The sequence below is a fragment of the Zosterops lateralis genome (assembly GCF_965231275.1).
Source record: "Zosterops lateralis genome assembly, chromosome: 19".
Lineage (NCBI taxonomy): Eukaryota > Metazoa > Chordata > Aves > Passeriformes > Zosteropidae > Zosterops > Zosterops lateralis.
Window position 1 is genome coordinate 764,114 of NC_139779.1, and position 117,812 is coordinate 881,925.

A 117,812-nucleotide genomic window follows, 5' to 3' on the forward strand; every position below is an offset into this window, starting at 1 on the left:
ATGAGCATTGAGCTAGACCTGCAGCTCAAAATCAATGAAAACTGACTAAAAATAACTCCGAAGAATGCACCATGGAAATTGTCTTTTTTGATAGGGGAACGTAGATAGCTGCTAGAGAAGGAGCTGTAAGCTCACAGCCCACACCCTCTGGCATTTCCCTATTGGGAAGGGCACAGGGGAGGCAATTTGCCTCTCACAGAAAGTTCTGAAAGTGTGATGTAATTCAGACACTGAAAGTTGTGCTGACACAGGCAAGGCTGGTCTAACTGTAGTGCTTAGCAAGGAGTCCTTAAAAACAATTGAGGTCATAAAACAGTGCATACAGATAAAGCAGAGCCATAAAATTACCTGAGAAAACCCCTGTCTCCATGCAGGAAACATGGAAAGGGGGTCAGCATGCTTTGGTTTTGTGTAGACTAAGGTGCACTGTATTTGTGACACCTGAATGTGCAGGAAACAACTGGGTAGATAAAGGCAGGTGTAAGGAAAAGAGACTCAGAGGTCACCAATAAAGAGAAGCACATAAGTTTTACTTACTGAAGTTGTTCCAACAGTGCTGTGTGTTTTGGACTAAAAACACCAATGTTTTTGGATTCAGAGCTCAGGTTACTTCTATACTTCAATATTCTGTTCTTCATTTTGGCCCAGAAATTTATGGTTTGTTTTTTCAAAACCAGAATTCAAATCTCTTCTGTTATCTGTCTTTGGTTAGAGATTCTACTGGCCTTGGCCAGTGCTGTTACTGAAATCAGAGTTTCTTCTTCAGACCATGCTTTTAGTAAAGAAGACATTTGCAGCTCTGTAGTTCACTTTATTTTTCAAGCATAAACTCATTTTGCACACAGTAATCTCGTAGTCTAATTTTTCCTGTTCTGCTGTGACAAGCATGGATTGCAGGAACAGGAGTATCAAACACTGTTCTATAACTTTTCCCCATCCACATGCTAGCTTTTCCTTATGCTCCACACAGGGACATCTTCAGTGGAGTGAAATGTCCAGGAGTGCAGGACACAGAGCCCAGCTTGTGACAACCACATGCAGGACACCAGGGTTTAGGCCCAGTCAACTGTTAATTGCTACATTGCACTTTTTATGCTGTAATTTTGTCTTTGCTGCTGCAGCTGTGGCTGAGGATCTCAGGGGTGAGTCAGGAGGTGCCAGCAATCACCTCTGCCTCAGCCAACGTGCAGCCAGGCACAGCAAAGTCTGGCTGATTGTCGGGTGGCTTTGGTCCTCCCTCACTTCCTCATCCCTGGGAATTTTGGAGAGGGTGACTGGTGAGGGAATTCTGTTCTTTCTGCATGTCTGAGTTTGGCCTAACTGACAGTGAGCAGACAGGAAGGAATGGGTTTACTGGCACGTCTCTGCAAACTTAGCACTCTCCTTAACTTTCATTTTCACCTTCAGATGGTCAGACTGGGAAATTTTCCACCCTGCCCTGCCATCATTTGACATTCAATCTTCCACTGGAGAACAGGACATGGCAATCAAAACATTGCACTTTCCACACTAAACTGCTGCTTTAAGCATACCTTAAATCTGCAGAAACTAAAAAGGAGTCCAGACAGGGCTGGGATCCTACTTTTATTTGCGTATTTTCAAGTGCCAAGGCCTAGATCTTTTATTTTACTTTTGGTAGAGTTGTTATCCCCACTTTATCAGGAACATTTTGAAATAATAAAGAAGCCAATGAAGAAGGGGCTACAGTTAATGGTGAATATCTTAAAGCCCTTAAAGGAATAGTCAGCAATCAGAACACAAACAAAGAAAAAAAAAAAAAAAAAAAAAAAAAAAAAAAAAAAAAAAAAAAAAAAAAACCACCACCAGAGTTGCCATCTTACAAAGTTTGAGGGAAGATTCAAACCAAGCAGATTTTCTTTGGGAAGTGAAAAACCAAAGCAGTGTAAAAGAAGATGACTGATAATAGTCAATGAGAGGAGATATTTGGGAAGAGCGATAGTTATTATTATTATTAATTGTACCTTTGTCAGAAACCACCAGATGTGAGGGAAGTCCTAACAAATCTGAGATGCTGAGTGTTTACAGGGGCTGCAGTACTGTATTTATTGTGCTGTCATATGGAGCAGTGCTGCAAGAGACATCTCAGACAATGGTTAAATTAGTTAGAAAGAGCTCACTGATAACCTGTGAAATGTTGGGACAGCTGGATTTCTCTTTGGGTTCCATGTTGGGAAGATCAGCCCTTGTTGTCACCAACTTTGCCTCAGTGTAGTAATTCTTTGAAGACTCAAAATGCCCTGATCTCAGAGGAGCAGCCTTATAACCTCAGCTTGATTTGTAATTGTTTGCAGGAATTCTTGAGCTCATGCAGAATCTTGCAGATACGATGTGTATCATAATATCAGACACAGAATGTGACTCACTTGGAAGGAAATTGCAGAGAGCCGATTGTTGAGGCTACCGACCATCAGACACTTAGAAACAAAACAAAATTTAACTCAAGATGACAGCGTTGAATAGGTCAAAGTCTGCTCTGAAAGGGCACCTCTTTCATCAAAGTTAATGCAAGGAAAGCAACCAGTTTTCGCACTCTGATATGGCAGAGGAAGAAGTGTCTGTGCAAAAGTAGGAAACATGGGCAGAATTTGTTTTCTGAAGGAAAAGCTTTCCAAACCCTGTAAAATATTTGTAGAAGGAGTGTCCAGTGAGCTTGTTTAGCAAATTCTCTGGTCCACCTGAGGAATGAATGGTTCTCTCTTGTTCTTACTGTACAGAGGGAGTTTTATTATTGATTTCAAGTGAGTAAAAAAACAGGTCCTGTCTGAGCAACTGGAGTGATTAGGCAGTTCCCTGAATGACTGTACTTCAGCCATTTTAACTTTTAACAATTCTCCTAAGGAAAGATGTTTCTCCTCCTCTGGTTATCCCAAATCTGATTTTTCCCATCCAATCCCTACATGACCTTTCCTAGATCTCAGCAGTCCCAAGCACAGGGAAATAAGGAGGGTAAATACTAAAAGCTTAGAACTCACTAAATTCAAATAAACTTCTACTAAGACATCTTTCTTACAGTACTAGACATTAAGATTCTCCATGTTCTGTAGAAGAAAGGGGTTAATAATAAAGGGAAGGATGCAAAGAGAATTTTTAAAACCCTGTTACAAAGTAGCAAACGCAAAGAAGAATGTAAAGGCAGAATTTTCTGGCATGGCATTGAGTGGCACAGCTCTCACCCATCGTTTCTGCCTGCTGATTACATCTGTCTGATGACTGGAATATTTTAAACAATGGGATTCACCTGCTAATTCCGGTGAGAGGAAAGGCACCCCATTAAAGAAAAATCAAGCTGTGAAAATTCATGAGCAGTGGATGCTAAGCAGCACAGGCTTGATAAAGCCAAGCAGATGAGTGCTCAGAAAACACAGCTCTGTTTATCGAGAGGTTCATCTCCAGCAGTCCTGGGTGGGATCATACAGGGGATCTCATGCATGAACACGTGTGCACGGCACTCGCTTTGCCTCCAGAAATGCTTTACACAATCATTTCATTCAACATACACAATATGTTCATTTTCAAATAGAGAAGCTGGACACAGAGAGAAGAAAACACCTTGTCCAAGCTTGCCCAGTAAAAGAGTGATGGATGAGAAAAGATCACGCATTTCCTCATTTCTCTGGCTGCTTTATGCCTCATTTCTCTAGTTCTTTGGTCAGCAACTATAAATCCCTAGTTATCAGTGTACCTCATTTCACTCATATTAGTCAGCAGATTTATAATTTGTATAATCTTTAATTTGTAAGCAGTTTCCTTAAACAGCCATACATAATACCAATAAACAAGTAAGGCAGGTCAAAATCCTTGTTGGGGCACTGTCTGGCACCACCCTCATGGGCTGCAGGTGCCTCACAGCACTGGGCCCTGCTGCCAGCCCTGTCCTCAGGGGCTTCTGCCTTCCAGGCTGCAGGGAGAGGTAAAATGTACGTGTCCACATGTTGTCTTACATTGAAAATCAGCTCAGCAATCCCATCTTCCTCATCCAGCTGTCCCCCTGATATTCCCTCAAACAGCTTGGTGGGAATGGTTTGTACTTCATGAAGCTGCAGTTTCCTTCCAGTATTCCCAATACTTTGGAAAATGCACCAAGAGACAAATCTCACAGGCAGCAACAGGCAGAACAGGGAGCTCTGGAGAGCAAAAAATTCTACAAATACTCTATTGAGGAAAATCCTTTAAAACTTGATCAGAAGGAAGGAAGTATATGTATGCAAAACTTAAAATACCTGTCCTTAGTTATAAGCACATGGTTAAATGCTTGCCTGTGTTGTAAAGCTCTACAGCTCTGTAACATTTCTCTTGAAATTGCTCACTCTCTACCTACAGTCACACAGGGATAAAAGCTGTAAGAAGCCATTCAGCATTTATTTCTTTTAATTTTACCACAATGTGCAAGGCTGCACGCTGTTAGTGTGATACTTTGCCCTTTGCAGGAGCACAAGCAGGAGTCAAGGCTGCAGCATGCCAAGGGAAGGAGGGGATGCTGACAGCACCAAGAGCTGCCTCATTCAGGTTATGTAATGCTGCTCACACAGCAGACACGCACACTCCACTTCTCCAAGCAATACAAAAATCAGGGGAATCCCCGATTTCACTGTCCATGTCCAGCCTTCCTGAGCTATTTTGCATACGTGGTCCTGGACTATAAATGCTTTTGGCTCCTGGGAGGGATGCAGAGCCTGAGAGGTGAAAGGCACGAAACTCTGACAGAGAGGAGTCTCTCCTGCAGGGTTGGGACACCTCTCACTAAAGCACGGTAAGGAGCACCTTGTCCAGGTGTTCATTCTGTCATTCATTTACTGCAGCTCACAGATAATCATATGGAAAACTGTATCTTTTTCTCTGTATTAGGAGCAAAGTGTCGAACTCAATCTCCTGCTCTAGTTCCAAGCTGTCCAGCTGCCCTGAAAACTTTGTTCCTTCTTTCTGCAGATTTAAAGGTTTGTGCGTGTAACAGGTAACACTGTCAGTGCATCCACAGAACTCTGCAGGGCAGGACACAAAGCAGCTTCTTGCTCTGAGTGCCACTGAAGGGAAATGTGAGTCTACTCTCTTTCTTTTTGCTTTTTTATTATTATTACTATCTTTTTTCCTGTTACTATTTTTTGTCTTTTTTCTCCTTTTCCTCATTTTCTTCCTTTTCCTCCTTTTTCTCCCTGTGTATTGTATTCCCCTTTTTCCTTTTTTTCTTTCCTTCTTTGTTTCTTTGTTTCTTTCTTTTCTTCCTCCTCTCCACTTCTTCTCTCTTTTCCCCCTGTATTTTACAGAATTGTATAGGCACGTCACAGCATTTTTTATTGCAGAATAATAATTTAGATTTTTTTCCTATTTTGTAACTGTAGAGAAATGCTTATTACACATTATTTCTCTCACCTGGAGCAGTAAAAAGTCCTAACATCTTGTAGTTTCTGCACAGACAATTGGATGGATTTCTCTTCTTGTGTAACTTTACAGCAGACAGTATTTTCAGAGCCCAGCATAAATTTAACTTTTATTACAAAAGTAATATAAACATCAAAATAAGACATAATTTGCATCAGGAATATGTGACAATGTCTATTTTCTTCTTTTTTCTCTAACTTCTTGGAAACATCAGGTTTTGATTTCTGTTCTGAACCAGATTCAAATGCTGGGGCTAATTCTCTTTCACCCTGTAATTTACTGGCTTGATTTTTCTCTTCTGTCACACCTTCCCTAGCACAAAATCCATCTTATGTTCAGAAATGAGCAGAAAATGTATGTTAAAATGAATAGCCTAAACTTTGTACACTCTTGTGTAAATGCTATGTGTTACATTGAAATAAGTGCTGCAAATCTTAGAAACCACAGAGTTCAGCCTCTCAGAATCCTGTTGGTCTCTAGCATATATAGTGTAAAATATTTTGGTACATTTATGAGCAAGATATTTTCATTACTGTGTGAATAACAGTTTCACATTCCTTTTCTAAGCTCCTGGTCTGCTCAGACACCAATATTTGCTGCTTTACAAGACCAGGGGTCATCTGAAATTCTCTTGCCAGTATTTTAGATTAGTACATGGTTGCACATAAAGTGTTAGTTTTAGTATCACTCTCTTAAGAATAAAATAATTTTTATTTTAAACACAGGGTGTTAGGTTAGATCACTTAGGCTGGTGAGGTTCTGAGAGATGTTAAAGGGAGTTGCCTTCTTGGGTAAAAACTGACCTTGTTGGGTTTTTTACGTCCTTAGAAGTGTTCCCACATCACAAGGTTTCAGCACAGTGAAGTAAAACCACAAAAAAAAAAAAAAAAAAGCAGACAAAATGCTGTGCCCGTGGCACTTCGTGTTCAAATCTCATGGTGCCAAGAGCCGGAACCCCAAAGAGAAGGACGTCAACAACAACGTGGAGAAAAATAAGAAGATCCATGGGTAAGATCCTGGGTTTTAATGGTTTCATAGTTTATCTTTGATTTGAAAAGGGAAGATATTAAGTGGTTTGGGTCCCAGAGAAACCTGTAATGTGTTTCCAAAATACTGATATTGACCAAAGAACTGTGAGTCTCTGGGTGGTGTAACTTGGTAATGAACACTAAACAGTTAAACAGTCATTGAGGATAATAAATCATTTGTTTTCTCTTTCATAGTCTTAAATTTATTTGTTATCATGGTTTCAGGTATTCTAACTCTCAGGAGGTGTGTATGCTATAAAAATAGCAAAGTGATTATTTATACTGTAGCTAAGTTGGTGAAGTAGTTCATACACAATACTGTATAAAATAAGTTTGCACGTGCATCTTAAATTTCTCAGTCTTCAGGGTGTTACTTATTTGAGGTTTCATATCCTTCCTTTCCTTCCACACAGTGCTCTGGGGAGGGGGTACTGTGCCTTTACTACTGAGTGCTGCCCACTGCCCCTGCTGGGCTATGGGCTCAGGACAGATTTCAGTGACAGCACTGAGCATCACCTCCTGCTGATGCTGAGAGCAAAGCATAACAGAAAACACCTTACCTTGTACTGACTTTTCTTTCTCTCTGTTGAAGCTCAGAAAAGGATGATGCCAAAGTGCAGGATCCAAGCAAGAAGCAGATGGAGAGGCCGCCCACTGTAACTCCAGCAAAGCCCAGTGAGGGAGGAGAGGTCTGTTCCAGCATCATTGTTTGCTCCATTGTTTGGAGCAGATCACATTTATATCTAGTTTCTTGAATTTAATCTGAAATATTTTGATATTAACATTAACTATAAAGTGAAACTGAAAGATATTCAATAGGTCTGAAGTCAGTATGCATTTTTATCTGTTCTCTGCCCAGAATCTCTCTCCAAATGGCATCAAAGTTTCAAACCAAATACCAGGATGTCCAAGACATGTAAATGTAAGAAACTTGGAGAATGGATCCAGCTTTCTTGACACACTACACCTGACTGCAAAAGAGGTAAAGTATGGAAATACGAACGGGGAGTTTTCAGAAATGTTAAAAGATACAGAGTGCAGCATTGTTTTTTTACATGTTATTGTTTTTCAGGTTATGAATTGCCGGAACACAGCCTGCCAAGGGTCACTCATGACTCCTAAGGGCATGACAAGGGGTACCAGAGATGGGCCAGTTCCACTGGAAGAACTTTTACCTCAGGCAATAGACTTCGTCAATCAGTACTACAGTTCATTTAAAGAGTAAGTCAGTTTGATTTTTGGTATAAAATCCTCTACCTACCTGTCTGTCTGTGAGCCTCCAGGAGGGTTTGGTTTCTTCACAGCTCTTGGCAACTATCCTGTTACATAGCATGCATTCAAAAATACATGAGGACTGTTAAAAATGCTAAATAAAACTGTCATTGCACTTCATGTGCTCCAGCTGCCAATCCAAGATCTTGGGAACACAGGGAAGGACTCAGGGCCATGCACTCCTCAGCTCCATCCCTTTGGCGGGTGCTACATGCCAATACATTGAGGACTCTCTGCCAGAGTGTTACCTTCTGTTTTCATGAGATTAGCTGCACTCAGATCAGTCCCTTTTGTTTGTGCTGTTCCAAGTATCTTTCCTCTGTGTTCCTCTCAAGGCTTTAGCCAAAGATTGGAAGGCCAGTGTAGCCTCTCACCCTTGCTCTGTGTTATCAACATAACTCACTGAGCACTCTGAGAGGGGTTTGTGTTTTCACAAAAATGGCCATGGTGCAGAGGAATCTTGTTGCAGGAAATGCTGGAAGAGCTGATGTCCAAGGGCTTGCAGTGACATTCCACATGATGAGCTTTCAAGCAACTGTTCAGTGTTTGCTCATCCCATTAAAAAGCATTATCAAACTTTCAAAGGGACTCAGCCAGATAACGACCACTTCTTTAGACACTTTGAACTCCTTGCAAATCTTTCCTCCCTCTGAATCTGTCTGAAAGTCCCTGTCATACACACAGGCTGTCCTCACCAGCTTATTGCATTTGCACATCCCTGTGTCTCTGCTCATGGCTGTTTGATCACACTGATTTACACTATCTCACATGCTTGCCCTTGATCTTTCATCTTGCTGAAAATGTGAAAACCCTCAGACAGTGCAGGCTATTTTCATTCTGTCTGTAAGACAACAAAACAATTTTTGTCTCTGCTGTGATAAACATTTTCTAATGTTTTGACTTCATTCTCTGTTATCAAACTCAAGAATTTTAGAGCTGGTTTTACTGACAAAGGAATTGCTCAGCACTTCCTTTTAGGAATGAAAATCTTACTTTACTCAGAAGAGCTGTGGCCTTGTAAACACAATGGAACTTGAGAAGACAGTCACTCAGCCCACACATGCCCTGAAACTCACCTGTTCTCTTGTTTTCGTTTCCTTGTGATTTTTTTTTCAAATTAATCTAGAAAATCCAAATTTAAACCAAAAACTTACACAGAATAGCTTGTGGCCAATCTGTGCGTGTATTGGGTGGTGAAAGGATGGTGTCACTACTTAAATTTCTACTGTGTTAGTTTCTTCACGGGGCCCATAAGCTGTGTCCTTGCACTCCATAAGGATAGGTTTTAAATTCTGAAGCCAAAACATAAAGAGAACATCTGCACTTTGAAGGAAATTCTCATTGTTTCTTTTCATGGCTGTTTCCTGTCCAAAAGGTCAAAAAACAAAGACTATCTGGCCCGTCTGGAAGCAGTGACCAAGGAGATAGAAACAACAGGGACCTACCAGCTGACAAAGGAGGAGCTGACCTTTGCTGCCAAGCAGGCCTGGAGGAACGCGCCCAGGTGCATCGGGAGAATCCAGTGGTCCAACCTGCAGGTGAGCTCTGCATCTGCACCTGAGCTCTGGCCAAACACTCCTCTGCTGTCACTCAGGAGAATGTCCTTTCCTTTGCTAGAACATAGAGGACTCCCTCCTGTCTATATCAGGAGATTGGTTTCTTTATAGTTCTCTGCTTCGTGGCTGAATGAAAATGTGTAGCAGTATAGAAACCAGGTGTGTCATGGAACCTGCTGCATGTTTTGGTCCTTGGTGGATTGTTGTGGGTGAAAATGATACATTTCAGAACTCTAAAAATGAACCTTTCCTAGTGGAGTCACAATCTTTCCATTCCTTAAGTGCATAGGAAAAATAACGATTTCGCATTACTGTTTCAAAATTAGTCTTCTTCTTTACATTTCTGTTGGAAACACACAGGTGTTTGATGCACGGGACTGTAAAACAGCCAAGGAAATGTTTGAGCATCTCTGTAATCATATTCGGTATTCCACAAACAATGGTAATATAAGGTAGGTCTCAAATTTTAATTTTAAACAACAAAAATCACATCCAGATCTGGCTTCAAAAACACATTAAATGGTCTATCTAAACATTTTGACAACTTGTCTCTGCTCTTAATTTTCCTGGTACCTACATTTTCCTCTCATGTTCCATCAACTATTTTGAAAATGTATAACTTTCATGGCTGATGTTACAAAACCTCTTGCAATTCCTGGGGCAAAGAGATGATGTGAAGATTTGGGGAGGTGGGTAAAGAAGGTGGATGACTTTAGCAGTGTGAAAGGCTTCCTGTTGGCACCAGCAAGAGCAGTGGGCTGTGTTAAGGTGTGTGCTGTCCCGGGGCAGGTCGGCCATCACGGTGTTCCCGCAGAGGACGGACGGGCGGCACGATTTCCGCGTGTGGAACGCCCAGCTGATCCGCTATGCCGGGTACACCCTGCCTGATGGCTCTGTGCTGGGGGACCCTGCCACCCTGGAGTTCACACAGGTACAGCCCCAGCCACCACTGCTGCTGCTGCCCACCTCCCTGGGGATAAACCATCTGCATGTTTACACACAGTGGGAGGGAGGTGAGGAGTGAATGGGATGTTCTGCCCCACAGGAACAATAATTTCCTACAGTTCTGATATAAAAGTGTTGCCCTCCATCTCAGAACAGGCTAATACTGTCAGGAGACACAACCAGGGACACAACCAGTACTTCATCAGCATGACTCAACATCGTTTGAATGAACCTTTTTCACTTAGAGTTTACCTCAGCAGGCTTCAGAGGGTTAAAATTCTTTTGTCTTCAGATCTGAAGGGGAAACCTGAAAAGAACACAAAATGTGCTCTCTGTATTTGCAGTTGTGCATCGAGCTTGGGTGGAAGCCGAAATATGGCCGCTTTGATGTACTTCCACTTGTTCTCCAAGCAAATGGCCAGGACCCAGAAATATTTGAAATACCTCCAGAAATTGTCCTCCAAGTGCCAATGGAGCATCCAAAGTAAGCACACAAGATTTAGATAATTGCATTTTTGCCTCTGCCTCACCTTGGCAGGTTATTGGGCTGCGCCTGTGGCAGTAGTTTTATGAGTTCTTTGTCAGGATGAAATGATGGTAAATCATCCTGAAAGACAAAATGCCTCTTAGAACAAAGAAATGAGATTTAAATTAAGGAAGCAAATTGCAGTTTTGTTGGAAGACTTTTTTCCCAACTTACATTTCAATTATATTCAGAATTTTAAAAATCCTAATTTCTTATGCTAGAGTAATACACATGTAACATTGAACCCATAACCATGTTTATTGCCTTTCTCTTGTTTTTCTCTTCTTGCTTGCTTTGGGACTGGCCTGCAGATTGCAGAACTCTGTAATATGGTTCTGCAGCTCCTGTAGCTGGTGATTCCCAAATACTTCACTGAAAACTACTGTGAGTTTCTTCAGACCCTGGTCCAGGGTCTCTCCTAGAATTGATACTCTTCATCTTCCTGTGCTTTTCTGTTTTTTGAGGAAAAGACACACAAATAATAACTCAAGCTGGTTGTTTGGCAGGTACGAGTGGTTCAAGGAGCTGGGCCTGCAGTGGTATGGGCTGCCTGCTGTGGCCAACATGCTGCTGGAGGTGGGAGGGCTGGAGTTCACTGCCTGTCCCTTCAATGGCTGGTACATGGGGACAGAGATTGGAGTGCGGGACTTCTGCGACGCCCAGCGCTACAACATCCTCAAGGTACCTGGGCTGGGCTGGGCTGAAGGGGAGGGAACTCGCTGCAGAAACAGTTTTGGATAAGAGACACTATCAGTGTTCACTGGGATGGGAGGGAACTACTCCCTCCTTTATGAATCCTCAAGAGCCAGAACTCCAAAATTCCAGTTTACCTTTAATCTCAGGTGTTTCTGCTGCCATCACCTTCCCCAACATGAGACTGACTCTTTCCCCTTCTGCACGACTTTTTCCTGATACAAAGTTGATGAGGTTGAGAAATCATGGGGTCTAAGTTCTGTATAGTAAATTTCCTTTTCCCTTTTCTCTCTCTTTTTCACATGTAGGAGGTAGGGAGCAGAATGGGACTGGAAACAAACAACCTGTCATCATTATGGAAGGACAGAGCTGTTGTAGAGGTCAATGTGGCTGTGCTTCACAGCTTCCAGGTAAATCACTGAGTGTGGGATCTGGAGGGACACTGAACACTCACTGTCCCTTTTTCCTCTCACTCAATGGAGTTGGCATTATGATTCCAAAAGAGTTATTCTTGATTTACACCTGAGAAAGTAGAGGAATTCATATTTCCTCACAGGTAAAGGCAGAAGGAAGAGAAAAAAGAAAAGGAAGTTAAGGGCAAGATTTTTTATCCATTTAACATATTTATCTATGTTTAAAAACTTCTGTAAAGCCATTGGATTCATTTATTTCATTTTCAATTGCAGTTTACTGTACCATGACAATATGAAAAGTTGGTAAAAATGAGTCAGAGGCTTTGCAGCATACACTCCCAGTGCTGCAGAGGTAAAATGCTGATGTTAAAGAAAAGATCTAAGAGTCCCTAATCAAAGGCCCACACCCCAGTCTGTATCTTTACAGTAACTGCTGATAGTATTTATTTCCCATGAATTCTCCCTTGACCCTGAGTAAAGTCCTTGAAATATTGACCAAAGCAAGAGGATTACTTTAGCTACACTAGATAGAAGGCAGACTGGGGTTTTCAACGCAGGCTTTTCTTTTTGCCATTGTTGCAGAAGCAGAATGTGACCATCATGGATCACCACTCGGCCGCAGAGTCCTTCATGAAGTACATGCAGAGCGAGTTCCGCGCGCGGGGCGGGTGTCCCGCAGACTGGGTCTGGATTGTCCCACCCATGTCAGGCAGCATAACCCCCGTGTTCCACCAGGAGATGATGAACTACGTCCTCACGCCCTTCTATTACTACCAGGTACACATCATCAAAAAGAAAAACCGACTCTAGCAGACAGTGCAGGTGCCATACAGGACCTGAGGGAGTCTGGGCGCCAAGCCCTGGTTCCTGCAAGTTCACTAGACAGGTTCAGAGGTTACAGACAGGAGATACTTTATGTGGGAGGTGCTGTTAGCTCTGTTGAATTCTCTGGCTTTAAGTAAAATGCAGTTTAATGCACCAGAGATTGATCCCATATTTTTACTCAGAGGATTGTATATACAGATTCAATTTGATATAGCCCCTTAAATATACATCTATTTATGTATATAAATATATATAAATACATTTTTAAAAATAAACAAATAAATATATATGTTTGTATATGTTTACATAGTATTTTGCATTCTTTGGCTAAAGCATAACTTTTTTTTTTTTTTAAAGTTGGATGCATGGAAAACACATGTGTGGCATGATGAGACCCGGAGGCCAAAGAAAAAAGAAATAAAGTTTAGCATCTTGGCAAAGTAAGTTGTTCAAATAAGATTCTTCATGTTTTGTCCAACTGTTCTATTCTTGTAATGTTTCTGCTCTACTTCTTTTTAAAAAATTGTTATAGTAGAGAACCTTTGAGTGGTTTGAATCATAGCCTTACCTGTCCAGCCTGAGGTAACATCCCTGTCTAAGGTTCTTGCTCGGGGCTAACTGGAGTGTGTTGCTTCTGAACCACCTTCCAAAGAAAAGCCATGCTCAAGCCCAGTCCTTCCTAGCTTGTTTGTGAGTCACCCTGAATTAGTGTAGCTCCATTCCAAGCAGTGTGTGATTGTTCTCTCCCCAGGGCTGTGCTCTTTGCATCCTCACTGATGCGAGGGGTGATGGCCACCAGGGCCAAGGTCACCGTCATCTTCGCTACAGAGACCGGCAAGTCAGAGACACTGGCCAACAACCTGTGCAGCCTGTTCAGCTGTGCCTTCAGCACCCAGGTGAGCAGGACAGGTCAGCCACACCACCTGGAGACAGGAGCTTGGCTTCTGCAGCCTTTTCTGTTCTCCAAACCCGTGTTTTGAACATTCTGTGAAAACAAGTTGGACTAGAATTTTGATTTTGTATTTATTTAGCATAAAGCTGTGTAAGTTTGGTCAGCGGTCATCTGAGATGTCAAAGGCTAGTTCTTATGTCTGCTAGCAATTCTCATGAGCTCTATTCCTTCCAGATTCTGTGCATGAATGAGTACAACATTAGTGACCTGGAAAAAGAAACACTTCTTTTAGTGGTTACTAGCACTTTTGGAAATGGAGATTCTCCAGGTAACGGAAAGGTAATGTCCACCTCAGAAGTGTCTATGAGACTCACTTAAAGACCAAAGACAAACCTTTCATTTATCTCATGTCCTTCAGTAAAATATGGATCAAGTTTCAAATCAGAGTATTCTTTCTTGTACCAGAGTATTTTTCTAACCTCAAGTATTTTATGTATTTTTATGCAGACCTTTAGGGACTCCTTGCTCGGACTGAAACTGCTGAAAAACAAAATTAGGTAAAAATACTTTGTTGTTTGGTTTGCATGTGATTGAGTCCTTTAGCACTCCATAAAAGCATAACACAGCAATGTTCTTTTCATCTCCTTCTGCAGATATGCTGTGTTTGGGCTGGGGTCCAGCATGTACCCAGAGTTCTGTGCCTTTGCTCACACCATTGACCAGAAACTGGCCCTACTTGGGGCTTCCCAGCTCACTCCAATGGGTGAAGGGGATTCACTCAGTGGGCAGGAAGAAGCTTTCCGCAGCTGGGCAGTCAATGCTTTCAAGGTGAATACGGAAACACATCCCATATCCTGGTCATTCATCCATTCATTTTAGTTCAGTTCCCATAAAAATGAGGGGAAATGAAGGGAACCAAACATCTGAATTTATATCTGAATTTGGAACTCCCCTCTTCTCTACTGCTTGCCTAACTTGGAGAGGGAAGTGGGTCCCATTTCTGTCATATTTGAATATCTGCACAAAATTGTGTGAGCCCTTTTGGATAATGGAATACTCAGTGTGAACAAGTGCAGCATCAAACATCTGAATTTTTTGCAGTAGATGTTTTTTAGCTATACTGTTATAGAAGTGGAACCCTACTGAACTCACTGAACACACACACCAGGGGCACTAAAAACCAGCAATCTGTGAAACTGATACCTCCTTATTAGGATTATAACATTGCTAAGAATATTTCTTTTTTACTGTGAATAGCCTTTATTTCTGTGTTTTTTGTTTTTTTTTTTATCTAGACTGCTTGTGACATTTTTAACATCCGTGGGAGAGACAGTATTCAGTTGCCCAAGATCTACACCTCTGAGGAAGGCTGGGACCCTGCCAGTTACAGGCTAGCACACGACTCCCAGCCCATGGACCTGGTTAAAGGTATTGCTCCCACCTTCCCCTCCCTCTGCCTTTGCTGCTTCAGAGGGGCTGGACTCTGAAGGTTTCTCAGAAGTGCTCTTGGCCCTGCTGGATGGCAGAATGCATATAATGAAGTATGTGGTCAGATTTAAAAAGACATTGGTTTACATTGCATAAGTTATCTTTCCCAGCACAGTAACACCAGAGCTATCACCTTTAGACAGCCCCAGAAGAACAAAGCTGAGATGAACTGCTTTTAGTCAGGAAATGGGGCACACACAACTGACTGATGGTTGGTCACCTTCTAGGGAAAGTGTGGTTCAGTTCTCCTCTGCACATTATTTGAAGATATTTTAAACAAACTTAACCACAGAGTTACCAAGAGTCATATCCTCTTTTCTCACCAGCTCTTGCAAGCATTCATGGAAAAGATGTCATTCCCATGAAGCTGAAATTCAGGCAGAATCTTCAAAGTTCGAAATCCAGGTATGCTACCTCATTTTTTTTTTAATATTGCAATACTACATTTTACTAAAATCTTAACCATCTAAAGTGCCTGGTTATAAACATCTTCTCCCTGCAGTTATTACAAAAATATATAGGAATTTTGTACTGTCCTTAGTAGAATCATGTGAGCTGTGCAGTCTGCAGTGGGACAGAACTTCCACTGGCTGATTCCAGGCATGTTTATTCTGAACTGGACAGACCAGGCAGAACCTCAGCACCCAGTTGGTTTGGATACAAGTACTTCACATGCCTGGAATCTGATTTGTTTAAGTCTCTGTGAAGCCTTAAGCTGGTCTGGTATTTGGTAATGAACACAAGGGAGCCCTTGCCAACTGCCACTGCAGATTTATTCCTTTCCCGTGCAGTCCAAGGGAAATCCTGTCCATGTAACCAAGATCTGTCTCATTTCTCTTCCTTTGCTGCCCAGTCGTGTCACCATTCTGGTCAAACTTCACTGTGAGACTGATCAGGAAGTGCATTACCTTCCTGGGGAGCACGTTGGGATCTTCCCAGGCAACCAGGCAGAGTTAGTCCAGGGCATCATTGCACGAGTCAAGGATGCCCCTCCAGCTGATCAGATCATCAGGCTTGAAACCTGCACTGATGGTGAGTTGGGTCTCTTTAGACAAAACAACAGAGGATGTTGGACAGATTCCCTTAAAATTCCTAAGAATTTTTGTTGACTGAATTTGATTCTATGATCATTTTCTAAAGTTTCAATAGGATTTTGTTGCTGCTTTTTAGTTCTTCTTATAATTCTTGGTTCTTGTTTTGCCCTTTCTGGCAAAACCATGATTTCATCAGGGTTTGCAGAGGTACCTGACATGCCACTGTAATTCAGTTGCTGAATTGGCCATTGACTGCAATTAAATTAATCAATAGTTTGCTTATTGTTGCTACATGTAAGAGTCCTAAAATAGACTTGTATGTCCAACCCATCTTTCCTGTACTAGTAGGAACAGTCATAGGATTCTGGAACACAGAAAGACAGTTTCCCCAAGTGAAACACTGTGACTTTCCAAGTGGTATTTTGTTGTCATGAAGTTTTCTGTGTCAGATCCATCCCTTACAAAGTGTTCAAAACCTCCCAATAACCTCTTTCAGAAGGGCCCTGTGGTCTAGACCTGTTGCACCCTCACCTGAAGGGGTATTTTGAAGGACACTGAGTTTTGCAAAGCTCTACAGCTGTCAAATAGCTTGGGTGCTGCTAAGTGTCCTTTTCTTTCCCTCATTTCCAGGTGGATACTGGACCAGTCACAGGAAGATTCCAGCCTGCACACTACCCCAGGCTTTGACATACTTGCTTGATATCACTAGTCCACCCTCCCAACAACTGCTAAGAAAATTCTCCCAGCTGGTGACAGAGGAAGGAGACAAGAAGAGGCTGGAGGTGTTGTGTCAGGTGAGCCTTAGGGCTGGAGTTCTGTTTGCAGTGCTGTGCCCTGGGCCCTCTGATGCTCTTTGTAGCAGAAGCTCAAGAATTTTTTGTAGTGATGGACTGTTATGTCTCTGTTACATATTCTGTGGTCTTGGAAAGCCAACCACAGTGAGAGAAAGAGGGGTCTTGAGGCTCATCTTGGGCGTGGGAACCAAGATCTGATGTTTCCTTTGTGGTTCTGGGTGGGTCATTTGCCTGCCTGGTTCTCTTGCCTGGAGGTGGTTTCTGATGAGACACCCCTAAAGACCTTGGGCTTTGCATGTGGAGGAGCTGCAGGGGGGCTGGTAGATGTTTTTGTCAGAGAATTTGCTACCCTGAGAGTCAGAGGGATGTGGCTTTAAGTAATGACTCATAGGTGTGATAAGTGCTGGCTCCTCCTACCCAGGTTCAGGGAGCCTCATGAGGAGTCAGGATCTGGAACTACAAATTTCATGGATGTGCCATGACAGGGAGCTGAGAAATGGATTCTACTTCAGTTTCTTAATCATCACTGAGAGAGCTGTGTCTGAGAACATTGTAGTGGGGGTTCTGAATTTCTGTGTTCAAAATTAAATTATTTCTTAGGAAACCCCAGTATTGTTCCTGGTGAAGTTTTGAGAACTCTTTGTTGCTTTACCTGCATATTTAGTTGAATGTAAAGTAGGAATCTTATTTATAAGTGACATTTTAAATACGTTTGCTCTCCTGAACTCAGCATAACCTGGTAACGTTGTGGTGATGCCCTTTGGCTTTCAGAGCACAGAGGAATACAATAAATGGAAGCTTTCCAACAGACCAAACATCCTGGAGGTCCTGCAGGAGTTCCCCTCTGCTGAGGTGTCCACAGCTTTCCTGCTGGCTCAGCTGCCCCTTCTGAAGCCCAGGTACTATTCTGTCAGCTCCTCCTGTGACATGACAGCCAGAGAGATTCATCTGACAGTTGCAGTTGTAAACTACAGGACACGAGGTAATGAACTGTTCTTTTCATCTCTCTCTTAATTAAATGTTATTTAGGCTACATTGTGGTTCAGGAAAAAACTGTCTGCCATACAGCATGAAGCATATCTGTAATAAAAAATTTGTGTTGTCATACCTGCAGGGCAGGTGTTCAGCCTGGGCCAAGACTTGCTAAAATCCTGCCCCATCATCAGTGTATCCATGTTTTATAAATCATTACTAGACAAAAATTTACTCTAAAAGTATAATTTTAAGTATAAATTATGCTTTTTTTTTAAAAACAGAGGGCTTTTGTGTGCTGACAGAGGTGTTGTGCCTTGCTCTGCTTTCAGATGGAGAAGGGCCCTTGCACCACGGAGTCTGCAGCACGTGGCTGAACACGATAGAGCTCAATGAAACCGTTCCCTGCTTCACCCGCAGGTAAAGGGCAGTAAACAACACAAAGGAGAGTTCCTAGTTCAGCCTCTTCAGTGGGTTTTCCTTTCTTTGGATAGTTTCAAGTGATTGCTGAGTTGAAGCTGGAATAACTTCTCTTTGAGAAGAGAGGGGATTTCCTGTCTTCCGGAGATGAGATCTTTTACTATACCTTACATTTAGTAAAATCACAAATCATTAGAAAATCCTGAATTAGTTCCATTCCTATGCCCCCATCCCCACTGTCGGCTTCTCCACTGCAGAGCAAGGAAAGGGGAGGGAACAGGGAGCTCCCAGGTCAGCCCCACTGCTGCTTTCAGTCTGGGCATTGGGCTGTGCTGCTCGGAGTCATTCGGGCAACTGGACACGAATTCCGGTCAGAAACCAGTTACCTGATTACCATATTCTTGCATTTCAGTGTTAATGAGTTCCACCTCCCGGAGGAGCGGGCCAAGCCCTGCATTCTGATCGGGGCGGGCACGGGCATCGCTCCCTTCAGGAGCTTCTGGCTGCAGCGCCTCTACGACCTGGAGCACAGAGGTGGGTGCGGGCCCGGCAGGGCTGGCTCGGGGACAGCGGACAGGGCTCTGCAGACAGGGCTCTGCAGACAGGGGCTCCTCTGCAGACAGGGGCTCTGCAGACAGGGCTCTGCAGACAGGGGCTCCTCTGCAGACAGGGGCTCTGCAGACAGGGCTCTGCAGACAGGGCTCTGCAGACAGGGCTCTGCAGACACGGCTCTGCAGACAGGGCTCTGCAGACACGGCTCTGCAGACAGGGGCTCCTCTGCAGACAGGGCCCTGCAGACAGGGCTCTGCAGACAGGGCTCTGCAGACAGGGCCCTGCAGACAGGGCCCTGCAGACAAGGGCTCCTCTGCAGACAGGGCTCTGCAGACAGGGGCTCTGCAGACAGGGGCTCTGCAGACAGGGGCTCTGCAGACAGGGCTCTGCAGACAGGGGCTCTGCAGACAGGGGCTCTGCAGACAGGGCTCTGCAGACAGGGCCCTGCAGACAGGGCCCTGCAGACAAGGGCTCCTCTGCAGACAGGGCTCTGCAGACAGGGGACAGCGGACAGGGGCTCTGCAGACAGGGGCTCTGCAGACAAGGGCTCTGCAGACAGGGCTCTGCAGACAGGGCCCTGCAGACAAGGGCTCCTCTGCAGACAGGGCTCTGCAGACAGGGGCTCTGCAGACAGGGGCTCCTCTGCAGACAGGAGCTCTGCAGACAGGGGCTTTGCAGACAGGGCTCTGCAGACAGGGGCTCTGCAGACAGGGACTCTGCAGACAGGGGCTCTGCAGACAGGGCTCTGCAGACAGCGACAGCACAAGGGTCAGAGAGAGCCCCTGCAAAGATCCGCACCCCCGGGCTCATCGGGCACCGCCCCGGAGCCCCTTCCCTGTGCCTGTGCCAGTGCCTGTGCCAGTGTCAGTGCCTGTGTGTCAGTGCCTGTGTCAGTGTCAGTCCCTGTGTCAGTGCCTGTGCCAGTGCCTGTGTCAGTGCCAGTGCCTGTGCCAGTCCCTGTGTCAGTGCCTGCCCCGTGCCCTCAGCCACTGCCCCGCGCTGCTTTCAGGGCTCAAAGGAGGGGACATGATCTTACTGTTCGGCTGCCGGCACCCAGACATGGATCACATCTACCGAGAGGAAACTGAGGAAATGAAGAGGAAGGGAGTCCTGACAGACATCTACACAGCTTACTCCAGGCTGCCTGGCCAAGAGAAAGTAAGGCTGGTTCCTTTGTTCTTTTGGGGTTAACTCCTCCAGAATCATCCCTCAAGTTAAGTCTGGACTCTGTTTGGTCTTAAAAACATGTCAGTGTTTTGCTTCAGAGTATTGTGAGCAGGTTTGAGCTCCTTCAAATGAAGGGAAATCTCCCTGTACACTCCAGCACAAGCAACCTGTGCTATAAATTGCTTTTATAGTTATAACTCCTCACTGCCATAGAGAGGCACATCAGTGCAAACAGCCTTTGAAACTAGAACTGGAATATTTTCAGAAACCTCATATTTTGCAGGATTTGATTACCACATGAGTTAGAAATGAGTTGGCTCTGGCCATTTGTCCCCATTTCAATGACACAGTGACCATGGAGATAATTTTGCATAGAAGAATCTTGCTTGACTGGACTAAACAACAGTACAAAAGTTACCCTCTTCTTAGTTCTCCTGGCAGATAGAAGAGTTTTTGTCTGCTCAAGCTTGATCAAGAGACAGGCCCAGCTTCCAAATCTGGGGCAGCCTGAGGACGTTTTTCACCTTTGCTGCGGTGCAGGGCAGAGCTGGAGCACACGGGGCACTCAGAGCTGCAGTGCCCAGAGCTGCACCAAGGGCCCAGAGCAGCCAAGAGCCAAAGCAGCAGTTCAGAGCCCTGGCACTGAGGGGTTTGTGTCCGCAGGTCTATGTCCAGGACGTCCTGCAGAGGCAGCTGGGGGCCCGGGTGGCGGAGGCGCTGCAGGGGCAGCAGGGACACCTGTTCGTGTGCGGGGACGTGCGCATGGCGCGGGACGTGGCGGCCGCGCTGCGGGCCCTGCTGGCCCGGGCCCTGCGCCTCAGCCCGCAGCAGGCCGAGGAGTTCCTGCAGCAGCTCAAGGTAACTCTGCTCCTCACTGCCCCTTCCCTGCTCCTCGCTGCCCCTTCCCTGCTCCTCACTGCTCCTTCCCTGCTCCTCGCTGCCCCTTCCCTGCTCCTCGCTGTCCCTTCCCTGCTCCTCACTGCCCCTTCCCTGCTCCTTCCCTGCTCCTCACTGCCCCTTTCCTGCTCCTCGCTGCCCCTTCCCTGCTCCTCGCCGCCCCTTCCCTCCAGCGGGCACTGCCCGCCTCAGCTCCTGTGTGCACACAGGGACAGAGCTCTGAGGAAGCCTTGGGACTGCCAGCACAGCTTCTGCTGGCTCAGGGTGACAGAGGAGGGACTCTCCTGCTCTGGGCATGGGGGATCAGGGTGTGGGGAACATCAGGAGCTTGAGGCTTTATTGCACCAACAGAGGAACAGTGAGTTCAGCAATTCGTGGGCCCATCACTAAGAGCCCAATGCCTGGGGCTGCTGCTTTTTGAGACCCTCTTGTTATCAGAACTCGCCCTGGTGCATTTCATTTGTACCTGGGATTCAGGGACCTCCTTTCACTGGCAGTAACAAAAGTCTGCAGTCACAGAACCAGTGCTACAAATGCAAAAGGCCTTTTGGAGACTGAATTGATGGATAAGGAGCAGCTGGCAGCATGTCACTCATCTCTTGGGTGTCCTTTCTTTTTGCAGAGCCAAAAGCGATACCACGAAGATATATTTGGGGCTGTGTTCCCACAGGAAGTCAAAAAAGCTTCACAACCCACCAGCTGAAGAACAAGTCCACGTGTGTTTTAGACAATACTTGCACATTTGTTGTTGTTTTCAAAAAACAAGAGAGTCAAATCCTCCTTCTTATACTTGTTCAATCCCGCATGTGTATAGGATTGTAGGATTTGGCTCTTAAGCCTCAGCCTTAATTAAGTAAAATATTAAATTTAACTTTTGTTGCTATTTATTCTGACACGCTTTTAATACATTATCTTAATAGTGAAAGTGCAAATTATTTTTAATACTATCTATGCTAGTATAAATCTGGTGGGTTTTGTACGTACAAAAAAAATTTAGAGTTTTGTACTAAGTTAGCTAGAGCTGAATTTTTTTTTTTAAATGTACTGTTTATCTTTGTGACCTTATTTATATCAGATTGGTTTACTTGCACATTATCTTCACTTGAAAGCAAGTGGATGGATGGTTGTGTTGCTGGGAGTTGTCTGGCCAGGTGCCTGGATCTGGAGCAGTGTTTGCAAATGAGATAATGATGTGCTGGCCCCCAAGTGGCAACACCTGCTGCACCCACCTCAGACTCTGTCAGCAGGGAGCAGTGGCCAGTTCTGCTTTGTGGGACTCAGGTACATGAACCTCAGCTCTTGTTGTTGTAACAGAGCCCATAGCAGGAAGATCCCAAAAATTCCAAAGCACTTTGTACATTTGAATTCTATGCTCTGGTTTACTTGATTTGTTTGTAATAAAATCTGCCTTTATACTGAGACAAATATATCAGTGTGGATAAAGTGGACAAAGTGTGGATCAGTGAACCTCTTCTTGCTCTTGGCTCCAGCCTGCAAAGGCAGGGAAACAACAAAAGGTCAGGGAAATGCAGGAACCCTGGGGGCTGTTGGGGCAGGCAGGAGCAGGGGGATGAGGGACCGTTAAGGCTCGTTAGGGACACCTGGGGCTCATTAGGGGCACCTGGGGCTCGTTAGGGGCACCTGGAGCTCACAAGGGACAACAAAGGGCTGTTTGTGGGGCAGGGTCTGGCAGACATTACTTGTGTTGGGGTGATTGTTGTGTTGGTGTAAGACTGCTGAGCTCTGGGCGCTGGAGACAGCGAGGCAGGTGAAAGGCTTTTCTTCTCCTTGGCGTTTTGGTAATACCATGTTACATTGCCCGTGTGCTGAGGGGTTCTGCCTGCCCCAGTAACCCCGCTGGGAGCCAGGGCTGGAGCTGCTGCCTCGTCTGGGAGGAGCAGGCTGAGCCCTGAGGATGATGTGGTGTGTCCAGCTTTCCTGGGTCCTGCTCCAGTCAGTTCATTTGTAGCCTGAGCTGTGCTCTGTGAGTTATTTAGTGTTTCCTTTAGGTGAACCCCCATTTCTGTGGCTGCTCTGGGGTTGAGCACCCAGCTGGGCTGGTGAAATGTTCCTGTCCAGTGTGGGGGTTTAAATGTCATCGAGTGTTGCAGGGCAGCTGGCTGGGGCTGGGAATGCTCCCTTACTGCTGGGTTTGTCTCCCCTGGATGTGTGTGCTGCCTGCTCCTGTTCCTGTTGGCTGTGGCTCTCCAGGGCAGAGGGACCCCAGTGTCAGTGCCCAGGGCAGTTCTGGGGTACAGCTGTGAGCAGGGAAACACCAAACTCCACTCACAGCCAGGGCACAGCCTTTGTGCTTGGAGTTTGTGTGGTTCCTCTGCCCTTCAAGTATAATTGAGAATTAAGTTTATTTCTTCTTTATGAAGGACAACAAAGCTCAACTTATCTTAAGCTTTTTGTTGTTTGGGTGTGAGATGCAGAGAAGATGGATCAGATGTAAAAGTGCTTTTATGATGCCCTGGCCCATTGCTGGCAGAACCTTCCTGGGATTAATTAACACCCGGTAATGGCACTTCCAGGGTGGAGAGCAGGGCCTGCCTGGCAGAGCTCTGCCCCACTCTGAGGGTGGGAGGTGGTGGCAGGACCTTGTGAGAGGATGGAGAAGGTGCCTGGGGGTCCCAGAGCAGCCCCAAGTGCTGCTTTTGGGAGGGAAGCAGCTTCTTAAACAGTTCAGTGCTTGGAGAAAAGTCCAGGGTGGCTTCATTACCTATTTAATAATGTGACTCATCATCTCCGGGAGGGAAGACTTTGGTAATTGCCGTGGGTTTGTGCAGGGGAGATCACCTGGAGCCCCTCGGGGGAAGGGCAGGGGCAGAGGGGGTGGAGGAGCTGCTGTGCCGGGGGGTCCCTGGGGGAATTTGCTCCTGTTCTGCTTCAGCTGCAACTCCGTGGGAGGGAAAGGTAAAACCAGGACCCGGTAACACTTGCTTTATCCAGACCAAAGATTTATTCACTGAAAAGATTCCTACATATCCAGAATTCCAGTAGCATAGAGTGCACTCTTTTTTTTTTTTTTTTTTTCCTGGTTGCATAAACTAATACATAAACTGTTGTTAATTCTAACAATTCGTAATTAATTTAATAGCAGTTCTGGAAGACACTCAGTTCATAGAAAATATAAAAAAAATTTGTACTGTACAAAGTTTACATCACATTTGAAAAGAAAACGTGTCCATGTTCACCATGTTACGACCATTTACATTCACTACTGACATGTGGCTCCTGTAGCAGCATTGCACAGCATTGTCACATTGACAGCTCCACCGGGACGGGCTGGGGGGGTGTGACACAAACACGGCCCGGGGCTGTGGCCTGGTGTGCGGGGCCGGGGCTGCTCAGAGCACAGAGGTGTCCCCGGGCTGCGCTGGGGCACAGCAGGAGCTCTCTGTGCTCAGGGGCAGTTCTGGGTGTCCCCCCGGGCCAGGCTGGACCCCAGTCCCCGGGAAAGGCCGGCTCTGAGCGAGCCCCAGGGCAGGACTGGGGCTGGGTGTTCATCCCGAAGGTCCCACAGCCTGACCTGGGCTCCGACACAGGGCCGGACCTGCCCTGGGGACAAAGGGTCACAGTCTGTGGCTGTGAGGAGCCAGGGCACAGCCGGGCCGCTGATCCCACACAGAACCCTCTGGGTGTCCCAGCTCCCGGCCTGCTTTATGCACCCAGAAACTGAGTGAGGAGCGCCCCGAGGCCGCTCTGCCCCCAACACGGACTGAGCCAAGGCCAGTCTGCATCCTGCAGCAGCTCCTGCCCTGCCCTCCCCGAGGCAGGAGGCCCCGCACGGCTCCTCTCAAGGGCAGCACCTTTTTCCCGGCTTTGGCTTTGTGTTGTGCTGCTCTTAATTGAGCAGCACTCGGGGAAAAACAGTTTTTGCTTCAGGCTGCTGACACACTGTTAGCGAGAACAGCAGAGCCTGAGGGGGAACAGGGGATCAGGACAGCAGTGCAGTGCCTGGCCATGCCAAACCCATTTCTCTTTGGGATCTGACACATTGAAGAAGTCTTTGTCAACACTTGTAAGAGGCTCCAACTGACTTGCAGACAGGACTGAGGCTCTCTGCTCAACAGAACTCAGGTTTTGTGCCACTCAGTTCCTTCCACAAGGCAGCGAAACTGAGGGCTGGTGCTTTGCCTGCTCACAGAGGATGGGGGAGCTCACCCCGAGCCTCGGGGATGGTGGTGGGGAAAGGGGAGCCCCTGTACCAGGGCCTGGGATTGATTTCCAAGGGGGATAATGGATCTGCCACCTCAGTGTGGTCACTGGCTGTCACCTCCATAAGCCCCACACTGTGCACTGGAGGAAGGGCTGGATTTGGTTTAAAATTAACCTCTGAAACAAATTTGAGCTGTTGGTTCAGGCAGAACCTCAGGCCCAGATACTGCCTTCTTGGTTACAAGATTTCTGTTATTCTTGAAGGTATTTTTCCTCAAAGCAACTGCTGTAGTTCTGTTTTTCAAAGAATTTACAAGCTCAAACGTGGCCAACTGTAGGCAGTGGCAACACTGGGGGTGTGTGCAGGGGCTCTGAAGCTCTGTGCATCAAGGCCTTAGTCAATGCATTACTTAGGGACAGCTTTTCCCTTGTCCTGTCTCTCTTGCACTTGAACTTGTGCCTAAACTTCAAAAGAATAATTTGGTCCCTGTGCAGAGCTGTGACAAGTCTTGAATTTATTTTTTAAGGCCAGCAATTAATTCCTGTGGGGTTGTATGAGAAGGGACAGGTTTTAGTGCGAGTTCTGTGGAGAAGAGCACTTGAGTCATCAAGTGAGAGCCAGCCCCCATGGCCAGGCACTCTGCCTGCTACAGCCAAACTCAGGGTGGCCCAGCAGCCCTGCTGAACCTGGTGGTTTGGGCCAGTCCCAGAGCACAGGCTGGGCCCAGCCCCAGGAGAGAAGTGACCTCTGGAGGGCCAACACCCCACAGGAGCCACATCACTGCCCCACAGAGAGCAGCTCCTGCTGACCACGGACACGAGGAGCAACCAGAACAGCTCTTCTCTTCGTCAGTGCTATTCGAGAATGGCTGTCCTTCAACTTGATTCACTGTTTATTATGTTTAAAAAAATATAGTTCACACAAAAGTATCATGTAAACATTGTTTAAATAACTGCTGGTGCTCAGGCAGGACACGGGGCTGAGCTGATGGTCTTCGTGGGGTGGCCCCAGGGAGGGTTTTTCTGGTGCTGTGTGGGAGCAGGCAATGACACCGGCCTACAGCTTTGGGTTACTCGGTTCCAGGATTCCCAAGCCAAATCTTTCAAAACGCAGGACAACTTTGCTACTGTTAATGCTGCAGAGAGTGGGGAGGGAGAGGAGAAGGGAGGGGGAAACAGTTACTGATGATTCATCTCACAAAGCTACTGCCCTATCAAAGGAGCTGAAGGGAGTTTGGTTCTGCTCTCGCATCACTTCAGATAACCCAAGAGATGCTCGAGTAATTCAGCAGCAAACACATGAAATTATTCATGCAAACCTCATCAGTGGGAAGAAACTGCACAATCTGATTTGCCCAAGGGGAAGGAGCACAAAGTTTTCCCATGTCTGTACCGTGGGTAGAAGCCTGACACTTGTTTTCAGTGGGCACTTGCTTCCCTTGAAGTAGAAGAGAAGGAAAAACTGACATTTTTCCTTGTAAGAGAAAGGGGAGCTTTGACAAGGTACGTGAATAGGTTAAGAAACCCCAACAGAACAAATCCAAACCCATTTGCTCCTCCCCAGACTCTACAAACACATAAAGGTGTCTCTCCCCTTGCTCTCACACTGCTGGCAGAGCCAGCAGCACTTTCAGCTCAGAGCTTTCCTGAGGAGGCTCAGGGAATGGATGTGGGAGCTTGTCCTTAGACAGCAGAACCCCCTGGGTGTGTGTTCTCCTCTGTCCCTGTCCTCTCCCCTCCAAACCAGTGAAAAGAGACCTTTTCTAGAAGGCACATGTTTGCTGTGGTAGCTGTGACTCTGCCAAGGCCCTACATTGAGTCATTCTGCTGGGCAGGGATGTAAACAGAAGCAAACTGTGACATTCCAAGCACCAGCTCTGCCAGGGGAGGAGCTGAAGGGTGCTCTTGCTTTACCCCTCTTTTACACAACTTTGTAGCTGATCCCAGCTGACCCACGTGGGCCTGCTCTGGACACTGCCCCAGCCTGGTGCTCAGTGGGCAAAGGACCATCAGCTGCTCCAAGGGGAGCAGGGACTATCCTTTTTCCACTCAAGAACTGGCCCTGACAAAACTGACCCTGGCTCCAGGTCTGAGCTCAGCTCCCGCTGGTTTGCAGTGTGACTGCTGTGACACTGTCCCTGTCACCTGCAGTCACAGAGCTGCAGCACCAAGGACACAGCCCAAGGGGCCTGTCAGGACAGGCAGGGTGGGGACAGCCCTGAGCTGCAGGCAGGACAGCAGCCCTGCCTGTGTGTGCACCTGGTCAGGCAGAGCAGGTCCCCGCCCGTCCCGGGAGGATTCGCGGCACTCCGGGCACAGGGGCCGGTGTTAGCCAGGAGGGTCTCGCAGACACCAGTGGTTATTGAAGCTACAGCCCACACCAAGCGAAAGGCAGAGAGAAGAACTCGGGTAAAGTGTTGATTATGTCCATGGGTTAATTTCGTGGTTTGTTTTTGCATTTTTAATGGAAGGTGATTGTCCAAGTTGCCGGTTAGGATACGACACATGGAAGCATGCAAGGTGGAGCCCGTTATTGCACCAGTAGCTACAACCTACAAAGAAATATGGGAGGGAAGGGAAAAAGACACCATGAGAGTTAGTTTTCAGTTATTTAAAGCAAGCCCTTGAGAACTACACACTGTTACAGCTTCGACCAGGCTGCAGCAGGGGTTAGTGCAGTGTGGGAAAGGATCTGGGTGAGGTGGGGGAGCTCCACTGCTCAGAGCATGTTCTTTGGGTGAGGGTGAGGCCAGTCTGGGGGAAGCTATCTGCAGTTTAAAGGTGTTGGACATCCCTGGTGTGTCAGGGATCCAGTACAAAAGGGGGGAAATTGCACAGGAGAAGTGACAAAATTTTCAAATAAAACTTCAAAGTCCCCACACCCAGCAGAGACCAAACTGCCACAAACTGACACAGTTCCTGCGTCAAGGGTTTGGGTGGTTCTGATCAGGTGTTGCAGGAAGAGGGTGAAGGATTATAGGAAGGGGTAGGTTAAGCATTAGAACAAAGAGAAAGTAACTACGAGCAGTTCAGGAGACAAAAGAACATGAGCCAAGGACATGGTGAATGTGCACTGGGCACAGATGTGTCTGTGGCCTCAAACCCCTCCAGTCTGAACCCCTTCAGAGGGAAACAGTGGCCTGTTCTTGGGGTCCTTCCCTTCCTCAGGCAGTACCTGCCATTACCATCACAGGGGAAGTCCTGACCACTTTGGGGTCAGTGTGGGCCCTTCCCAATGCTGTTGTGATATTCTCTGACACCAGATCAGAGATCAGGCCCTGCTCGAGGGACATGATTATGGTGAAGTAGATTAAGTGTCTGAGGCTTGGTCACATAATTTCCCAGGAACCAGAGGAGCAGAGGAGCAGTGCTCCCACCCTGCCAGGTCTGACAGCCCCAGGAAAGCAAATAAAGCTCAGAAATGAGCAGTTAGCAAACTGCATGGCATCAGTGCTGTGAGCAGCAGCAGGTACTCACTCAGCAGACTTCCAGAAGTGCCCTGGGTGGGAGAGGCGGCGGTTCAGCTTTGGCAGCTTCTCCAGCATTTCCATGAGGACGGTGAAGCTGGGCCTCTCACTGAGCTCGAAGGCCCAGCAGGCCGACAGGATTTCCTGCAGAGGACAGGGGTAGTGGCTCATTATCTCAGTTCATGGGTCAGCTGTGCACACCAGAAAACTGTCTGAGCACTGGGATGTGTGTGAGCCCAGGCAGAGACTGCTCACAGAGGGCCTGGACACTATCAGAATCCAGGAGTGTCCCGTGCTGGGGGTGTTCACTTCTGCACCAGTTATGGGCACAGGCTTAACATGGTCTCTCATTCTCATCTGTTCTCTTTCAGGTCATGAGTACAATAAATCTCTTGAAGCAGCCCCCTTCCCTCCCTGATCAGCAGCTGTGAGGGCACTCCTGAGGCTGAGGTACTTACATTGACCTCCTTGCCCAGGCTGACTGTGGCCAGCACTTGTCTGACGCCCTGGCCGCTGCCGATCTGCCAGATGAGCGCCTCTGCCGGCTGGCTCTTGAACGGCCACTCCCGGGCCTGCAGCTCGTACCACACGGTCCTGCAATGCCAGCAACACAGTCAGCCCCTGCCTGCTCCCGAGAGAGAAAACACCAGTGCTGGCCCTGCTCCAGCTGAGCCCTGGGAGGTGCCCGAGGCTGTGCAGCAAACCCCTGCCACCCACGACTGTTGGAATAGGTGAGGAAAATGTGTCCCAGATGGAATCCTCAGTCTGAGAGAAGGGGAGCACTGACTGGAAAGCTGAGACCAGTAGCCAGTCTCACTTAGCAGGTACTCCTGGGTGTTCCTTTCTTACCCGAAGGCATAGATATCTGCAGCTTTGGAGAAAGGCAGCTTGTCTTCATCTTTCCCTGGGGCCATCTCACGGACAATCTCAGGGGCCAGGTAGCACAACCAGTCATGAGGCAGCTTCAGTTCATTCTCCCTCCTGAGTCCAAAAGAAAGAAGCAGGAATAAAACATTGTTGTGGTGGCCATATCTGTGCTGCACCTGATGCTTTGGCTTTATTTACTCCAATGTTTTTGCTGATATTTTGTTTCTAGTTTTCTTGCCCTGTTAACAAATAGGCACATGTCAGCCTGACTCTCACAGCTCCTTCCTGGGCTTAAGGTCTTGTTTGTTCTGTGCTCTGAGTCCTAATCCAAACTCTCTAGCTGTGCTGCTGCAACTGTAGGAAGAACTCTGCTCAAAAGGGAAACAAAGCAAACATGCACAATGCAAACTGAGTTTGTACTAAACTAATGGTCTTGTGCACTGCAGGAAATGCTTTCCTATTTGATCATTTGTCATTCTAGAGGTGGAACCAAGCACTGAAGCCTCCACTTACCTTCCTTCCTGAACCACACCCGAAATTCCAAATAATCCAAAGTCGGTGATCACAACTTTCCCATTGTCATAGAAGACATTTTTGGATTTCAGATCCTTATGTACAATCCCCTTTGCGTGGAGATACCCCATGCCCTGGGAAACACAGCAGACATGGAAATGTTTTTGGGGTTTTATTATTTCCAAGCACACTCCACCAGCTTCTAACACATCTCCTCTTCTAACTCCAGTGTCAAGGATTAGCTGTAACTGTGGGATTTGTGCAGGAAGGTGTGGGGAGAGGCTGAGGGAGCAGCTCCCAGTCCCGTGTACAGCTCTGAGCTTTGGCTGAGGCCCTACCCAGTGGCTCCCGTGGCATAACAAGCCCTTACCTTAATGATCTCCTGTGCTATCTGCCTGGTTTTGTTGATGTCCAGGGAGATCTTGGGGTCCCTCACAAAGGAGTGCAGCGTCCTTCCTTTGCAGAAGCTACAGGAAATGTTTATATATGAGAACAGTATTAGCTAGCTCTACAATACAGATCTAGTAGAACTGATAGAAAGATCTCTCTCCTTACCTGGTAATGATTGCCAGGTGAGGGGGGTTCATGCAGGCTCCCATGAACAGCACCACGTTCTCGTGCCGGGTCTGCCTGTAGTTCATCACCTCCTTCTTGAAGAGCTTGAGGTGATCCTGGTTGTTGCCATCAATCTCCAGCAGCCTGATGGCCACCTCCCCGTGCCACTTGCCCTTGTAGACCTTGCCCCAGCGGCCCTGGCCAATGGGGTCCCCCAGCTGGATCTGCTCGAAGGGGATGTCCCACTCCTGCAGGTACACGCTGGTCTGGCTGGGTTTGCGGTAGATCATCCCCTGCAGGTGCGGCCGCCGGCTGGGCAGATCTTCCACCTCATCTTCATCATCCTCGGGCTCAGACTTACTGGCCTCTGGTTCCTCCACCTGCCCACAGCAAGGGAAGGGGAAGGTGTGCTCAGAGTCCCTGCTGGGGGCAGAGCAGCCCAGCAGCACAGGCTGCTCCAGGGACTGGGGGCAAAGCAGCCAACCCACCTGTGCTTCCCGCGCGGCTCCGCCCGTGCCCGACTGCTGGGCAGCGCTGCAACACAAACAGGGGAAACAGTGTTTGGTGTCACTGGGGGCTGTGCTGCCATCAGGGGAGCAGAAGGAGCCAATACACAACAGATCCTGACAGCTACAGATGGTCAGAGAAAAATACAATTCCTGCTCCGTGTAAAAGAGAAGGACTCTAAGCTCACTTTGGCAAATGAGGGACAAAGGCTTTGGAAGTGATTCTTGATAATTGAGTGGCAGGAATTGATTTGGCAGTGGCATGGCTCTGTTATTACACTGTGTTCCAGGAATAGATACTCCCATTCCTGCCCCTGAAACACCTGCAGTGGAGCAGCTGGCAATGCAGGCTGGAAGCTTTTCCATGCCCTGCAATTGGGATCCTGAAAGAGCTGATTGCTTGCAGCTCAGTGTGCCTTGCCCTTCAAGTTAAAACTCCAACTTCTGTTTCATCTGACCCTTCACACAAGCAGAACAAGACATTAAAGGCTTGGACCCCTTAGTGTGCCATTTGGAGTTAAGTGTCATATTCAGCTTTATAACACTGGGAATACCAGCATCACCCTCACTGACTAGTTACCCAGGGAATTCTCAGGTGTTAAATCTGGGTTTGGCCACAACACAGCACTTCTGGGCTGACCTGAGGATTACCAGGTAAATGCTGTGCAAATGAAAGGATTTAAAACTCTACTTACTTAGTGTCTGCAGCAGATTCTGGAAGCTGTGCTGTTTGTGCAGGACTGGGAATTTCTGGGAAAGTAGAAACAGTTATGATACATCTTTTACCCTTCCATCTCCTATAGACTGCAAGTTTTAACACTGCAATAGCAACTATTTACTTCTTATTTAGGAATTATAAACTCAACCACAGACAAAGTGATTTTATACTTTTACTGATTTAAAACTATGCTCATCTCTCCTATGCCTGCATGTTGGCTGAGCCCAGTCCTCTTCCATGTCCCCTACCTCTCTGTAAAGTCTTTTGGGCCAGGCACAGAGCCATAAAAGAGACTCTTCAGAAAGGAAGAACATGGATGTGGATAGAATCCCACAGCAGAAAATGAATGTTCTACAGCTCAATATTCAAAGCTCCATCTCAATACATAAATCGTGTCACTACCTCAGATTAAGGGGAGAGAGGCCTGAATACACACTGAGATAAGAGAAAATCTGGATTGTTTTAGGCAGGTTTTTAAAGCAGAATGATTGTTCTTGGGCAGCATGCAGAGGTTTACAAACAAGTTATGTTTTGGCAGTAGAAGTTGGTTAGTAGAATTAAAACAATCAACTCACCTGGGAAGATAAACTGTTGTCTATGCTGAAGGTAGTAGGCAGCTTTTTAATTAATTGCGGTTTTGTAAAAAAGGAACAGCCAAAAAAAAATACCAGGAGAAAAACAAACAAACAAACAAAACAACACAAACAAATTAGAGGATCATCAGTGAGTGCCTCATGTGCATTCAATGAATTAGTCCCAGGTCACTGCTGGGAACAGATTAGTGGATTATCAGCCTGCTGGGGGAATTTCAGCACATGCATCTTGGGAGGGCCCTGACAGATGACAGGTATCAAACACAAGCTGTGCTGTCTCTCTCTAACAGCCTGGTGGGCAAACACCACACCTGGATCCCCAGTGGCAGGAGCAAAGGGAGAGCCCAGGAATGTGCAAGGCAGGCCCACATCAGGTGTGATGTGCTCTCATGTCTCAGCTTTGCAGAGGTGCCCCCACAGAAGCTGAAGCTCATGAACCATCTGCCTCTTTTATTTATTTTCAGTGAATCTGAGCAGTTTGTCCCAATGCAAAGTAGCTGCAGTAGAATCCTAATACTGAACTGCCTCTGGTCCTTTTTAGCAGGCTCAAACAGCAACTTGAGTTCACAGGTCAGAAGCTGATGCAAAATTCAGCAGTGTTGAAGGCCAGCTGTAGCAGCTACTGAGCCCCTTGTGACTTCAGTTCAGGTCAAAGGAATTACATTTATTCTCACTGTTTAGATCTTTGCCCCTGTCAGAGATTCTTGCCTCTCTCAGCTCTGGTTAAAGCTGCACACTGGGGCTCACAATCCATAGGGCAGGAAGGATAAACTCCTTTCCACCAGTCATGCTTGACAGTGGTTTAAAAATGGATGTTGATTGTGAGTTATATTTTGGAAGGGTCTGGTAAAGTAATTCATTTCAGTTTTCATTTTTACAGCCTGCTCCAGCAAGCACCTCTCTCCTGACTGAAAGCCCCTGGTGAGCACACATTGCAGGCAGCATGCATTGTACAACACAAAGGGGAAAGGAGGAGAAAAAAATAGCTTTTTCTTCAGTCCTTTTCCAAAAAGGAAAAGGAGAATCATTCCTCAATAATCTGTTTCCTGCAAAGATATCTTCCTGATACCCTTTAAAAACTGGTAAGAAAGACATTTTCATTTTATCAGCTAATAAGACACACTTTTACACCTCACTTAGGGCACAACCACGTATTCAGAAACCTCCAAGCCCCCATGAATTTCTGGTGAGCCTGTCCTGGCAGCGTGTCCTGCCAGAGGAGTTTACCTGGGAAGTTGAAGCGCCCGTCCCTCTGGCCCATGGGGGACGGGTTTGGGGGCGGCGTCGCGCTGGGGGGGTTGGAAGACTGGAAAGGGGCTGGAGAGGACGGGGTGGAGGAGGTTGTAGAAGAAGGATTACTGCTGGAGTCCAGGTGGTTTATTGCTGGTGGATGCTCCTGCAAAGCAGGGAAAGGCACTTGTGAGGAAACAACAAAGAGAAAGTTCCCCTCACTGTGTGCTGGACACAGAGGGAGGTTGTTCCCAGGCCTGACTGTGGCTTTGCTTTTCCCAGGAAGCACTTGGAGCTCTGCACAACCCCTGGTTCACAGGGAGAACATGTCACATATCCAAGGCTTGCAAAGTGAGAGCTCAAGGAGCCATTTTGGCTCCAACCTCCCCCTATTGCAGCTCCCAGGGGCTCAGGACAGGCTCCAGCCACCTCGTACCTTTTTAGTTAGTGCTTTGGGGAGAGTTCCAAACTGGGGCTCTGTGGGTCTGTCTACTGGATTATTGATATCAGACGGGACAGACTCTGTTCTTCTTATTTTTGTTACTAAAAAACAGGTTGGAGAAGGGAGAAAAACAGCTTTAATGAGACTTTTTATTCTTTCCATACCATCAAATACATTGAAAAGCCAAGAATTTGTAGAAAATTACTTACTGGGAAGGAAGGATATTCTACAAGCAGGTGCCTCTTTAGTACATTTGTTGTGACATTTTAATCTGAAAGATAACCATTACATGTTAAATAGCAACTTGTTCTTTCCCAAAAAGAGGAAGCCTACCCTTAATTTGTAATTCTTATGCTAATCTCAGAAGGAGTTCTGGAATGCTCAGCCCCAGAGCAGCAGGCATTTGTATGGAGAATCCTATTATGTGTGTCATTAGGCTAATGAAAGCCACACACATATCTTAGCATCTGATTTATTTTTGAAAGAGTTACTTTCACTGACTCTCAGCCAGCAACAGTGAAGTAGTAAAATCTCAGTGCTCTAGATTAACAAGCCTGAGAAAAGTAAAAATGGCTGTTGTTTAGGGATCCAGCTTCCCCTACAAGATTTGCCCAGGATGAAGTAGGAAGCCTGTGGCAGGGAAGCAGATTTGGTTCATTCATGTGTCAGGCTGCCAGCTTCAAGTGTGAGTTGTGCCAGAGCATCCCTTTGCCAGGTCAGAAGGACTGAAAAAACGATGCCACTGCTAGAAGTGCATCACACCCAGAGACAGGAGTGACTGCAGGCTGTGGTGAGTGCAGCTGCAGGCTGTTCTGAAGGAGACCATCCCCGTGTGCTCACCTGCAGTACTTACACTTCACCCCGAACATCATGCTCTTCTGGCACACTTGGCAAATCTGAGACAACCAGGACTTTGTAGAGAACCTAGCAGAGACAACAGGGGGGAAAGCTGATGTTAGCCAAGGGAAAATGAGCATTTGTAGGCAGCTGAACTTAACACCTGAACTGACTCCAGACCCAGGTGAGTCCTTGGCACCAGGGCCCTGCCCCTGCTGCTCACCTGTGGGTCACAGCCAGGCCAAAGTCTCTTCGTACCGTCTGGGGGGATCCCTGGGAGAGCTCTGAGGGAGAACAAGAGGAGGGTTATGGGGGCATTGCTCACCTGTGCTCACCACCCTGCACACAAACCCAGCAGCCACTGCCCCAGGTCAGCACCTCCAGCCATGAGGAGTCACAGCTCAGGCTGCTTTGCCCCCTCTGAAGTTGCTCTTGTATTTGTTTCCATATGATTGGATAAATTGTGATGTTTTATATTTAGGGATTATAGAAATCCATCTGACCAGGTCTAAGCCATTCTTAAAGTGGAAAGTCAGACTTTACTCCTAATTGCTTTACTCCCTATTGGTTTACCACAAATACCATCACCTAGTTTTCCTGCAGTGTCAGTAGATTTCAAAATATTCCATTTCACTGAAAATTATCTCAATTTTCTAGACAGGGTTTTCTAGCACGACCCAGAAGAATACAAACATACATGTGAGCTCACTTAACTTAGCAGTGCAGAAAGGGAGATCTAAACTTCCAAATGCCACTCCAGGATGGCAGTGGTTAGAGCACATAACTTCCTGAAAACTCTCCAATACTCAGAATTCTGGCATATTTCCTGAACTAAATCTACAGAAATATTGCACATCTGAGGCAAACCCCAATGTGCAAGTGTCAGCACAGCAGCAGGGCTGGCTCAGAGCCAGTCTCCTCACTTGACCATAGATGGCACCACAGTCTTTTTTATCATTAGTCCAGGGGAGCTTCTGAAGGCATCTGATCCTGAGCCTCTTGGAAAAGGCTGGAATGGCTAGGTGCTTTTCCAAGGAATCCAAGCTGCTGGTCTAGTGCTAAACCAACCAAACAATCCCAGCACAGCAGTAAAGATGGCTGTTAGCAGTGGATCAGATGTTAAATCCTCACTGAAGGGTTCAAATCAGTATCAGCCAGTCTGGGATTGTCTGGGACTCACCAGAGCCCACAGCAGATTTCAACCCAGCCAATAGGTCTGTATGAGGAGAAGCACCAAGATCCTTCATTTCTGTTTGAATTTATTCCAATGCCTTTTTCATTTATTGCACCCATTATCTCACTCTCCCCAGGGAAATGCTCAGATTTCTGCTGGCATTTTCATTTTACAATCTTTCTATTTCTGAAAGTAATTCCTGAGATTTTTGTTTTAAAGGGCATTAGCTGTATGTGCAGTGCTATAATATCCTTATTTGGACTTTCATACTTTTTTAAAATACTTGGATACTTTTGGACACTTTCCAAGCTGCTCCAAACTCTCTCCATTAGCTTTCAAGGTTACAGGTTGTATTTGGGACACACCTCAGGATAGAAATCGTAATGGCCCTGGAGAAACCCAGCCCTGCTCCTGCCAGCCATCACCCACGTGAACAGACTCCTCAGCACAGAGAGAACACCCCACATTGCAGCACATGCTGCAGCCTCCTCAGAAAGCTGCACACAGCTTAACCTCACTGCAGAGACATTGGGCACTGGTATCCAAAAGCACTAAATGGTTAGATGTGGAATTCCTGTCCCAAGAGGCATCAGTGCCAGCTGATGGTCTGAGGTCACAGATAAGCACCCCCCTGGCTTTAACCCTTGAAACATCAGCATTCCTTTGCCTTGCTTGTGTCATCTTAGAAAACACCAGGTGCAACCAAATAAAACCCTGCAGTTCTGTGGCAGGCCAAGGTCCTGCTCAGTTAACAGGAGCTGTGGGATGGGAGAGCCTGTGGAGAATCTCCAGAGGCTGCCCAGGGATGGCCAACAGGGAGCTGACAAGCACAGGTTCTTCCCTCCAAGCAAGGCACTGCAGACACAGCTGTGAGAATTTCTTACCGAACCTAGAAAGAAGAAAAGATACATTTTTTCAGGCACTGATATTGCTGTGACAGGTACACACTTTGCTAGAGCAGGACCTGCTGCCTGCAGCATGTGCTGTCAGGTTCACAGACACCTCTGCCTTTGCACAGGCTCCTGAGGGTGCTGCATTGCCAACATTTTCCTGCCTACACAGGGCAGCCTTTGCCAGCTCCACTCTGGGAGGAAACTTACTTCACTGGAGGAACTTCGTCTATCCTGTTGCCCAGTTGGGACTCGTGGGACTTGCTCCTGGTGAGGGTGGGGAAGTTGGGCAGCAGCTGGAACACCTTTCGGCAGGGGGGCGGCGGCGTCCGCGGCGGCTTCAGGCGGTGCCGGCGCTTGGGCTGCGGTGTGGCCGGGGGGGTGACGGTGATGCTGTGCGGGGTCCTGGGCCGGCCCCCGGCCGCGGGCAGCACCAGCGCCTCCAGCAGCGTCTCGGCCGAGGGGCACGGCCCGTGGCTGGGTGCTGGTGGCTCGCAGGGCGGGGCTGTGGATGTGGAGCGGGGCTGCTGGTGCTGGCTGCCCTTGGCCGGGGTGCACGGGGACCAGGAGGGGTCCGGCTGAGAGCAGGAGCTGTCCCGGCGCTCGGGGAGGGCCATCGGCACATCGTCCCTCAGCTCCCCTCCTGTCCAAGGGAGCGGCGTTAGTGCCAGCCCAGCACGGAGGGCACAGAGCCCGGGGCTGCCCGGGGCATTCCAGGTGCCCATTTCACCTGGCAGCATCTCCCCTGAGCCCCGGCACAGCCCCAGGATTTGAGCTTTTTAGAGATATGTACTTGGGTTTTTAAATAGGCCATTGCTTTCTAAGAGGTGAATGCCATGACTCCTGAGCAATGGCTGGTTTATACAGTGTGGATGGGAAATATTTGACAGCCTGGGACAAGAAAGATTAGAAAAAAGGAAATACGAGACTGAGCTGTTTGCTGACTTTTTCCATTAACTAATCTTCGTGATTTGAAAATGGATGGACTGTCATAATACCAACAGGAAACATCACCTTTCAGTGACAGATTGATAACAAAGAAAGATGTGGTGCATGTGAGTACCAGTCTGCTGGGAGAGGCTCTTGGACAAACAGACTTTACAGTGCCTGTGGAAGTGCTGGGGAAAGGTTTCTCTCTGAGCTGGCAATATTTGGGGAAGGCATCACCTACAAAGAATCTGGTTATATTTAAGTAAGTCAAGGATGTGTACTGACCCATGGAGAAGGAACTGGAGCATTAGCCACAACACTGAACAGAAAGGGTTACTAATAAGGATATAGTCTGCTGAGTAAGAGAGGATTCTACATACATTTATTTCCATTTATTTCTCTGACCTGATGTCCAAACCAAACCCAACTTATGGCTCTAGAGAGGTTTGATCAGTGCCCTTTGTGCACACCCCAGAGCCATTGCTGACTGTGGTTACAGAACATCCCAAACAGTGTCTGAGCAGAAGGGGCTGGGCTGCTGGACACCAATCCCACAGGAGAACAAGGCAGTCTGTACCTGACTCTGTCACCTTCCGCAGGCAGCTCAGGGCCCCGTTGAGCCTGGAGCACTCCTCATCTCTGGCCCCACATCTCTTCATTGTTTCCTTCACCTTAGACTCATTCATTTCTAGTAAGGCATCCAGGGTCAGCTCCTCTGGTATTCTCTACAAGAAAACAAGACAAGACCCTTTATGTTACTCTCTGTGCATAAATAAGAGTGTCACCTGTTGTGGCACTGTCTCACTGCCTGGGCTGACTCACGGTTCATCCTTTTGGCAGGGCCAGCAGTGCCCACAGCTGCTCTTTCCCCTGGGTGTGAGTGTGCTCTGCACCTCCAGGACTGGCCATCCTCTGCTATTCCACTTAGGATTACAGGGCATTAAAATATTATTCTCCCCTTGTGGAAAAGTTTTGCAAAGCTACTAATGAAACGGAACTTTTTCATTAAAAATAGAGTCAGAAATAAACCAGGTCTAAAACCTGAAAAAGTGTCAGATAAGGATGTTTAGCTTTTCAGTACTGAAGTGAACAGCAGACACAGTGAGGAAAATTACTTCTTTATTTGAACAAAAAAGAAATGTTTAGACAAAGATAGTGGCCTCCTCCTCCAGCAGTTTTTCCTTCATCAGAGAACCAGCCTTACCCGTATCCTGCCTGGAGAGATATCTGTGCAGGACTCCTTCTACATCTTAATACACCAAAGCCCCGCAGTGATAAGGTTCAGATTGGGCAGTCACAAAGATAGAAGAGCCTGGAAAGCACAAAACGATCTGGTATTTCCTGACACAGAACTGAGCTGTGTCTCTCTCTCCTCCCCCATTCAAATGTTTCCAGTGTAAGTCTGCAGCAATTGTGGTTAATAAACAAAACCAGGATACTTAGCGCAGATACCCAGGAATTTCCCTGAAAAGTTCTGCCTAAACAAACCTCCCTGTTGCCTATTCTCACAATGAGATCACCAATTTCACAATATTTGGCCTTTATCCTAAAGTTTCAACTCCTGGAATCAAGCTATATAAAAGGCTTTGAACTTTATTTGAAGGGGAAACTCAAAAGTGTGTCTCAGTGCTTGGTGAAATAAAAAGCCTGAAATCCTCTAGTCCTTAAACCCCACTTCCGACTCAGATGCAAACGTGAATGTGCTGAATGTCCTTTAACAATTGCATCTTTCTTAACCCAGACTCTTGCTTGGAGAGCTGACGCAGGACTGTGAGCTGTGACAGAGCTCAACAGCCCCAACCTTTGGAGCTCCGTAGGTGGCAACACAAAGAGTTTCCAATTTTAGTAACTGTGACATGGAGCAAAGAAAAGGAATACATTAAGAAAGGGCAGAAGTCTAAGAAACACATCCTGCATCTTCTGTGACATGCCCTGAACTGGATGAAACACAAAACACAGCTGACTCAAGGGGAGGCCAGGAATTTCAATGAGCAGGAAGCAGGACCAGAGCAGAGCCACAGTTCGATGAAGTTTGGGTAGATTTTTTTTTTTTTCTGTAACTAATCTTTGCAGAGTAATAAAAGCACAGACATCCCAACTGATGCTGGCTATTATTAATTTTTCTGCACATCCACACCACCATGATGCAGGATTAAAACTGCCCCCAAAAGCTTGCTCCTGAATGACTTGGATAAAATTCAGAAGGAACAGAGACAGTGCAAAAATCTACCTCCTGGGATTCCTGCCCTGCTATCACCTTCCAAAAAAACAAAACTCCCAGGGCCCCAGATGCTCAGAGCTGGATCTCTAATATGTTTCCACAACTCCAACACCCCAGCAGAAGACAGCAGAGTTTGCTGAGCTCACACAGAGCCCCAGCTGAGCTGGGCTGGTAACACCAGAATTGCACCAAGTCTCTCACAGTCAGTCCTTTCCCCTGCAGCCCCTGAATTCCTCTCCCTGGCAGCTCACAGAGGCAGCTTTGTTCTGCCATGCAGGACCAGGGCCCCAGGGCACACCAGCACTCTGAAGGAGACAGGGGCAAACAGGGATCAAGGTTTAGTGGGACATGGAGACAGCTTTTTACCCCAGCCAGGTGCTCCTGGAGCAGGGAAGCCAATGGTGCCCTGTTAAGCACAAGGCAAAGCCAATGTCTTGCATTTACATTAAAAACATTTATCCTATTTCATACTGTGACATGGTGTTAGAGTAAGTGGGATTACAGTGATGCCATTTTTGAATTCTCTTGAAACTCTCACCATTCCCCCCTAAGAAAACAATCCAGACTCTGCAGCCCTTGCTGTAGGCAGGAGCATCATTCCTGATCCCAGCAGGAGCTCCCCAGTCCCATCACCCAGGATCCCCTCACTTTCCAAGCTTTCCTGCACACACGTAACCAGGACCTTATCAGAGCTGTTAGTGAGTGAGCTGGCACAGTGGAAGAACCCAAGGTTTCCTTGGGAGAGCAGAGCTTTCCCACCACAGCTGGAATGCAGGCCCAGCTGGGGTGGGACTGGTGGCAGCACTGGTGAGGATCTGGTTCCTCCAATACCTGTTCTGGGGCAGGAACCAACCTTCAAAGCTGGATCAAGGATTCAAACCTTCCAGGTTGCAGAGAAAACCATTTTTTTTTTTTTAAGATGCCAAGCAACTGAGCTCTTTATAAGTGACAGAAGTGTTCCTCTGCCTCATATCCCTTTGGAGGATGCAGTGTGTCTCTGCCCAGAGCTGAGTGGTCTGTGATGGTCCCCACAAGGCCCAGCTCACTCTCACACAGACCCTGCCCGAGGGGCTGCACACACACACAAAGCCAAACACCTCTCCTGCTCAGGAGTTTAAGAAAGACAGAACAGCAAGTTGTAGGAAAAGTAGAGAGTACAGAAAAGGAGATTATAGTTAAACAATCCCAGTGACCTTGAGCTGGGAGAGCTCAGACTTTGTGAACCTGCTGCCAGCCCCCATGACACGCGACAAAAGAAATAAGCCTTCAAAGAGGGGGAGGGAGGGGAAGTAAGAGGCTTTCTTTAAACAGCCACTCATGTGCTGCACATATGTGGTGGCTTAATATAAAACTGGTCAACCTGATCCCTGTAAGATTGGCCTGCTCTGCCTTGGCTGTGTGTCACCCCCCAGGCAGTGTGACAGTGAGGAGGGTCACTAGTTCAGGGTGGCTCTCAAACAGGTTCTGCTGCTCTGGCTCAGCTGTTGTGGGGGAGAAGGGCCCCTGCTCGGGGGCATGTGGAGGGCTCTGGGCCCTTGCACTGGGGTTACTCCCTCTCTTCTCCACTGAGGGTGAGAAATGTGGGTCCAGCTGACCTCTCTTTACCTGTTTCTTCAGTAGGTGCTGAGGCTTTTTTAAAAAAACAGCTTTAAAATGCAGATTAAAGGCTTGCATTAGGACCAAGCTCAACACCACCTCCCTGGGCACACCTTGTCTTGACAGGGAGAGCTGCAAGATATTCAGACAGTGCTCTACTAATAAGGTCAGATTTAAAAACGGAGAGAAAAAGCAGAAAAAGACAGAATCTGCTTTCAATCTTCAGCACCTCATAACTGTCAGCAAAATCTAAAGCCTAACCATGCACTGCTCAGCAGAAGGGATGCTAAAAAGTCCAAAGCAGGAAATTATTCCTCCCTACTACAGGTAAGAGGACTTTTCCCTAAAGCCCTCCTGCTTATCAGACACAGACTGCACTTCGTGGTGCACATGTCTCAAGAGAGAAAAGTGAGTGCCAGTGCATCCAAGGAGCCATCCAAGGGTCAGTCTCAATTAGTTAGGGTGAAGAGTTCACAACAGTCCTTAATCTTGTCTGGTGTCCAACTTAAATCCCTGAAACATGGCAAAAATGCTGGTATCTGACACAGTGGAGGGGTTATTTTTGGTAAAGATTCCACCCTGCAGATAAGCCTACGTGGCTAATGCTGCTGCAGGCACTCTGCAGAATCAGCCTGACCTGCTCCTCGACCCAGTAGCCACAGCTCTTCCTGTAGAGCTGGACAGTTGTCAAGGCCCCAAATGCCTCCTCTTAAATCAATACATTCCCTCTCCAATCATCCTCCTGTGAAGCAGCAGATGCTACAAGAGAAAGCCCATTACATAAGGTGCTTAAATTCCCACTGATAGCTCTAAGCAAAGAATGTAAGGATGCTCTTAAGAACATCTTGTGCCTGCTAGTTGTTATTTTGCACTGTTTTTCTGGTGCCCGGCAATGAAGGTACTGAAAAATTGCTGTATTATTAAATTCCTGGAGATTTTATGGGCATTCTGGAAAGCCTCTCACTTCAAATTTCCAGCTTGCATTAAGCTGTGAGCATAAACAGACCATGGTTTCACCTAACATCACCCTCCTCACTGTTCCACCTCGCAGCAGAGGCTGGAGAGGAGCTGGCAGGCTCAGGGCATTGTGTCCAGCTGGCTCTGGGGACAGGAGAGCTGCTGTCACTGCTCTTTTGTGGCAGACAGGTGTAGCAGTTGCAGATCCCTCAGGCTGACCTGAAGCCATGAAGGGTTCACAGTGCCCAAGGCTGCAAGGGGCACTTGGCTGGGCAGGGAAGGGGAGCCCTGGCAGTGGTAGAAACTGTTTCCCAAGAGCTGTTTTACACTGGTCAGGGGTCTTCAGCTGGAACAGTGAAGGAATTTTAGCTCAAGGAAGCCTGCAGGCCAGAGTTAATTTGCATACACACAATTAGCACATCCAGGAGCTCTGCTATCTGGTGGGGCAGCCAGAGCTCCTGCTGCCAGACCCATGGAAATCCCCAACAAACAGCCACAGTGCTCATGGCCTGTTCATGCAGATATGCTGACAGAAAAAGATGAGAGGATACAGCTGTGGAAACCTGATAGGCATAGGAGATCTGACTCTTCTATCCCCCATCCAAAGGATGCAGTGACCAAAACCCCTCACAGCTCCTCCAGTGACAGATCTGCCCCAGGCTGGGCCACCCTGAGCATTCAGAACCCTGTGCCATGGCTCACAGCAGCAGCCCCAGGCCCAGGCTCACCCTGGACAGGAGCATTTTCACGGGGCAGTACCAGGCTCTTGGGAGACAATTCCTGCTCAAGGCATCAGCCCTTCCTGCTCTGCTCCCAGGCCCAGCACTGCCCCTGCCTTGCTCAGCTCTGCAGCTCTTTGGCATCGGTGCTGACCAGGGATGGGCTGCACAGGCAGGCAGGAGGTATCCCAGGACAGGGGACAAGGGTACAACTGGGACTCAAATCCATCCCCCAAAGGAACAGGCACAAAGCAGCAGCACAGCCCTGTTCCACCTGCTCCCAGCCTCCCCGGTGGGGTCAGCAGAGCCCGGGGCAGGATGTGCCCCTCCCTGTGCATGACCCCACTCTAAAAACAGCTTTCCAAGCTTGACTGACTGGCACCCCTGCTCCACAGCCAGCAGGGCTGGCCCAGACATGCTTCAGAAGATGATAAGAAGATGACTCTGTTCTTAAGTTAGTTTCTAAGACAGTGACAAGTTACATGTGGAACAAATACAGTAGTTATGTTTCTTGGAAGCACATGGATAAAGGCAGAGAAAATCTCTTTCTGTGCTGAAGAAAATAAGCCAATAGGTTTTTTTTTAGTCTCTTCTATTTGGTAGACATGCTCCAAGCTCAGAACCCAATAAATAGCTCTGCAAAACACTTTCATCAGCTCAAGAGAGAGACAGCACTGTGTTCTTACCTTCCTTCCCTCCCACTCCCCTCCCAATTCCTGACTCCAACTCCCAAGGCAAGCAGGACAATCCAGATCAATGTATTTTTCTAGGAACCATTTTCAGAGCAACTTTTACCCACTTGAGACAACTACATAGCATAAACACACCTTCTTTAAGGCTCCTTGCCCTGTATTTTCTAGATCTCAGTTCAAACACCTCTTTGCTCACTTTCAATCTGCCCTATTTAACCATTTATACATAGCTTTTGGTATTAAACTACATATAAAATCAGTCTCTAGAATTAATCAATCTCTAGAACTCCTAAGCAAAAACAAGGACTCCACCATTCCCTAGAAAAATACTTAAAAACCAAGTCACAGCACACCACACTAGCCCAGCTCCAAAGCAGAGCCTGATAAAAATTTTCTATGATAAAAATCTGTCTGGCAACCGATGAGAGGGAACAGTAACAAAGCCACAGAAATAGCACAGGTTGGGGTGGGGGCTCCAAGCTTCCTGACCCCTCAGCACTGTGTAATCCCAGGGAACAAACAGGATCCCAGGCTGGGGGCTGGCAGTGCCCACCTACCTGCAGGCCCTCGAGGTGGGCACAGCCCAGGCCTCGCACCCGGCGCAGCGTCACCGGCTCGTCCGCGCTCTCGGCAGCTTTAGCCGTGGCCCAGCGCCACAGACACTGCATTGTCACTGCTGTGATCTCCTCCACAGCTACAGCCTTTTACAAGCAGTCATTATTCTCCTTTTAAATATAGGTTTTCAAAGAAATAAAGGAGCCCAGCAATTATAATCGCTGGAGCTTTCGAGCTTCATAATGTCTAGAGCAAGTCACTGAGCAAAAAATAGTCTTCACTCAGGAGCAGAGGAGTCAGCAGATACTCTAAATTGGAGCTGCTGCTCTATTTCTGACAGGAGAGCCTGGGAGCTTCTGTGCTTCCCTGCATGGCAGCTTTATTTGGGAGAGGACTGGGGGGAGCGAGGGGAGGGGAGGGGAGACAGAGAAACAGAGCATTGTTCCTCTCACCGCTCAGCTAAAGAACTCCTGCTATTAGGCTGCTTTTCAACCGTGTTATGTCACAGATTAGCACAGTCTTGAAAATCCCTCCAGCAGCACTAGAAATGCAGAGGGAATCAGAACCATTTAAAAAGGCAAAAACCCCATGAACTCGGGCCTTTCTCCTGATTTGTCCCTGACAAGCAGCAAGCACAGAGAGCCCTCTACTGCACCTCCTCCTGTGCCAGACCTGCTGTTCTGTTCAGCTCTCAGGGGTGCCCAGGGCAGGGCTCTGAGGCAGCTCTTCTGAGACTCCACAGGTACTTGGCAACCTCTCCAACTAGCTTCAGAGCCTAAAAGGCACAAGAAGAGTGGGCTCTGTGCCATGTGAACACACTGTGACACTTGTGCAAGTTTTCCTTCTCTCTGCACCATTTTCTGGAAGCCTTAGGAAGAAAACCCAGCCTGGCTATTTCCATTTTACAGCAAACTAACAGTGTCTGAGAGATGGCAAGCTGCTCCCAGTAGCACAGAGCCAGAACCACTCGAGGGTCCCCATTTTCACCGTGTGTCTGCTCAACCCTGTCTGCAAAGGCTCCTCCCCATCCTGTCACAGGCAGTGTGCACGAAGCAGGACACCACTCCAGATTTTGTAATGCCTAACCTATTAAAGCTCCTTCTGTCAGAGATTTCCATTTTGAAAGCTTTCAGCTGAGATGCAGTTCAACATGCTGTATGAAATCTAAACAGCAGGAATGATCCCACGATACCTGAGACATTTCTGAAAAGGAACTCATCCCAGACAGTTCTCAGCTCTGTGCTGATGTCAGTGTCCAACACCAACGGTGGCTGCACAGCTATTTTCTGAGCAGTGAAATAACAGGACCAAAAAAAAAAAAAAATCACTGCAAGAGCAGAGCACTTAGTTAGTTTATGAGCCCAGCTATTTCCACTCCCCCAGCTCACAGCCTGTTCCAGCATGCCTACTCAGAAATTATTTTAATGACCCACAGGGTGTTGCAGTTCTGCTGTCCAGCTGATACAAGTGCTACAGGAGCTGCCACAGCTGCATGAAATGGATGCAGGACCCTTAAAAGATAACCATACATTTGGAATCCCAGAGGAATTTCAGTGCTTTGTACACTTCTTACAGTTCTGTCCCAGCAGGAACAGAGTTCATTCAGTTGGACACTGCTTGGGGAGGGGCAGCAAGAGAGCACAAATCAAAATAATAAAGATCTGGAAAATTCTTTCTGCCTTAGACCAAACCCGAATTTGTTCACCCCTTTTAGTGACCACACATGGAGAAGGGCAGTCTGAACCCTCTCTGCTCCCTGAATTAGCAGGATGTGGCAGATTTGAACTGTCCACCTCCCTCCCTGCTTTTCTTCACCTCTCCCCTGCCCCCCCTCTGTTCTGTAGGCATCACAAAGGATTTATAAAAGAGCTACAAAGACATTCTTTTAGACTCAGGCAATTCCAGTAACCTTAGAAACCAACACTAGCTGGGAGCCTGGCAGTTTGGCCACAGCAACAGGCTGCTTTTGTCCTCTCATTGTCACTGCTGCACCTTTGGCTGTGCCACCCAAAACCTCGCTGGGCTGGAAGGCAACACCAGCATCACATTCAAAATGAACAGTAGGAAATAAAAGGAACAACTTGGTCCTGAACCCATCCTGTTTCACCAGAGACCACTTAGTTACATCAGAAGCAAGCCAGAATAACTTCCATGGAAATCTGTGGAATTTTTCACCCAGGCAGATTCCTGCTGAGGTCAAAGAAAAATTTTGGTTCTTTAACGATCAAAGGAAACCGAATGAGAACATTGTGACCTGGCCTGCAGAGGCACAAACGGGAAAAAGAATAGAAAAAGCCTTTTCTGCCTTGTTTAGCTGTCAGTGGACTGAGCTCTATGTGTGTGTGTGAGACTGTAACAATGGTCCTGTTTTGGCCAATGCTGTCCACAGAAGGCAGTGAGCACAGTACTATTAGTACAGAAAAGGTACTGAGTGCTGAAGTCCTGCTGTGGCTGTCAGAGCCAGCAGGGAGCTGGGAATGCCCCGAGGGGACAGGAGGGCTCAGTGAGGGCCCCATCCTTACCTGCACCACCTCTTTCCTGACGTTGACGATGTCCAGCCAGTCGTTGAAGCGGGGGTAGCTGTTGAGCTCGGCCGTGCGGTCGCTCAGGGGCACGCTCAGCTTGCACTGCCGCTGCCGGTGGATGTAGTCGATCAGCTTCACCTGCGGGAGCCACAAAGCAAAACTCTGAGCTCCCCTGGCACGGCCTGACCCTTCCCAGGCTGTGTCTGTGCAGGGCTCTTTGATGACACAGCAGTGACATCCTCCTAGGAGCTCCCAGGGAAATCTGTGCAGTGCATTTCCCCCACACTGAGCGTCTTTGCTCTTTGGCATTTCAGCAGAGTGCAGGACCTGCTCTAAACCTCCACCAACAGCAGTTCTCAGGCAGGAATAGCCAAAGTACCCAAAGACTCTGAGGCCTCTTATCTGATGGGCATTTCTATTACAAAATCAACATTAAAAGCAGCTAACTTAAAAGAGCAAAAATTGAGGCAGTTGGACTAGATGACTGTTGCACATCTTCTATTCCAAAGTTTTATTCCAAAGCTTTTATCACCTGACCATCTCATGGCAAATGGACTGCACAGAATTCTTCACTTCAGGCACAAAAGAATAAAAGAGCAAAAAGGAGTATTATTTGTGCCTTGTATTTGCTTATCAAAAAGAAAATATTCTCCAAAGATTGCTCACTGTGTCACACATTCCCATGAGGCAGGCTTAAGCTTCAAAACCTTCCTAACAAAACAATGCCTCAAAGCAAGTTAGTTGATCCATGATTTATAAATCAAAACTTGTTCTTAGTCAACAAATTTAGCATTTGGGACATGATCAGACTGAAAATGTAAAAGAAAAAACAAACATGGATTCTTTGACCATTATAATGTGTCTCCCCTCACAGTTTAAGTGCTTTCCTATGAAGTTAATTGAGAGTATGTTTTATGAGCAATCTATTCCTTACAGCTGTCAGGGATAACAAGTTTTTCTCTGCCCACATACTGAATTCTGACAGCAGTGCCATGCAGTTAGAGATTTATCAAGAAGTGTGTGACTACCAAAGTGATTCCAATTCCTGCAATGCCCAGAGCAACGCAAAGCACTGCCATTCCCAGGAGAGGCAATCCAGGACTGCCTTGTCCTAGAAACTCAGCCATCCCTTTGCATTCTCACTGTGACCTGCTGTAACCAGAGGAGCCTTTTCACCACAACTTCCCAACAGGGCTTTGGGAGCACCAGACCTACAAGGAACTGGAATCCCAATCGCTCGTTCTCAGTACCTCTTTTTATACGAAGGGGCTGACAGCACTTCCTTTTTTCCACCCCTTGTCTGCTTCCTCTGGCCAGAGCAGGGCAGGGCAGGGCAGGGAGGGACTGGCCGTGGGCTCAGCTCAAGCAGGGCAGGCTGGGATGAGTAGATGGGCAAGGGCCCCTCAGGACAGACAGAAAGAAGAGGCTGCAGGAAGTTTGTAGACTCAACAGCCCCTAGAATGCCAAAAATCAGCCTACACAAATGAAAAACAGCTTCCCAACTGTGCAATAGCTGTGTCATGGAAAAGAGAAGGAAGAGAGAAATGACCCAAAGGCTGTCTCTTTGCAGAGGCCACTCGAGGGAAGGGCCAATGACGACATGTGTTCTGATACACAACCACAACACCCAGCCCCGGGCAAACAGCTCAGCGTGTTTGTGAGCCCTGTGTGTGGAATTCCCAGGGCACGGAGGGATGTTCCTGCTGCTGCCCCCGGCTCACCTCACCCTTCCCCATTCCTGGGCACGCCTCAGGGCTGCTGAGCACCGAGGGACAGAGGCGAGATTGCACAGTGATTTTGGAACTGGTACAGCCAGCCCTGATGGCTCTGTGTGTAAAGCAGCAGCTCAGCTCTGCAGTCGGACTGTAATCTGTTATTTTAGTGTAGGATCTCCCATCAGGCAAGATTTATTTTTCCTGGAAGAAGGATGAGCTATCAGCATACTCTATAAAGCCAGAGCTCCACGCTCAGTTATATGGAACACTAATTACAGGCAAATGCCCTAAAAGCAGCACATGATCCAGAATAAAGCAGGGAACTACAGGCAATGGAGGTATCAGAATCTATTCCAAAAACCACAGTGGAAGGAAAGGAGGGCTATTTATAAATGAAAAATCACAAATTATGTAAAGAAATGGTACAGAAAGCGTGTGGCCCACGTTCTCCAGTTCCAGTGTCACGAGGACAGCACGCTGCTCGGGGCAGGATATTGCTGAGGTACAGACACTGCCTTTGCTTTGCTCACAGAAATCCTCCCGGCCAACCTCAGAGTAACACCAGAAGCATCACATGAGTGAGAGCACAGAGCTGGGCTGCACTCCTGGCTCTGCCTCTGACCCATCTGTGTGATCAGGAGCAAAAGCACTCAGCCCTCCCCTTCTCCCTGCAGGAGCTCCCTGGAGCAGCCACCGGCCTCAGCTCTTCTGGTACTGCTTAAAAAAATACTGCTTCAAGTATTTCCCCTTCCCAAACATCATCCATAGCATAAAGGACACTGCTGGGAGGGACTGTGTGCAGCACGGATTTCCATGTCAAACTTTTCTTCTTTGTTGGAACGTAACGAATTCTCCAAAATGGAGAAGCACTCTGGCAGTGCAGGTCTGAGTGTCTCAGAGGGCCAAGGCTGGTTTTTCCCGGAGAACTCCTTCGCATTTGCTCCTCAAATCCAAATTTGTTTTCCCTTAGTCCTATAAATAGTGTGTTTGCATTCTCTTCCCAGCCTACATGCACCACGCTTCTCCCCTAGGATGAATTTCATTTTGTTGTTTCCTGCCCAGACCTTTTACTAAACTACATGGTTTGGCTTTAATAGCTGAGCTGTTGCAAAACCCTTTTCTGAGAATATAATAAAATTTCTGGGTTCAGTGACGCACATAAAAAACCCACAACCAGCACACAGGTCTCCAACCACAAACTAGACTGTGAGATAAAGCCAATAGTAGCTGCTCACTGCCTGCTTGCTAAATGGCACGTCCTACTCATCACAAATGGCAAACCCCACACCACAGGCAGCAATATCCCAACTGCCCTGAACCCACAGAGATGGGAAAGGACAAGAGCAGAGACAGGATAGGGAGCAGCTGGAGCAAATCCCTGATTCCAGGGCAGAGCCCTGGAGCAGCTGATGGCCAGGACACCAGGTCTCATTGCTCTGAGAGGGGCAAACACTCCCAGGTGCTCCTGGATGCACCTTCATCTCCTTTAAAAGATCCTTTGAAAGATCCATTTACAGAACAGATGAGAAGCAAGTCCAAGAAGTTCAGGAGAAAACTGCCACGCTTGTGCTTTTTTATTTATTTCTGCAAAATAAACAGCAGATCTCTTGAGACACAAGTCTGCCATATCCATGACCTCCAGCCAACAGTTGGGATTTTAGAGGACAATAAACAAAAAGCAAATGCCCTTGTTGAAAAACAAGCTTTCCAGCTGCACTTCTGCAGGCATGGCACAGGAAAGCATCTGTAAAACCAGATCACTGACACTGGGGTGCAGAATTCAGGTGGTACTACAAGGAAGAGCTGGAAGAATCCTGTTATCAAACAAGTATTTCTGACCTCTGGTTAACTGATCAGAAATCACATTCTAACCTCTTCATTTGTCAGAGAATGTTAATAGTGTCTAACCAGAAAAATCAAATGTCAAGGATTTGGGGGTCAACTGTCCCCAGCCTCTTGCTGGTTATGTTTTATTCATGTTTAGAAAAGTGGCATCTTGTTCCAGAGTCACTAAAAGGCATTAAACTTAGACCTATTGCAACTTCTGCACTTGGTCAAAATCCAGTCTGAATTCAATGCACTTGATCCAAATAAACATAGAAAAAGGAGATAAGGCTGGAAAACTCCCCATTTTTCTGAAGCCTTCAGTGGCTTAGTCTCATGCTTTTAATCTGCATATCTTGAAATACCCTATAAATGCAGCAAAAATAATAATTTTCAATTTACCAAAAAAATAAAAAGGGAAACCATGGCACAGAATGGAAATTATAATTAAACAACTTGGGGACAGGCAGAGGGACGCTGCTATACCAAAGTGCCAGCCAAGATTTCTGCAGAATACCAACAGTTGGAGACCAAGTTTGATTCAATCATACGTTTCACAACCAAATGCCATGTTTTCACACTTTAACAAAACCTATAATCTGCTCAGTGAAGCCGGCAACTTTTCTTGTTGACTTGAAACATATGCAATGTTTAGAAGAGGAGTTTTGCAATACCCAACACAAACAACTGTCATGATTTAATGAACAAATCAAGCACATGGTCAGAAGCAGATCCTATTGCTCCTGTGCCCAGAGATGAAATCTCAGGGAGCCTGGCAGCACTGGAGGAGACAATAAATATGAGCTTACACTGAAACTTCCAGGGCTACAACCAAGTCCTGCCCTGCAATTTACCCAGCTGAGACTTTGAAAGGATCAGATCAATGTATGGCCCAGCTCTTGCATGTGGTTAAGAGAAATGCAAATCATCTATCTTGCCTCAGACAGGAATTAATCTGGAAGGAACTCCTCTATTAACCTCCTGCCGAGAACCAGCCCAGAGGGCAGGGAGCACTCTCTGAAGCAGCCCAGCAGCTCCTGGTGCAGCAGGACACTGCGCTGGCCAGGTCAGGATCAGAGCATGGGGGAGGTTCTGCATTTCTGCCTCCTCAAACAGAAGAACAAACTTCTGAACTGGAGTTTATCTGCACGGGGCACTGGAGAAAGTCAGATGAGTCATCTGAAGGCATCCAGTGAAAGTGGATTCACTTCACACCTTTAGCTGACTCTTACCTATTTTCCCCAGTCCCATTATATACACAAACCCTATGTCAGACCAAAAAAACCTCCTAGGCCACCTGAGCACTGCAGAGAAGATAAAAAGGTCAGAATTGGACTTGCCAAATTCGTCTCTGAAGTCATGCTCGGCAACCATGTGAGAAACTGATAAAGATCTCAGCAGCTGCTGGGAGAGCAGCAGCATGTGAGGACACTGCAGGGCACTTTCTCCAAGTCATGCAGTTTGAAGTGAAAAAAGAGTGTAGCAGGAAGAGAAAGACCCAGGATGTCTTTAGGATGTCACTGTTATACAGCACACAGAGAGCTGGGGCAGAGCCTGGGCTCTGGAGAGCTCAGACAGGCCCTGTGCAGTGCCCAGACAAGGAACCAACCCCTCCCCATGAGAGCCACCCCCCTCAGGGGCTGTCTCAGAAACGGCCCCCAAAGCAGCCCTGCCCCTGGGGGCTTTGGAGGGAGGAGCACAACAGAGATAACAGGTCCCCCAGATCCCACACTAACCCTGTGGGAATGCCAAACTGGTGGAAATGGCAAACACAGAAGAGATACAAGTGCTGGCTGGGTTCTCCAGCTGGGACTGAAATGCAGCAATGCTGAGCATGTCCTCAGCAGAACCTTTCCTCAAAAGCAGGAACCAAGGCAGCCTCGGGTGTGATCAGAGCGCTGTCGAGCCTGAACACTGGTGTGGGGCCAGGGATACACCAGGACAAGTGTCAGAGGAGGGGAACAGAATAAGGCCGAGGAGTCATTGCACAAAAATAGTGCTGAGGTTTTCCCAGTGTGCCCAGGAGCCAGGAGCAGGCAATGGGGATCACAGGACACAGGACACAGCCCTGGGCTCAGCTCTGCCAGGGATGTGCAGCCAGCCATCCAGAGCAGTTCTGCTCCAGTGTGAGGCTCTGCAGGGCCCTTCAGCTGACAACAACCCAAGCCTGTGTGCGCTGAGCTGCTCCTCTGTGAACTCAAGCTCTCGGCAGCTGACTCATCTGAATGCCCCCAGCTATCTGGATGGTTATCAGCATCTGATCACAGCGTCACCAGCACCAACTGCAGCCTCAGAAAGCCTAATTTCCTTGTTGTGCCTGTAGGTATAAAGATACCTGACAACAGTGTGAAGTGTTCCCTTTTCAGCACAGGGAGACTTGAACCACTGCCTGGTTTTGACTGGTTTAGAACCAAATCTGCTTGCTTGAACTGAGAGAGTGGATCTGTACCCTTTTCACATGACATATGCTCAATTTGCAGTGAAATCTGATCCAAACCTGTTCATAGAACACTTCGTTCAGCCACTGAGAAAACCATCCTTCCCATCTGTGCTTCCATTAGGAACAGTCACATAATGCTGGATTCAGCTGGAGTCTCACAATCTCACCAACCTCCAAACTATCTTGAGATCAGCATGAAATTCCAACAGCTCTTTCCAAGGCAAGCACAGGATCTGCACAGGAGCAAAATTCACAACCCAAAGGAAGAGGAACAAAAACATTTCATTTCAAGGAACTGTATCCTAAAAAATCAGGTCACAGAGTTTGTCACCCACATGGCTTTGCCCTCAAAACCAACAGAACTGAAGCTACTAAAGGATGATATTGTGACCTGTATTTTCACCAGCCATGCATGGTAAAATTGGTATCAAACAAAATATTACAGAGAAATATCTGGCAGCAAAGTCATTTGCTTTATTTAAGGTGGCATCTGAGGCAAAAAAGGGGCTCACACGTCAGACCTGCAGCCTGTGGAATTCACATTCTCTAGTTGAACCCAGCTGACTCATTCAGCAAGAAGCTTGGCAGTGAGCAGAACACCTGTCCAGAATGTGAGGCCTGGTTTCTGTGTTTTTAGCTGAGCTGAAATGGTAGCCAGGGCTGTTCTCATTTGGGTGCATTTCCTACCCAGCTCTGCCCTGATCACACAGCTGCAGCCACAGGCAGCAGGTCTGTAGGTGACTGCTGTGCTGGGCCACAGGCACAATGCCCTGGACCAAGACTAGCACAGTGCCACTGCTTTGCATGCCACAAACACCTCAGGAATATCAACAGAGAAGCCTTAGGAGAAGCCTTAGGAGAAACTGGTAAATACAAGCACAGAGAGGTAGAGGGCTATGGAGACATGGAACACCAGATGGATGGATTTTCCTTTGAACCCTCAGTCATGCCTGAGGCTGACACAATAGCCACTGCCCAAACACTACAGTATGTTATTTCTGCTTTGTCAAATGATGCAGACAGCATCACTTCTGGGTCACTTGGAGGCCACATACCACTCCTTTTCTTCTCCCCTCTTCTCTTTTTCACAATCCCAGTGACTGAGGCTGTAAAGACTCAGTTGAGGCCTTCCCAGCTTAGAGTGGGAGGATGAAACTACACAATCAAGTAGTTCCCTGAGCCTCACAACATAATTCTCTTCAAAGATTTCATCCTAGCAAGGCATCTGAGCCTAATGCAGCTACAGGAACAGTCCTCTGCCTCAAGATCAGAGATTTCACACCCACTGAACACTAAAAATGAAAGCTCCCCCCCTCCTTTGCCACCCGAGGACACACAAGTGTAACAGAATGACTGAGAGCACTCTGCAAGACTAAGAACTGTAGTTGCCATTTGCTGAGCACAGCCCTGCTGCTGCCACAGCAGATCTGCAGCTCTGCTCCTCTCAGCTCACAGCTCTCCAGCACCCAGCGAGCTTCCTCACCTCAGCCAAGTTCATCAGGCTTAGCTGTGCTTCCACAGGGAGCACAGCAACCTCCTCCTGCCCCAGGGTTCTCCTGAAGGGTATTGTCACCTCACACTGCCCTGCAGACCTGCTCAGCTTTCCCATCCCTCATGGAGCTGGCCACTGAGCAGGCTGATGGATTTACCTGCTGTGAACACCACAGGCTGCTCAAAGTACTGCAGGAAAACAAGTACCTGCAAAACTCTGTAAAGCCCTACAGAGGCAAATGCAGCCCAAATATAACACTGATACTCTGCCTCTCTCTATAATTATTCACTATCTGGGCACTGTATGTCTCCTCCCATTAACAATTACCCCCCACCCCCTGTGGGCTTTGCAGTGACTGCAGTGACAGGGAGAACGACTATGGAAGGCTCAGAATCTGAACAGGAAGCAGCAGGCCATGCTTTGGGCACAGGAGTTGTGTTACAGCCCACGGATCTCTCTGTAAAATACAAAAGTTAAAATTGCCTTTAAAGAGAATATCCTCCATAGTTTCTATGATGGCACTAATCATTCTCACACGTTTCTGAATGAACCCTCAGGTGTATTTGATTGATGGTGCAGGAAGTGGAAATAAAGACACCAACAAGCTGTGCATGTGTAAACTTAGAGCCTAAATAAAGGAGAGTTTACAGCAGACAATATAAGGCCAGACATTTCCTTCATCAAGGTCAGGAAGAGAATGACTAATTGTAGGTCCTCGTCATATTCCTGCACTTCCCTTTCCTCACTGCAAGGCTCATTCTGCAGGTCCTGAGCACAGCGAGCTGGCACAGACAGTGAGCTCCAAGGGAACACCCTGGATGAGGCCTGAGCACTCCCCAGGACAGAACTGAGAGGTCCTGGAAGGAACCAAAACTCCTCCAATGGAGCATTTTACTGCCCAGGATGCTGCCCCTAACCCCAAAGGCTTTTTCCCATTCTTCTTCCCCTTGCCTTCCCAACCATCTCCCTTTTGTCTTAACATTTCTTTTTCTGCAGCCTCAATAAAATACAAGCACAGACCTCCAGTCTCCACCATTCCCTGCACTGGCTGGGGAATGAGACAGATTAGCAGTTTGTTCTCAGGCTTATTTGCAGACCAAGGGAAGGGAACAAAACACAACAAAATCAAATCCTGCTTGTTTGACTCAATTATTCGAGCCCTTCTACCTTCTCCTCCTCTGTGGCACACACAGCTCCCCAGACTGCTGCTGGGCTGGGCTTTGGGGAGGAGGTTCACACAGAAAAGTGTTAAATCTCTGTAGGAGCAGGTTGCAGGCCTTGGAACTGAAGACGTTCTGTCTCTGCTCCCTGGGAAATCTCAGCTAAGAAACTGCCTTCTCTGAAATGCTCCCAATTATTGGGTTTCTGCTAGAAAGAATTGAGCTATTTTGGCAAGGACTGGGGTCACATTTCTCTTTTCACAGACACTGAGTGAGAAAGCTGCCATGGCTCACTGCTCACATTTTGTTTTTCAAAAAATCTCCTTGGGGCTCTCTCTTACTGGTTCACATTTGCCCGTAGCAACCACGAGGGGTTTCTATCATTAGTTAAATACAAATACAGGATTTAGAGTGCAGACACCTGAACCCAGATTCCCAATCCCAAAACCAACATTTTTTCTTTGACTCTGAGACTTTCACCTAAACCATGTTGTGCCCACTTAAAAAGTAGAGGAAAACAGAGCTGCTGACCCAGGAATAGTTGTATGAGGAAAAAAATACAGAGGGGACTGATAGGCAGCAATGGCTATACACCAGACAGTTCTGCAATAGCTACTTGGCATCATACAGCAGTCTGGAGAGATTTTAATCAGCACTTGAAAAAAGATCACAAATACAAAGATAACAAGGTCCAAGCTCTGCATCTTTCAGGGAGGTACAATATCCATTACTTTTGTGAATTTCCACAGAAATTTCACACACCACATTTGTCTCTGTACCTAAGCAGAACAGGAGGTTGGGGTTGGGGCTGGTTTTCCTTTGGTTTTGTTCATTTAAGAGAAGTGTATTGTGACAGTTGGCTAAAACCAAATTTCTCATTTTCAAAGCATTCTATGGAAGCAAATTCAAGTTCTCAAAACATATTCTTCTAATAAAAATCTGCATTAAATGTACAATGGAAGAAAATGTGCCAGCTCAGGATCAGAGTTTAAGCATTATGCTTGTGTGTCCAAAAATTGTTTTACGCAGAATTTGTGAAATATCTGAGCCTGACATTTTTGCCCCAGTTGGGGGTTGGAAAAAAGCCTTTAGAGCAGCAAAGTTCTCACATTTGCCATCACTTGCACAGTTCAGAAAAAATTCCAGAGCATCAGCCTGTAAGAAATATTTCTAAAATGTGATTTATACACTTGTATGCTTTAATTCCATTTCTCTTTTCACTTTTCATGCTCTACAGTATCTTTAGGAAATACTCTTCAGAAAACTTCTTCATCACCCCTTTGCACATCTTGTGCTGAGTTACATCCCTTTTATGTTAAAGTATCTCCTTGGATTATGTGCAGGCTCTGGGTTCAGGGTTCCCACTGCCCCTGCTCAGAGCAGAGGAGGGACTCCTGTGCTGAGCCACATCAGCCAGAAACACACAAACCCCAAAGTGCTGAGGAGAAAAGAAAAAGCCATTGTGACAGCCTGCGTGCTAGTCTGTCATGGAAATACTCTCCTCCCAAGGAGCAGGGGAAGCACAAAGGGATCCTGTGTTGTGTTTCTCTGCCTGCCAGCGGACAGCTCTGAGTGCTGGATACAAATTCATGCCACAGGAGTTGAGATTTTTCACTGCAGCCAAGCAGCTCTGCATCACTATACAAAGATCACTCATGGGTTTGTCCCACTCCTTTTGTTTACAGTACTTCACCTTGATCTCTCCAAAAGAAACATGACTGAAAATCCTGGATCCTGAGGATGCTGTGGAAATGCCACACCTGTACAGTGGGAGACTCCAAATGCCACTGCTCCCCTACTACACCTCCTGCCAGGTGTGATGTAAAACACTACTGGGAGTAATTCTTTCTAACACTCCTCCAGATTACCAAAGCCAGAAGCACAGCAAGGCCTATAAACAGCTGAGGGATCCAGCAGAGCTGCAGACAGCTTCTTACCTGTCTCACAGGCACAGTCAGTGCCCACACTCAGCTTTCCTAGTATTCAGCTTGTTTGAAAATACACCACATGAGCTGTCCCTCCACAGCTCAGCTGCTCTGAGGATTTCCACAAATGCAAAACTTACAGTGCTCAGCCACCACAGGATGAGCAAACAAAATAGCAGGATTCCCTAAGTATCAGCAGCCTGGCTTTAGAATCAGCTTCTGAAACCAAAAATGTCTTGAACAAAAAGGAAAAAACAAACCTTTCTACCTCCATCCTTCCTTCATAGATAGCCTTATTTCTCTTTTGTGTTTTGCCAAAGGCAATTTATAAATTCAACTGGATTGTTTACAGTACAATCCTGAAAGTGCAAATAATCAGCAGCAGATTATTATTAGGTTTCCAGCTGTGATCTCATGCAAAGAACACTGAAGTTATTTGAAACTTCCAGATGCCCTGATTTCCCCAAATGCTGGATGAGGTCCTGCCCATGCTGCCTCTTGCCCCAGCAGAGCTGGGTGAGGTTACAAACACACCTTTGGGAGCTCAGCAGGAGCAGTGTGGCTGCCCAGGCTCTGGAGCCCATTTCCATGACCTGCCTGCAAAGCCCCTGCATGTCCACTCCTGTCTCCTCAGCACAGTCACTGCCAATCATTTTCCTCAGCTGAAAAGAGAAAGGGAGAGAGCACTGAGCACAGTCACCCAGAAGTAGGAAGCTGTAGCATTACTCACTACCTTGAAGACTTGCGTGCTCTTCCTTTCAATTACTCAGCAGATGTTCTTAAATCAGTTACTCAGTTTCGAGGTGCACCTGCCAAGGCCCGATACACACATCCACCCACTGCAGCCAGCGAGGCACATCCTGCTCCTCCTGCAGGGAGGAGGGTCCTGCCACTGCAGCCAGCCTGGCTGTCCCCAGCTGCAGAGCCAGCACTGCTCCCTGCTCAGCACAGCCTGGGATCTCTCTGGGAGCATTCCCAGCTCCCATCAGAGCTGCTTCTGAGGGCTGCTGCAATAAAAATGGGCAAATCTACCCCCACGTGAAGGAAAATGCTGTTTCCAAAAAAAGCCACAGTTCTGGAAAATGCAGTTTGCCACATACAGCCCCCCGTGCCAAGACTCCATGTTCTGTTCTCATGAGGAGACTCAGGGAGGGGAGTTCGCCTCAAATATTAATATAGAGGTGGGGGCTTCTGTCTTGTCTGGGGTATTTTGGCTTCTTGCAGAGAAAACAGAGTAGGGACATGACTGAAAAAAACATGCAATAAAAAAAAAAAGTCAACTATAGGAAATTGCTTAACTGGAATGTGGCAACTTGCCACATTCTCTCTTTTAAAACAGCAAAACAGCTTTATTTTAACAAGCTGCTATGAGATTGTATTTTGGGATTGTCAGGAAGAACAAAATACACTAAACCTCACTCTGTTCAAAATGCTTTGAACCTATCACACAAGATTTTAAGAGGGAAAAAGAAAAGCTTTGGTATGTTCTGCCATGCAGTGGGATCAGAGATTTTCAGTTTGCTCACCAATTATCAAGAATGCTCCCAGAGTATGTGTACAGGCACTGAAACACAAAATACAGGACTGGAAAAGCTGTGAGTGTTAACTGAGATTCAGCTGCCAAGTTAAGCGGGTACCCCACAGCTCAGCTCTAGGACAGACTCCTACAACAGTTAAAAAGTAAAATGGTGTCAGTGGACTGTAGGAGCTTTATCTTCCCCCCAGCACTGGTGATGCCACTTGTCAGTGAGTTTGGTGCTGGGTCAGTTCTCTTTCCTTCTCAGCAAACAAATGTTCTCACCAGCACCTGTCCAAAGCCCCCTCTCTCTGCAGTTCCTCGGGTGGCCTTTGTGCTCTCTCAAATCAGGAACATCACAGTCCCAGACAAACTTCTGTGCAGATCCTTTCTGAAAGCCCAGGCCCATCCCACTGATGGAGTCAGTATAATTGCAGTGAGAATGAAGGATTACTTGAAGAAGTTTGGGTTGAACAGAGGATGTGGGGAAAGGCTGTGAGACAAGGGATGGTGTTGCAGAAAGGTTTTATTTATGGCCTTTTCCCTGATCTTGTTCTGATATTACTGGGATGAGTAGTGTGTTCTACTCTGCTCTAAAGCAGCTGATCAGTTGCTGGGTGTCTTTGACTGTTCAGTGAGGTTTTTACTGGATTCGTTCTTCCTTCCTACTCCCCTCTACTCTGCAGGGCCGTGGGCAGAGTGAGAGAGGCAACAGGAAGAGCAGGAGTGTAGGAGTCACCTCTACAGAGAGCAGGATGTGACCCCTGCTCCCTAAAGAGGGCACAAATGGTCAGATCCTCATATCCAACCTGGTCTCTCCCTAAAGGAAAGGCTGGATCAAGAATCAAGTGAAGCTGTTAATCTTGAGTTAGAAAGTAAATTTAATTATATCACTGGTGCTTTGTAGGAGGAACTTAATAATTAACTGCAAAGAAGTCAAATTATTGACTATCCTGATGGATTCTTGCTAAACTAAGCTTAAACACTCTAGTACTTGACAGAACTTCAATTCTGCCAAACTTTTATCTCACAAAGTGCTGGTGAAAGCATCCAGCTCCTGCAGCCTTGGAGCTCTGCTGGGTAGGTGTCTGGAAACCTGTGTGACCTGTTTGTCCAGCCCAGAGGCTCCCCTTCCCCACTGGCTGTGCAGCCCTCCTGCACTGTGAATTTAACAGCCTCTGAGCCCAGTTTGCTCCATCAGCTGCCTGAGCCCCGTTTCCCAGGACAGCACAAATTTCAGCTGGAATGGGCAATGACAGCCAGCCACCACAAGTCAGTCTCAGCTCCATGTGCAGATACTGAGCTGTGCAAAGTGTCTTTTCAGCCTCAAATCTTTACAGAAGGCTGTACTAGCATGCAGAAAATACAGCTGAGGGAGGCTTTACTGCTGCTAACGTGGTGCTCCCATCCTGCCTCTAGTTACACACAAATTGCTGCTGCTGGGTCTGCACCAACACCAGGTTTGGCTCCCCAACGCTACCAGTTCATACTCTGAGGGTAATGATTCACCCAGTTCAGCCCCTTTAATCTCCAGCCTCTCTAAGAGACCATAGCAACAGCTTCTGAACGTGCCTGCCTTCAAAGCTGCCCCAGATCCTGTCTATGAGGGCTTCTGTAGAGTCCTACATAATGAGAAAAAAGGCATTGCAGTTAAGATGACCAACTCAAAAGACAAAAGCAGGGGGGTTCCCCTGCTGCTTTAGAGCTTAGTCCTCCATGTATATCTTTTTCCATTTAGTCCAGTATGGATGAGTGCTGAACCAGCTTCTTGCAGCTCTTCAGCTCCTGCTTGCTCTTCCTGTTTAGCTGAAACCCTTGTGTATGGAGCTAAGTAAAACTGACCTAGGGGTTGTTTATGCTTTCAAAGGGTATATGGTCTGTGCTGGAAATGAGTACCTCGATCCAGCCTGACTCCCTACTACAATAATAACTGGAAATGAACTCTGGACTATCAGTTCCCAACCACTCTGGGTTAGATCACGTTGCACAAGGAATATCCCAACCTGGGGGAGGGGAAGGCTCTCGGTGACACAGAGCAGCTCTTTCTGCTGCAAAGACTCTCCCAGCAGCTGCACAAGGCTTGGGACCAGGGATGAGCCATATGGAGCCAACAAACAGCAGTGGCAGACAGAGAGAGGAAAACACCCGTGGGCTCCACAGCAGCTGAAAGGAGGGACCACTATAAAGACAACTACTATACATGTCACTTGAACGTGAACCTTGAGACTCCAGGTAACCTGTCAGGTGTGTGCTCCAGATATCCAATCCAGATAAGCAAAGCTAAGGCTGCCTTTGTCTCCCAGCCAGGCCATCTGCAGCAGCAGTGTGAGAATTACAGTGCAATAAAGGTGCACCTTTATCCCAACTTCCACATTGTCCTGTCCCAAACAGTAAAAAATATCAGGACTAGAAGCACTTTCTCTGAAATGTGTCTGCCCTTGCTGCTTGCCAAGAGGAGTCAGAAAAGCCTTTCACGAATAGGCCAACTGCTTTCAGTTCCCCTCAGTGAGACTGTAACATACTCAGCTTGCACTTGCCAACATTAAAAACTCCCTCCTCGTCTTTGGTCATTCTAGAGAATGAGGAAGGATCAAAGCACGGGTTGAGTGTAGGCAGTCGTCCCTGTTATTGCAGGGGGAACTGCAGAGTACACAACTTCTCACCCCATTGTCCCTTCTGAGGCGCCTGTGAAGCGTGCTGACACATCCAGGATTTCAACACAATTAAATTGTAAATTAGCCTTGTCCTTCACAAAAGGCTCATGACACACAGTGATCTCCAACGAGATACAATGACCTGCTAAATTCTCTCTTGGTGTCTTGGGGGTTTCCAGGACCTCCCTGTACATCATTCCCTAAAGTCAGACAACTGCACTTACCCAGGGAAAGATGGCATGGAAGGGGCAGTGGTAGGGGTCGCTTTCCTACATACAGATATTGACTGCCAGCTGTACTAGTAGTTCACTATCAGCCCCAGGAAAAGGTCCAAGCACTTAAAAAATTCAGAGAAGGAGCTTAAGAGTAGTTGGATTTTAAAGCATTCCTGTACTCATTTCAGTGGCAGAGGTTTCAGGGATAGGAGTGAGCAAATTAAATCTTCATGCAAATAGTGGATGTTATTTAGGCCGTGGGTAGCAGCACTTGCATGTTCTGGATGAGACCATCATATAAATACATTTCTTGCCATATACATGGCTCAAATCTCAAATTAAGTGTCAGTTCTGGATGCTCAGAGAGAGCTGAACAGTTATTGCTGCAAACTTCCACATGTAATGGGGGGATGGCAGCCTCATGCTGGGGCTGTCTCATGCAGGAATGGGAGACGAGCTGGCAAAAGAGCAATTGCTGAAACACGAATTCAACAAGATGAAAAAAAAGAAAGGTTATAACTATAGAATTTCTACCAATTTAAGAGTCAGGTGAAATAAGGCAGAGAAAGAATCCTTCTGTGTTCTAAAAATATCCACTTTCTCAGTTGGTTATCCTTTGCTATCTGAGTGTTGTTTTTTACTCCTTTGCTCATTCAAAACACACTTAATTTAACATCAGACCGAGTCTGCAGACAGTACAACAGTACTTATGTTTAAATAGCTGGAGCTTCAAGTGGGGGTCAAGGCCGTGCTGCTCAAGGTATTCAGCCTTGAAAGGCACTTACAAAAGAACTGAGCCAGCAGAGACTAGAGCTAAATTCAGCTCTTACCCTAGTTCTAAACTGCTCCAACTCCTTTGTTTTCAGTGCAGTCACATTCAGTCGCTACTCCTGTAAAGGAAAGTGGGCTCACATAACCCAACACTCATCTGATGTCAACTGGACAAGCCCAAGGAACATAAGTGGGGTCCTCAGTCAGAGCCAGCTCTACTCTTTGCTACAGATGTCACCTACATGATACCTGGAGCACACCAAGTGTTCCATCAAGTGATACGGCTGTAAATAATTCACCAGCAACCCCATAACGCTTGATTAAAACCTACTGAAAGAAGATCTAATTAAATTGTCTTTTAAAGAACAGACACGATATGACGACTGTGTGAAGGGCAGATGGGAAGCAGAAGCTCGTTGGAACATGAGAAAATAATTTAGAGGACAGTACTTGGTAGCCAATACTATAAACTTTGCAAGGCTGTTGGCTTTAAAGCTGTGTATCTGCTGTGCTGTGAAATATATGTCTTACTGATTAAACAATAGTTGGACAATATGTTAGAGGAATGTAACAGCTACCTTGCTGCAAATGATTCACAGCAGATTTTCCCATGTCTTTCAACCTCTGAGGAAGAAAAGAGCTTCATTTCATACCTCAAATCTAGGAGGAGATATGAACATAGAACTAACATCAGAGAGTTAAGTATAAATCTAAAGTAGCCCCAAAGCTCAAAAGTGTTGTCACCCAGCTCAAAGTTTTGCATGAAAATAAGAACTTACTAAAGAAAAGATATTTTTGTCCTCTGTATAATGAAGTCCATCCCAGTTGGGGGAAGAGAATCAACTGCTCAGAGACAGGCTTTTAAAATAATTAAATGTGATCCTGGTGCAGCTACCTGAGATCAAAGCTGTGGTACCCACCCCGACCTCCCAGAAGCAGACCTGTCTGCACTCAGTCAGTCATCTTAGAGAAAAAGCTCTCAAAATTATAAATTTCAAAATCCCTCATGCATCAGGGTGGCTCTCCAACTTCCCCCGTGTTCTCCCTCCCAGAGTTTGAGGTTAGATAAATCCGAGCCACAGCTACTTGCACGAAGAGGCTGAAGGCTCAGCGCTTAGAAGGACTCTAAAGAATTCTAGCAATGCAGAGACTTGCAGAGCTCACTGATGCTGTTCCCACACCACTGAGGCTCTGTCAGGGAAGCTGACAGACCATGCTACTAACCCACCCTGTAAAACAGAGCCTGAATGTGGAGACTTTGTTCTCAGCAGTATAAAGGGGCCATGCCTGCAGTGGCAGAGAGCTCACCCTCGTGTCAGGAGTACAGGAAGGCTGAAAGGGCTGAGCCAGCCTATTTATGTGGAGGACCCACGAGGAGTGAAAGGGAGAGAGGCAGGGATCAGAGCCTGCATTTCCTCCTGTGTTTCCCCTTCCCCCTGCACCTCGGTTTTACAGCTGCAGGAAGGATCAGGGCAGAAGTGTGAAAGCTGCTGAGTCAGGCCGTGTCTGTGGGGCCTCAGAGAGGCTGTGACAGAACCAGGGCCAGAGCACAAAGCCCAGTGCTGAGGCAGGGCTGGGCAGTGGAGGGTCACAGAACCAGGGCCAGAGCACAAAGCCCAGTGCTGAGGCAGGGCTGGGCAGTGGAGGGTCACAGAACCAGGGCCAGAGCACAAAGCCCTGTGCTGAGGCAGGGCTGGGCAGTGGAGGGTCACAGAACCAGGGCCAGAGCACAAAGCCCTGTGCTGAGGCAGGGCTGGGCAGCTGCAGGGACACTGCGGGGTGGGGACAGGCAGGACACGCCACTGCAGCCACAGGGCAGCAGGGACAGCACAGAGCCCTGCCTAGGGAAGATGAAGAACCAGAAGCATTTTGCATTAAGAGAACTGGAAGGAGGATGCAGGTTAAGCCTGGTAGGATTAAGTATCCCAGTAGCCAGGATAGCCAGCTAGTCCTGGCTAAGTTAGCATAAGGAAGAAGGCCAGAAACGAGAATGGGTGTCTCTGTGAGCTCCCCTGCAGGCTCAGAACTCTGCTGGTGTACAGCAGTAGTCTCTAAAAGTGAGAAACATGCCCTGTTTCGGCACAACAGTTCAAAAGGAAACTGAGAAGTCTGTTAATAAAATGCTAGAGGCAGGATCTGCTCCTTCATTAGAAGAGCAGTGGGCTGACTGAGGAGAGGAGCTGCAGGGAGCCCCCAGACACTCGTGGGGACTCCAGCTCTCTCCCTGCTCACTGCACTGACTGCAGGGCTGCCTCTGCCTTCAGCTGGGAATCTGATGTTGCCAGACATCCATCCACTGCAAACCTCTTTGCCTCAAACCCCAAACTAGTTATTCCTGGTAACTGAGGCTATTTGAGTACCACACTAGAAAAAAAAAAAAAAAAAAAAAAAAAGGAAAGAACACATCAGTGGAATTGGAACCTGCCTTGGCAGCACAGTGATTGTAGATTTAGTTGCCACAAGAATTAAACACTAAACATTCATGTCACCTTGGCAGAAGTACTCAGCTAGCTCTTGCAAAGTTGGCTATCTCTGCAGTTACAGACTGACAGGTGAGAACTGATAAGGCCCAGTCAGTCAGAGGTAAATAGGTAATTACTGCTACAGAGGTGCACTCAGCATCACTACAGAAAACATCTTCTCCCAAAGTAGGATTGCATTTCCTACAAATGCAGCCTCAGCACAAACCCAGCCAGTGTTCCAGGGAAATAGCTGAAGGCCCAGATCACAGTAGCTTTCCTTTCTCCCTCCAAACACGAGGTTCCACAGATTCCACTCTGGTCCCTAGTCATGACTGCAAATGGCTCAGGAATTTAGGCTGCGAGGAGAGACATCCCACAGAAACTCTGCCTCGTTATACCCAGACAAAATGCTGCCAATACAGCAGTGCTTAAATCGGGCCTTTAGCAGTCAGCCAGTGGTTCTACAAATATTACACTTGACCCACAAAGCACGACCAAACCAGTTTCAACACACATAATATCCTGTCTGAATACGAATGGGACTGACAAGCCCTTTGAGATCTGCTCTGGGGTTTCTCCCAGCTTAGCTGTGTGAACAAATGCTCAGAGTCTTTGGTGTCTGTGCTCACACCGGCTCTTCCAGAGCTATTCCAGACACTCATGTGTTTCACAGGGAAAAGGAAAGAACATGAAACCTTTCTTCTTCCAAAGGGAGAAGGCTGAAGGCCTGTGCAGAGCTCCCCAAACAGATCAGTCTCCTTAGAACAATATCTATGGATTTTAGTCGATTGTTTCCTTAAAACAAGGGAGGATAGGCAAGGGCACAGCTTCCAGAATTCACTAAAATGAGGGAAAAAACACTGCATCTGATCTGCAGTCAGAGTTTTGTACTACTAGCAGATGCTGACCTGAGCCACTCAGATCTGTCTCTAAAGAAATATGGGGAAATTAAAGTCAGAAGACTTCATAAGAATGTTTTACTCTGTGGAAAGTTTCAGTTTTGCTCATAAAGACAAAAGGCCTGAAGTGTTTTGCTTGGCAGATAAAGAACAGTTTTTAAGGAGAAATCTAAAAAAGTCAGGAAGCTTTAAAAAACAAAATATCCCTATTTGAGCTTATTTCAGAGGAGCTACATAACTATATTTTAAAGCAGGATTTAGTCCTCTAGTTTACTCTAGGAAAAAAAGAGAAAAACTGCTCTGGAAGAAGAAAAATGTTGCTAGAAAACTGGTGGGAACCAGGTGTTGAGAGGTTCTCCAAGAGCACTGAAGGCAGCATGAGGAGCATGGACACATCTTCCTATGACTGCACTTACTGCCAAGCCCATCACCTCCCCAGCAATGTCTTTTACTGCTGATGGCCAAAATAATCAATCTGTAAAACCTACTAATTATTTCTTCTCTTCAGTTTATAAATAAAACCTCACACTGGAACCTGCGGGCCTCAACAATAACCCATACACAGCAACAATGAGGAGCTCAAGACTTTCTTTCCAAATTTAGATTGCTTCAAACAGAAGTGAAAGTTCTGTCATAAATCAACAAACCCACGTTTTAGAAGCACGTAAGGCGAACAGAACTGGGCAGGAAGGTGCTAAACTCATTGCAAAAAGCTTCTGAAGATTTCCAAGGCCCCAGCCCTGAGGCTCCTGGCTGGGTGTTGAACACTGGGGTCAATGACCTGTGCTGGGAGCATCAGATCAGACCAGAGCAGAGCCTGGATCTGCTGCATCCCAGCAGCATTCCTCAGTGCCACGTTAATTAGTGCTCTAAAGAGAGCTCACAGCCTCTGCTATTAGAGCTCTTCCATGTGGGATAACTACTAATCATCCTAGCAGGGCACTCCATAACCCCAACCAAAATGTGATTCCTTACTCTGCTGCTCAAGTGTCCTGTGATCCTTCCCTGCTTCCCCAAGATGAACACAGAACCAATGGATGTTCCCACTAGGCACAGAGGGAATGAGAGGCGTGGCCTCTGCTCACTTTGGAATACAAACAGAAATGACAACTGTATTTTACCTTTAGAGACAGATTTTGAAGAGTCTTGAGTTCAGGTATGTAAGTCCAATGAGATATGGATTTTCCATATCCTCCAGCCCCAACAGCTCAGACTTCAGCCCCCTGTGCTGCACTTAGAGCAGGATAAACACCAGACACCTGTGATGGGCTTCAGCTGTGATTCCCTCAAACCCCAAGAGCAGGGCTTAAACTAAGGTTTGAGTTTCCACCTGAGGAATGCTCCAGGGTTCATTTTAAACAGGTTGTGCACAAAGCAGGCTGCCAAGGAGGGCAGGGAGCCGAGCACAGAACAGGTGACTGTCACCCAGCACAGGTGCAAGTGAAGCCCACAGCTGCAGCAGGGATTACCTCATGCACTGGGACACGCCTCTGGGATGTGGAGGTGGCACAGAGCTCTGTACAGCTCTGCCTTAAGGCAAAAGGCCTCTCTGACCACCTGCAAGCTTTGCTGCCTCCCACAAGGCAGAGTTTAACTGGGGACTGTTCCTGTCCCAGATTCCGGGGGCTGTGCTGATGAGGACTGGCTGCTAAACCAGAATGCCAAACTGTTTCCTAATCACTGCTAGTCTGACTAGGTGCAGACTCCCACCAAGAAGCAGCAATGCCCACAACACTTCCATGCACAACTCCTCTCAAGTCGTGTGTTGGAAGAACTCCCCATTTCTTCTGGAGCAGGTGTGTTTCCAGTTCCAGAGAGTTTCTGTTCTCCAGATTCACCTGCTGTGGCAACTCTGCTGCTGGTAGTGTCAACTGTGTGGGATTGCTCCACAGGAGTGAGAAATGAGCAGGGAGGGAAGTCTGAGAGCTGGCTGAGTCAGGATCATCCAGACATTATTCTGTGCAGTAATCCAGCCAATATATTTCTCCAAGCCCCTTAACTGTGGGAGATAGCCAGGCTTGCTTTCAGCACCATTTTCCTTTTATTAAATAAAAATAAAAATCCCTCTAAGCTGAAAATAAGGGTAAGAAATATTAATCTTAAATGAAAGGTGAGGGTTTATCCCTCAAGTATCTGATACATTATACTGCCTTAGTAGAAAATATAATTGTAACAGACACTATTCCCTAAATAATTTGGTGTGTCAGGTGAGTTCTTTGTTAAGAACTGTTCCTATTTCTGAGCAGAGCAGGTGATAAGTTTGTGTACCCCGTGCTGACTCATTGCTGTACATCTGTCTCTAGCAGGCAGCTGGAACACTGCTCGGGGCTTTCCTGGGGTAAAGGGCAGTTCACAGCACTGGAACTGGGGGAGCAGCCCCAGGTCTGCACAGCTGGGATCTGGGCAAGCCTGGTCACAAACAGGAGTTCAACTGGGCACAGCTGGGGCTCAGCCTGGCTACTTCCCTGAGCAGATCAGTTCTGTGCACACAAAAAGGTCAGAAGTTGTGTGCAGAGACTGAGGTGTGTGTGGGAGCACAGGCTGTGGGTTCCTGTCGCTATGTGCAGGACAGACAGACGGACAGAACTCCCAGGGCTGTGGGCTCCTGTCGCTGTGTGCAGGACAGACAGACGGACAGAGCTCCCAGGGCTGTGGGTTCCTGTCGCTGTGTGCAGGACAGACAGACGGACAGAGCTCCCAGGGCTGTGGGCTCCTGTCGCTGTGTGCAGGACAGACAGACGGACAGAGCTCCCAGGGCTGTGGGCTCCTGTCGCTGTGTGCAGGACAGACAGACGGACAGAGCTCCCAGGGCTGTGGGTTCCTGTCGCTGTGTGCAGGACAGACAGACGGACAGAGCTCCCAGGGCTGTGGGCTCCTGTCGCTGTGTGCAGGACAGACAGACGGACAGAGCTCCCAGGGCTGTGGGCTCCTGTCGCTGTGTGCAGGACAGACAGACGGACAGAGCTCCCAGCCAGGCTCTGCTGCAGCTCCAGGGCTGCAGGAGGATGAGCAGGAATGATCTGTGCCACCAGAGTCCAGTGACCACACAGGCTGCCTTAGAAAGGCAAAGGCAGCACAGAGCTTTACTCTGAACTTCCTTTCCTGCTTCCCCATCAGTGCACCATGGAATCCAATACAAGACAAGAAGTACAGAGAGCTTGTGAAGAGCCCCTTGTCCTGTCTTCATATTGATGAAATCCTGCTCACCAGAGCTTGTCCTGGGAGCTCCAGGTAAGTGAAAACACTGCTGCTGAGTTTTTGTGTCAACATTTATGTAAAATCAGTGGTTGGAGATGTGCTAAATTCCATTATGATGTGGAAATTCTGATCATAACTGTCACAAAGGAAAGATGATGTCTGCAGACTAGATAATAATAGATGGTCTTCCCTTCTTCCAAGTCAAATAAAATCTCTGTTGAAGACTACCTTGTACAAAAAGTGCACAAATTTAAGAAAGGAGAAGGAGTCCTACAAAAACACAAGACACTTTAAGAAAAACAAATGTGTTGCATATATGCAAAAAGTAAGATGAAGTAAGAGACTTTCTTCTTCTCTTACATAAGACCTGCTGGGAAAGGAAGTCTTTTCAGCTGAACAAAGCTCATAAACATGTGGCTACAGGTTGCAGTTTGGCCTGGAAAATTCACTACTCCCACTTGCTTCCAATTTACAAACACAATTGTCCTTCCCTTGTGCATACCACATGCCCAACTTCCAATCTGCAAGTGTGGACTACCACAATCCTCCTTCCTCTTCTCTCATGCCTCCCCTCATTTCCAAAGCGTTTGTTTCTGCTCAGAGATTGCTTGGTAAGATAAGCCTTTTCTAGACAAATTGCCAAATGAATTGAGATAATGCCAAAGCAAGTTCAAACAGATTTAATCCACAGGTACTATTCAGCTACTGTGAATGAGTGATTTGTGGAGAGTAGACATTTGTGACACAGCCCAGCTGGAGTCAGGCCTTCTCATCTGGTGCTCTGTTTGCTGAAGGTGCTGAACAGAAAACATTCCCAAGGAAGAAGCCAAACTGATCTTTGCCAGGAGTGTCTCTATCACGGATCTAGTCTGGCCAGAGAGGCAGGAGGACAGTTTTCCCAAAGAGCAGGCAGCACTCACAATGTGTGCTACTGCCTCGCCCCGACACTCCCACCATAACCAGTTTGGTTATGCCAGAGCCACTGCAGTCTGCTCTTCTGAGGCAAGAGCCTAGCCAGAAAGAAAACACATCTGCAGTCTAAACCCACTGCAGGTCCTGCAGTTCAGCCTTCCCACCTCACCTTGGCTGCAGTCAGGACTGGGGGGCGCTGGGGGAAGGTGTCCCGCTCAGTCTGGGGATTCCCACAGCTCGGCAAAGCAGCTGCTTCCAGCTGAGAAACCACAGGAGCCTTTCCTGCTGCCCCCACCTGCCACTGCACTCTCCTGCTCACCTCCAGACTGCCTCCAGCTGTGGATGGAAGTTACATGTGCCTCACCACACACGTCTAGTCCCACCAGCAGCTTCCCAGTCAGGGAAATCAATCCAGAAAGATGCTGCCTTCACAAAGAAATACAGCTAAAAATAATACACTTCTAACTTTGCAAAACCAATTTGAGTCATACAAGGGATTAGTGTAAGGACAGAGGTAAAGACAGACAGAGCTATTTCTTTCCAAGGATGCTTGGAACAATACTGCAGGCTCACTACATGGCAGATGTTTCTTGCTCTCTTACATATGGGTTAAAATTACCATTATTTTCCATTTCAGTTTTGTAGTCAACTTGAGAAGTGAGTAAAACTGCTAGGACAGAACTGAAAGCACAGAGCAGCACTGGGTAAAAAGAAAAACACTCAAGCACTTACTGGGCAGAATATATAAAACTTAAAACCAGAGCTTGTGGCATCAAAGAACCCAGTCTGCTAATAACCAAACTAGCAGAACCTACTTTCCACTCCAGGGAAACTCCCTGCCCTTCTAAGAAATGGCCTTTTACCCTGAAACGGGCAGCTCATGCAACACATTACACTCAACACATCCTTTGCAAGCAATTCCCACAGCCCTTTCTTTCCTCTCCTTCCTGTATCTCGGTTTTCCCTGAACTCTTCTGAGCAGCTGCGAGTGCTTATCTGCACCTGCCAAGGTCCAGTTTGAAATCCTTATCTACCTTGTGCTTTATTTTGAGAACACCTTACATGCAAGAGGAATGAGGAAGGACTTCAAGCATTGCAGTAAATGGGGAAGGAGCTCTAAGCTTGAGCCCAAGTGCCCCTGGTTAGGCTGGTGTTCTCGACCAGGCGACTACACGTCACTACACAGTTTAACTTATATTAATGGAACTGAGTTTTCACAATTCTTTCTCCCTTGAAGTCTTTGCACAGAAGAAAAGCCCTGTGAGAGCTCAGCCCTCGCCCAGCTGAGCTCCCAGTTCAGGACAGATGTGAAATACAGATGTAGCCCAGAGCACTGCACCACCAGCAGCCACTCACCATGACCCACAGAGGCCTTTGGGGACTCGTGAAGGCCACCAGGGGAGCACTGGAGATCTCTGAGCTCCCAGCTGCCCTCTAGATCTTCAGGAGCTGCTTGCACAGTCCATCCACCAGCACACAGCTCCCTGCAGGACCCCAGCTCGTGTCTGTGCTGTCATGACCCCACAGACAGAGGCACAAGCCACGGTGGCACTGCTGCCACAGCAATCAGGGACCTCCACCTGAAACCCCCTGGTAGCACCTCCCTCAGGGGCACCACAAGCACTGACAGCCTGGGGAAGCCAACACAGCCCCTGAGCTCCTGCAGCCTGGCCCTGTGACCACAGCCTGGCCATGCCTGACGTGCATTTTGGTACAGGCAGCACAGCAGTGCAAAGAACACAGAGCCTGTACCCATGCCCACAGCTCCATGGATGGGCACAGATCCAGCGCTTGGTTGAACTCCCAGAGAAATCACATACTGGACTGTACATCAAAGAGATTTCCTGCTGAACATAAATTTTATGATCATCAGTGAATGCGGCACCCATTTGTTTAAACAGATAAACGCTGAAGAGGACTGTGTGCCCACACTCAACAACCATCACTAGAAACAGATTTTGTTGCTTTAAGAGGAGCCTCAAGATCATAAAAGGTCTCTATACTTTGTGAATAAAGGTTTTCTTTTACAACAGGTCCACTAGCAAATAAGTGATGATCATTTTCCGAAATGATGCTGATTGACATTGTTTGGGCATCCAAAAGGCCCTCAGAAGGGCTGCCAAAAGGCTACACAAATATTGTTTCATAGAGAATAGCCTTTTGAACGCTGTTTGGAGGTGACAGGGGGAAGAACACTGCTATAAATTTTGGGGAAAAAAAGAACCAACCAAAACAAAACACCCCACAAAACAAACCAACCAACCAACCAAAACCACAAAAAAAAGTCAGACGAAGAATAAACGAAGAATGATAGATTTCTACGAGGCTGAGCCAAAAGCTACCTACCACCTATTGTTTCACAGTTTTCTTCCCAACCTTCATTTCTCATGTGATGCATTTTTCAGCATGTAGTTTATTACAGTTACAGTGTTGTGATGATCCTTTCTTCCTAAAAAAGCCCAGGGCTCTATCCAGCTCCAGTCTCCAGCACCAGGTAGAAAGAGGAGCATTAGCATTTACATCAAACTTGAACCAAAGAAGGGGACAGGAGGGGATTGCTTGTTTAGAGCAAAACTACCTACACAGAAGGTAAAAGGAAACGTTATTTAAGCATCTAAAGGTCAAATGAACTAAGGAAAAATATATCTATTTTCCTTTTCTATATACTTATACAGACTTTTGTACAGATCCATCTCTTCTTTTAGAGCATCACATGTGTTGTGGTTGAAGAATTTAATCTTTCTAAACACCAGAACATCTCTCCAGCCCGGCCCACGACGCTGTTTGAACCACAGCAACAGAGGGGAAAGCAGAACCAGATTAGATCAGTGAAACTGAGCCAGGGATAGAGAGACAGGCCTGGAGCAGAGGGCAGGGAACCATCAGGAGCAAACACCGAGGCGAAAGGAGAGTTTTCCCAGCTCGCCCGGACAGCGGTGCGAGGACACACCTCCCGCCAGGGAGCCTGGAGTCACCTTTGCTCGGCGCCTCGCACCGCATCCCGCTCGGCAGGGACACGGGCGGCCGGCACAGGCCCCGGGGCGCGGCCGAGCTCCCGCGCTCCCGCCCCACAGCCCGGAGCCCGGCGGGGCTGCCCCGCACCTGTCCGCGCCTTCCCCGGGCAGCGCCCAGCCCGCTGACAGCCGGGACGCCGCTGTCCCCGCCGACAGCCCGCGGGAGCAGGAGCGGGCGCGGCCGCGGTGCGGAGGGGACAGCGCGGCGGGCAGCGGCAGGCCCGGCCCCGGCCGTGCGGGGCAGGGGAGGCAGCGCGGCCCCGCCGCGGCCGCCCAGCCCGTGCCGTGCCGTGCCGTGCCGTACCTCCAGCGTGCGGATCTCCTGCTGCGTGAGGTCGTTGGACGCGGCGCACTTGGTGCGGAGCCCGCGCAGGTTGGAGAGCGAGATGTCGATGAGGTCCTGCAGCAGCCCGCACTGCTGCAGCGTGCTCCGCACGGCCGGCAAGCCCCGCGGCCCCGCCGCCTCGCCGCCGCTGCGCTCCTTCCTCTCCAGCATGCCGGCGGCTCGCAGGGCAGCCGCTCTATCCATCCCTCGGCATCAGGGAGGCCGGGAGGCGAGGCGGCGGCGGCGGGGGAGCGCTGGAGGGAGGGAGGGAGGGAGGGAGGAAAAGAGGGAGGGAGGCGGCTCGGCCCGGCCCGCCCCGCCGCGCTCGCCGGGCAATCACCGCGCGGTACATGCGCGGCCGCCGGGCCCCGCCAGCGCCCGCTCCGCCCCCGCCCTCAGCGCCGCCCTCCGCGCCCGCCGCGCCCCGAGGCGCTCCCTCGGCGTGTGTCCGGCACCGCGCATAGCCCACCGAGCCCCTCAGTGTGTGTCCGTGACCCTTCATATCCCACCTCACCCCTCAGCGTGTGTCCGGCACCGCTCAGTGCCCACCGAGCCCCTCGGCGTGTGTCTGTCACCCCTCAGTGCCCGCCTCACCCTCAGCATGTCCCTCACCCCTCATATCCCACCTCACCCTTCATTGTGTCCCTTACTTCTCAGCGTGTCCCTTACCCCTCATTTCCCGCCTCGCCCCTCAGTGCCTGCCTCACTCTCAGCGTGTCCCTCGCCCCTCATTTCCCTCCTCACCCCTCAGCCTGACTCTCACCCCTCATTGTGTCCCTGACTTCTCAGCGTGTCCCTCACCCCTCACTGCCCACCTCACCCCTCAGCGTCTCCTTCACCCCTAATTTCCCGCCTCGCCCCTCAGTTCCCCCTTCTCCGTCTCCCTCTCCCCTCTCCGTGCCCGCCCGGCCCCTCAGGCTCCCCTCAGCCGCCCCTCAGCCTCCCCTCAGGCTCCCCTCAGGCTCCCCTCAGCCATGTCAGGGCTCGCATGTCTCCCCGACGAGCCCGCGCTCGGCTCTGCTCCCCTCGGCGCCCCTGGAGGGGCAGCAGGGCCGGGGCAGGGCATTCCCAGCCCAGGGGAGCTGTGAGCGGGCATTAGGATAAACATATTTCAGCGAATATAAGCTTTGACTGCGATAGGCGTGTGGGCTCATCCACATCATGAGGAGGAGGGACCTTCATGACTGGCCCTGTGGAATCGCTGTGGGTTCAGCTTCCACAATGGAGATGTGAGGAAAACACTCCAGGTAACTGCAGGACATTTGAATTCATAGCCCAGCCTGTGTGATGGACCTGCACAGAGCTGAGCTGTCAGTGCAGGAAAACCACTCATCTCCCAATTATTAGAATTGGGGCTGTTCATCTGACATGAGGGATCCAGAGAGGCAGTTAGCTTGTACCTTACTGACAGGAGAAGGCAGCCTCCTTAATTTGCACTAAATTGATACCAGGTTTTAAAAGCTTAAATGACATCTGAGCCACGCGTGGCAATACGGACGGGAAATTCCTAAAAAAAAAAATTAATAAAAAAAGAATCTGTGAATTTAGGACATGAGGCAGTGGAGCAGGGCAAAGCAGCTGACACTGAGCTGTTTTTCTCATGGTTAGATAAATACTGGTATCCACATTAGTTTGTGTGGATTTGCATCAAGTAGTGTGGCATATGCTGTTTAGTAATTTTCTTAAGAATGTGGGTCAGGTTAAGTATTTTGATTTCATTGTCATTATTCACATGCTGTAAATTTCATACGCAATAAGGGCTTTGCTGGATTAGGGTTTAATTAGTTTGCCATCTGATGAGTCCTGTGGTTTTGGGAAAGTAACTTTGCTTATTACCTCCATATTTCTGACCTTGTGAAAAAGCCTTTATCTACCCTGTCTGCTCTCAGAAGCACTGGAAGTTTAGCACTGGAAATTTTTGTTTTAGGACTCTGAGGGGTTGAAATCCTCAAACACAGGTGACTGTGGGAATGTTATTAGCATGATATTGTTCTTGCAGGCATTCTCTGCATACCCACCTGAGAATATCCATTTGCTTACAGACAAGAGGCCGAGCGCGTTGCATAAGAAAAGCAACCTAGGAAACTGGTGGGCCGTGCATCACAGGATACTTGGCATTCCCTGCAGTGTTTGTGTGCTGGGAGTGCCGGCCTCATTACCCGGCTGCCATCCGTGGGCAGCATTCCAGTCCCGGCACACAGGGCTGCCCTTGGGCCTGCGGGAAAAATGTGCTGACTAAACACTGCCTGTGCTTCCATCCCTGCCCGCCATCGCTGCTGCTGCTGTTGCTGCTGCCCCGCAGGTTGCAGGGCTGGCGCCTTCCCAGCAGCTCAGGCTGCTCTCACAGCACAGGCTGGGTGTGCAGTCCTGTAGTTTGAGCTGTCTGAAACCACAGCTCTCTGGCTATAAGGAGATGGGGTAAAGCACTGTTTATCAGAGGGTTTGGAAAGAGAAATGCCATGGCTGGGCTGAGCTAGAAGGGCCATGTGAGCACACTGGATGTACTCTTTTCCCAAAGATTTCAAGAAGGGACATATTTCATGTTTTACATGTTTTTTGATGCACCTGTTGGAATTTTTCTTTAAATGCCAGGTTTACATAGGGTGGATATAAGAGCTGCATTCTCTAGAGTGAAACAACTGCCTTTTTTTTTTTTTTTAATTGAGTGAACCGTACCCACATTGTCAACTTCATTCCAATGCGAATTGTACAGTGGCCTTTTTTGCCACTGTGTCAAAAAACAATAGTTTTGAAAACAACAATAAAATGTGGAATTCTGAACTGGATCAGAGAAAACTACTAAATCCGTGGTTAAGCCACTGGCCTAAGGATTGAGGGGATTTCTCTTCCCCACTGCCCCCATCTCTCTTGCCCACACAGATCAGGTTCCAGCTACCTCAATGAAGCCCAAACCTTTTAAAGCACTCCTGGAAGTCCTGGACTGTAGCAATGCTCTTGGACTCAATGACATCAGCTCACTGGGGAAAAAGAACTTTTCTTTGTTCCTGGAGAAAGAAAAGCACTGATGCATTTCACATGCTGCCTGTATGAAAAGCCTCTATTACCTTTTTAGCTGGCTTGCCCCAATTTCATTCAGCTATCACAACACTGAATTTAGATGATGAGACTGAATTACTCTATTTGATGTGTTTAACACATAATAGAGACCTGTTTTAAGAAAATGCAGTGTTGGGATTTGAAGAGCTGAAATGTTAGGTGTTTCAGATAAAAGACGCCTTTATTATCGGTGATTTTCCCCTCAAAGGCTTCCTCCTACACAGCCATAGGAGTATTCCTCTCCCCGGCACAGCACAGGAACACACAGTAGCTCTGGCATGCTCCTCTGCTGGGAAGCTGAGAAACTTAAGTCCTATTTTTAGACATGCTGCTGGATATTCTTCTTAGGATATACAGAGAAAGTGAGGATGGTGAGATGGTGTTCCCAGAACAAATCCTCACCAGCACCCAGTTCAGACATCTCCATTGCCTGCAACTGAGCCAAACCAGTTTACACAAGAATAAGATATGACTTGCACCTTTAAGGAAAAATTTTAGTGTAGGTCCTCTTCTTCTGTGGATTTTTTTTTTCCTGTTCAGCTGTGTCAAATGGCACAGTGAAATGCAAGGCATGGAGCAGCAAATCCACAGGTTTGATACTGGTGGATCCCAGTGAGTCTGGGATAGATCCTGGTTAATGAACTGTGTGCTGACAATGGAGGAAAAGATGTGAAAATTAAACACTACTCCTTTTCTTTAAAAAAAAAGAATTATCATGGGTGGGGAAAACAGTTGTGTTTGGGCAATGTTAAGGGCATTTCGGCCCCACAAGTGGAAGGCACACGAAAGTGGTGTGTAGCTTCACTCAGTGTTTTCTGTGGACAGCTGTTGTGGTTTAACCCCAGCTGGCAGCTAAGCACCAGCAACCCCCTGCTCACTTCCCCTTCAACAGAAAGAAACCTTGAGATGGGACTGAGAGGAGGATTGATGTGCTCATCTTACCTTCTGGACTCACATCAGTAAACAAGTGTTGCAGCTGTTACAGCAACCAGAAACTTTCTAGCTTTAAGAACGTAAGAATTTTAGTTGTCTATAAAACAAATAAACCCCCCAACATTTATTTTTAGAGTAATCTCATGGGGTTTGCAGTCTTTCTTTAGCATTAGCTGTGTCGCAATAGCGCTGCCTTTTTGTCTGCTATTTATCACCAGTCACTTCTGTTTAGACTATAAACTGTTTGGGGCAGGAAGAGTCTTTTACTCTGCTTGCACGGCAACGCCTGAATCTCAGCGAGAAGCCTCTGAGCTCTGCTGTAATATAAATACTCAATAATGACAGGCCCAGAGGCTTTAGCCCCCACCCCACTTGGAGCCCCGCCAGCCCGTGAGGTTTGTTCTAGCAGCAGACGTGCCAACAGTGAAAAGTGACAAATTTTGTTGGCGAAAGATATTCATAGGTCTAACAAGGATAAGAAACACCCGCCTTTAGAAACAGAGGCTTATGTCTCTCCAAGGATAAACACACCCTAGATTGACTCATGCTGGCATAATCCCCTTGTGCAATTTGTATATTGGCATTAGATATGCGTCTGAGGCAAAAAGACAAATATTTGGTTAACTAAACAACGCGGGGATAATAAAAAATAATTAGGCAGCTTTACCTCTCGGAACACTGCAGCAGGTGAGCTGCTGCTCTTCCCCTCAGACAGGCAGGTCCCTGCGAGCAGAGTTTCCTGATGTTTGATTTATTTGCAGCAAAATAACCTGTTTATTTTGTTAAGCGCTCTCAGAGTAAAAATAATTAATAAATAATTAAATGAATCAAGTCATGTAGCACGCAGTGTGGTGAGGGAGGGGGCATATACTGTGGTGGAAAAAGCAGGCTCATATTCCACAAGAGAGCTTTGTCAAGTGTATTGCATAAGGAGATTACAGGCCTGAGTCTGAAACAGGCTGAAGGTTTTAGTTGTGTTTGTCATTAGCGCGCTGTGAACTGCAGCACAACAGCCCCTCTTTCATCTGGGTGAGAAAAGGCTGCAGGTCCATCATTATGTTTCTGGAGCCGGGACTCCACATGGCTATTAGCTTCTTTCCCCAGAGCCCTTTCTTGGTGTTTAAATAAAGGCGAGGAGCTGGGCGGGTTAATCATCTGCTGCCATTATTGCCGAGCGCTGGGACCCGTTTGATGTGACAGCCCTTGGGGACAGCCCCGGCCCGGCTGTGCCGCGCACGCCCCGCCCGGGGCTTCTCCTGAGCCGGGCTTTGGCCAACCCAGTTATGCTGATTAGCAAAATGAGGACAAACTCCTCCCACCCCCGTGCCCTTTGTCTGTTGGCAGCTCTCCATCAATGCCACTTCTTCTGGTAAAAGGAAAAAAAAAACAAGCCAAACTTCTCCTGGTGCAGCCACTTCTGTGTGGAGATTTTACCACCAGCTCTTGTCCTGTTCTGTGGGAGGCCTCCTTTCCAGTTCTGCAACACAAGTGGGGTGACCACAGCCGCTTCCCAAGCAGAACATTATGTCTCTCATGACATACCTAGCAGGAAGGCTGTCCTGGGACCAACAGGGTCTGCTGGATAATCCACATCCCTTTCCATGGGAGGAGCAGCACCACAGACCTCTGGACCCAATATCCTCATTCTTCCCAAGATCCATCTGCACGTTTGATGTAGCTGTGTCCCTCTGCTGGGCATGGCAGGACCTGGGAGGATCTATTGCCATCTTCCACTTGTGAAACATCCCGGAAATATCTCTTTCAAAAGCATTCTGGTGCGTGTCTTGTAGCTCAGTTGTACAGTAGTCCCTGGGAAGAGCCTGCGTGCACTGACAGCTCTGTTTTAGGAGAGCTGCATGAACTCTGCCATGGATAAAATGGAAGGAGCTGATTCCTATATGTTTCTAAACATTGGGACACTGTAAAAGAGGCTGGGCCAAAGGATATGAGTGGAGGGACTGCCTTGATGCGTCTGAGGGGCATTGTCTGTGCCATTCTTTCATTGGAGATGGAATTCTGCCTGTGTGTTCTGCCATTTCTCCTGGCCTCACAGCCTGCTCCTGCTCTACTGAGTCAGGCTCTTGGAAACCAGGTCTGTGAAAAGCTTGCAGACAGTCTAAAGAAAGCTTGCAACATTATGAAGAATATTTAGAAACCTAAACCTGTCCCCTAAAAAAAAAAAAAAAAAAAAAAGGGCTCAGCAGGAAGTCCTTAGCGTGATGATAATAGAAAGGGCATTTTATTCAGCCATCAGTCATTCTTGCTCTTGATGAGTTGAGAATTAATCTGCAGAAGGAAAAGCAAACACAGATCCTTTGTTCCTTCCGATCCAAAGTCCTTTGAAATCAGTGTCTTCCCAGTCAGTAATTTTGGATTAAGTCCTTGTTCCACCCTCCTTTCCCCTATCCCGACAGCACCATGAAAACTCAGGCCGTTTCTCTTTACTTCCTTCCTCTCCATAAAATGTCCAATAATCAGCCATCTGGTGTCCAAGATGCCTTGAGTATTAGGGCATTTCCTTTATCCAGGGGAGGCTTGTGAGAAGGAAGATAAACGTGTCCGTGACCCATCCCTGCTGTGTGCTGATTAGGGTCTGGCAGTTTTTCTTTGTTCTACAGTGATTACAGTAGTGCTAAGTTGTTTAGGAGAGAATCATATTTAAAGGGAGAGTTTTGGTTTCTGATCTACTAGATCTCATGACGTTACTTAATTATGCCTAATGAGAATTCTGTAGAACAATATAATACTTGTAATATATGTTAAAGACAGAGTGGGATTTTGAAGGGAAGATGCAAAATGAGATCTATAGAAAACACTGTGTATCCTAAAGAACTGCAGTCTGGATTCATTCTCATTTTAATTCTGCCTCACAGTGACACCCTATTTTTCAGAACTAGTTAAAAACTTAACCCTTTCCTTTCATTCTGTATTCCAGAGACCACAGCTGCGAGACAAGCTGTGTGCAGAGCTCTGTTCAAGTCAGTGTCAGGCCCAGGAACAAGGGTTCTGTGTGCCATGCTGTGCAAAACTGGGTCAGGTCTCAAGGTAGCCAATGGCTTGAGATTCAAGTTTAGGAGGAAAATATTGAAGGGCACAGAGAAACTGGGACTGAGCATCCACTGGACAATTGCAGCTTTTTAAAACAAAGCCTAGAGGGAGAGAGCAAGTCAGACTACAAAGAAAACAAAAGCAGCAGGAAGAATCTGCAGTCTTAGCTCTGAAGTCAAAGAAAGAAAAACCTACCCCCTATTATTCTCTGACAACTTGTAGGCCAAATTGTGACATAAAGGAGGTTTGTGTCTTGATTTGTGAGCACTTGAGAGTTGCAAATTTTTGTTGCCTTGACTGTGTTGGCATGAAGAGATGCCAGCAAGGTTCTGTTCATATTCACAGAATGATGCTCCCATCCCATGAGGGTGTGGACAGTCACTAGACACTTGTACCAGGAGTCTTCCCTTGATGGTGTGTTTATAAATAGTAAACGATTTTGCTCCAACTGGAGTTTGTCAGGTGAAGGAGACATAAAAAGAGATGTCCTTAAAATACCTTTAGGCTGTTTCTGTTCACCTTGGTTCTCAGCAAAGACATATTTCTAACTTATTTTTTTTCTCTCGAAAGTCACCTCACCCTTAAGGGCATGGACTGTCCTAATCCCTGCTTGAACTCTACGTACAGTTCAGTCATGGATTATGGCACTCATACAATATATAAGCTATTTACTGCACCTATTAATTAACCAGCTAATAGCATCCATTGCATGAGTGTGAGGAGTATGGTAGCCCAAACTGTCTGTGCAGGACTGTGCAAATCTTCCTTTAAAGGGGGGCTCAGGGCTTCATGTGTGTGCTTAACTTCTCACACAGGGATAGTTGCTGCCCAAACTACCCACCAAGAACAAATGCACAGGCAGATAAACCTTTTTCTGATGATGCCAGAGAAAATAGTGAGCCACATGTCAAACTCAGCAAAAGTCTTTATGAAATCCAATGGGCATAAGTTTTACAATAACTGTTGACTTGAGTTTCACATTTTGAAATGAGCTGCCAGCATGCTGGGGCTCAGCTGCCCCAGTTCTGCACCAGTGCACACCCTGATCTTGCTGAGGGTGTCTGAGGAGAGAATGGTCTTGGCCACTTCTTGGCCAAGATTTTCTGATTTTCTGCTCACTCTTCTTCCTCACTTTCCATCACAGTCACTGACTCTCTCAATAGCACCATCTCTGGAAATAGTTTGCACCGGAAGCAAGATAAGAGAACATGAATGCTGGCAGGAGCCGAGCCAAAGTTTTGAAAATTCTGGCTCTTACCCCACAGCACCAAATAGGAAACCTTCTGCATTCATGGCAGAAAAATGGACAGGAAAGGACAAAGTAAACCCTTACCACTTTCCCTCATAGTTGAGTTTAGTCTTCCCTGATCCAGTAGCTTGTATGTTTTACTCTTGCAAAATGGGAGAATTCAGCAGCTGAGGAATAGGCAGGTGGCCCTGACTGTCACTTCTGCCATGCAAAGGCTCCAGGTCCCATTGGTTCTGAGGGGGAATAAGGCCTGACAAGACCATAGTGCTTGATCATAACATGGGCTCCATGCAGGAAAGTGTATTCAGAAAGTTGCATAAGCACAGAGTTAGTTTGAAATCCATATCCCTACTTCAGTGCATGATTACAGAAACCATTTCAAGGCAGGGAATGATGACCCTGTGGTTGAGACGTTGAGACTGGACCAGTCTGGTTCAGTTCCTGGCTCTGTTAGAAAGTATAGCCATGGGCAAATCATGTCTGCCTGCCTCCCCCATGAACCAGAGATGAGAAGGTTTCCTCTGTCTGACATGTCTGTTTAAGCCATAGAGAGCACTGAGGAATTAAACTTGGGAGATGAAAGGGGTCGATGTGATCCACATCTGCACTTCCCAGAACCCTTTCCAAAAGGTCAGATTTTGCCCATTACAATGGACATAATAAAACCTGAATCCATGGGTTTAGTGAAGTTACTCCACATATTCACTGAGCTTAGTGAAGTCAGAACTAAGAATACTGGACTTCATGTGGTGCTCCTTTGATGAGACTGTGGTCAGAGCTATTTGATAAATCCTCCAGCTCCCATCCATCCATGAACCCCCTTTGCAAACCCCTCCAAATTCAAGAGCCTCGTTCAATTTATTGCCTGTCTTTTACCAAAACCTGAAACAAAACATCTCTCCTCAAACTATAAACACTAATTTACCCCAAACAATTCACATTTAAAACGGGGAACCAGAAATATCAAACCCACAAGCATCCAAGTATTTTCATGAAGGATAATCAGAATGTTAAGAGTTGCTAATAATTTTATGTAGATGTTCAAGCTATGAAAGAACCCATGTGATCCTTTTCCATTCTACATCTCTGTTAAAAAATGAGATGTCAGTAGAATTTCAGCAGTTGTTGGCTGTCCTAGATGTCCAGTGACTGTCTTAGGGCATGAGGTGTGCAGGTAGGGGAGGGCTGTGCTCCCAGCACGGAGCTGGGGCACACAGAGTTCTGCTCCACATGCTGTGCTGCCTGCCTGCAGGAAAATACACAGTGAGGCAGCTTCTGTGACTCCCTAATAAAGGATTTGTTTATTACAGACAAATGTCATAGAAGGGTAAAGGTATTAGTGGTAATTAAATCCCTACCTGATTGGGGAAAATAATCTTGTGATGGAAGTGCCAAGCTGTAGCATGAACTCATTGCTGATCAGACACCAAAGAAAGGTTCCCAGCAATGGCTTTCCCATTAGAAATGCTTTGTTTGGAGCTGATTTCCTCAGTCAGGTTATCCAGGCTCTTGCAGTCAGCACAATCTGACATTCCCAAGCAGAGCAGCTTTGCTCCCAGAGAACCAATTGGGAATTACAGAGGGGAAGGAAAAGTAAAGTTATGCATTAGCAGCTGAGCTGAGAAAAGAACACAGAGGGTGCATTTGGGCAAATGAAAAATCCCTCATGGACTGCAGTGTGCTGGGTGTGCCAGGGGCTTGTGTGCTTCCAGAGTATTCCCAAGGCTCCAAGGTTCTAAGTGTACATGGGGTTTTCTCCTAAATGGATGGAGTTAGAATGACACAGCCTTGCCTCCCTGAGGACACTAGAAAAGCTACCAAGAAGTGCCTAATTAGGGCATAATTTATTTTTCTCTTCTGCAGCAGCTATTGCTATTCTGTTAGACAGATAAAGCAGCACATTAGGAAGGCACATAAACTGTGCTGCCAGGGAAACCTGACTTTGGTTCTTGTTTCCTTTCTTCCTTTAATTCCTGCTGAGAGCAGTCTGGTAGGAGCTTGTGAATAATGGAGAGGAGTAACACTGAGCAAAGTCATCCCGATGCACATCTGCTGCACACGGTGTTTGTATTTAACCCTTTCCTTTTAACAGGTGCTTCTAAGGTATGTGGATTGTGGTAGTTACATGCATAGAAATCGAAAATATACCACAAGAAGAAATAGCCAGACTACCAGGAAATGCAGAAATAGTAAACACCTGCTAAGTTTGGACTTTTTTTTCCCCCAGGGTGTCTATTTTCTAGGATGAAGTGGTCACCCTAGACAACCCCACCAAAATGCAAGGCAGGGTTAATAAGTGGTGCAGTAACCTGAAACAAGGGTGGGCCCCTCAGAGCCCAGTGCAACTCAGGTGCCTCTTCCTGCTTGTTAAAGAAGCAAAATCTGCCATGTAGAAAGGTGAAGAAAAGAGGGCTCTGAGGAGAGTGAGGCTGCCAAAGGCTGGGTTTGGAGACAGTGTGCTCTGGAGAGGACAGTACTCACCAGGAAAGGAAGGCAGAGCTGGCTGCCTCCTCCTTGTGTGCCACATGTAGCTCTGGGCATGTCCCACAGGTGATCTCCTTGTAAACTGGGGCTGAGAGAACTTACCTAAATGCCTCTTTCACAAGGTTTTGGAGAGGGCTGGTTATTTTATTAGGAGTGATTTATCATGATGACTCCTATGTAGAATACTTTCTGGGGGCAAGCCCTGGTAGACAAGCTCCAAACTTTCCTTTGGACATGAATGCTGTTCACAGTCCTGCAGGAGCTGGGAAAGGCAGGGAGGAAAGTGTCTGCCTGAAGCTGTGGGCTCCTGGCAGAGCTGAAAAGTGGACTGCGGCTGTTCCATCTGGGAAATGCTCTGCAAGTGTGGAATGATACAAGAAATCGTTGACCATGAAAATCAGGAAACAGGCTGGACTGGCTCATCCCTCACATGACTGGGCACTCCCCTGTGATTGTTACCTGGGGCTGTGATAGCAAAGAGCAGGAATGCAGGCAGGATGTCACACCGGGCTCTGACCTGGGCTCTCCAGATGTGTGCTGGATGGTCATGACACCTCCCCGCTGCTCTCGAGAGCTGCAAAAACTGAGATGAAAGGCAGAGTATTGTGCTGCAGCTCCAACAGAAGCTTATCTGCACATGGAAACAATGTTTGTAGGTCAGCTCTTCATACCGGTTTTGTGATTGGAATTATTTGGCAAAGAGGAAAAAACCAGGTGATTAGACACATTAAATGCTCCTGACCTGGGCTGTGGAAGATATGTATCAGTTGATAAATTCTAATGGCCTTTGGCACTCATGAGTGCAATGGCTGCTACAAGGCTGAATCCTGGGAATCAGAACCTGCTGGATCAGTCCTGGCTGTCTGGCTAAAACTTTCTCTCCAGCTTGCAGTCCTATTCACTCTTATAACTGAAACCGAATCCCTTTTATCTTTGCCAAATCCCGGACTCCATATCCATTTACTTCAGCCCTCAGAAGGTGAAGGGCTCTGTTCCCATGGATCTTGCTATAAGCTCATAGAATCGGCATTTTCCCGGGCTCTTAAAGCTGGAACCATTTTCCTCATGGAAGGATGCTGGTGCCCAGACATTTTTAGCAGAGAAGCTTTTGCCAGTAAAGGACCTGCCCAGCGTCCAGCCCTGTCTGCAGGAGCTCTGGGAAGGGCTGGGTTGCTGCAGTGGGAGGGTTGTGCCAGCTCAGGCATGGAAGTGAGGCTTGCAAAGTGAGGCCGGGAGTCCCAGGGGCAGCACAGATTCCCCAACCACTTGTGGAAGCAAGTTGTGATCGCTGTACTTTCCCTCGCACACAGAACAACCTCAGAGAACTTACACACAAAGATAGGAGAAACAAAAAGCCACTGGCAAAAAAGAGACAACAAAAGCCTTCAGGAGACACTCTCTTATCTGCAGTTTGCACTCAAATAACCCCAAATGGCCGCTTATCTGTAGCAACAATGGAGTTCTCACCGATTTAAAAGGGGGAAAACTAAACCTCAGCAACCCGGCCCTGGAGGGCTTATCCAGTTACTCAGGTAACTGTTCTGGAGTGATGGCAGGAAGAGAGCAATGATGAGGTCATAGGGAAAATGCAGTGCTTTTCTGTCACTGGGAATGAACGATCGCGTCTGCTAAACTCAGGTAAAAAATTGACATTTTGACATGTTTGGGTTGTGCCTGGCTGAGCTCTCACCACTCGGAAATCACAGTAAAATGGTCACCATTTTTTTGCACAGAATGGGACTGTTTAAAGACTCTGGGATAAAGGAGTGTGAACATTTCTGTGCTGTAAGAGGAGTTTCAGAGCAGATTCACAGTGAAGGCTGCAAACACGGAGCACTGATGTTACAGTAGTGCTTATTTCCTGTTCCCTGTGGACCTCATCCAGTGCCTCATAAAGTCTTGCAAAAACTCCCAGCTGACTTGTCTCTAAACCAATGTTGTTTCTGCCCGAACCAAGGCGTGCTTTTTATGCCATTCTCCCCCTGTTACATGCAGAGTATCCTCCAGTGAGCCAGGGAGGGACAGAGACCCCCTGAATTTGTCAGGAGCTAAAGGATTTGGTCTCACCTGAAACTCAGCATTTCATGTTCACTTTCAGTGACATCCCCTAATGCCTTGAGGTGACACAAGAGGGAGAAAACAGCTGCCCAGGAACATTGTGCAATTCTGCATTTTCTCCCAATCCGGGAAATTAAGTAAGAAACGGAGCCGGTTGGGCCAACGTGTTTATTGCTGCTCGCTCTGGCCTGCGGCCAGTACCCAGATGCGGCCGGTCCCCCGGGGCTGTAAATCCCCGCTCTGCTCCTGGCACCGCGCACCGCCTCTGCCACCGCAGCCTCGCCGTGCCAGATGGGCTCAGCCCGGGGCAGCGTTTTGTAACAGCGCTGGGGGCTCCCTGGGGGGCTCGGGGGACCCCACACCAGCCCTGGGGGTCTCCCCGTGGTAGGGGGGTACCTGCATCAGCAGCCCTGGGGGCTCCGTGGGGGGCTCGGGGTACCCTGGGGGCCCCCACGGGGTCGGGGTACCCTGGGGGCTCCGTGACAGGCTTGGGGTACCTGTACTAGCCCTGGGGGCTCCGTGGGGGGCTCGGGGTACCTGTACCAGCCCTGGGGGCTCCGTACCAGCCCCGGGGGGGCTCCCCAGAGGCTGCCCGGCTCTCCCCGGCGGGCGCGGGGCTGTCCCCGGTCCCCGCACAGCGGGCTCTCCCTGCCCGGCGCTCTGGTGCCCTCTGCAGCCGCCGGGCCGGGCCGGGGAGCGGGGCCGGGGCTCCTACGGGAGCTGCGGAGCATCCCCGGCAATGGAAATCGGTAATCCTGCCGGAGACAGCTGTTTTCGTTAGATTAACTTTCGTTAGATTGACTTCACACGCTGGTGCGCTCCCGCTCCGAGCCGCCGCCTGCAGGAGAGGGAGTGGTGCGGCCGCGGGTGTGATTTCTGTAAAACAGCCCAGAGACAGACCCTTCTGCTCCTTAGCTGAGCCAGCACAGGTAAGGGACCTGCATGCTTTTGATGCACATAAATCAAGAGCAATCTGGAGAATAACAGCAGAGAATAACCACGCTGAGACCCAGCCCCTTGTGCTCCCTGTCCTCTTGCCCCTCGTGTCTAGGGACACAGGGAGCCAATGCAAGCTGCTCTCCTCACACTGAGTCCTGCTTACACAAGCCTCTTGCATCTCCTGTGGACCCATCATTTATAAACCTAAATATTCTGCTCTTCATTGTGCTATGCATTTATTCATGGCTTTGCCCTGGGAGCCTCAGTCGTGGTCTGCCTCCCCACTGTTTGAATCACTGAGGAATGTATTTAGGGACAGATCCAGAATAAGAAAATTATTCTTGCCCCAAAACATTTAAAACCCATCCTTGTGTGTGTTATAAAATAGCAGACGTGTGTATAGTTTCTTAACAGACTCACTGCATAAATCTTTGTTAAATCTACTTTCTCTCACAGCTTGGGAGAGTGTGTATGGTTTCTGGTTGAAATTAAATACATTCCTGGTGATTGAGAGCAGCCTGAAGGGAATGGTACCTGTCCTTCCACCTCCCCAGCCCAGCCCTGCCAAGAGCTGAAATGAGGAGGTGAATGTGGGCCGTGACCTCAGACCATCCCAACTCCACAGTAACAATCCCTGATTAAATACTGTTTCAGGTGGCTGTTTTACAGAATCGGGTCTTATCTCTGGAGTCCTGTGCACTAACATGGTCTCTGCTGGAGAACTTCAGTTTCAGGTATTTCCCTTCCTTGTTTCCTGTTGTTGAAGTTGTTATTTTTATTTTAAACGCAGCTATTCTAAAATCGTTGCTAATGTCCTGCATTGCAGTATCCTACTTTCCTCAAAGGTTCAATTGCCAGTAAAAAATGACTTTGATGTTCTTGGCACAGCTTTGCCTGCAGCCCTTGTTGTGTAGGTCACAGCATCTCTGTTCTGTAAAGGAGCTGGTGGGGGTGGCTGCTGCTCCAGCCCAGGTGTTGTGGGAGCTCAGAGGAAGAGGATGTTGGACCTCTTGGGCCCAGCTCAGCTCTTTGAAGTCACTTCAGGCTGGTGGCCAGCTGTCAGCACATGCAGGAGTCTATTTGTAGCAGGCAGATGTGTCATTCAGCAGCCCCAGTGGACACTTGTCCTGTGGACAGACCCCCAGGCACTCCTGGCATCCCTCCTTTCCTGTGGAGCCAGGGATCTGTGCCACCCCCCCGGGGGATCCTGCAGTTAACCCCCCTCCATGGCAGTGCTGGGGAATCCTGATGGGAATCCTGAAGTGTGTTCTGAGCACTTTCCTTAACAGTGCCTCTGCTGAGCCTCAGTCTGAGCAACATGTTCCTGCTTCTGTCGCACCATTAAAATAGCTCCTCTTGGTAATGATAATTTCATGGCAGATAAAAATAAATAGGGAAAAACAATAAGATGCAGGAAAGGGGATTTATGATGACAAAGCATCCTAACAGAGACCTAAAATTGAAGGTGTTTGTTATGTGTGCTGGGGCAATTTCAGAACAAGATTTGCCTCCCCCTGTAAGTCACTGGCTCAGCTTAACTCTGGATTTGGCCTTGAGTACACAGTGAGGATTCCCTCACAATTTCTTTGAACACAGACAAGATCTAACCTTTTGCCACAACACTAGAAGTTGGCTCCTGTGAGCAGAAACCCAAACAGCAGTGAGGACAGTGCTGGTGCTGAGGGGACAGGGCTGGATTTTCCTGTGTGCACAGCCCAGAAAACCCCAGATTTTCTGTAGGGCTCAGCACCTGGGGCTGCATCTCCTCCTGAGCTCAGGCTGAGTCCAGCTGTGCCTGCTGGACCCTGGGAGATGTGGGGCACATCCCTTTGGCTGGACCATGGTCTGGGGTGGTGAGTTCAACCCCAAACAGTGCTGGGACAGCTCATTGCTGGGAGGGGAACACAGCAGCCAGCAAGGAGCAGGTATTTTATTGCAAACCAAAACTTCAGGGCAGTTTTGCCATCCAAGAACACTGACCCTGCTTAGCCATGAGGAGATTTTGTGCCCTGTAATCCCACATTGATCTGGATTACTTTTTTATTTAAAGAAACTGACCTCCAGCAGGCACAGCAGGTCTCTCTGGCCCAGCAAGCAAGTCCTGAGCACAAGAACAGAAACAAAAGTTCTAAGTATAAAGAAAATGGTGGAGACCACTATTGTGCCTCAATAAAAAGGCCAAGCAGTACAAGAGAGCAGTGTCTTACAGAGGTCTTGACGTTTTATTAGTAGATTAAGTAGTTTTGCTGGTTTTGTTCATACTTTTTCTGAATTAATAAGTTAAGGGTTACCAAATACTCAGCACATTTGCTAAGAAACAGGCCATCATTAAAATGCTGCCTTCTCTTTCCAGCAGGCAGCCTCATTTCTTTTGGGTTTAAAGCAAATGCACACCTCCATCATGCAGTTTTAACCAAGCAAAGCTGTGCTTACATTTCTGGTGTGTCACTCCATGTGTGACTCTGGGTAAGGTTCTCTGTGTTTCAAATGTGTTCCAGAACTTCTCCACCTCCCCAAGGTGTCCTGGTGTCAAAGCAGGTGATGCTCAGGTGTGTTATCAACGAGGCCATGGGAGTTGTGACGTGCAGGAGGAATGAAAGGTGAGAATGTCCAAGGCACAGGTGCTCAGGCACTGTTTGCCCTGACCCTCAGTGCACACCCTGCAGTCACTCAAGGTCCCCTCCCTGTCTCAGGCATTTTCCTGTCCTGCACCAAAAAGCCTCTTTGGCACCTCAGGTGTTTGAGGTGACACTGTAAACTCAGGCTCTGCTCACTGAACTGTCTTCATCTGTGTGACAGAAACAAGTCTGGAAACACTCCCTGTTACATTTCCTGTTTAGGCTTCCACTAAGAATAGCCCTTGGGCTGCGTGTGGGCTCTCAGCACCATTTCCTACCTGCTATTCCTGGAGCTGCTTTCCTGGCCATGAGCACTGCCCTGTGCAGCCCCTCCCAAAGCCAGTGTCCCCTCAGGAGACTGCTGAAAGATGAATGCTGGGCGTGATGCTCTGAGCCTGAGCTCAATTTGTCAGCAAGGAAGAGGCCCCTTGTCCCAGGTGTGGCTGTGATGACCATGGGGTGGAACATGGTGTTATCAGTGCAGTGTTCCAAGAAATCCTGCATTCCTACCCTGCCAGCAGTTCTACTCCTCATTTCTTACCACAGCTGTGACTTTCCATCCCTGGGAAGTGTTTGATGCCACAATCTAAGGGATGGTATCCCCTGAAAAGCAACAAAGCCATTGTTCCTGCAGCAGCTGCTGGACAGTTTCCTCAGTGGTCCAGGGCAGGGTGGTGTCAGAATGGGAGATACAGCCCTGAGCTCCACATCTGCAGTCAATGCTGCAGTGGTTTTACTTAAAAGCCTCAGTGCCAGGTGTTACATGGGTTCATGTAATCCTCAGATTTCACTTTAATAACAAAAAACAAGGCAATTCTTCAGAACTCCAGAAAAAAATAAAAAAAGCATACAGGTATTTAACAGGTTGTGCATAAGATACTGGGAACTGAGGCACCATGAGGTTAAGGCTGTGTGAAACAGGAAGATGATTGCAAAGGTGGAACTGGAATCAAGTTACCTGTGTTTTAAATCCAGCTTTCCCACATCTGCTGTGCTGGAAAAGGAGCTGTGAGCTTTGGAGCAGTGAGAGATCGTATTGGCATTTGCAAGGCTGAGAGCAAAACAAAACTTCGGGATGTTGAAATTGCAACAAAACCTCAATTCTTTAACAAAATGTCATCTATGTGTGACAAAGTTATTATGAAGCTGGAAGCTGTGAAGTGCTGACTGGTGGCTTCATTGTGTTTGGGACAATTTCTGAAAGCAATTCCACGTTACTTTTCGGAAAAGGAGTTTTTCCACTCATCCTTAAGCCTGGAGCCAGACTGGTCTTCCCAGAAGTGATGAAAATAAGCAGCTTTAGCTGGAACTCTGCTGCCATTTCCCAGTGAAAGGACTGTGCAGTGCAGCCCTACCGAGGAGCTGCAGGGTTGTTCACAGCCCCAGGGAAACAGGGCTGCAGATGTCAGAGGAGGAGACCGAGCCCCGATAGGTGCCAGTCTGCAGGCCCTGCCTCAGCTCTGGTGACTCACACCAGTGTGTCAAGACAGGCCTAGAAAGCCGAGCTAATTTGTCATTTCCTTCCTCTTCCTCTCCCAGGGCAGCAGTTCACAGGGGGCCCCTCTGACCTTTAGCCCCTGAAGGGATGAGAGACCAAAGAGCTGACAGAGGTGTGTGTTCAGGGAAAGAAAACATCAAAGGCTACATTTACTCGGTTTTCTGGCACTCCTTGTGTTTCATCCATTGGCTCTTTCCTAATTAAAGCAGGAGAAACAAAAGAAGTCCGAGGTTTGTCTCCCAGCCTGGGCAGAACTCCTTTGTGCTCGCTGCTGTTGTTTGCAGAGTACACAAACGCCTCTTACTGAGGAGAGCACAGCACCCTGATGAGACACAAAATCCCATCCAGCTCATCTTCTTTCTCTAAAGCTGACAAATTGGATCTGCAGCAGGAAACAAAGGACTGATACGATGCAGAGTGGAGGTGCTGCAGGAATGGGGATGGGATGGGATGGGGATGGGGATGGGGATGGGATGGGGATGAGGATGGGATGGGGATGGGATGGGATGGGGATGGGGTTGGGATGGGATGGGATGGGGATGGGATGGGGATGAGGATGGGATGGGATGGGGATGGGATGGGATGGGGATGGGATGGGGATGGGATGGGGATGGGATGGGGATGGGATGGGATGGGGATGGGATGGGGATGGGATGGGATGGGGATGGGATGGGATGAGGATGGGATGGGGATGGGATTGGGATGGGATGGGATTGGGATGGGATGGGATGGGATGGGGATCGTGCCCAGGCGTGCAGAGCCGCGCGTGCCCGGCAGAGGGCGCTGCACAGCCGGCAGGTGCCCGCACGGGCCCGGAGCCTTTCCCCGGGATTTGGGGTTTGGGGAAGGATTTGGGGCTTGGGAAAGGGGCTTGGGTTTCCTCCCCTTCCTGCCCTCCCAGGCCTTCCTGTTCAGGCACGAGGGTACAGCCACAAGCCAAACCAGCCCCATCTCTCCAGGAGCAGCACAGCCGGGGTCATTTGGCACAGTGAAAATCCGTCAGATGCCCGCAGGGTCAGGGCTGGACACCTCACTCCCGGGCACCTGGGGATGCTGAGTCTGTCAAGGCTTGTGGCCGTGAAAACAACGTGGTGCCTTGGTACCTCTGGATTGTGGTACAGAAATAATGAGAGATCTTGTTCTCAAACGTTTCTCTAGAAATACAATGGAATTTTGCTCCTCTCACTTCAAGAAGGGATTCAGCTCAGACCACTTTACTCTGGAAATTGAACATTTAAGAGCTTTGGCACTTGGTGTGAATCCACAAGACCAGAGTTTGAAAGAGCAGAGAAAATCAAGGTGGCAGCAGCAGAACTGCCTCTGTGCTGAATGAAGGAAAGCCTCTGGAGCAGGCCCTGCAGAATGACCATAAGGAACTGTATTGACATTTAACATTTGTTTGGAAAGCACAGTAACCTGTGCCAAAGGGACTTTCTGACCACATCAGGGCAGAAAACCAGATCCTGAGGTTGGCCACAGTTTTCTTTAGAATCCCTTTCTGTGCCTCATTTATTTACCTCTAAGTGAGGGATTATGTTTTCTGTTCACAGCTTTGTCTTTTGTCTGTTTAACTTAGGAGTTGTTTGGATTAGAGAGATTTCTTTATTAAAGGCTTGGATGCTACTGTAGTGCACAAATGAAGATAAACATTTCCAGGTTCCCATAAATATTCTAAGTGTTATTATCTTTACATTTCTCCATAAATGCTACTGAGTTATGTTTTGTTTAAAGTATGATTTAGGATAATTGGTTAGTCAGAAGACTGCTTTGTTTCTGAATAACAAGTAGTTAATAATTTCTGCTGTTGAAGCCAAGAACTATTATGGAATCAAGAAAAAAATAGACTACAAAAACCCTCAACACTATATTTCTTACGAATTAGTAGATGGAAGTGATACTAAAAAGAGGAAACCCTTCTCACCACACCACAGTGCACAGAATGTCTTCCCAGACAATGCATGAGGATCCCTGTCCAGGGGAGTCTGGGGGCTGGGGCTGCCTTTGTTTCCTTGGGCAAAGAACTCTATAAGAAAAGTGTAATTTCAGTAGTTCTCCATCCACACAGATGGACATCTTGAATTTGTTTCTATTGCAGTCTGCTGCCAGAAGAGCTCCTGATCTGGGCCTTGTACCATGCTGTGGACAGTGGCAGTTCTGTTTGAATAGAGCCCTGTGTGTTTGATGATGGAGCTGAGGTGCACAGAGCCCCTTCCTCACACGGGTGAGGCTGCTGGGCAGAGCCTGACCCTGCTCTGGGCTGTGCTGGGCAGAGCCTGACCCTGCTCTGGGCTGTGCTGGGCAGAGCCTGACCCTGCTCTGGGCTGTGCTGGGCACTGTCTGACCCTGCTCTGGGCTGTGCTGGGCACTGTCTGACCCTGCTCTGGGCACTGTCTGACCCTGCCCTGGGCTGTGCTGGGCACTGTCTGACCCTGCTCTGGGCACTGACTGACCCTGCTCTGGGCTGTGCTGGGCAGAGCCTGACCCTGCCCTGGGCACTGACTGACCCTGCAGTGTGTGTGTGACTGGCCAGGGCTGTGCTGGTGTTCAGGGGTTCCAGCAGAAGCCACAACACTTGTGTTTTGGCCAAGTGCCATCCTGGCAGCTCTTCACCAAACACAAACCCGTGAGCAGATCAGTTCACTTCCAGCTTCTCTAGTGTCTCATGATCCAGTGGACACAGTCAATAAAGCTGGGGATGCCAAGGGGTCTTTGTACCTTCCCCAGGAGGTAAATGCCCTCACAGTTGCTGCCTTTCCAGGGCAGTATTGTCACTGTGCAAGCACTGAGCTTTTCCCAGGCTCCAGAGTAACCCCTGGCAGAGAGCTGGGTTATACACAAACTCACCACTGAGTTATAACAAGCACACATGGATGGAGGCCTCACCCCCACATCAACCCACAGAGACAGATGTGTGTGTATCTCAAACTCCCCTTGCTTTATTGCAAGCCTTTAATGTGAATGTGCTTCATTAGAGCCTGGTCAGGTGTTGCTCAGATTATTGCCAGGATGGACTCTGTTTAATTAGATTTTTATTTGTAATGTTGTGCTGGAGCAGTCAGGAGAGGATTCTCTAGGCAGCAGATCAAATTCATCTCTGAGAGCACTGAGGTCAGAGCAATTAGAATGGCAAACTGCAGGCCAGATTTAGTGCAGATTATACAATTACAGAAGAACCACGTCACCCCCTAGTTCCTGTGTGTTCCCAGATTGTGCCAATTGTAGCTGCTTCCCTTGAGTGTCAGAACTATCTGAACCTTTGGGATCAGCGTGAAGGAAACCACCTGGCAAGTTCAAACCCTCTCAAGGCCAGGTGGCCTTGGGGCTGTCACAGACCTGTTGGGAGGCAGGGAGGGGACTTTCTCAGCTGCTCCTTTTCCTGATGTGCCAGTGACCTCACAAAAACCACAACAGCTCTCTGGACTGGGGCAAACACAGATCTGTCTTGTGACATGCCACATCAGGATCAAAGTGCTACCCAAACTCTTCTCACTGCTCTTATCTGCAGTGGACCTTGGAATTTTTTGGGTTTTTTTTTCCTTTCCTCTGATGCAATTAAGATGAAGCAATATTTTAAGTCTTTCTTCTGGACTTGTTCCTTCTGCAGTGACCACAAGGAGCTGGTCATAATTAATAATATCAAAACAGCCCAACAGCTCCTGGGCAGTTGCCCCAGAAGGTGATTTCCCCATAATTTCAGTTTAATTTTTGAACGTTTGTGTAGGCTGAGAAGTGAGCTCAGAGAGGGACAGGGGATTATGATTTCTGTCAGGGAACCCCAGTGTAGCAACCCTTATTCGAGCCCATAAATAAATATTTTTCTCCTTGATGCAACAAAGAACTCAGCCAGCTGTAATAAAAGTGAGCATTCAGGAGCTTCTGATCTCATGTTAGAAATAAATCGTATCTGCCCCAGAACTTCTGTCTGGAATGAGCTGGTTACACAAGGCATAAACTTGCTGATAACTGACGGTGTTATCATGACTTATCTGAAGTTTACTCTGGCTTTCTTTTGGTTCCAGTCATCAATAATTAGGGCTCTTCTGTTCCAGCTCATTGCAGTGGGATTTGGGTGTGGAGCAGTGTTTATAAAACAAACTTGTCCTTGTGCAGAAGCCAGCATCCCACAGAAACCCTGCTTGCCTTACCCAGGTGAGCTGAAATAATTACTTGGGTAAACAGTTTCTGCCTGACACCTCTACCACATTTCCCATGGGATCTTACATAACTTCTGTCCTTTATGGGACTATTGTAATATATAAGGAAAAGGTCATGGGGTTCATCCTCCCTATTTCCAAAGTGCTCCAATGGAAGTCCTCATTCTAGCATTGACACAACAAACCCCACACAAGACTTAGCAGTGTTACTCAGTCATGATTCAATTAAAATGCTATATACGAGTATGGAAAATAAAGTTTTCAGAGCATTCCAGACACTTCCTTGTGGCTGAAGCACCAGTTTTTTCTAGGATTTGCTTCTCTCCATCATCATTTCAGATGGCCAGTGCAGGCAGTGCCTCAGGCACAGGCATTGTCCCCTGTCCCTGCATCCTGAGCCCCTCACCTCAGGGCCAGCCTGGATGTTCTCGTGGGGATGGAGCTTTTCTCAGCTCCATGGTGTTGTCCTTTGCTTGTTCCCTTTTCTCCTTCCCCCCTGACAGTGGCTACTGAAGAGCAGCTGGGAGCAGCCCTGTGCCTGGCCCTGCTGAAGGGCCCAGGTTTGTGCTGTGGTCACAACTGGGAGCTCCTGGGGGTGTTGGGGATCAGGCCTCACCTTGTGGTGTCCCCCCATGGCAGGAAGAGGCCTGTAAACGTGATACAGTATTATAAATAGCCTCACTAATGAGGAAAGCTTGTGTACTCGGTCTAACACTATCATTTGTGTCCTGGGAGAAAGGTTAGAGCAAACAGAGGAACTGCTGCAGGCAGAGCTGGGAGCAGCAGCTTTCAGAGGTGCTGAAAGGGGGAGCTGGGATGTTGTTTTCTTCCTCCACTCCCACAAATCAGAGCTCTTGGTGAGCACAGCCTGAGGGGACCCTTCAGTAAAGCCTCTCCTGCAAGACCCCACACGGAACTCCTGCTTGCTGAGCCAGGGCTGGAACTGTGATCTTGCAGAAACAGGCTCATGGCAAGCCCAGCTTTTAGCTCAGCTCATGGAGGTGCTTAAATAAGCAGATTTGCAGCTCACACGTGTTTACAACACTGTCATGGCTTCAGAGAGCTCTGTAAGCATCTGCTGGGAGCACAAACCAGGCCTCACCAGCTCAGCCAGACAGTGTTGGTGAATCAGTCACCAGTGAGATACCAGAAAACTTTTATACAAGTTTTTAATACAAAATTCAACAAAAATATATATAATCAGGCATTTTATGCAATGCATACATTCTTTATATCTGCAGGTACAGATAAATAACAGAAGGCAAAACCAAGTATTTTGCTTATCTTTGGCCATTAACCAATAATCACCCCCAAACCGGTATTACAGGGTTAAAGGATAATAAACTGAGTCTGTAAATGTCTCTCATTACAGACACAGTATCAGGCAATAATACAGTAGTCAGATTTTCAGAAATGTAAGGAAATGGTTCTCTAACACTGCCCAATACTGCAATTTCACCTGGTTTGCTGCTATGGAGCGTAAGGCCTTCAGCTGACTCAGGCACAGTCCTGGGTTACATTAGATACACTGCACCCCTTTTACCCTCCTGCCCTTCCCCACACACTGCTCTACAAAGCCACTGCACCTCCTCACAAATAAACCTGCACTAACTCTGACCTGGGGGCAGCTTTCTGGACCCCAACCAATGCACAGAAGGAAGTTTAACTGCTCTGTAAGTCAATTTTCCTACCTCGGTGTGCCAGAACAGCTGTCCTTCCACTTACAGCTCAGATGCATCATGGCTCTACCAAAGCAATATATACATGAGACACATGAAAAATCATACAAGCAATTTTTAAAGGTACACTGATAACATGTAGCAGCTTATGTCTATATATATGTACATGTTTTTTCACAGTTATATTTTAGAAAATTGAGAACACCAGGAATACTTCTACTGTGTTTTCTATAAATAGTAAAAAAAAAAATTACCTGTCAAGCGTTTTGATAAAATAGTATTTAGGTTATCACTTTAAATAGCTCTTGAAAACCTGTAGAGTTTTAAGCTTAAAGGCTGTACAGTTTGAGGATTCTCTAAAGTGTTTGTAGCCAGTTTCAGCAGCTGGGCCACCTCCCAGTTGTTGGGTTTGTTTTGTTTTTCTTCTCCCATAACTCAAATCTGGTAACAGAGGAACTCCAGCACCTTGCAGGGCAGAGGCAAGTTCCTGACGAGGCTGGTGGGCATCACCCTGCGGATGGCCAGGCGACACAGGTGCTGCAGGCTGCACACCTGCCTTGGGCTGGCCCAGAAGTACACACTGCCATCCTGGGTCCTGCACAAAACCACAAACACCCCACAGGTTATTCCAGCCCAGCCTGAGAACAACTCACACACACGACTAGGTAGGGAACTTGCTCAGTTCCAGCTGCTCCAGATCCTGATTTACTCCAGGTCCTGATTTACTCCAGGTCCTATTTTAAGCTACAGAAGCACAATAAGGAACTTGTCTATTCAAGAGGAGCAGATCTCCCAGCAGTTCCTGCAACTGCCCTCAGCTATCTGATGGGCTTCTTCCAATCCTCATGTTTTGGGTCTCTCACGTATTTATTTTTAAAGATAAGAAGTGAGTTTATCAGCTGATTGATTTTACTGCTATGCTAGACATGTTTAAACAAACAGTACCAGTCACAACTGAAGATTTTCAGAACACTGAGCCACTGTTTTCCATCTCCTGCGTTACCTTAATATTTTAGAAAGGAAAGGAAGTCAGTACTTGCCCTGCAGCCAGAACACTGCCATCAGTAGAGAAAGTACAGCAGAGCCCATTGTTCAGAGGTGCAACTTGTACAGGGTACTCTTCATCAATTCTCCAGAACCTCACCATCCTGGGGGGGAAGAACAACACAGGAAGTCATCAGAGTGGGTTTCTAATTGCGCTGCACGAGCAGCTGGTGTGGAGCAGAGCTCAGGCACCGTGAGGCCAGGCTCCTGCAGTGCCAGGCTCAGTGCAGGAGGGGCCCAGCCCTGGCACACTCACTTGTCATCGGCCAGGCTGGCCACGTGCAGCCCGTCGTGGCTGAAGCACACGGAGCGCACCCAGCGGTCGTTGGCGCCGCCGGCGAAGATGGGCGTGGGCGGGGGGAACAGGTGCCTGCGGGCAGAGACACGGCTCAGGGCAGCAGCTCAAACCAACAAACAAACAAACCAACCAACCAACCAATCATCAGAGTTTAACCAGCTAAACCAGAGTTTAACCGTGGACTCGGGAGTGGGCGCCGAACTGCAGGGTTCGGCTCTTTGGCTTTGGTTAACGGCACAAATTTAAATTAAAATACCAGTGCTGTGAATTCTCCCTCAGATGGAAGAACAGCTGTTGCTACAGGACACCAAAGAACCATACTCTTGTTAGGTTGAGAAGTGAGAAGAGAATAAAGTACAATTCCTGAGAAAGCTCTAGTTCAAAAATAAAAATATCAGCAAGCTAAAAATCAAAGCAACAAACAACCTCCAGCCTCTGCCACTTTAGGATTTCCTTGCCCATTTCCAAATCCACTCTGAGAGAAAGTTTTCCAGATTTGGTTGCTTTACTTACCCAAATTCCCTAAGAATGACTCCAATATGTGGATCCCAGACATAGACTCGGGTATCATAAGATGCAGTAGCCAGTAATGCTCCATCAGGAGAGAACTCACAAGCTACAACATCATTGTGGTGGCCTTCGAGTTTCCGTAACATGGAGTATTTATCCATATCCCAGAGGAAAACCTGCAATTAAATGAGCTGATGTTATAGCTCTGCTCTGAGAGGCAGTGAAGCATTTAATTTGTTTTTTAAGTATAGCTAGTCTTATTTAGGATTATATTAAAATCAGGTATTATGAATTACTACAATTAAGAAATATGCTCAGTGTCATACTCAGATTAAAATCAAGGTTTTTTTAAAAAAAATAATTAAAGCAGACATGCAAGTTCTAACTCAAATTTGTTAAATGTTATTAATAAAATAAGCCAAAATATAAGATAAAGGCAACAAAATTTAACCATGTAGCTTACTGAAATTCATGTATTACGAAACTATTTTATTAAAATATTCAGAAATAAATAGGGTTAAACTCTACAGTCCCCTCTTTTCAGTAACTACCAAAATTTTAAGAAATATACAGACAGAAAATGTAAGGTTAACATATTGTTACTCCAGTGGCATCCCTTTGAGTTTAAGATCACTTGTTTACAATTGCTTGGATCACCAACGTCAGCCTAGGAAGAGAAACAGATACTGCAAGCAAAAAGAATTTTCACAGCCAAAAGTTACGTCTTTGGCAAAACAACAGGGAACTCTAACCACATTATTAGAAAGAATTTAGGCATTTAAAATCAAGTCAACAGTAACAAACAACATTAATATTACAATTTACCCAGCTAATTGCACAGTGTATGATAAGAATTCATAGAATATTACAGTATTTTACATGCAGTTGTACATTATAGATAATCAAAATAAGGACTGTGCAGAGTTACTTAATAGGAACTATTCATGTACTGCAGCATGGTTTTATAGGAATATAAGTCTTTAGCAAAAGCTGTTAGGTCCCTCAAAGTGCTCATTAGCTGCCTTGATTTTTCCCTCGACAGTTTTACTGCACAGGTTAAACTCTGACATCTTGGCTAAATTTACATTTCACCAAACCAAACTCAGCCTTAGCACCTCCCACACTGCCTAACCCTGAGCCATTTTACAATCAATTACAAACATGTTCACCAATTTTCCCAGGGAGACCCCAACATCCCATAAAACCGGAAACTAAGTTTTGAGGAGTCAGTGTGTTTCACTGCTGTGAAAATTATTTAAAAAAAAAACAAAAAAATAAAACCAAAACAAAAATAAAAAGCAAGCAAGCAAGCAGACAGTGGACATGGAGCAGCACCTGTGTACGTACAGGACCCCTTGCAGCCGAGGGCAAGGTTACTTCGTCCTACGGTACAGACGGTACAGCTCGCCGGGCTGGCGGCCAGAGCTGCCACTCTCTGCCCGCCCACACCACTGTGCTCCTCAGAGTGGTGCCAGCTTAAACCACACCAATATTGCTGCCACCACCTGTGACAGGGAAAGCAAGAAGCTTATGGAAAACACACAGCCTCCAGACAGCAATGTACACATCCCCCTGTGCTCCGCCACAGAGCCAAACCCCGGGGCTCGGCCGCTCTGGTCTCTGAGCACTCCCACAGAGTGATGGCCAGGGATAAAACTGGGCCTTTTGGGGCTCCACTGAACTGCCTGCAGAGCCCCTGGAGCCAGGCTGGACTCCCCTTGCTGGCCTGCCCTAACTCTTCAGTGCCAGGAGTAGCTTATGGCATACATGCATTACCTGCACTGCTTTCAGTTCTCTAGCAGGGCCTTAGGATGGAAGCAAAATCAGTGTGCCCCTCTTCCCTCTAACTCTTAGGCACCATTGCCATGGGAAAACAGGGAGAAATGTTTTTGTTCTGTAGGAGATGCCCTGACTGGCTCAGACTTTGTGAAGTCTTTCTCATTGAGCATAGAACAGGAAGGATAAAATCAAAATCAAAACAGTTTTTTATGCATTAATCTAAGTATCTTTTAACACTGGCAGCTTTAGTGGTCTTTGTTTTATGCCATGACCCCGTGCTGACCTATTTCTCCACACTTAGAGCCTCTTCAACTAAAAGCAGTGCAAGTTCCATTCACAAATCAGGGTCTCAATGCACCATTTGCCAGTTTAATTTCATGCACTTTTACATCATCATCAAACATTAGAAGTTCATGACACCGAGCACAAGCTTAATGTTACTTAGATTTAAAATGATTATGCACACAATTCAGGAGAATTAAGGAACAAGAAACTCTGACACATACTGCCTTACTGGCTCCAACAGAGCAGAGGATGGAGGAGTCTGGAGAGAATGCACAGCCATACACCCAGTTCGGATGGCCTCTCAGCACCTTCATCATGTTTCCTAAACAGAAAGGCATTGCTGTAAGAATTGGTTGAATATTACAGAATTCAGATGGAAAAGCTTTGGAAAATGAGTTATTCTTTTGGGAAATTTCCCCAAACTTCTTGCAGAGTGATTCTACACAGAAATAAAACCCGTGGGATGCAGCCTCTACTTCCATGTCCCTATTCAGAAAGGTCACTTCATGCACTCTCAGCCCAACACCTGCTTCTGCCTCCAGGGTTCAGACAGATAAGGATTTCCAAGGGGCTGCAGAATGAGTGACTAAAAAATTCCAAGTGCACAGTGAGTGACTAACAGAACACACAGTTTTTCAGCAATCCTGACCAAACTGAGTCTAGAGCAGTAAAGGAGGTGAGTACATGGACACTTCTCTCAGGCATTGGAGCAGATAAAATTCAGACATTACCATCGTCTTTCAGGTCCCACACTCGCAGGGTTTTGTCTCTGGATGCAGACACAAGAATCAGGCTGCCATCGGGGGCAAAGGTTAAATCTCTGACAACTTCTGTGTGGTCCATCAGGTTAAGGAGGAGTTTTCCTGTTACATGAGAACATCATAATTTAACATATAAAATATATATATACACCTTTATGAAAGTATCTATAATCTAATTATATATAATCTAGAATATGTAATATAGAATATACTATAGTAGATATATAATATACTAATATAGTATATTCTATAGTATATATATTATATACTAATAGAGTATATAATATATAATAATCTATAATTACGTATATAATTATAGATACCTTTATATATATATTTTTTATATATACATCTTTTAGAAAAGTATATACATTTATATATATATTTATATTTTCATATATATAGATAGATACCTTTTATAAAGGTAGTAAGTAATAGACTTTTCTATATAATAAATAATACAAATATATAATATTTTCTATATAATAAATAATACAAAATAAAAGTTTTTTTTCTATGCTCTTCCCCTTCTGAAGTATATATATCTATACTTTATATATATATCTTTACATATACCTTTTAGAAAGGTATATACATTTTTTATATTTTTAATATATAGATAATAAATAATACAAATATATAATATTTTCTATATAACAAATAATACAAAATAAAAGCCTTTTTTCTATGCTCTGTACTTTCTAAAATATTTTGAGTCTTTCATCTTTATTTTGTGTCCTACAGTGACAGTGTGAAGAGTGAGTTGGCACCTGAGTGTGACATTTGGAGCAGGCTCTCAGGGACACTGCTGGTGGCAGTGCTGGGCTGTGCTGTGGCAGGCCAGGAGCTGGGCTGGATGCTCCCCGTGTGTCCCTGCCCTCAGCACCCCCAGCCCCTCCCCACTCACCCGTGTAGACATCCCAGATCTTGATGCGGCCGTTGCTGAGGCCGGTGGCGAGCAGCAGCTGGTCCTGCCCGAACTTGAAGCGGTGCCACTCGACGTTGACGCAGCGGCTCTGCTTGTCGGGCACGGAGGAGCCGAAGGCCAGGCTCCACACGATGTCCCCGCAGTCCAGGACGTGCTCGCAGGGCTTGTTCCTCTGGGCCTCGCCGCCCTGCCGCGGGCCCACGCCCGGGCTGCCATTCTTGGTGCCGTGCAGGAGGCTGCAAACACAGCGGCAGGTACAGCACGGAGCCAGGAAACCAACCTCCACACCGCCCAAAACAAACCTTCCCCCCAGCTGTAGTGAAATATGGGAGCTGTCAGAACGTAAACCTCTGCAAAACGCTGCATTTTTACTTTAAAATTATAAAAGCGCCTTTTCCTATGACTGAGAAGAACTACCAGCAGAATTACCAGTTTCCTATAACTTCCAGAACTACCTGGAAGCTTTCCAACAGAAAATATTCTGTATACAGTTTTACCTCTGTGGAGAGCAAGATACTAACTTAACCGACTCAAAACCCAACAGTTTTGAAGCATTTACAGAAAAATGAGCCACAAAAGTTTCTAGGGTTTTCTGCTAAATGAGTGGGAAGTTTCCTGCAGTTCCCTTACACGTGTTAAACCCTGAAATGAGATACTGAGTGTCCAGCAAATGGAAAACAAATAACCATCCTCAAAAGGAGCGAAAAATGGGTCAGAGAAATGTAACCAGCTACAGAACTGAAGTGGCCAGCTACCAATGCAACCTGCAAGTGCAAATAAAATGTGTGTTTTGGAACTCCACTTGCGTTCTAACAACAACGATAAGGAAAGAGGTCAGCCTTTAAGCAAATTCCAAAAAGGTAAAGCCAAACAGCGTCGTGATAGGAAGTGTAGAGGGCCAGATCTGCCCACATCTCTAAATTCCCTTTTCATTCTAGCTTCCCCTTATTTTAGAGTGTCTGGATTGATTAACAAGTCACTCCTCCATAGGCTTTGTGAGGTTGCAATAGTTCCTCTTGCTGGCCACACAGGAAGAGACAGAACAGCTGTTATTTTGAGGAATTAATTCCTCCCCAAGGTGTCAAAGCCTAGAAGACCACTACATGAGTTTTAATCGATTTGAGGCTCTCCTGTTCCTAAACCCTCCCGTTTTTAGGTGCAGTAAAGCCATAGGGGTTTGCCTTACAAGTTGTTGAGGCACTGTGCCCAGGGGACCAGCTTCACTATGCGGTGTCCCTGCGACCACGCCAGGTACGAGCCATCGGGAGCGAACGCCACCGTCCAGTTCTCGCGGCCGCACTTCTTGTCGAAGGGAGACGTGGGGGCCAAGAGCTCTCCTACCGTGCGCGACCGAGCTGGGGGGACAGAGAGAGCCGTGAGCGGGAGAGCCGTGAGGAGATCCGCCCTGCAGCGGCGGTACCGGCACCCGCGGTCACCCGGCTTTGTGCACGGCGATTAACGCGACCCCCGGTGTCACCGTGTAACCCGGCAGGGATGAGCCCCGGCGGGGAAGGAAACACGCGGTGCTGAAGGGACTGCCCGTACCGCGGGCCGGGAGAAAGGGGCGGCGGCCGGGACGGGCTCCGTGTGCCTGATGGGCTCCGGGTACCGGGAAAGGCTCCGGGTGCCTGATGGGCTCCGGGTACCGGCAATGGCACCGTGCGCCGTGAGGGGCTCCAGGTACCGGCAATGGCCCCGTGTACCGGCAATGGCCCCGTGTGAGGGCCATGGCCCCGTGTGGCGGATCCCGCCCGTCTCCCGCGGGCAGCCCCGAGCGCGCTGTGCTGCCGGATGAGCTGAGCGCCCGCCCGTCCGCCCCCGCCCGAGCCCCGGCCGAGCCTGAGCCTGAGCCCGGCCGCGCTGTCCCCACCGAGCCCGCCCGTCCCCCCGCTCACCGATGAGCTTCTCGTTGACACTCGGGGGAAAGCTGGCCATGGACGGGCGGCCTGAGGAGCGGCGGGGCTGGCACGGAGCGGGACGGGCGGGCGCGGGCTGGGCAAGATGGCGGCGGGCGGTGAGGCGGCGAGGGGAGAGGCGGGGAGAGCTCTGAGGGGCCGGGCAGACAGGGCGGGCACAGCCGCAGCCCGGCCCGGCCCGGCCCCTGTGGGTGTGCTCTGCTCGGCCCTGGTGGGCTCTGCCCGCCCTGCTCCGTGTGGGTGTGCTCTGCCCGGCCCTGCCCGGCTGTGCCCGCCCTGTCTGCCCTGCCCCTGTAGGTGTGCTCTGCCCAGCTCTGCCCGGCCCTGGTGAGCTCTGGTGGGCTCTGCCCGGCTGTGCCCGCCCTGTCTGCCCTGCCCTTGTGGGTGTGCTCTGCCCAGCTCTGCCCGGCTCTGGTGGGCTCTGCCGGGCTCTGCCCGCCCTGCCCCGTGTGGGTCCGCCCTCACTGCCCTGGTGAGCTCTGCCCTGCCCCGTGTGGGGCTGCCGTGCCCGTCCTTTCCGCCCTTCCCGGCCCTGGTGGGCTCTGTCCTACCCCGTGTGGGTCTGCCCTGCCGGCTGTGCCCACCCTGCGCTGTGTGGGGCTGCTCTGCCCGCCCTGACTTCCCTGGTGGGCTCTGCCCGGCCCTGGTGGGGTCTGCCCACCCTGCCCCGTGTGGGTCTGCCCTGCTGGGCCCTGGTGGGCTCTGCCCTGCCCCGTGTGGGTGTGCTCTGCCGGCCCTGCCCGGCTCTGGTGGGCTCTTCCCGCCCTGCGCCGTGAGGCGCTGCTCTGCCCGGCCCTACCCGCCCTTCCCGGCCCTGGTGGGCCCTGCCCTGCCCGGCTGTGCCCGCTGTGTCTGCCCTGCCCCGTGTGGGGCTGTCCTGCCCGGCCCTGGTGGGCTCTGTCCGCCCTTCCCGGCTCTGGTGGGCTCTGTCCTGCCTCGGGTGGGTCTGCCCTGTCCGGCCCTGCCGTTCCCCGCCCGCAGGGCTCCTCTGCCCGTTCCCGGCCGTGCCCTGTCCCGGCCCGGCCCGCAGCTCGTCCTCCCGCCCTGTGCCTCCCTGGTTCAGAGGCTGGAGGAGTCTCCTGCTTTTCCGTGTTACTTTCTGTACGTGTGTGATTCAGCGTTTAAATCCAGCAGCGTCAGGTTGGTGATAAAATTTTGAATTCTGTTCGCAAAGAAAGTTGTTCTTGGAGAAAGAGACCCTGAGAGCACATAATTCTCCATGATTTTGTATTAACATCTCCATACATCCCTCTCTCCTTCCATCACCTCTTTTCTCCTTTTGCATATCTAAATTCTGCCCTTCTTCTACACGGAGTGACTCTTCCTTGCTCTGTCTGTGGACTTGAGAGAAGCACCCGGCAGGATAATTAACTGCAGATAATAACTGTGGTTCCATTCCAAAGCAGTGGCCTCACTTGGCAGAGGCATTGCAATAGCCGTGGGATCAGCTATTCAGCTGTAGCATGAGCCAGGAAATTACCCCAGTGTGAGCAAAGCCAGCAAAGCATTTTTTTTAAATTATGCAGTGATACAATGTCAAAGAAAGGAATAGGGAGAAGTTTGGGATGTTTTTGGTGATGTGAACCATGGTGATGGCATGGATTAGTGCTGGTTTGTATAAACTCCCCAAGCACATCCTCTGTCCTTCCCCCACTGCCAGCAGAGGGAAGAGCCCCGAGCAGCCCTGCAGATGATCCCTGGACAACTCCTTGCAAAAAGCACACTCGGAGCCAGGGAATATTGTGAAATGCTGCTTGGAATTGCTCATGGGTTGTGAATGTTTGAGCCAGGCCGGCCCAGAGCTGAGCTGACTCACACAAGGATTCTCTGGAGGTCTGAGCTTCACTCAGAGCCAGCACACACTGCTGACCCTGGGGGCTCTTAGAGCCAGCAAAATGCAGCTTTGGCTCACTCAGTTTTGCAGGGGTGTTACCACACTGCTGCCTTTCTCACTTTTTTTTTTTTTTTTTCTCTCCAGTCCAGATTTTGTGCATTATGGACACAAAGGCCAAAAGGGATATATGTAAAGCCCAGGGGTTTGCAAGCTTGTTAGAAATTTGTCACAGGCTGTCCTGGGGACATTGGCAGCACCTTCTCTTTTCAGGCAGGGCTGGAAGGGCCGTTGTGTCTGAAGGCAGAGTGGGAGAGGTGAAAAGCTGTATTCTGTCTGCAAGCTGCCAACTCATCCCCTCTGCTCAGTCAAATGTATCTGTCCGAAATTCAGTATAAACCTGAGGAGATAAAGCAGCCACGCTTTCCTTCCTCGGGACTCTTGCTGTGTTTATTTTCCCTGCAAGCAGCACATGCAGGGTGATTCTTCAGATGATTTTTCAGTTGTACCTGGCTGAGGTGTAGCTGTGGGAGCCAGGGTGTCACACACTGTCACAGGCCAGGGCCTGCAGCTGGTGACTCAGGCTGATTTATGGGGTTTCCATTACCTTCCTTTAGGGATGCAGCTGCCAAGCCTGCTCAGCTGGCAAGCTCACAAATTTGGTACCATCTTTCTCCACAAGTCTTTGCTCACTGCAAGAAGCTTTCCCAAGTGAAAGGGCTTTTGTCCTTTCTCCTGGAAATACCTTCAGGGATCCAGGCAGTGGAGCTTTTCCCCAGGCTGCTGGAGCACCAGGATCTGCTGATTTCACAGTCCTGTATTCTGACATGGTGAATTCAGTTTGACCCATTTCCTTTGCTTTGTCTTCTCTTTTTAAGGCCCAGAAGTTTTGTTCCTCCTCCTCACAGCTGTCATTTTATAAAGCACTCCTGGCAAATTAGGAGCAGTTATGGCCAGTCACACTTAAGTCCAAGGTAGCTCATCTGTGCAGTAGTGCTTGCCATTAAAAATTATGCTATTTTTAGTCTACACTGTTAATAATTCACAAGCTCTTGTTTGTTTTGAGAACCTCCAAGGGATGGAGAAAGTTCAGCCTCTGCGGAGGCAGAAGAGAAGGTGAAAGGAAAAAGCAGAATGGAAGAAAGAAGGAGAGGGCAAAGAAGGTTGAGGAGGAAAAGGGCTCACAGTGAAGTGGATGGTGAGCAGGAGAGGAATGAGACAGGAATGTGCTGCCAGGAGCTGGACTTCAGTGATCCTTGTGGGTTCCTTCCAGTTCAGAACAGTCTGGGATTGTGTGACCCCAGGGAAGTCCAAGTGACAGCCACCCCCAAGCTGAGTGTTCAAAAACTCAACATACAAATAAAGCAACAGCCCAGCCCTGCAAGGAGCTGTTGGAGTGCATGAGACCTTGCAGATGAGGCTTTGCCAGCTCTTGGTCTGTAAATACACTTTCAAAACTCCCAGCAGAGCTTACCCCTGAGTGTTTCCTGCCCTCCTTGCTGCAGTTGTTGTGCCCTGAGGTGCTGCTGGGCCTGGCACAGTTTCAGCTGTTGCCTCATTTCACCTACGTGTTGTTGTGTGCCTGGTGGCTACGAGCAGTGTTGGCACCACTGCGGCCCTGGGGAGTTTGCAGTCTAAACAGACAAGGCAAACAGCACTTGGGAGGAGGAACAGGGGGATGAGGCCACTTTCTCAGGGTCATCATGGAGCAGCCAGGAGCATAACTGTGTGATTTTCCCACAGGCACCAAGATAAGGCTGCCTCCCTTCCTGGAATTCTGGGCTGTCACTTCTCTCTCCCCTTTAGTCCCTTGCTCTGTCACTGATTTACCATTCCTTCTTGCGAAGGATTTTAGGTGATTCTAAACTGATGTACATCTCGTACTTAAGGGGTTAATTTGTAAAGGTCTGCTAAAGGAGTGTGCAGTGGAAAAGCTGCACAGATGGAATATCAGACTGTGGGAATTTTTTTTCTCTGCGTTCTTTTGGTCTCGTTGGGATTTTATAATTTTTGGAGCACGTCTTTGGGTATAATAAATAGAGCAGATGGCTCAGTGTGTGTGGGGATTTCAGTGCTTCCATGATGAGGAGCTGCACTGAAATAATAGAGACAGAAGTTTGGGGTTATTCCTTTTAGATTCAAACCATCCTTTCTCTGTAAGCCAGCCATGGGTGCCTTGTAAGGGAGCTGCTTTCAGAAGTGTCTGTGCTAAATTTACCCTCTGAGGCTACAAGAGGTTTTATCTCAGATGGCTGAAGTGACACTGAGAGTTTTGGGCTGCCCTAAACAAGGACGGGGGAGAAGGAACCTCTGCAAGTGCTGAGGAGCCCAGTGCTCAGTTCTCCTGGTCCCTCAGGCATTGGCCAAAACAGGCTGGGATTGGGAAGCTGGTGTGAGACCAGAGGAATTCAAAGCAGTCACATAACAAGTCAGAAAAAGGGCTGTGTCCTGGCCAGCTCTGAGTGTACAGATCACAAGACAGCAGAGAATGTTCTGAATTGTTCTGAACCCAAATGCTTTTGTGTTAATATGAAATATTTATCTTTTTTTTTTTTTTTTTTTTTTTTTTTTTTTTTTTTTTAATATCTGGCTCAAGGCAGACCTTTACAGTGGTTGTTGCTAACCTGGGGTGCAAGCAGTAATAAACTGCTGAGCATGTTCACAATGGAAAAAATAGTTTTGATTATTTTGTTTTGTTTTGTTTTTAATGTTTTGGCATCGGACTATCAGAATTGCACAAACAGAGGGGAAAATCAGTGTCACGAAGGATGTCGGTGTAAATGTCAATAAATCATCTATAAATTCAATTTATAGAAAACCAGGTTGTGTTTAATAGGAAAAACAAATGGAATAGACTCCCTAAATTCTGTAGAGCAGATCAATAAAATAACCAGGCCAGAAGAAGTGAGGCTGCTGGGGAATTGCAGGGCTGTGTGTGGCAGCTTCTGCCTGGAAACAGCCGGGGCTGCATTCCTGCTGCGGGCAGTTGGGAAAGAGCAGGTTGCTCACAGATAAAGAGTGTTTGCTCACAGATCAAACAGCTCCAGGTGGGCCTGAGCTGGTGTTGAACTGCGCTTGAAAATATTTGGGTGGTTTGTGTCCAGCCCTGCTGCTGCAGGGAACACGAGCAGAGGAGGTGCAGAATCTCAGAGAAATGGATGTTCTTTGAAAGTGGAGGCTGGACAAGCAAATTTCTCCTAGTCCCCATTTTTTTGGGTTACAAAAGTGCTGTAAACAGAGTGAGGAGAGCACTCAGACCCCACAGTTTGGCTGCCCCACAGCACAGGCTTTGTGTCTTTATGTCCATTCCTGAGCAGCCCTGGGTGCAGAGGGCTGTGCCTGTGTAATTCACCTCCTGCATCACCTCTCCCTCCACTGCACAGCCAGCCAGGGTCACTCCAGTGAGGCTGAGAGCTCTTAAGGGAAGGCCCTGCCCTCTGCATTAACGTAATTGCAGGTTATTTGTGAGATTCCTTCCATGCCTTACTTCCTGAAGGTCTGGCACAGAAATCCGGTTTTGTAATTTGAGCCCTAACGAGCGGCTGGATGTAATTATGGGCTCCATTATTGCAGCAGCCTCTGTAGCATGGAAAGTAAAAGCTCAGTGTGGCCACTAGCACTGAGAATACAGCAGTTGGTAGCTAATAAGTCCCTTGTGGGCAGGGTGTATACAGGTAGGACCCAGGCTCACTGGGGCCTGCTCTGGTCTGTTTATAAATGTTTCCCAAAAGAGGTTGATGAGATTTCTGGTTATACTCTCATGATAACTCTCCTGAAAGCACAGATTGCACACTAAATGTGTAACAAATAAGGTTAATATGTTCCCCAGTAAAGCAAAGCAGGATTTGGGGGAGCATAATTTACCTTTCTGCCAGATGTCACAAATAGGGGATGAGCTGGACGTGCTCAGACCTGCAGATACAGGGATCAGCTGCAGAACAAAGGACTCATGGCTGGCTGAACACGGGCTGTCGAGGCAGCTCAACACTGGGAATGGCTCTGGGAATGCTCTGGTCACTGGGAAAAGGCTGCTGAGAGCCAAAGACAGGGTTCAGAGGGCTCATTCCTGCCAGAGCTGACACGTAAGGCAATGTGCAGCCCTGCTCTGAGCTGCCCCTGCTGCACAGCTCAGCTCCTGTCAGAGGTCTGGGCAAGGGGCACTGCCCAGGAAGGGCCCTGGGCTGGGGGAGGCTGCTGCTCTCCCTCCAGAATTTTGCCTGTTCCATCTTTTCAGGGATGGGATTGCTTTCTCATCTCAGTGCAGCACTAACTCAGAGGGTCTGGGCTGCAGTGGGAGCCCTGAGGAGTCCCTGCAGTGCTAACAGCATGTCTGTAGTAAAGGCTGAGTTACACAACTCGGGTGGAAGGTGATAAAGCTGCCACGTGGAGATCAGACAGACTCACACTCAGTCTGTGTGTAGCTTCTGATCTTCAGACTGCAGTTGGAGTCCCTGCCATGCTCCTGGGTCAAAGCCTTCCAGCTCCCACATGGCTCAGTCCAGGCCCTCGTTTGGGCTGCATTTGAAAGCTCTTCGGCCATGACTCTGTTAAAAAAAATGACATTTTCTTCTTTTGATTTAAACTGAGATCCATATATGGAAGTACAAGATGAATGACCACTTGAATCCTGCCAGTCTAACACAAGAAAATATTTTAAGTGCAATTCCATGACACGATTTGGCTGGAGGAAACTCGTGTGCTACACAGCTAAAACCTTTTCCTTTCCCTCCTCACTGAGCCTGGAAGTGTTGCCCTCTTGCCTTCTTTCTGCCGGAGCTGGCTTTTCCTGTCATACTGCATACTCTGAGAGAGCTTGGCATTTGTCCCTGCCCTTTGCAGCTCTGGAATGCTTTCTTGCTGTTTCTTAATGCCTGTTATGACTGTGAGTAAGGCAGAGGTGGTGCCTTTGTTTCACTGCTGCTTTTAAATCCCACAATGATATTTGGGAAATCCATGGACCTGCAGCACTGTAAAGTCACATTCACAATGAAAAATGAGTCCAAAAATGCAAAAGTGGGTTAATGAGTCCTTAAAGGGTCAGGTCCAGGTTTAGGGCAAGGAGAGTTATTAATGGCCAGCAATGTGATTCTTCAACATTGTCACTGCCCATGTGGCCAGAGAATTAAAAAAAAAAATAAACACAAAGGCTGGATGTGTGTGTGGATACGAGCTGGGAGCTCACCAGGAAACTGCAAATGTAAATGTGGTGTTCACAAGAGGGCCATGGCTCTGGGGTAAGCTTTATCCTCAATTTCCAGCTCCATTTAACAGCAGCTCAAAGACAGCACCACTGAGGCCTCTGTGCTGCCCAGCATTGTTTGGAAGCCCAGCAAAGCAGCACATGTTTTATCCTGAGGATGTTGCCATGTACCGTCCATCCAAACCACTGGATATCTACTGCAAGTAAGCTTTTTTAAGGTTTTATTTTAGAAAAGCTTGTGTGGGCTTAAGCAGCAGTTGCAATTAAATAGGGCAGCATCAGCTAATGGCATGAGTCATGGGGAGGAAACTGAGCAGCAGTTGGGGAAAACTCTTCAGTAACAAAGAGTCTTTATATTCATAAATTCATACAGGCTGACACGAGGCTTACACAGAGGTTGTTTAAGAAGCAGAAAACTCAATTCTGGGCTTGGCATTCTCCCAGTTCTTCAAGACTTACCCTTCCATCAGACAATTCCTTTCCCTCATCAGTCCCTCCCCTAACCTGAGTACTTAAGGAGACAGAGCAGGAAGGAAAGGCATCTCTGCTGGCCGGGCTGCCCCGATGGCTTTCCTCCCCAGTGCACTGTACCTGTGTTTAAAGTAAGTTAAAATAAAGTCCAGGTGTCCCATATGTGAATCCTGCAGGTCTTTGCTCACCACTCTGCTCACCTGGGACAGTAAATGCCATTTCTGTCCCCAGCCCTTTGGTCAGTGCTGTGGTGCCAGCAGGGCTCACACCCTGTGCTGCAGGAAAGGATGTGCTGATGGTACTGACCCCAAATCCCGGCTCCAGACTGTGTGATTGTGCTCTAAAACTGAGAAATAATGCCCCTGAACTGAATGGGACTCACACAGGTTTTTACACTGTGCCAGGGGGGAAAGTGTCAAGCCCAGTCCTGTATTGTGACAATTGACACTGGTTTTAATTCCGGGGGTCCCTTGGGTGATGGGCATTCCCTGGGACTCCTTGGCTGGGTCTGCTTGGCTGTGAGCAGCCTTTGGAGCTGGTCACAAGGCACTAGGAGGCTTTCTGGAGACAAGGACCAGACAAGTTTAATGTGATTTTATGGAAAATTCTGCACTGCAGGATGCAGAGGAGATGGGGACTAGGAACGAGCTGAAAGCTCCTCTTGCTGACTCCGTGGTGTGATAAACAAGAAAGGAAACAAAATGTCAGGGAGAGGAAATGATAACCTCGAATTATCCTTTGGGGCAATGTTCTAATCTAGGCTGAACTGATTAGTCATCCAGAACAATTAAAATATTGCTTTATAATATTTAAGTAACTTAACCTCTGCAATGACTGCCACATGTGGGGATGGCATTGCTCACTAGGGAAGGCAAAAGCAGATACACAAAATGATCTCATTCTGCTGAAGTCTTTAGAACATGAACACACACACTGGGAGTGATTGTGATCAAACAAACTTCGACTGGGACTGGACAAAGAGCTTGTTTATGGCTGAAGGCAAACGGGCAGACACTAACAGGGCTGTGTCCCCTTCCCCTGCACGGCATCAGCTCCATCTCAGAAAATGTACTGTTCCATTAACTGCAATTAGAACATCTGAGCTCGTATGAGGCCTTGATAATAGACTATTTCTTTTATCAGATCAAGTGCCAGGGATTAAACTCCTGGTGTTTTGCATCCAAATGAGATTTCTACTGGAACAGAAATATTTGCTTTTAGAATTGATTGTGTGAAACACCGTGCTGCAATTTAAATGATCCTTTAATGGCCGGACTTTCTGGGATAGAAGTTCCAGAGTGACTATTTTGTACAGAATCTCTAATTCCTCTGGAGCATAATCCATCATTCTGTGATTACCATTAATCCAGTCAGATCATTTGCTGTCTCTGTTCTCGTTTAACAGATCCCGTTGCAGTCAGGGAGGAACTGGGAAGCGGAGAACACAAAGGAAAACCCGTGGTTTACCCTTAAGGAAAGGTTTATTCCCGTTTTGCAGTGTGTGCTCAGGTGCGGGGTGAGTCAGTACAACACACCGCGGGAGGAGGGCGAGCCCAGGGTGGAACAATCGGGCTCTTCCTGCAGCCAGCCCCGACCTGCGGGGTTTAGCGGCCTCTAATGCCCTCTGATGGACAAACGTGTCCTGGAGCCCGCAGGGGACAGGGACATCCAGTGTCCGGCGGGGGACGGGGACATCCAGTGTCCGGCAGGGGACAGGGGGACAGGGACGTCCAGTGTCCGGCGGGGGACAGGGGGACATCCATGTCCGGCAGAGGAGGACAGGGACATCCAGTGTCCGGCAGGGGACAGGGGGACAGGGACATCCAGTGTCCGGCGGGGGACAGGGGGACAGGGACATCCAGTGTCCGGCGGGGGACGGGGATATCCAGTGTCCGGCGGGGGACAGGGGGACAGGGACATCCAGTGTTCGGCGGGGGACGGGGACATCCAGTGTCCGGCGGGGGACAGGGGGACAGGGACATCCAGTGTCCGGCGGGGGACGGGGACATCCAGTGTCCGGCGGGGGACAGGGGGACAGGGACATCCAGTGTCCGGCAGGGGACAGGGGGACAGGGACATCCAGTGTCCGGCGGGGACAGGGACATCCAGTGTCCGGCAGGGGACAGGGGGACAGGGACATCCAGTGTCCGGCGGGGGACGGGGATATCCAGTGTCCGGAGGAGGAGTGGTGGCTGTCCCGGGAGCCCCGGGTGGAACTCACCTCTGAGGGGTTTGTAGCTGACAAGGTAGATCCTTTCCTTCCTCTCTTCCTTCCTCCTTTACTTAGGTTTGTTTGTTTGGCTTCTCTTAAGAGCAAGAGGGAAATATTTTTGACCCTGATGGCACATTTGGCCCAGTTCCCCCTGCAGTGACACCCAGTCCATCAGGAGTTGGGATCAAACCTGGCCCTTGCAGAAGGGAGGAGGAGGTTTCTGGACCCAAAGCTGATAAATAGAAATTGAAAAGTATCACTCAGGACATTTGAGTCACTGCTGGTGTGTTTGACAAATGCTGGTGAAAATGAGAAATTGGGATGGGAGGAATGGGGAGAAAAAATTCAAAGGATGAAATGGAGGTTTCAGGGAGTCAGAAGGAAAAAAAGTTAATAAATAAATAAATAGAGCTGAAAATACAAAATAGAGGAAAGTAGAAGACAAAGATGTGAGAGGGAGAAAAATATCCATACTCTGTGGCAAGAAACCAAGAGAAGTGTCACCTCCAGGAGGCAGTTCAGGTAATGCCAGAGAGGCCCAGATCTCCTGGGTACAGTGTCAGTGATGTTCACAAATTAACTGAATATGAAAGGGTAAAGTGCCCCAGAAAGGAAGGAAACGCTACAGGGTTCTGCCTTTGAAGGGGATTTATTGGAAGTGGGGCTGTTAACTGATGGTGTCTGTGACACAGGATCAGCACCTTCACTTCTGAGCAAGGACAAAGTGTGAGCTGAGAACTCCCTCAGGTTTTCCTGCAGGCCTGGCCAGGTCATTTCCTGTGTTTGCCTCGACCTTCTCCTCTGCCTCCTCATCCTCTAAGTCAGGCAAAAAGCAGAAGTGCCAGAATACCTCCAAGGAAGTGATTTAAGGGGCATTTTTGGCTGGATTGAAAACATCTGCGGCCGGAAATTTCCCCAGGGGGGCTCTTCCCACAGAGATAAATTTCCAACTCACACTTTATGGCTTGGCTGTTAAGGCTCCAAACCTCTGCTGGGAGGGACTAGAGACATGGCAGGGACTTCCCTGTGCTGTGTCACTCCTACCACTAGTGCCACTTTGACAGCCACAATGGGAAATTTTCAGTGAGGAAAAGTCATTGGCATTCACACCAAAGCCTGACAACACTCTGTGCATGCCTTAGGCTGCAATTCCTTATTTTAGTTTACACAGAAGCTTAAAGGAAGTGCAGAAAAAAGCTCTTGCTAAAGTGTCCTTAAAAACTCACTGAGCAGGAGGTTGCCAAGAGCTGCTGGAGAAATGGTGCCACAACTCAGAGTTCTCAGGAGCTGGGGGAGCTTGGGCTGGTTTATTCTGCAGCAATGCCCAGCTGGCTGCTACAGACTTTTATGTATATGTATTTATATAGATTTTTAGATAGATAGATAGATACCTTTTATAAAGGTAATAAGAATTAGACAATGTCTAATGTCTCTGCCTGGGGAAGGCAGAATCATGGGGGTTCAGGGACACACAGGCACAAAAATTAATAATAGAGATATTGTGGGGTTTTGGAGACAGCACTGGGAGAAGGGGTCTCCAGTCCAGGTACTGAAGTTTTTCAAGGAGTTTGGGGGACACTGTGAGAATTTCCAACATTGTCATTAAACTCCTGTGTCTAAAATCTGGGAATATACTACAGCAAATCGTGTTTGCTTTGAGGGAACAGATTTGCTTTGGGAAAAACACTGCCAGAAGCAGGAAGAAGCAGTGTCTGTTTTGTTTAGTACATTTTGAAGGGAAGAAATAGCCTGTCCTTTTCCACCTCAATCAGGAGTTCTCAGGATGCTTCTCTCTGATCTAATCACATCACCCTGATTTCTCTCTGGCATTTTGGGAGATGTTTTTCACAACCATATCAGTCAGCTGGAGCCCTTTCCTGCCCCTACACCAATTATTATTGTTTAGATTTTGGCAGAACGTGGAGATCCCTGTGAAGATTGTGGCTGGTTTGCCTTCAGTGGAGATTATTCCTGGGACACTGAGGGGTCAAAGCTGGAAAAGGAGATGTGACAAAAAGGGCCCAGTGGGGTCAGTTCTGCCTCCAGCAGGGAGACCCAGCCCTTGGGTTTAATTGGGAATTATTAAAACCATCCTGTGTAAGGATGATTTGTGTAATGGCAATGAACACAAAGCACCCAAAGGTTCTGCTCCACAGAGCCCTTGGGTGTTTTGTGTTCATCTCTGTGTGTTTGGTGTTGGTGCCTTTGCACTCCCTGTGACAAAGCCTTGTTCTTCAACCAGTTAATTGTTTTTTTTTCTTTTTTCTTATTTTTTCTTTTTTTTTTAAAATTTTTTTTCTTAAATAAAATATTTCCAATTGATTTTCATCTTTTTATAAAACATCTGCTCTTCAAAAACTTGCTGTGACCCAGTTCCCGGATTTGATGCCACAATGCAGTGGAACTGTTTGTCCTGTAAATCCAAATTGCAGGATTTTTATTGCTCATTATTTACAAGGAAAGTTAACTCAGGATAAATTTGATATTGCTGCTGCTGGTAATAATTCCTCTGTGCTGTGATAACAGTGAGAGTCTGAGTCACATCAAGGCCCTGACTGAGTGGGGGTACAGAAATTCTGTTTGATTCTCCAGTTCCTCTGCCAATTTTAAATCCCCTATTCCAGAGCCCTCACCTCAAAGCTGCATCTTTATTTATATCACCACAATTTCAACGTGACTCCAGCATGAAAGAACATTAGTTTGTGCTTCTGTCTACCCAGAAGGAAAACAAATTAACATTCCCAAGAAGGAAAGTGGAAGTGGATGTTTATTTGTGTGTATCCTACTTTCCTGAGTCACAGAGTAAACTCTTGGCTGGGGCTGGTGTGGCCAGGCTGGGGATGGAGGTGCCACACTCAGACCTGGAGTTACTGTCAGAGTTCTGCAGTGGAGACTTGGAATGTGACAGAATAAGTTAATTTATAAAAATAACCGGGTTTATATTGGAAAGGTAAAATACAGCTGTGAATTCCAGCAAACCTGTGGGTGATATTGTCAAGCACAGAGACTGGAAGTGGGAATAAAGCACCACCCGAGGGTCCTGTGTGCAGGGAGCGGGGACAGGGTTCGGCAGGGATGGGGACAGGGATGGGGGCACGGATGGGGCAGGGATGGGACAGGGATGGGGCAGGGATGGGACAGGGATGGGGACAGGGATGGGGCAGGGATGGGACAGGGATGGGGACAGGGATGGGGCAGGGATGGGGCAGGGATGGGACAGGGATGGGACAGGGATGGGGACAGGGATGGGACAGGGATGGGGACAGGGATGGGACAGGGATGGGACAGGCAGGATCCGGCGGGCGCTGTGACCGTTCAG

General features: G+C 47.8%; 3 protein-coding genes across 3 annotated transcripts; 1 reads left to right on the forward strand and 2 right to left on the reverse strand.

The window, feature by feature from the left end:
• Positions 1-6,123: 6,123 nt before the first annotated feature.
• NOS2 (nitric oxide synthase 2) lies at positions 6,124-21,574 on the forward strand (the record flags this gene model as incomplete). Its single annotated transcript, XM_083874969.1, has 26 exons — positions 6,124-6,405; positions 7,018-7,114; positions 7,285-7,407; positions 7,498-7,646; positions 9,073-9,235; positions 9,614-9,705; positions 10,043-10,184; positions 10,543-10,682; positions 11,231-11,405; positions 11,726-11,827; positions 12,413-12,607; positions 13,013-13,095; positions 13,407-13,551; positions 13,782-13,886; positions 14,055-14,104; positions 14,201-14,375; positions 14,843-14,975; positions 15,362-15,440; positions 15,889-16,067; positions 16,700-16,863; positions 17,635-17,845; positions 18,168-18,255; positions 18,668-18,789; positions 19,817-19,965; positions 20,638-20,832; positions 21,494-21,574. Exons 1-26 carry the CDS (start codon positions 6,299-6,301, stop codon positions 21,572-21,574), a joined length of 3,444 nt encoding a protein of 1,147 aa, XP_083731095.1. The 5' UTR covers positions 6,124-6,298.
• Positions 21,575-23,598: 2,024 nt separating this feature from the next.
• On the reverse strand, positions 23,599-73,745 carry KSR1 (kinase suppressor of ras 1; the record flags this gene model as incomplete). Its single annotated transcript, XM_083875225.1, has 21 exons — positions 23,599-24,220; positions 24,365-26,168; positions 28,510-28,643; positions 28,958-29,093; positions 29,349-29,480; positions 29,880-30,013; positions 30,250-30,346; positions 30,435-30,814; positions 30,923-30,968; positions 31,636-31,690; positions 32,234-32,275; positions 33,479-33,647; positions 33,918-34,024; positions 34,133-34,194; positions 34,764-34,847; positions 34,984-35,044; positions 36,819-36,823; positions 37,035-37,467; positions 38,332-38,479; positions 47,017-47,157; positions 73,521-73,745. The coding sequence occupies 20 exons, from the start codon at positions 73,743-73,745 to the stop codon at positions 26,090-26,092; spliced, it is 2,670 nt and encodes an 889-aa protein (XP_083731351.1). The 3' UTR covers positions 23,599-24,220; positions 24,365-26,089.
• Positions 73,746-96,746: 23,001 nt separating this feature from the next.
• On the reverse strand, positions 96,747-104,884 carry WSB1 (WD repeat and SOCS box containing 1). Its single transcript, XM_083875048.1, has 9 exons — positions 104,759-104,884; positions 104,050-104,218; positions 102,843-103,099; positions 101,906-102,037; positions 101,396-101,496; positions 99,114-99,286; positions 98,559-98,672; positions 98,299-98,406; positions 96,747-97,853 (listed from the first exon to the last, which is right to left on the reverse strand). Exons 1-9 carry the CDS (start codon positions 104,796-104,798, stop codon positions 97,694-97,696), a joined length of 1,254 nt encoding a protein of 417 aa, XP_083731174.1. The 5' UTR covers positions 104,799-104,884; the 3' UTR covers positions 96,747-97,693.
• Between the last annotated feature and the right edge of the window lie 12,928 nt (positions 104,885-117,812).

Excerpts from the sequence above, each read along its gene's own strand:
- WSB1 (XM_083875048.1), bottom strand. The coding sequence starts at position 104,798 with ATGGCCAGCTTTCCCCCGAGTGTCAACGAGAAGCTCATCG. Across the intron at positions 102,038-102,842 it reads GATCTGGGATGTCTACACGG|GAAAACTCCTCCTTAACCTG; the intron begins GTGAGTGGGGAG and ends CTCATGTAACAG. Across the intron at positions 99,287-101,395 it reads CTGTTGGAGCCAGTAAGGCA|GTTTTCCTCTGGGATATGGA; the intron begins GTATGTGTCAGA and ends ATTTAATTGCAG.